Here is a 144,179-nt window from a genome sequence, read left to right on the forward strand (position 1 = left end):
CATCTTGGGGCCTCCCCACGGTGGTGGAATGCCAGGGCCCGGTCTCAAGTGTGACCTTTGCTATCCTGGAAGTTCATCCACTGGTGTCAGTAGTTTTTATTTTTTGGTATATGGTATCATTTTTTTATTTATTTTTTTACAATGTCACTGACTACGATTCTGTCCATTCAGAAAAGGAAGGAGCTGGTAAATTACATATCTACCGACCCCTTCCTGGTTCTCTACTGTGACACATCCCCTGCAGCAGCCGGCAGGAGAGGGGAGGGAGCACAGTGGGGGGGGGGGGGGAACCAGGGGAGCACACAGGGGCCCAGAGACCGCAGAACACAAGTGAACTGGATAGGAGGAGTGGTGGGGGCAGCGTACAGAGGAACCAATCTCCTCCATTTTCCTCCTGCAGCTACAGGAGGAAAAAGGAGGACAGAGATTTCTCTACATGCTGCCCCCGCCGCCCCTCCTATCCAGGTGTACAGGGGAGCCACACAGGCCCCCTGGAGCATGGGGCCCGGTTGCAAATGCAACCCCTGTAGTTACGCCTCTGCGCTAATTGTCCAAACCCCATCCAAGGAATGCAGGGCAATTTCCTTAGGATATTTTGGCCTGGGACACAGGGAAGGAAACTTTAGGAAGGAGAACACAATTTTTGGAGGAAACACACCAACTCAATAACACAATGACACAATCAGGGTTTAATTAGATAAAGGCTTTAATGAATCCAAAAATAATTTGCCATGTACAAACTTCACTTCCACAGCACTAAGGACTCCCTCATTTTATGGAGCCCTTTTCTTCTCCATCTGAAAAACCAAACAGAACGATCACCTGGGTATATATTCGGTCTTAAATGTAAGAGACCAATCCATCCAGGGATTTACATTTTGATAAAGGGGGATCCATCTATAAAATATTTCACTCAAGACTTGACAACTTTCAGGATTTCCAAATTAATCCAATGAAGGAAATTGGCGAGTCCTGAGTGAAGACATTTAGAAATGGACCCCTGGGCTTTTCTGTACAGTAATAAACACATAGAAGTTTAAAAATAAAATAAATACAGTAAAAAAATCAAGTCGATGTCTAGAGAGTGACGTGCTTTTGTTAAGTGATGAGATTATATTCCGATCGGCCGCTGGAACACAGACGAGGGTTACCATTACCTAAAAATAAATTCTGTTAAACAGGCGATTCCGAGCAGATTGCACCTTTATATAAAATGTTAGAATGTAGAGATGTGCATTTTATCCTCGTGACAATACTACAGTAATCAGTGCTAAAAATAAGCACTGTTACTGTAAAAATGACACTGGCAGGGAAGGGGTTAAGCCAGGGTTGATCAAAGGGTTAAGTGTATGCCTAGGGGGTGTTTTCTAAATGTATGGGGGAGGAACTTAATAGGAGGATCACAGGTGCTCGGTGTTCATTTCAGAGAGAACAATGGTCTGCTGTGTTTACAACAGCTGACAGTCGTTCTCTCTCAGCGGGGAGCGATCGCGGGTGCCCCCGGCGGCCCCCATGTATCGCCTTCCCTGCTTCCTAATGGGGGCGCTGCCAGAGGCTCCCGCGAACCGACGTACCCATACATTTGTTACCCCAACACTTCATATTCCCGATATGTGGCTGCTGTACCATGTACTTGTATGAGGAAGTCTCCTGTTCTCTTTGTATCGCTTCCTTTATGTGAAATCCCGCGTGTTCCTGCCAGTCCCTCTGCTTTCCTATTAGAAACTGACCACACTAAGCAGACGAGCACATCGTGGTCAACATAATTCATATATGCTTTGCACTCCTTCCTGGATATAGGCACATCAGTTGTGGGGTGATGCAGCGATCATCAGCTGGACACTGGATCTATCACAGATGCATACATATTCGCCAGCACACCAAGGATCTTGCACAGCAGTCCGAAGAAAGTTTTTATTGCACAAGGATCGCATCAGGATAGGTGCAACGTTTCGGAGTCACACAGGACCCCTTCGTCAGGCATGACTAATAGGAACACATGCCTGACAAAGGGGTCCTGCGTGACTCCGAAACATTGCACCTATCCTGATGTGCAATAAGAAGTTTCTTCAGATTGCTGTGCAAGGATCACATCAGGATAGGTGCAAGGTTTCGGAGTCACGCAGGTCCCCTTCGTCAGGCATGACCTATTAGTCATGCCTGACGAAGGGGTCCTGCATGACTGAAAGGTTTCACCTATCCGGATGTTACCCTTTGGCAATAAAAAGTTTCTTTGGACTGCTATGCAAGATCCTTGGAGTGCTGGCGAATATATGTATGCAACCACATCCTGGTCATTACTCTGGAGGAGATCAGGCTGAGTTCCCAGCATAGCTAGAGAACTGACCAGGATGTGGTTACATACATATTCACCAGCACTCCAAGGATCTTGCAGTCCGAACAAAGATTTTATTGCACAAGGATTGCATCAGGATAGGTGCAACGTTTCGAAGGCACGCAGGACCCCTTCGTCAGGCATGACCAATAGGAACACATGCCTGACGAAGGGGTCCTGCGTGACTCCGAAACATTGCACCTATCCTGATGTGATCCTTGTACAGCAGTCCGAAGAAACTTTTTATTGCACAAGGATCACATCAGGATAGGTGCAACGTTTCAGAGTCACGCAGGACCCCTTCATCAGGCATGTTTTCCTGTTAGTCATGCCCGACGAAGGGGTCCTGTGTGACTCTGAAACGTTGCACCTATCCTGATGTGATCCTTTTGCAATAAAAAGATTCTTCGGACTGCTGTGCAAGGATCACATCGGGATAGGTGCAACGTTTCGGAGTCATGCAGGACCCCTTCGTCAGGTATGACTAATAGGAACACATGCCCGACGAAGGGGTCCTGCAAGACTCCGAAACATTGCACCTATCCTGATGTGATCCTTTTGCAATAAAAAGATTCTTCGGACTGCTGTGCAAGGATCACATCAGGATAGGTGCAACGTTTCGGAGTCATGCAGGACCCCTTCGTCAGGCATGTGTTCCTGTTAGTCATGCCCGATGAAGGGGTCCTGTGTGAATCTGAAATGTTGCACCTATCCTGATGTGATCCTTTTGCAATAAAAAGATTCTTCGGACTGCTGTGCAAGGATCACATCGGGATAGGTGCAACGTTTCGGAGTCATGCAGGGCCCCTTCGTCAGGTATGACTAATAGGAACACATGCCTGATGAAGGGGTCCTGTGTAACTCAAACGTTGCACCTATCCTGATGTGATCCTTTTGCAATAAGAAGTTTCTTTGGACTGCTGTGCAAGGATCACATCGGGATAGGTGCAACGTTTCGGAGTCATGCAGGACCCCTTCATCAGGCATGTGTTCCTGTTAGTCATGCCCGACGAAGGGGTCCTGTGTGACTCTGAAACGTTGCACCTATCCTGATGTGATCCTTTTGCAATAAAAAGATTCTTCGGACTGCTGTGCAAGGATCACATCGGGATAGGTGCAACGTTTCGGAGTCATGCAGGGCCCCTTCGTCAGGTATGACTAATAGGAACACATGCCTGACGAAGGGGTCCTGTGTAACTCCGAAACGTTGCACCTATCCTGATGTGATCCTTTTGCAATAAGTTTCTTTGGACTGCTGTGCAAGATCCTTGGAGTGCTGGCGAATATGTATGCAACCACATCCTGGTCAGTTCTCTAGCTATGCTGGGAACTCAGCCTGATCTCCTCCAATGATCGCACTTGTCCTGACAAGCTCCCACTGCACAGCCATTCACTGGAAAGTTCAGTGTGCTGTTGCTCTCCCCCTAGCTCTTATGCAGCTCAGAACAGAGGGAATGTGATCACTTATTAAAAATGAAAAAAAAAATGTATTTATAATGTTTTTTTAGATCTGTAATTATGGTAAACAAATAGGTTGCTTTAGAACAGGCATGTCCAACCTGCGGCCCAGGGGCCGCATGCAGCCCAGAACCGCAGGCAATGCGGCCCACTGCCCCCTGACAATTTATTTTTTTTGCTGGGGAGGAAGAAAGTCGAGTCGTGGGCACGGCCACAGAGGTTTCCAATTAACTGTAGGCAGAGGCTGCCTCGTAGGGGATCATCCACTATTTGTGTTAAATTAGTGCTGGGGGGAAGGGCGCGGTGGCGTTTTATTACTTATATACCTTAATTATAGTATATATTTTATATGCGGCCCGAGAAAATTTCTCTACACTTAATGTGGCCCAGAGAAGCCAAAAGGTTGGACACCCATGCATTAGAAGGTGATCGTTTACAATCAATTTACACAACAGGTGATCATTTACAATCAAAATTATGCAATTTGAGCCCCGCCATTGGACCGATTTGGCATGTGATTTGCATCAAATTGCATGCCAAATCGGGGCCAATTGCTGTCCGAATCAGTGCAACGCTGCACCCCATTCCCAAAAGTGGTTTCTGCACTACTTTTGGTGATTTCAGGGGGCCATTTCAATAGACCTCTGTGCAGGAACCCGCACAGATCTCTGTCAAATCGCCCCCGAAGTCGCACTGACATGCGGGATTTAAATTCAGCCGAACTCGGCATGATTTCAAACCCGCCCTCAGTGTGAACGAGGGCGTCGAAGCGTCCCTTGCTTTGCTGTGTCCTTGTAGCCCCCCTTCATTTTAAAGGTTGCCCTATGTTATCTGTATACACGAGGGTCTAAACTGCTAGAAGTCTCTCTTATATCTTGTCAGGTATGCACAGTGCAGTACACAGCAACCTCAGAAGAGAACACATGCAGGAATATTTTAAATTTTAAAGCCCTTTTCAAAAAGGAACTGAAGGAAAGAAACAAAATTGCGTAAGTGTGTAAGGCATTTAAGCATCTGGAAGGATGCAATATATTGAAATGAAAAAAATTATAAAAATAAAAAATAGGTCATCACATGGATTTTACACCTTCTGGGAGGTGTAAAAGGTGAATTTATACTTTTGCCAGGCGTTGACTTGGCTGCTGTGGCACAGGACATCCTCTGGCTTTGTAAAGAGGAGATGCACAAAAAGCAGATCAGCCATTGTTCAGTATGAACAGAATGGGCCGACACCGGAGACCTCATTTCTCCCACCCTGTACAATCTATTGTTGTGTTCCTCAGACTCCCGTTACCCACAGCGGCTTCGCACCCTCCCACTATGGGATATCCGCTTTGCCCTGACCAAAACCAGCAGCCACAGGGCGATTTGCCACAAAAGCGGGCGATCCGTCATCATTTGGCCTTCATCTTCTTGGCGACGACGGCCTCTGTGTCCACTTCCAGATCCCGCTTGCTGCCGGCGGGCCCTATGGACTCAGCCACCGCGTTCTGCGCTTCTTGCTGGCTGCGCTCTCTTTTTTCTTTCCTTTCCTCCAGCTCTAGTAGATCCTCGGCAAACAATGCTTTAAGGGGCCCCATTAATTTGGGAAGGATTTTAAAGTCACTCCATCGGATCTTTGGAAAATAAAAACGTGAAATGTCAGTTGGAGGGAAGAAAGTCCACAACGGCGCTGCAGGTTATAACATTAAAATGCAAAGAGAGATTTCTACTGTCATTTCTTTGCAGGTTTTCAAGCCCCCCCGGAAGGTTTTACCCTCTTAACCACTTCTGGACCGGGCTTTTTTCTGACACTTCTTGCTTACAAGTTTTTTTGGGGAAAAAATACACTTTTTTTTTTAAAATAAAAAAGAAAACCGTGAAGTTACCCCAATTTTTTTCTATAATGTGAAAGATAATGTTACGCCGAGTAAATAGATACCCAACATGTCATGCTTCAAAATTGCACACGCTTGTAGAATGGCGACAAACATTGGTACTTAAAAATCCCCATAGGCAACACCTTTTTGCTAGAAAATTACACACACATTATATATATATATATATATATATATATATATATATATATATATATATATATATATATATACTTAGAACCTCCAAACATATCTATATACTCCTCTAAGATATATATACACACCTCTAATGTATGTATGCATATACACACCTCAAAATATATATATATATATATATATATATATATATATATATATATATATATATATATATATATATATATATATATATATATATATATATATATATATATATATATATATATATATATAGTCAGGATTGAGGAATACAATTTTTTTTTCCATATTATATTATATATATATATATATATACACACACACACATACATACATACATATATACATATACATACACACACACACTCTCTCTCTCTATCTATAAGAGAGATATGATATATATATATATATATATTTATTTATAAGAGAGATATGAGAGATATATATAGATAGATAGATAGATAGTGGTTCAAGTGATTTAAAAGGATAGATTTAAATAAATAAATAATAATAACAACAACACATGCTGTACTTACCTACTCTGTATAATGCTCTTGCACAGAGTAGTCCTGAATCTTCTTTTTGGGTCCCCCTGCCAGCTGTCCTGCCCCCTCTCCCCTGCTGAGTGTCCCCAATAGTAGGTCTCGCTCCTGAGCCTCACTCTGTGTGTCCATTCACACACAGAGTGCGGCTCGGCCCTGTGCTCTCCTCATTGGCTCACTGGCTGTGATTGACAGCGGCAGGAGGCATTACCAGTGAGGAGAAAGAAAGAGACCCAGGAGAGCTGCTGCTCTTGTGCACATCGCTGGATTGAGATGGGGCTCAGGTAACTATAAGGGGGTGCTACACCCAGGAGGTTTTTTTTTTTTTTTTTTTTTAACCTTAAACGCATAGACTGCATTAACGTAAAAAAAAAAACTGGAGTCTTCAGAACCATTTTAAATTATCTGAAGGTGTCAAATGGTAAACACTTGCCGCTTCAGTCAAAAACTTCTTTAAAAACAAACAAAAAAAAGTGCTAATTTGATTAACAGGGATGTATAACTTACCCGCATGTGATCAAAGGAGATCCCCACCTTTCTGCTGAATTCATCGCTCATTAGAGGCAGTTTGGAATATCTCTGGCTGAAGTGGTTCAGCATCACATACTCTGCATTCATCTTCCTCCCAACACTGATGGCCTGCGAGGTCGTGCTATTTCATACAAAAAGGGAAGGAGAAGTGACGTTTAGCTCGCAGGTTATCAAGCTATCTTCTATACGCTCTAATAGAAAGTGAATGCTGGAAAGTCGCCCAGAAAATACAAAGTGTTCACTTTTGCCAAAAGGATAAATTAAGGAACGATGTTTATATATTAGAGGCTGATCTTAGGAGCTCAGATCCCTCCAGACACAACTGAAATCTTCCACCTCTACTGTCTACAAGAGAGCAATGAAGGACAACATCTGTAACACATGCCTTGGCCAATTACGGTTAAAGCTGAGCTTCAGGCAGATAAAAATAATAATAATAAAATTAACGCGGCTCTGTATTCATTAACCACTTCTGGACCGGAAGGTTTTACCCCCTTAACCACCGGAGGATTTTCCTGCTTTACGTCCAGGCCACTTTTTGCAACTTGGCACTGCGCGACTTTAACTGACAATTGCGAGGTCATGCAACGCTGTACCCAAACTAAATTTACGTCCTTTTTTCCCACAAACAGAGCTTCCTTTTGGTGGTATTTGATCACCTCTGCGCTTTTCATTTTTTGCAATATTAATTAAAAAATAGCGAAAATTTTGCGAAAAAATTGACATTTTCTACTTTGACTGTTAAAAAATATCCAATATATTACATTTTTTGTCATATATTTAGGCCAATATGTATTTAGCTACAAGTCTTTGACAAAAAAAATCCTCAATGAGCGTATTTTTAACCGCTTTAAAACCGGAAGATTTTACCCCATTCCTGACCAGGCCATATTTTGTGATTCGGCACTGTTAATTTAACGGACAATTGCGCGGTCGTACGACGCTGCACCCAAATAAAATTGATGTCCTTTTTTCCCACAAACAGAGCTTTCTTTTGGTGGTATTTGATCACCTGTGCGATTTTTATTTTTTGCGCTATAAACAAAAAAAAGCGACAATTTTGACAAAAAAAAAAAAAAAAATTGTCACATTTGGCTATACGACATTCTCAAAAAAAAAAAAAAATGTAAAAATCTAAATTTAACATTTTAGGCCAATTTGTTTTCTGCTACATATTTTTGGTAAAAAAAATTGCAATAAGCGTATTTTGATCGGTTTGCGCAAAAGTTATCGCGTCTACTAACTACGGGAAATATTTATGTCATTTTTATTTTTTTTACTAGTAATGGTGGCGATCTGCGATATTTCGCGGGACTGTGACATTGCGGCGGACAGGTCGGACCCCTGACTGATATTTTTGACAGTTTTGGGGGGGACCAGTGACATTACTACAGTAATCAGTGCTAAAATATGCACGGTCATTGTAATAATGACAGTGGCAGAGGAGGGGTTAACATTGTGGGTGATCAAGGAGTTAATTGTGAGCCTAGGGGAGTGATTCTAACTGGGGGGGGGGGCAGGACTTGTGAAATGACCATAGAGACATGTGATCCTATATAGAAGGATCACAGGGGCTCTATGATCATTGCAGGGAGAAGAACGGTCAGCTGTGTTTACAACAGCCGACCGTCCTTCTCTCAGTGGGGAACGATCGCGGGTGTCAGGTGGCAATGAGTGCCGCCTGACACACGCATCGGCTTCCCCGCTGACGCGCACTCGCCCCCTAGCCTCCTGAGAAAGAGCGACGTATAGCTACGTTGCTTTGCCCAGGAGCAGCTGCCTGCCGCAGTATATCTGCGGCGGGCGGTCGGTAACTGGTTAAGCTGGCCATACACGGTTTAGTCTTTTTTGTTCATCCAGTGGGCTGAATGAAAAAACACTGAACCAGATTCTCCACCCATATATTCCAGGCGAATGAGGAAATCCTCTCTGCTGCGCTTTTATATTCCGACAGCGGTGAGACTTCCTCTGTCTGAATACGCAGATTGACGCTGCAGCCACTGATCGAGCGGGTGTTATCCAACAGGGTGGATGAACTCCTTTTTGTTGTTCTTTTTATTATGTATGTCATATATCCACTGCGCCCCCTGCAGGCATTTGATGGGAGACACAGTTTCCATCTTATTTCTGTGCTCCTTGTCTTATAGGCCCCGTTCACACTGGGGCGACGCTACTTTGCCGGGTGACCTCATAGGTCGCGGCGCGCTGCTCGCCCTGCGACCTCGGAGCGGCCGGCACGGACTTCATAACATTGAAGTCTATGCAGGTTGCTCCGGGTCGCCCCAAAGAAGCTCCGGACCCTTTTTCTAAGTCGGAGCGACTTGTGTCGCTCCCATTAGAACGGGTCCATAGCTTCTGTATGGAAGGCGACCTACGGGGGCTTATATTGCACTGTACATTTCTGTTTTTGTTTGTTTGGTTCAATAAAGTTACCTTTTTTTAAAAAAAAAAAAAAACAGGGTGGTTGAACAAGAGTGCTTTGGTAGATTGACTTCTGTGCAACTGCAGTAGCCACACGTGGATCAAAATTCATCTGGTCACTGCTGAACCTTGATCCAGCTAAGGCCACCTTTAGCAAGCATATGGCAGCCCTGGTACCTGTGTGCTTTTTCTATGGCGTCTTGCTCTAATCCATCTTCCAGGGTGGCTTCATGGATAAGTAGTGTGGCATCTTTTCCTGGAAAAAAAAAAAAAAAAAAAAAAAAAAAAAAAAAAGGCTAATCTGAAAGTTGCTCACCTACAGCAAAAAAAGAAAATATAATACACATAACAGCAGACTTGGGTGTCCTGTAGTCTCCAGCAAAGCCCGAATAAATAATCAAAATGATCCAGAGTATTGTGCAATAATGAAAGATTAATCAAAATACTGTTAACAGTTTTATAGGCTCTATAAATCTGAACATTCACTAAGGAAACCTCTAATTTAAAGGAGATGACAGCCAAAGCTGGTTTGGCTGTACATCTCCTATGGATCACAGGAGTCCAGTTCGTTCTGAACTCCTGTGACCCGTTTTCAGCAGAGAGCGGGCTGAAGTCCACACTCTGCTGAGGTCACAGAAGTCGGTCCAGGCACCGCGTCCTAGTGACCAGGAAGTCGGGATCCGGCACACCCGGCTGAGCCGCTGAGAGGCTGAGCCGGCCACTCCCCTCCCCAGCTCAGCGCTCCAATGAGCGAGGAGGGGGCGGAGCAGAGCGCTCGGGGAGCTGTCAGACCAATGCGGCATCCGCCTAGGTAAGTATAGATAACAAAAAGCGGAGCGCCTCGAAGTGTAATCAGTTTTAAAAGCAAAAGTAAAACGTGCAAAAAACTTGCTCACATAAGAACAAATAGGAATAAGCTCATCTGAATAGTGGTCTGCAGCACTGCACTTGAAAAACGAGCGTGCCCGCCCGGCGAGGCTCCTGCGCATGCTCTGAAATGTGTTGTGCGATTGGCTGCCTGATCTGTGACGTCACGCAGGTGTCTCTGTATGCAAGCGTCTGAAGAGTGGAGTTTGGAAGCCACCGGCCATCCAGCAAGATGGAGCAACAGCTTACCACGCCTTCTCTCCTGCATTATCATCGTGGGGTCACATTATCTGGATGCGGACTTCCCTTTTTCGGCAGACCACTATTCAGATGAGCCAGTGGTCCTCAACTCCGGTCCTCAGGGCCCACTAACAGGCCAGGTTTGCAAGATAACTAAACTACATCACAGGTGATCTCATTTGCTGCTCAGTGATTGCAGTATTCTAGTCTGCATCTCCCCAAGGTAATACTTAAAATCTGGCCCGTTAGTGGGCCCCGAGGACCTGAGTTGAGGACCACTGCAGGTGAGCTTATTCCGATTTGTTCTTATGTGTGAGCAAGTTTTTTGCACCCGTTTTATTTTGGCTTATTAAACTGATTACACTTCGAGGCGCTCCGCTTTTTGTTCTTATCTTTGCACTACAGAGCTGACTTCCCTCTGCAGCAGAGCCCTGGGTGTCATCCACTCCTTTATTTTATCTATACCAACCAGTGACCATGCATGAGCTCGAATCCCTTTGATGCTATTTAGGTATGTGTTATGCAACAGCGTTCACTTTGTTTCCCTAGGTAAGTATAAATGGGGAATAAAAAAAAAAATCTCATACAACTTTTAACAGGATGGAAGGACTTCTAGACTGCACAGGTGTCAAACACAAGGCCCGCGGGCCGAATGTGGCCCCCCAGGCCATTTCATGTAGCCTTCACACCTCTCCTGCAGCTACAGCATTCCCCTCGTCTCTGCCCCCATATTGTCTCAGTAGTCAGCAGCAGAGGGGACAGAACTCCTTTGCCAGATCCGGTGCTTCTCTGTGCAGCTGCAGAAAGGCTCATCTTTGCCCACCCACAGCAGTTTGCAGCAGAGAGGAGGGCAGAACTTCTACAGATCCTGCACCTCCCAGTGCAGCCACAACACCACCTTTGCTCTGCCTCCCCTGGTCTCAGCATTCAGCAGACTCTGGAAGCTGACTCCAGCCCTCCTCTGGTCCTCCTCCAGACCCTGTACTTTCTTCCTCCCAGATCCACCTGCATCTTCTTCCTGGCAGCAGCACAAGGTAAGGGGGTGCATTGTGATGTAAGTAAGGGTGGGTGACTCTTGACATCTCATGTAAGGGTGTAAGGTTGGCGTGGGGTGCTCTGGACATCTAATCTTAGAGATATAACCGGCCCTTTGAGGGCAACCATAATGCTGGTGTGGCCCCGAGATGAAATTTAGTTTGACACCCCTGTTCTAGAGACGTGAACTTCTCCCCATCCAGATCCTGTCCTGGCATTATTATATTGGTCACCTTGTTCCCATAGTGAGAAACTTTTTTTTTTATTATTATTATTATTATTATTATTATTATTATTATTGTCTGACATCACCAGGCATGCAAAAATCTTTCAGAGGCAGCTACTGGGAGCTCAGTTCCAATTAACGCAGGCATGCCGGGAGAACTACATCTCCCGAGAGCCCTTTCTCTACAAACAGTATGTGGATGGACTCTTGGGAATCATAGAAGCGCAACTGTTTTGCTGGTAAACAAATACATTTGTTAGATAGAATGCAAGAAGATAAAAAACCTTCTGACTTTAAAACTCCTTTAGGAGGCTTCCCTAAAATGTAAAATTCTGTGCAGCAGTAGAAAGCAGTGTGGAAAATCAAACCGTTTTCCAATTTGCTTGCCACAGATCTATGCAGTGTAAAAATTGCCTCTTTACAGGAGCTTCCTGTGATAAAGACCGCTCACTGCTGCTCTCACTCCTTGTGCAGAGTGACTGGTCTCATCTCCGCCTCCTCCTCTAGTTTTCTACAGACAGCCTGTGGTGGGTGGAGCCAGTTGGGTCCCTCCCACATTTCTGCTCTCTGTACAGCACAATGATATCACTGCTTCTTCAAAACAGGGTAATATCTGGGTTCTGGTAAAGGCAATTGGTGCACACAAGAAGGATTTGTATCCTTTGTAGATAATGAATATATATATATCTATAATGGTTAGTACACAATTCCAACCCACGTGGGTTCTGGTTTGCGCCCCGTTGTCCGGCTGTCTCCCCCGCAGACCTCCCAGTCACGGCCATACTATATAGTTTTTGATAAAGGACCTTATTCTCTTTGTGTCTTTCACTCTTATGCAAGTTCCATTTATACAATACTATATAATGGTTAAAAATACCTGTTATTTGGATTTCTGTGTTGTATCTCTGTACTGTATCAGTGTTGTTACCTATCTGTTATACAGATATGGTTTAAAACTCAGGACCAATATACCCCCGGAAAAAGACGCTTGGTCGAAACGCGTAGGGGTTCCTTGGAGTCAATGTGTCTTGAGATTATATATATTATATATTTATTTATTGTAGATTGTAAGCTCTAATGAGCAGGGCCCTCTAGTTCCTCCTGTTTTGAACTGTATTGTCTTCCCTCACATTGTAAAGCACTGCGCAAACTGTTGGCGCTATATAAATCCTGTATAATAATAATAATAAAAAATACACACACACACATACATTATATATATATAGGATGGAAATGATTTTTTATATATGTGAAAAGGATGAAAATGATATATATATATATATATATATCATTTTCATCCTTTTCACATATATAAAAAATCATTTCCATCCTATATATATATATATATATATATATATATATATATATATATATATATATGTGTGTGTGTGTATTTTTTATTATTATTATACAGGATTTATATAGCGCCAACAGTTTGCGCAGCGCTTTACAATGTGAGGGAAGACAATACAGTTCAAAACAGGAGGAACTAGAGGGCCCTGCTCATTAGAGCTTACAATCTAGAATAAATATATTATATATATATATATGAAAAATCCTTTTCTATGTGTTTTGTACTATGTGAAATTTTGTGCACTTTTCAGTTGTTTGTTGCATTTATTACATTTTTGGATCAATGCTTCAAGGCTGTTATTTCAGCTTAATGACTTTTTACTTGTATTTAATAAAAACATACGTTTTATTGATTTTGCATCTATATTTTCCATTACATTTCCTGGGTATCGCAACGTCCCTTTCCCCGTATATCAATTCCTTTTCTTAGGAATTTATTTTTTTCCATGTAATATAAATAATAGTTCTTGTGTCTTGCGTTCTGCGTTAAGAACACAGTCATCCTGGATGAAAAAAAAAAAAAAAAAAACACTAGAACAATCCAAATGCCAAAAAGATAAAACAACCTACTCACCCATCTCAATTAGAGCGTCGCAGGGCATGGTGTCACCGGAGAAAACCAGCTTCCAGCCAGACTGGTGGACGACTGCACAACCAAAAGCATTTTTACAGTGGCGGACATAACAGGTCTGAAACTAAGAAGTGTAAGAAAGTCAGAAAAAGCAAAAAGAGGACTTGTCACCAACTTAAATAGCAGGGGGGGGGGGGGGGGGAATGAATTTTTGACTTAGAGTAAAGTCCTTTTTTCTGAAGTTCATTGACAGACGCAGCTCCATATTCTTCTTAGCCATTAGGTTTTGCTGCCCCCTACAGGAGTAGGACACTAGGCAGGAAAAAACGTCACCACGCCTATGGGGCAGTCCCTGCAGGCATACAACCCACATACTCCGCTATAGGATTCAGTTTTGTTGAAAGCAGTGCCAGAAGAAAAAAAAACCCCAACCCACTCAGAAATAGAGGGGTGGGTGCTGCGTCTGTCAACAAACTTCAGAGAAAAGGATTTTCTCTATTGTTCATTGACAGGCGCAGCTCTATATTCTTCTTAACCATTGGGACGTCCCAAAGCAGTATTTGCATGAGGGGTGGGAAAACAACGCAGAGAAAGAACGGAATACTCCAAAGGCTAAAAAATTAAGCACAAATAGAGGAAGAGCCAATAAAAATGGCACTTCCTGGTTACGATGTGACCAGCTGTGATTGGACACAGCTAATCACATGGTAAAGAGCCTAGGTCATAGGCTTTTTACAAAGATCAGAGATGCGGTGTGTTAAATAGAAGTGGTTAAGGAGCAGCTTAGAAATACAATACCCATATGTAATATTTTATATGCTACTTCTATGTAGGTATTGGAGAATCTATACAGAAATCAGACTCCCATCAGGTCTTTCACCATGTTTACATGTTGTCAACCTGGGCTGAAGGTGGGATCTCAACCCCAATAAAAAAACTTCATGTTAACGGACAGATGGGTTGGGGGTGAGAGTGGGCAACTATTTATTTGGCCATCATTCAGATGGAACATCTCAAGAGGGGTCCACCAGCACTTTATATTAAAACTCTTAACCAGGGTTCCTCCAGGAGGTTGATAGGAGCCCCTTGGGCTGTGACTGGCTGACCTTCCATCAGATGGTGCCTATGTAATTTTGGGGCGAATGCCACTTGTCAGGACCAGTTGCGTGACATCAATGATCTTTTTAGTTGTCTATTAGGGATGCATTCTGACCGCCATTGTAATGGGAAGAGGGGCCTCCTTATTGGTAACCAATGTAAGTGGCTTTATTCCGCACTGACAGTTCAGGACTTCGGTTTACCAGGGGTTCTCCTAAACCTTAAAGTTATTTCAGGGGTACCTCTGTGGTAAAGAAATTTAAGAAAGACTATATTATGCCACAGCAAAATCCTAGGCAAGGAGATGATAAAATAAGAAAAAAAGTCAGCCATTTTTCTATACTGGCACTTGATCCGCCGTTCTGGTCCCGATTGTATAGAGCCCGGGTCCTCAATAGGCGGACTCAGGGCAGCGTCTGGACCCCCGACGCCCTTAGATCTGGACCGCGGCGATTCGCTGCCTATTCCGGCCGCCCTGCATCTAGCAACCAGTGACGTCACACGCCCGCCCAGGGCCGATCCTTGGCGGCTGCAGTGAGAGAACGGAGCCGCTACATCCTTTATAGTTCCGGCTCACAGGTGGAGTGATATCAAATGCACTCCGCCTGTCAGAGAAGGAGCCGTAGAGAGGAAGCAGCGGCTTTGCTCTCTACTGCAGCCGCATGCTTTCTCTGTACGGCTCCTCCTCTCACAGGAGGAGTGCATTTGATATCAGTCCACCTGTGAGCCGGTACTATGGAGGAATTAGAGGCGCTGTTTTCAGTGACAGCCGCAGCCCACGGGATATCGCACAGGAGCCCAGCACCACAGAGCCCGGCAGCCAGGACCAGGAGCCAGACGGTAACTTTTCTGGACCTCGGACTGAATGGAAAATTGGTAAGTGGACCTTTCAATTTTATATTTGAGTACCCCTGGTATAGAGAGTCTCCATCTTCATTGGTAAAAACACTGAGACAGGTGTGTCTGGAATTCATGTCTGTTACCTTGAGAAAAGGGTCCCAAGACAATCTGATTTGCCTTCTTTTGTGACACACAGCTCCAATGTTGCATATCAGAAGGTTGGCATGCTTATTTTTATTTCTGGAGTCCATTCGCTGGTTACTCCCTTATCTTATAACAGCAGAGAGCGCCAAACTAGGTGCAGTAGTAAAAACAGCTTTATTGTAAAAAGACAAAATTGGCAACTCAATATTTTGTATCACAGATAAGGCATGTCTTCATATTTGAGTCCTCTGTGTGTCCTCCCACTCAATACAGGATAGGAGCACTACAGTGGCCGCCAGCCAAATGGTATGCCTCTGTGTGAAGTACCAGAAGTCCCAGGAACCACACTGGAATGCACAGGGCCAGGGGACCGGATGTGACGTCACTGCCAGCGAACCAGGAAGCAGATGGGTGATGTTACCCAATTCAGAGCACTTCTGGCTCCTTTGTCAAACCACCTTTGATGGTTTGACAAAGGAGCCAGAAGTGCTCTGAAACGAAAACTTTCTCCCTGTGCTTTTCATTGTGGTGGCCGCTTCTATCCTAGCCGGAGAACACACAAGCAGAAGACTCTAAGATGGGAAGATCCCTTATCTAGGATACAAAATATTGAGTTGCCATTTGTCTTTTACAATAAAGCTGTTTTTTCTACTGCACTTAGTTTGGCGCTCTCTGCTGTTTATTTGTATTTCTTAGAGATTAGATCACTTCAGTCTCAAAAGGGAGCAGCCGCTGGGGTTTTGTCGTTTCCTGTACACCACTTATGGACTCTTAAGGACTTTTTTTTAGAACCATAAGTTATTGTATGTGAGCTGCCATATTTGGTATATTGCATACCTGCTGTTGTTTTTATTGACAGTGGTAGACTCTGTTAGCGCACCATTTATATGGTCTTTTTTGTAGTCCCTTACCTTATCCAACTGGTACTTCTCCAGCAGGGAGGAGATGAGGCTTCTGGTCTTGGGGCAGTCTAGCTCTATGCCTTCTATTAAGCTTCTTGATGGGATAAAGCTGGAACACAAAATATACAGGAGGGTCTTTTTGCATTATAATATAGATACACACACATATTATATATATCACAAATGTTGATAGTGTACATATACCTATACATCACACAATTCAAGAGTTTCTAGGAAACCAGCAATGAAATCAACGTTACATGCAACACATGATAAAATAATAAATAATGCGTAAAAACCAAAAAAATTAAAACAAAACACATATACATATATATATATATATATATATATATATATATATATATATATATATATATATATATATATATATATATATATATATACACACACATATACATATACAGGTCCTTTTCAAAAAATTTGCATATTGTGATAAAGTTCATTATTTTCTGTAATGTACTGATAAACATTAGACTTTCATATATTTTAGATTCATTACACACAACTGAAGTAGTGCAAGCCTTTTATTGTTTTAATATTGATGATTTTGGCATACAGCTCATGAAAACCCAAAATTCCTATCTCAAAAAATTAGCATATCATGAAAAGGTTCTCTAAACGAGCTATTAACCCAATCATCTGAATCAACTAATTAACTCTAAACACCTGCAAAAGATTCCTGAGGCTTTTAAAAACTCCCAGCCTGGTTCATTACTCAAAACCGCAATCATGGGTAAGACTGCCGATCTGACTGCTGTCCAGAAGGCCATCATTGACACCCTCAAGCAAGAGGGTAAGACACAAAGAAACTTCTGAACGAATAGGCTGTTCCCAGAGTGCTGTATCAAGGCACCTTAGTGGGAAGTCTGTGGGAAGGAAAAAGTGTGGCAGAAAACGCTGCACAACGAGAAGAGGTGACCGGACCCTGAACCCCATAGCAATTTATTTCCCTGCTTTGCAGGGAAAGAAAATCTATTACTTCCCTGCTGACAGGACAGAGCTCTGCCTTGTTTACTAAAGCCCCGTACACACGTACTGATCGTCGGCCGAACGATCGGCCGTCTTTTGTCCAGGGCTGTCGTGTCGGTTGAAAACTGCAAAAGACTGCACACGAATTTTGTCGGCCAACAACAGCCGACTGCAGAAGTGATGTCATGTGCTGGTTTACTTTCCTGGTCTTTTTTTCTTCTCTGAGCATGCCCAGTCTTGCAAATCTGCTGTCTGTAGGCCGAATTCTGTACTGACTGGCGAACAATCGGCCGTTCTGGTGACGGCCAACAAAAATTTTAATGCCTGCACGACAGATTCTGTTAGGCCGAAAATGCGCTGTCGGTTGTATCATACTGACAAGCCTACATTCGGCCGATCGGTCGAATATTTACAGCCGACAATCGGTACGTGTGTACGGGGCTATAGGCAGAGCCCTGTCCTGTGTGTTCCTGATGATCTGCCGGTGCAACAATTTGTCCGGCACTTGCTGATTGGCATCAGGTGTGTAAAATCACAGCAGAGCCTGACCGCCGAGGGCGCGCGCGCCCCCTACCCAGAAGTGTCAGAGGACGCACTATATGCCTTGCTATCATATAGCTATGTTATATGGTCAGCAAACAGTTAAACGTAGGCTTTAATCCAAATTGTAATTGGTCGTGTTACGAGAAGATGTTTAGATGCACCACAACAGGCAAGTCTAGCTACTTCAAACTGCAGACCACGGAGTGCGACTCACCTGATATTATGGAGAACCTCCTGGCAGTGGTCATGAAACTGATTGAGCCAGGTCATTAGGACACCGGGACCTACTAGGATGACAGGACTGAACGGCTTTCCACGTGAGCTCTGCAAGAAGACATGAAGATAAAAGCACCAAAATACTGAAGAGGACATCAAATACGGCTCTTTTACAGCTACACTTACCAGCGCTCTCTCTCTTTCATACAGGACACGGAGGAGACCCTGAATAGAGACAAAAAGTAACTTATAATAACCTAAAATGAACTTGAAGATTTGGAGCACCTAGAAATGTTTGCTTTGCCTAAAACTAACTTTGCAGCAACACACAATGCTAACCACTGGGAGCAAACTTATAAAATAACACAGAGATAGTTTTACACCCCGCTACACTTATCTAAATTCCTATCCATAAAACAAACTCCCCCTTGTGCTGGCGAGAGTGTGGGAGCATAGGATCTTTATACCACATCTATTCTGACATAAAATATCTAGTATTATCTCTGATATTACAGGAATATTGACACCTCTAACCCCGGCCCTAGCATTACTAATCTTGGGAGTGGAACAATGGCCAAAAGAATTCCGCACCATTATCATTCACATCTTGTTGGCCGCTAGAACCTTGATTGGAAAACACTGGAAGTCTCAGACTTCGCCAAACCCTTTAGAAGTAATCTCGCTGGTCAAAATGAATTTCTCGTGTGAAAAAGCATTGGCCTTAAGCAATAACTCATACCTGACATTTGCAAAAGTCTGTAAACCCTGGCTATTACGGGGCCCAAAACCCTGGGTAGTATTACGGGGCCCAAAACCCTGGGTAGTATTACGGGGCCCAAAACCCTGGGTAGTATTACGGGGCCCAAAACCCTGGGTAGTATTACGGGTCCAAAATCCTGGTGTTGGAGGCAACATGTAGTTTTACGTGTTCTGGTATCAGATGCTTCTGGATGATGGAACCTGACTACACCTGGTCTGGAATGCAAAGTGCCCAGCAGGACATTCCTGACAAGGAGTCATAAATGGGAATTCTTATTCTCACAGGATGTTCTCGCATAAACCTCCTATTGTGAGGTATGGGTGTAGAGGAGCCTCAGATAAGATCTCATGGGGAGGTTATTCCAACATCAAAGGCCAGCTGTTAACTGGAAGATGACCCAGGTCAAAAACAGTGATTCGTGGACAGATGGTGCCCCTAGTGGAAGAAAATAACATGCTTCCTGGAAAGATGAGATACTCTCTGTTGATTAGGAAGGGGGCATCTTATGAACTGTCATTGGACAAGAAGACAGTGGGTGTTTATGTGTGGGTGGTGTCTGAGTGGGCTTTAAATGTGGGTTGCCAGCTAGAATCTGTCTCTTAACTCTTGGCTGCTGGCTCTTGGCTGTGGGCTATCATGACTCTTGGGCTACTCTCTTTCTCCTTCCTGTGTGCTTGAGACCCAGTGGCGTAGCGTGGGGGGTGCAGGGGGGCCGGCCGCACCGGGCGCAACATCTGGGGGGGGGGGGGGGGGGGAACGGCTCCGCACATGAAGTTCAGTTGTCAGTCACTCACACTCTTATGTCATAGCCTAGGCTGGCTGCCGCCGCCCGCACTCACAGCTCTCTGCCCCTGGCCAGGCTGGCTCACTCACTCTCACTGGCTGTGCGCAGCTTGGCTCACGAATCTGATCCGAGCCGCCGGGTCGCCCACTGTGGAGGGGGGGGGGTTTGGAGAGACAGTCCCTGCACGCCTGGCTTATCGGGGGGGGGGGGGGGGGGGAGGGACTAAAGGTGCAGCGGCTGCCCAGCGCAGCGCTGAGCGTGGGACGGGAGAGGAGAGAACCATCAGGCCAGGCAGCAGCAGAAGAAGCCGGCAGCGGAGGCAGGTGAGAGGAGAGAGCCGACGTCAGACGGTGCTGCGGGAGGAAAACTTAGGAGGACCTGGAGGAGAAAACCTAGCCTGCTGTGATCGGGTCCGGGACAGTGAAAAAAAAAAAGGTAGGAGTCACTGTCAGGACTGGACTGGAGTAGTACTGGGCTGGCTGTGCCTGTGCTAGTAGTAGTGACTGAGACTGACTGAGTGTGAGAAGAACAAGGCACAGAAGAGTGTAGGAACTCATAGAGGATCCTCAGAGGGGATCTATGTTATGGGGAACCTGGCCTGCTGTAAGGGGGAGATCTAAATGGGAGGTGGGACCTCACCTCACCCTGCTGTAAGGGGGGATCTATATTGGGGACATGATCACGCTTCAAAACTGCGCACGCTTGTGGAATGGCGCCAAACATTGGTACTTAAAAATCTCCATAGGCAGCACTTTAAAAATATCTACAGGTTATTCACAAGTTTAGAGCTACAGAGGAGGCCTAGGGCTAGAATTATTGCTCTCGCTCCAACGATCGCAGCAATACCGCACGTGTGGTTTGAACACCGTTTACATATTTGGGCGCGACTTGCGTATGCATTCGCTTCTGCGCGCGAGCTCGGAGGGACCAGGCGCTTCAATTTTTTTTATTTTACCTTTTATTTTTACATATTTTTTTGATTACTTTTATTCCTATTACAAGGAATGTAAACATCCCTTGTAAAAGAAATAAGCATGACACGTCCTATTTAATATGAAAAGACCTCAGATTCCACATTTACACCTGACAAGTCGCGCTAGTGTGAATGGGGGCTAATGCAACAATCTGTATCTGCAGGATTGACTTTCTCCTGTACTCAGGAAAGCTGTTCAGCTGGGTGAGAACTGAATCATCAATGGAGCCTAATGCACTGGCAAAAAAAAAAAAAAAAAAAAATGGATGCTGGAATGGAATGACTTTTTATGAAGAACTCCATTTTACTGATGTATATAACTAACCCCTTAGAAGCCATACCAACCCTGCAGAACTTACCGTGTGATGGTCGGCGTGAATGTGGGACACAAACACTGCAGATAACTGACACAGAACGTCATCCACCTCATCACCATAGTGCCGATACAGCTGGGCAAATGTCCCCTCTCCACAATCCAGTAGTAACACTTGGGAGGGACTGAGGAGTGAAAAAGAAAAATGAGTCACAACAGAGATAGGACAGGACTGTTTCAAGCAGAACTACGCGGCATCTGAGCACCACAAATCAAAAATTCTCTTTTTTTAAATTTTTAAACCACCTCCTTCCCAAACCTATTCTGACACTTTGTTCCTACATGTAAATATCAACTTTTTTTTTGCTAGAAAATTACTTGTAACACCCAAACAATTTTTTTTTTTTTTTTAGCAGAGACCCTATAGAATAAAATGGTGGGTGTTGCAATTTTTTTTTTTATGTCACACGGTATTTGCACAGCGGTTTTTCAAACGCAAATTTTTTGGACAAAAAATGTATTTATAATATTATTTAAATAATTAAAAAAAAAAAAAAACAGAACAGTGAAGTTAGCTTAATTTTTTTGGTATAATGTGAAAGATGATGTTACACCGAGTAAATAGATACCAAACATGTCATGCTTGTAAATTGTGTCTGCCTGTGGAATGGAGGCAAACTACGGTGCTTAAAATTCTCCATAGGCAACGCATTAAACGCCTCAACAGTTATCAGTTTAGGGCTCTTTCACACGGGCGGTCCGATCAGATCCGCCTGTCAGTTTTTTAGGCGGATCTGATCGGATCCTCCATGCAGCTCTATGGGGCAGCGGGTGTCAGCGGAGGTCACCTCCGCTGACACCCGCTGCCATCCGCATCCGATCCTGTGCTGAAATCTGGACGGATGGAAACCCTATTTTTCCATCCGTTCAGTAATCGGAGCGGAGCGGATCTGATGAGAGCGGACAAGCGGTCCGCTCTCTTCCGATCCCCCATAGAGGGCAGCGGGTGCCGAGACACCTCCCTCTCCACTCTGCAAGCGGAGACGGAGCTGTCATCCGCCCGGCTCAGCAGGGATCGCGGATCGATCCCCGCTGAGCAACACGGATCCGCCTGCGGAGGCGGACCGTGTGAAAGAAGCCTTAGAGTTGCAAAGGAGGTCTGGTGCTGGAATTATTGCTCTCACTCGGACGTTTGCGACAATACCTCATGTGTGGTGCGATCACCGTTTACATATGCGTGCGGGAATAACTTATGCGTTCATATTTGCACATAAGCACGGAGGCGCTTTCAATTATTTTTTTCAAATTTTATATTAAAAAATTAATTTTTTACACTTTTTTTTGTACCAACCGTAATGCCATCACAAGGAATGAACAACGGCCCTTGTAAAAGCATGGGCTGGGACAGGTCCTGTTTATTGAGAGATTTGGGGTCTATTAGACCCCAAATCTCTCCTCTGGCCCCCCCATGCAGCTGATCAGACTGAGATCGGTCCAATCGGCTGCTTCTCTGGCAGCTGGTGGCCAGGAAAACTGAAGTGACGAATACTCATCGCTCCAGGTTTCCAGGGTAACAGAGGGGAGCGATATCAGGTCCTCTCTGTACCAGGAAACCATCGCTGCCTGGTACAAGGAAGCCACTATATTCTGACAAGACAACTCAATGAACTACCAGTGCTCACAGCACCGTCGTAGTTCATTGAGAACTATAGGCGGACAGCTGCAAAGACTGTCGGGACTTGTAGTTTTCTATTCACCGAGGACTGTGAATGAGTGAAGCGGCCGGGTTTTTAAAATTTAAAAATTTTGACAGCCAGCAGGGAGAGACTAGCCAGCTGTCACAGTGGGGGAGCGAGGGCCAGTCCTTTCATAACATGTTACACCCTGAATATGGAAACATGTTCTGAAAGGTGAACTTATCCTTTAACAACAGGTCAATACGATACACTTTCCTATCTATTTACTAATGCTAGCAGCATGAGGATTAAAAATGGTTAATGTTAATTCAGAAAGTGAAGTTCCCCTTTCAGGAATAAGCTCTGACATATTCTGAAGTGCTGTCCAAAAACACTGAGCCAGTAACATCAGTTTCTGCACCACAGGAGCTTACATTCTAAGAGTAAGAGGGAGAGTAACCCTTTAAAGTTTTGGGATTTGGCCTGGCTCTCGTTCCATGGCAGACTATGTAAAGGGTAACTTAAAGCATAGCTCTGCGGAGAACCGTGGTTGTCCAAGAGTGGAGTGTGGCGGTGTGGAGGAGACGATGGATAATTTCTTGCTTCAGTGTCACTTCAGTATAGAAGTCTATAAGCAGGTTGGTGGGGCTCTGGGTATCCCTTTACTTTCCCGTTTGATTTATGCGGAATGGTTGTACGAGTCTTTTGAGACACACATCAGGATTTTGAGACACTTTTTTTTTTAGCTTAGTAGTCCCATTACTTCACATGGAATGCACGGTGTCAGGTTTCCACTCGTAGAAAAGTCCTTCCTGTCGAGGTGGTGGTGCACAACATTCTGGGTGAGGTTGGGAAGATTTGGGGTCTTGAGAAGGACAGCTGGCGGTCGGGAGCCTGGGCAAAGGCGTGGAGGAATGTCAGGTCCCCATAGCTGCTGTCAGTCTCTGGGTGTGCGGCTTTTTTTTTCTGTCCTTACACATCCCCTAGATTTATTTATAAGATCAAATTTTTGGAAAAAGGCTGCATGGGGTAAATGTGTAATTGTTTCTTAGCCTGAAGGTGTTTAGGTGGAGGTTAGGGCTTTGTTGAGTTGAATCATGATAATAATATGAAAATGTGTCTTAGTTGCCATTTTTATTTTTTTTATATATGTTTTTTTTTTTTTCTGACAAAAAATAAATTCAGTTTTTATGCTGATGTAAGCTATTTTTGTTTATGTATTTTTTTAATTATTTTGTATTTACCGTATATACTCGATTATAAGCCGTGTTTTTCAGCATGTTTTTTCATGCTGAATATGCCCCCCCTCGGTTTATACTCAAGTCACTGGCTTCACTGAGTTTTTAAAAATGGCGCCGCTCGGCGCCGACGTGTCACTGCGCATGTGCGGCATGACGGGAATAGCCGAACGTGTTCGGGGTTTCCCGAGCATCGGCGGCGCATTTGCGGTGACGTAGAATTGGCGCCGGGCGGCACGATTTTTAAATCAAAAGCGGCTCACCGTCAGGTAAGTGAGACTCCTCCGCAGCCCCTGCATTTCCTCATGCAGTGCTGCGGGCATGGTACAGGACATTCTCCTGTACCATGCCCGCAGCACTGCATCTTCTGTGCCATGCCTGTACCTACTGTGCCATGCCTGTACCATGCCTATACCATCACCTGTGCCATGCCTATGCCATCACCTGTGCCATGCCTGTGCCATCACCTGTGACATGCCTGTACCATCACCTGTGACATGCCTGTACCATCACCTGTGACATGCCTGTACCATCACCTGTGCCATGACCTGTGACATGCCTGTACCATCACCTGTGCCATGCCTATACCATCACCTGTGCCATGCCTATACCATCACCTGTGCCATGCCTATACCATCACCTGTGCCATGCCTATACCATCACCTGTGCCCTGACCTGTGCCATGCCTATACTATGACCTGCGCCATCTCCTGTACCATGCCCGCAGCCCCTGTTTTGTGTCTTGTAGTGGTCCAGTTGGGTCCAGTAGCTGCTGCATTTCCCATCCTAGGCTTATACTCGGGTCAATAAGTTTTCCCACTTTTTTGTGGTAAAATTAGGGGTCTCAGCTTATATTCGGGTCGGCTTATACTCGAGTATATATGGTATGTAAAATAGGTTTATTATGTTTTAAGATTTTTAACAAACAAAAATTTACACTCTAAATGTCCTCACCAAGCAAAACACGATCATTATACATTTATATAGCTCTAACATAAGCCCCTGCATCAGTTAGTGCAGCAGAGAAGCTTACACTCTAATACCCCACCAGTCACATATACATGGTAGTAATTCTTCATTCAGACAGGGTACCATGTCACCTCACTTTTAGCATTGGCATATCTGCCATCTTTAAGTGACAGGTGACCTTTTTCTCTACACTTCTTATCTGCTGAACAGAGTAAGAAAGGCAACCTGCCTACCTGGAATGGAGTAAAACCCCAGGAGCTTACTCTTAGCCTTGGTTCACACTATGAACCCCATAAGAATGGGACAGGAACAGCAATGCTTTCCTGTGCAATTCACATGCGATTCAAGCCCATTCACTTTGATTGGGCTCAAATCGCACCAAATTCATGCATGCACCAACTTTGGAACCGCACCACAACCGGATCGAATGGTCGTTTTAAACCATGCAATTTGGTGCAGGCAAAACGCACTGTGTTTGTGGGTGTTAGGTTTGCACCGACACCTGCTGCAGATCACAAGAGCAGTGCGATTTGAATGTGGTGCCGGAAACGCGCCCAGATCAAAGGTTTCCCACATTGTGTGTGAAGCTAGGCTTCCTGTTTAAAAGGAGATGTACAGCCAAATTTTCATTTGCCTGTACATCTTCTATGGATCACAGGAGTGCCGTTCCTTCTGCACTCCTGTGACCCGTTTTCAGCAGAGAGCGGGCTGAAGTCCACTCTCTGCTGACGTCACAGAAGTTGTTCAATGCACCGCGACCACGGAGTTTGGATCCGACAGGTACCTGGACCGACACCCAGCTCAGCCTCTCAGTGAGCCGCTGAGAGCCTGAGTCGGCCACTCCCCACCCGTCCACAGTTCAGCGCTCCAATGTGCGAGGGGGGGCAGACAGTCAGCAGCTCTCTGCTAGGGGAGCTGTCAAAACCGAGCGACCAGCGTTGTTCGATCGCTCAGTTTTCAGTGTGGAGGCACTGGGGGACAGATGCTGCATCCACCTAAGTATAAATGGTAGGAAAAAAATACCATACATCTCTTTTAATGGATAATATTAGGTAGAAGTCAGTTTACCTACCTGCATATTTATTGGTTGTGAAACTATAAAAAAAAAAGCAGACAGGTGCCTGGTGGGACTTGAACCCAGGACCCGAGCACTGAAAGGACACCACCCTGCCTACTTACCCACCATGATACTAACATACACAAAATATCACTAAATATGAATAATGCATAGAGTGGTAAGCAGGGCAGAAAAAGGGCAAAAAAGGGAGCAGGGGAGAAGGAGGGCAGTGGGTAGGCTCGGGACAAGGAGGGCAGTGGGTAGGCTCGGGACAAGGAGGGCAGTGGGTAGGCTCGGGACAAGGAGGGCAGTGGGTAGGCTCGGGACAAGGAGGGCAGTGGGTAGGCTCGGGACAAGGAGGGCAGTGGGTAGGCTCGGGACAAGGAGGGCAGTGGGTAGGCTCGGGACAAGGAGGGCAGTGGGTAGGCTCGGGACAAGGAGGGCAGTGGGTAGGCTCGGGACAAGGAGGGCAGTGGGTAGGATCGGGACAAGGAGGGCAGTGGGTAGGATCGGGACAAGGAGGGCAGTGAGTAGGATCGGGACAAGGAGGGCAGTGAGTAGGATCGGGACAAGGAGGGCAGTGAGTAGGATCGGGACAAGGAGGGCAGTGAGTAGGATCGGGACAAGGAGGGCAGTGGGTAGGATCGGGACAAGGAGGGCAGTGGGTAGGATCGGGACAAGGAGGGCAGTGGGTAGGATCGGGACAAGGAGGGCAGTGGGTAGGATCGGGACAAGGAGGGCAGTGGGTAGGATCGGGACAAGGAGGGCAGTGGGTAGGATCGGGACAAGGAGGGCAGTGGGTAGGATCGGGACAAGGAGGGCAGTGGGTAGGATCGGGACAAGGAGGGCAGTGGGTAGGATCGGGACAAGGAGGGCAGTGGGTAGGATCGGGACAAGGAGGGCAGTGGATAGGATCGGGACAAGGAGGGCAGTGGATAGGATCGGGACAAGGAGGGCAGTGGGTAGGATCGGGACAAGGAGGGCAGTGGGTAGGATCAGTAGCCGGGCAAAATAGGTAGCAGGAAATGGTAGCAGTGGGCAGAACGGGTGGCAACCAGGAGGTAGGCGTTGGGCAAAATGGTGGTACAGCAGGAAGAGGGTAGTGGGCAGAAAAAGGGAACAGGGCAGAAGGAGGAAATTGGGCAGCAGAACACACACCTGACATGCACCAGAGTAGAGCTGACATTGCGGGTTTTCATGGGGACAGCAGAACCGGTTCCAAGAAACACGACCACAGGATACTGCGGATCCACCTCTAGGGCAGAGAAGAATCCATGAGACGGTGCACACACAACTTATAAGACTGTCTCCATTAAATTACAAGGCGCTTCATTCAGGTCCTGGGACTGCAGGACTCCCCGAGCTCAGACCTGGAACAAGCATGCTGCCAGAAAAGCCAGTTATTTCAGTAAATTGAATCGATGACCCAAAATAATGAAGCCAGAGGACTGATATCACACTTCTGAAGAGTCCACAATGGCAGCCAAGTTTTTCTTTTTGTTTTTTTTTTTTTAAACCACAAGAAGATTTTACCCCCTTCATGACCAGGCAATTTTTTGCTACTTTTACTGGCAATTGAAGGTCATGTAACACTGAACCCAAATGCAATTTAAATCATTTTTTTCTTACACAGGTTTGTGGTCTTTAATAGCTGGCTATATTGAAAGACAGGAGGAAGAGCAGTGGCACAGAGTAAGAGAGGTGTTGGGTACAACCCCCCCCCCCCAAAAAAAAATCATACATCAGGGGAAGGGGATGACAGGTAAACCAGTTCCTCCATCTGTGTAATTAGGTGGAGATTACATTTACGATCTGAATGAGAAAGGCATTAATTTGGAATACTTTGCAGTAATTTTATTGAGCATTGGGAAAGGGATCTAAGAATAAAGAGTGGGCAGGACCCCAGAGGTGAGTTTTATGTACAATGGACGTCTAGTCATAGAGGTGACCCCCCCCCCCCATACTCCGGGTAAAATGTTAGAAGTAACAGACGTATTTACCAGCAGCTTGTGGGAGGTCGGCCTCCAGCAGCAGCCGGCACTCACTCAGGGCATCCTGGAAGCCTGGCAGCGTCATTGCCTCCTTCACAAACTCCGGGGCGTTGTTGCTGGTGACCATGTCCCTGAAATACCAATCGATGTGTGATCATATGAACGAGTTCTAGGACCAGGAACTGCCTCCCCCAATCACAGCTGCTCTGGTAACCTAAAGGGTTAACTATACTTAGAAAGACTTTAAAACCTATCCAACTACACCCGCCCCCATCCTCCCCCCCCATGCCAACTACACTCGCCCCTATCCTCCCACCCCGTGCCAACTACACTCGTCCCTATCCTCCCACCCCATGTCAACTACACTTACCCCTATCCTCCCACCCCGTGCCAACTACACCCGCCCCTATCCTTCCACCCCGTGCCAACTACACTCGCCCCTATCTTCCCACCCCATGCCAACTACACTCGCCCCTATCCTCCCACCCCATGTCAACTACACTTACCCCTATCCTCCCACCCCGTGCCAACTACACCCGCCCCTATCCTTCCACCCCGTGCCAACTACACTCGCCCCTATCTTCCCACCCCATGCCAACTACACTCGCCCCTATCCTCCCACCCCGTGTCAACTACACTCGCCCCTATCCCCCCCCGTGCCAACTACACTCGCCCCTATCCTCCCACCCCGTGCCAACTACACTCGCCCCTAACCTCCCACCCCGTGCCAACTACACTCGCCCCTATCCTCCCACCCCGTGTCAACTACACTCGCCCCTATCCTCCCCCCCATGCCAACTACACTCACCCCTATCCTCCCACCCCGTGTCAACTACACTCACCCCTATCCTCCCCCCCATGCCAACTACACTCACCCCTATCCTCCCACCCCGTGTCAACTACACTCACCCCTATCCTCCCACCCCATGCCAACTACACTCACCCTTATCCTCCCACCCCGTGTCAACTACACTCGCTCCTATCCTCCCACCCCGTGTCAACTACACTCACCCCTATCCTCCCACCCCGTGCCAACTACACCCGCCCCTATCCTCCCACCCCGTGCCAACTACACTCGCCCCTATCCTCCCACCCCGTGCCAACTACACTCGCCCCTATCCTCCCACCCCGTGCCAACTACACTCGCCCCTATCCTCCCACCCCGTGCCAACTACACTCGCCCCTATCCTCCCACCCCGTGTCAACTACACTCGCCCCTATCCTCCCACCCCGTGTCAACTACACTCGCCCCTATCCTCCCACCCCGTGCCAACTAAACCCGCCCCTATCCTCCCACCCCGTGCCAGCTACACTCGCCCCTATCCTCCCACCCCGTGCCAACTACACTCGCCCCTATCCTCCCACCCCGTGCCAACTACACTCGCCCCTATCCTCCCACCCCGTGTCAACTACACTCGCCCCTATCCTCCCACCCCGTGTCAACTACACTCGCCCCTATCCTTCCACCCCGTGTCAACTACACTCACCCCTATCTTCCCACCCCATGTCAACTACACTCACCCCTATCCTCCCACCCCGTGTCAACTACACTCACCCCTATCCTCCCACCCCATGTCAACTACACTCACCCCTATCCTCCCACCCCATGTCAACTACACTCACCCCTATCCTCCCACCCCATGTCAACTACACTCGCCCCTATCCTCCCACCCCGTGTCAACTACACTCACCCCTATCCTCCCACCCCATGTCAACTACACTCGCCCCTATCCTCTCACCCCGATCCAACTACACCCGCCTCTCTTCTCCCACCACGTGCCAACTACACCCGCCCCCAGCCACCCAGACACAACCTTCACATGAAGTCTACTGAGAGGTTAGTTTCTGATGCAGAAGGGCTGAAAGATAAAATAATTGCTAATAAATTTGTTTGGATCCTCCGGCCAGGATAATGGAGTACCCATACGAGACAAGCACTCGCTTTCCTTCTAACCCTGCCTGTGCCACACTGGCACATCTACCACCAACTACAGAAGGGTAGCAGTACACAGTTCCCCAATGAGGTGTCCGCTTACCTCTGCCATTCCCTGCTCGGTCTCAGCTGGTATTTCAGAAGACATTCTGCTTTAACTCTATGGACATCCTCTGCTGCCTCCTGCACACAAAAACCATACAGGGGCTCTATGGAAGCAGCTGATTTCACACCACAGAGCTACAAATCCCAGCATGCCCAGCTACTTACCTTCCTAGAGAGCTCAGGGAGAGGTGGGAAGATACGAGGGTGGATGAGGTTTAGCTGGCTCTGAATCCTGTAGGCACTTTGGTTATGGATAGAGGAAACGCTCTCATTCAGGATCAGATGTTCCGTCTCCGGGCCGAACCTGCCAGAAAAGGAACAAAGGAACGGTGCTTCTGGTTACACATTATCCTTACTTTCTAGAACAGGAATATGCAAACTGTGGCCCTCCAGATGTTGCAGAACTACAAGTCCCATGAGGCATAGCAAGACTGACAGCCACAAGCATAAAGACCCAGAGGCAGAGGCATGATGGGACTTGTAGTTTTTGCAACAGCTGGAGGGCCGCCAGTTTGCATATCCCACCGCTGCACTGAAATGGCATTGGACTGGATCATCCCTCTAATAAAAGCTTATCTCCCCCTACTCACCTGTAGCAAGCCCACTCCTGTGTTTAAAACAGGGTGTAAAAAAAAAAAAAAAAAAGTACCGTATTTATCGGCGTATAACACACACCTAAATTTTAGGAGAGAAATTTCAGGAAAAAAGCTGAAATTTAACCACTTGCCGACTGCCTAACGCCGATCTACGTCGGCAGTCAGCCCCTCACAGGCAAAGTGACGTAGGGCTACGTCACTAGCTTGTGAGGGTCTAGGGAGCTAGCGCGCGCCCCCCGAGGCACGCTCCAGCGTGGTCACGGACCCCCCCGCGCGTGTGACCGGCGGACCCGATGTCCGCCGGTCACTCGGCGATCGGCGGGGGAGAGGGAGAATGTCAGGCAGCTTGTGTAAACAAGCCACCTGTCATTCTCCTTGCTGTTAGGATACTGATCACTCGGATCTAGTATGTAGATCCGTTGATCAGTGTCCATACAGCTCAAGCCCCAGCCAATCACAGTAGAAAGCACGCCCCTAGGGATACACACAGCCCCTCCCTCCCAAATAAAGTTAACCCCTTCACTACCAGTGTATTTTTACAGTAACAGTGCATATATATATAGCACTGATTACTGTAGAAATGTCACTGGTAACCCCAAAAGTGGCAAAAATGTCAGTCAAGGGTCCGATCTGTCCGCCCCAATGTCGCAGTACCGCAAAAAAAAAAAAAAAAAAAAAAAAAAAAAAAAAAAAAAAAAATCGCAGATCGCCGCCATTACACGTTAAAAAAAAAAAACAACAAAAATGACAGAAATCTTTCCCTTTGTTAGTAAACGCGATAACTTTTGCGCAAACCAATCAAAATACGCTTTTTGCGATTTTTTTTACCAAACATAGGTAGCATAAAACAAATTGGCTGAAAAAGTAAAAAAATTTTGTTTTTTGTTTTTTTTGGGGGAATTTCATATAAAAAAATGTGAAAAATATTGCTATTTTTGCAAAATTGACGCTCTTTTTTTGTTTATAGAGCGTGATCAAAAAAAAATCGCACAGGTGATCAAATACCACCAAAAGAAAGCTCGGTTTGTGGGAAAAAAAGGACGCCAAATTCGTTTAGGTACAGCATCGCACGACCGCGCAATTGTCCGTTAAAGTCACGCAGTGCCGAATCGCAAAATACCCCCTGGTCGGAATGGGGGTAAAATCTTCCGGGGCTTAAGTGGTTAAAACAAACAGCTTTGAACTCCGAACATTTTTTTTTTTTTTTAAATCAAATGCAGCCTCGCCAGCGCAGTCCAAATACATGCAGCCTCGCCAGCGCAGTCCAAATACATGCAGCCTCGCCAGCGCAGTGCCCATACATGCAGCCTCGCCAGCGCAGTGCCCATACATGCAGCCTCGCCAGCGCAGTGCCCATACATGCAGCCTCGCCAGCGCAGTGCCCATACATGCAGCCTCGCCAGCGCAGTCCAAATACATGCAGCCTCGCCAGCGCAGTCCAAATACATGCAGCCTCCCCAGCGCAGTCCCCATACATGCAGCCTCGCCAGCGCAGTCCCCATACATGCAGCCTCGCCAGCGCAGTCCAAATACATGCAGCCTCGCCAGCGCAGTCCAAATACATGCAGCCTCGCCAGCGCAGTCCAAATACATGCAGCCTCGCCAGCGCAGTGCCCATACATGCAGCCTCGCCAGCGCAGTCCAAATACATGCAGCCTCGCCAGCGCAGTCCAAGTACATGCAGCCTCGCCAGCGCAGTCCAAGTACATGCAGCCTCGCCAGCGCAGTCCAAGTACATGCAGCCTCGCCAGCGCAGTCCAAGTACATGCAGCCTCGCCAGCGCAGTCCAAGTACATGCAGCCTCGCCAGCGCAGTCCAAATACATGCAGCCTCGCCAGCGCAGTCCCCATACATGCAGCCTCGCCAGCGCAGTCCCCATACATGCAGCCTCGCCAGCGCAGTCCCCATACATGCAGCCTCGCCAGCGCAGTCCAAATACATGCAGCCTCGCCAGCGCAGTCCAAATACATGCAGCCTCGCCAGCGCAGTCCAAATACATGCAGCCTCGCCAGCGCAGTCCAAGTACATGCAGCCTCGCCAGCGCAGTCCAAATACATGCAGCCTCGCCAGCGCAGTCCAAATACATGCAGCCTCGCCAGCGCAGTCCAAATACATGCAGCCTCGCCAGCGCAGTGCCCATACATGCAGCCTCGCCAGCGCAGTCCAAATACATGCAGCCTCCCCAGCGCAGTCCCCATACATGCAGCCTCCCCAGCGCAGTCCCCATACATGCAGCCTCGCCAGCGCAGTCCAAATACATGCAGCCTCGCCAGCGCAGTCCAAATACATGCAGCCTCGCCAGCGCAGTGCCCATACATGCAGCCTCGCCAGCGCAGTCCAAATACATGCAGCCTCGCCAGCGCAGTCCAAGTACATGCAGCCTCGCCAGCGCAGTCCAAGTACATGCAGCCTCGCCAGCGCAGTCCAAATACATGCAGCCTCGCCAGCGCAGTCCAAATACATTCAGCCTCGCCAGCGCAGTCCAAGTACATGCAGCCTCGCCAGCGCAGTCCAAGTACATGCAGCCTCGCCAGCGCAGTCCAAGTACATGCAGCCTCGCCAGCGCAGTCCAAGTACATGCAGCCTCGCCAGCGCAGTCCAAATACATGCAGCCTCGCCAGCGCAGTCCAAATACATGCAGCCTCGCCAGCGCAGTCCCCATACATGCAGCCTCGCCAGCGCAGTCCAAATACATGCAGCCTCGCCAGCGCAGTCCAAATACATGCAGCCTCGCCAGCGCAGTCCAAATACATGCAGCCTCGCCAGCGCAGTCCAAATACATGCAGCCTCGCCAGCGCAGTCCAAGTACATGCAGCCTCGCCAGCGCAGTCCAAATACATGCAGCTTCGCCAGCGCAGTCCAAATACATGCAGCCTCGCCAGCGCAGTCCAAATACATGCAGCCTCGCCAGCGCAGTCCAAGTACATGCAGCCTCGCCAGCGCAGTGCCCATACATGCAGCCTCGCCAGCGCCATTGACACTATCCAAATCACTTTTAAAAGTCCAGGAAGCAGCGCCGAGAGGTAGAAGGGGGCGGGCGGGGTGGAGGAGAAGGAAGGACTTCCGAGGACAGCGCGTCCTTTCTCCTCCTCCGCCCTGCCCGCCCACTTCTACCTCTCGGCGCTGCTTCCTGGACTTTTTTTTTTTTTTTTTTTTTAAATTGGCGTACAACAAGCACTTACTTTTTCCTCCATTTTTAGGAGGAAAAAGTGCGTGTTATACGCCGATAAATACGGTATTTAAATCTGATTTTTTTCTTCTATTAAAAATCAATTTTTTTTTTAATTGAATTATTTATTTTTTTTTGATCAAAAAAAAAAAAAAAAAAATCGGATCTTTTTAATTTTTATCAAATGTATTGTAATAAAATGCTTTTGAAGTAAAAATCTATCCAAGAGAGATCGATTTCTATTTAACCACTTCTGGACCGGAAGGATTTCCCCCCTTAATGACCAGGCCATTTTTTGCAATTCGGCACTGCGTTACTTTAAACGGACAATTGCACGGTAATGCAACGCTGTACCCAAATCCTTTTTTTCCCCACAAATAGAGCTTTCTTTTGGTGGTTTTTAATCACCTTTGCGATTTTTATTTTTTGCGCTATAAACAAAAAAAAAAAACGATAATTCTGAAAAAAAAAAACAACATTTTTCACATTCTGCTATAGAACATTCCCAAAAAAAAAAATAATGTAAACAAAAACATTTTATTTTTTTTTTTTTTTAAACATTTTAGGCCAATTTGTTTTCTGCTACATATTTTTGGTAAAAATCGCAATAAGCGTATTTTGATTGGTTTGTGCAAAGTTTATCGCATCTACAAACTAGGGGAAAGATTTATGTAATTTTTATTTATTTTTTTACTACTAATGGCGGCGATCTGTGATTTTTAGCAGGACTGCGACATTGCGGGGACAGATCGGACCCCTAACTGATATTTTTGACACTTTTGGGGGGACCAGTGACATTACTACAGTAATCAGTGCTAAAAATATGCACTGTCACTGTAATAACACTGGCAGGGAAGGGGTTTACCTAGTGGGTGATCAAGGGGTTAAATGTAAGCCTAGGGGAGTGTTTCTAACTGTGGGGGGAGGGGGCTTTTGAAAGGACCATAGAGACATGTGATCCTATATAGAAGGATCAGAGGAGCTCTGTGATCATTCCAGAGAGAACGGTCAGATGTGTTTACAACAGCCGACCGTTCTTCTCTCTCAGCGGGGAGCGATCACGGGTGCCAGGCGGCAATCGCGGCTGCCGGCCCCATGCATCGGCATCCAGGCTGCCTAGTGGCGACAGAGGTACCCCTTCATCGGTTCATGCAGGAGGGGCTGCCTGCCGCAACATATCTGCGGCGGGCGGTCCGGAACTGGTTAAATGAGGACATGTGCATTCCAGAGCGTTTTATGTGCATTTTTGGTGTGTTTTTCCACCTTCCAATACAAAAAAAAAAATGCAGCATGTTCTACTTTTTTTTTTTCTGGAACTGGAACGCACTGGTGTGAACTATGCTATTGAAAACCATATGGGCCAGTTCACACCTTTAAAAACACAGTTCGGATGCGTTCCAGATGCATTTCTGCATGTGCGTTTTTGACGCATCTTTGATGCATTCCAGTGCAATATTTCCCTCTTTTTTTTTTTTTCCTTAACCTTAAATAAAGGACATGGGTGTTCCAGTTGGTTTAAAAGTGTTCCGGTACAGTCCAGTGCAGGAAAATGCAGCATGTTCTACTTTTTGTTTCCTGGAACTGGAACACACTGGAACGCACTGGTGTGAACTATATGCCATTGGAAACCCTATAGCCTACTTTCCATGCATTTTTATTGCAGAAAGAAAAAAAAAAAACAAAAAAAACAAACACACTTAACTGCATGTGGTGTGAACTGGCAGCATGTTCTAGTTTTTTTTCTGGAATGCACTGGAACTCACCACACTGGTGTGAGCTACGTCATTGGGAACCATATGGGCCAGTTCCCACCATAGAAAACGCAGTTCGGATGCGTTCCAGATGCATTTCTGCATGGGCATTTTTGATGCATTCCAGTGGATTTTTTCCCCTCTTTTTCTTCACCTTAAATGGGAGGACATGTGCATTGCAGGTGCTTTTTTGATGCGTTTTACAGAGTTCCAGTACAGTCCAGTGCAGAAAAAAAATGCGGCACGTTCTATTTTTTTTCTGGAACGCACTTTAACTGACTGCACTGGTGTAAAATATGCCTTTGGAACCCATATAACCTACTATCCATGCGTTTCTAATGCAGAGAAAAAAAAAATGCACCGCATAAGGTGTGAACCAGCCCTAAGCTATAATAAAATGCACAGAATCTTAGAGTTAGAAGATGGAACCCGGACTTGAAAAGACGAATAAATAAAAAGGGAAGTGTAATGAAAACTCACCGCTCCATCCAGTGCTTGTAGCTGCTGTGATTAATAATATGTTCTGGCGTCATGTGGACGATCAGAGCGACCCGGCTCTCCGAATTCCCTTCATGATATCTGAAAAATAAATCATACCAATCATTCCTGTGCTGCTCACACTCCGATATCCATCTCCTAACACATGGATAGAGCGCTATTTAGCCCCAGATTAACAAAGCACAACTAGGATGATGACCTGATCTACTGCAGTGATGCAATGCAGCCAGTCATGTCCCCACCCCCACCCTGTGACCGAACACAAAGGAGGCAGAAGAAAACTGATGGGGTCATCCCTCTGCTCACTGCTCCCTCTATTGGCAGGTTTCCTGCCTGCATTTTTCTGTGCAGAGGCTTAATTCCTCATACATACATACATACACAGGGCTTTTTTTCAGCTGGAATTTCCACCACCTCTGGCTCAGGCCCTCTGCTCCCCCCTATCACTTGTAAATATAGAAGTCTGGCTTCTATGTTTACAGATGACAGCTTGTCTCCCAATGGCTTCCACAGATCTGATCTCCTGAGTGGCTCCCACTGAATGCAGGATGGGGACAAGGTAGATGCAGATGCCTGGGGTGCAGTGCAGATCCTGACACCCCCACTGGATGATCTTCCTGCAAGTAGAGAGAGGCAGAGCCACCTACAGTGTGCCGGGAGGTACTAGAGCCAGCTGGGTGCTTCAGTTTAATGCAGCAACACAAGTAAGATGTGGAAGATGGTGGCGCTTTTAAGAAGGGAGGGAGAAGATGGAGCAGTGGAAAGGAAGTTGCCTTCCGAGGCTAAAGAGGGGTGAAATTGAGATGTGGATGCAGAGGTAAGCAGCTGTGGAAGAAGGTTTAACTCTGCAATTAGTGCACCTCTGGACTTTGCACTCTGCGTGTAACACCTCCTCCCTCCCCTAAATCTGTACTCTATGCAGTTCTGGAATTTAATGCCCCTTTAAGACCCTTCCACTGTTAGTGAAATTTGACCACACCAATTATTTAATGCACTTTGGAGGGTGTGTGTAAGGGGGAGGTTGGTTTTGTGGGGTCATGGTTGAGTTCCTGCACTTTTTTTCTGAGAAAAAAAAAAAAGCCTATATATATATATATATATATATATGTATGTGTGTGTGTGTGTGTATGTGTGTGTGTGTATGTGTATATATATATATATATATATATATATATATATATTATATATATATATATATATATATATATATATATAGTGTGTGTGTGTGTGTGTATATTATATATATATATATACACACATACATACATTATATATATATATATATATATATATACACACATACATACATTATATATATATATATATATATATATATATATATATATATATATATATATATATATATATATATATATATATACACACACACACACACACACACACACACATACACACAAAAAACAAATACCGGTATGTTTTCCTGAATCTGGGAAATTGCACTGTGTAGTTGGAAACCAAGCAACCCTCTGCTGAAATACAGTACTGCTGAGCACTGTGCCTCCATAACTCTGACCCCGCCCACACAGATAACCCCGCCCACACAGATAACCCCGCCCACACAGATAACCCCGCCCACACAGATAACCCCGCCCACACTTCCTGACCAGAAACGCAGCCCTACCTCTTCAAGGTCTCATTCTCAGTCATGGGAGTTATGAATTCTTCGGTTGGACACTCCACCACAAGAAACGTTGGACCAGGGTCGTCCGGACTCAGGACATCAGAAGGGAAAATCTAAAAAAGAAAAAAACATTTACCAGGTATTAGGAAGTGAATTTATTAAAGTGTCTGCAGCCAAAAACATCCCTTGGGTACTCCCATTCCTACCTCTTTGTCCAGGTAGGTGACGCTGTTCCCAGCTTTGAGCTCTGAGATGAGAGGTCCAATCTCTCGGGTCCCTCTGTACAGAAAACAGTAAGAGGCGTATTAAAGTGTTAGGTGCCCGGGATTATCAAACACCCCCCTTTACTTGGACTACTCTGGGAAGAACAATGCAATCCAGACTGCACTATGTGGATATCCTCCTTTTATTCTGCTCTATTGGGTACTAAAACAAGTAAGTTAGAAAATGCTAAACAAAAAGGTGAATACCCCCTTCTGCCGATGTGAATACCCCCTTCTGCCGATGTTGGGAGGAAGGCGGTCAGGAGTTTGAGTAGATTTATGACCAACTTATCTCTGATAAAGACAGGGGGATATACAGGGCTGCCATCAGGGGCACAGGGGATCCTAAGGGGCCCGGCTGCTCAGGCCCCAACCAATGAGACCGAGTTGTTGCTACTGCTGTAGTAACCAACACATGCTAAAGCAGGACAGCTGAGGAGCGAGTCAATGCAGCTAATTTTGGTTGCAGAAGGAAGGCGGAGTGACTCCGCCTCTCCCTGCAGACCGGGTGCTGGTTTGGGAGCCACACAAGTCACAGCTCAGCCGTGTGGAAAAGCTGCACTGCGAGTAGCCTGCAGGACTGCTCAGTCCTCACTGTTGACTGGTCTGGAGACAAGTTGTTAGACATCACAACAGTTAATTGATTGACAATGTTGCTGGGCCTATGCTGTGACTGTCTCTTTGCTGGATTGGGATGTCTCTTTGCTGAATATATGGTGATGGATTGGGCTGTCTTTTACCCTCCCTAGTGTCTACAGCTATTAGAAACCAGGCGCCTTCACACACCCCCTTTTTATTACATTGGGCCGTGTCTCTGCTGGATTGGGATGTCTCTTTACTGAATATATGGTGATGGATTGGGCTGTCTCTCTGCTGGATTGGGATGTCTCTTTACTGAATATATGGTGATGGATTGGGCCGTCTCTTTGCTGGATTGGGATATCTCTTTGCTGAATATATGGTGATGGATTGGGCCGTCTCTTTGCTGGATTGGGATTTCTCTTTGTTGAATATATGGTGATGGATTGGGCTGTCTTTTACCCTCCCTAGTGTCTACAGCTATTAGAAACCAGGCGCCTTCACAAACCCCCTTTTTATTACATTGGGCTGTCTCTTTGCTGGATTGGGATTTCTCTTTGTTGAATATATGGGACTGTATCTTTGCTGGATTGGGCAGTGGGTGGATTCATTGGGATGGCCAGTGAACAGCTCTTGGGAATGTTGGTGGTCAGGCCCAGGGACATTAAAGGAACACTTCTTAATCAGAGTATAAGATCAAGTCAATTAAACTCCTGGGATATTGATCTGGTCAGTTGAGTAGCAGAGGGGGTTGTTAGGTTTCCGTTGCTTTCGTGTTAATTAAATTAACAACAGGTGCACTAGATCAGTGGTCCTCAACCCTGGTCCTCAGGGCCCACTAACAGGCCAGATTTTCAAGATAACTGAAATACATCCCAGGGGATATCATTTGCTGCTCAGTGATTGCAGTACTCTAGTCTGCATCTCCCCAAGGTAATACCTAAAATCTGGCCTGTTAGTGGGCCCTGTAGGCCTGGGTTGAGGACCACTGCTCTAGGAGAGCTGGTCAGGGCTGTAGAAGGTCCTTAACCCATCAGCAGGACCGGTATCTGCTCCTTTGTGCAAGGAGGAACAGGATGAGGACTGCCAGAGCCCTACAAAATGACCTCCAGCAGCCACTGGTGTGAATGTCTCTGACCAAACAATCAGAAACAGACTTCATGAGGGTGGCCTGAGGGTCCGATGTCCTCTAGTGGGCCCTGTGCTCACTGCCCAACATCGTGAAGCTCAACTGGCATTTGCCATTGAACACCAGAATTGGCAGGTCCACCACTGGCACCCTGTGCTTTTCACAGATGAGAGCAGAGTTCACCCTGAGCACATGTGACAGACGTGAAAGGGTCTGGAGAAGCCGTGGAGAACGTTATGCTGCCTGTAACATCGTTCAGTATGACCGGTTTGGTGGTGGGTCAGTGATGGTCTGGGAACGGCTGCCCATGCCAATTTTTCAGAGCCTTGTGCCGTAACCGGCGGTTCCTGCGCATGACGTCACGCGGCTCTGGCCAGTAGCACATACTAGCCCCTTATGCCTTTACTTTGCGGGTAAGAAAAAAAAAAAACAAAAAAAAAAAAACACAGAAAATCATGATAACCTTTCTAACCAACCGCCGGCAGGTTCTCCGGAATCGCCGTGCCTGTCAACGAGAGCGATGCCGGGGGAGCGCACCCGCACCCACTCACCAGAGAGAAAGCTGAGGCGCGGGGCCATTGGCCACGATTGCTGCCGGGCACCCACGATCGCTCCCCATGAAGACAGAACGGCGGTCTGCTGTTGTAAACAAAGCAAACTGTAGTTCTTTCTGCCATCAACATAGAGCCCCTGTGTTCCTCCTATTTGGGATCACATGTCTCTGTGTTAATATTACAAGCCCACCCCCCCCCCCCCATAGTTAGAAAACACCCCCTAAGCTTACACCAAACCCTTTGATAGCCCCTGGCTTAACCCCTTCCCTGCCAGTGTCATTATTACAGTAACAGTGCATATTTCTAGCACTGATTACTGTAGTAATGTCACTGGTCCCCCCAAAAGTGAAAAAATGTCAGTTAGGAGTCCGATCTGTCCGCCGCAATGTCGCAGCCCCGCAAGAAAAAAAAAAAAAAAAAAACCGAGATCGCCGCCATTACTAGTAAAAAAATAAATGACAAATCTTTCCCCTAGTTTGTAGACGTGATAACTTTTGTGCAAACCAATGAAAATACGCTTATTGTAAATTTTTTTTTTACCAAAAATATGTAGCAGAATACAAATTGGCCTAAAATTATAAAAAAAAAAAAAAATGTCAAATGTTTATTTTTCAGAATTGTGGCTCTTTTTTTTTTTTGTTTATAGTGGAGAAAAAAAAAAAAAAAAAAAGACAAATTTTATTTGGGCACAGTGTCGCAAATGTGTGTATATATATATATATATATATATATATATATATATATATATATATATATATATTATTTATATATATATTATTTATATATATATTATATATATATATATTATATATATATATATATATATATATATATATATATATATATATATATATATATACACATACATACATACACCAAATATATCTAGAAGAATACACATTTTTTTTTTTTTTTTATTGGATATGTTTTTATAGTTGAAAGTAAGATATAACTTTAAGTTTATAGCGCAGTGATGATTAAATACCACCAAAAGAAAGCTCTTTTGTTGTGGGGAAAAAACAATTAAAATTTCATATGGGTACAGCGTTGCACGACCGCGCAATTGTCAGTTAAAATAACGCAGTGCCAAACCACAAAAAATGGCCTGGTCATTAAGGGGGAAAATCTTCCAGTTAAGAAGTTAAAGAGGTTGTAAACTCAATTTTTTTTTTTTCTTTTTCACCCTGAAAGAGAAACACATAATGAGCTAGTATGCACTGCATACTAGCTCATTATGCAATACTTACCTTAGAACGAGCCCCCGCTGTGCCGCCCGCTCACCTCTATGACGGGAGACATGTCCAGTCGCCCGTCTTCCGGGATCGCGGCATTCGGCCATCTGATTGGCCGGAGCAGCGGTGACGTCACTCCTGCGCACATGCGTGCGGGAGCCGACGGTCACGGTACGGGGCTTTGAAGGAACGGCACCAGCGGCCGTTCCTTCAGAGCGCATGCGCCAGTGACGTCACTGGCTGCATGTAAGGTAAATATCTCCTAAACAGTACATGTTTAGGAGATATTTACAGTACCTATAGGTAAGCCTTATCATAGGCTTACCTATAGGTACAACTTGTAGAGGAGGGTTTACTTCCTCTTTAAGAAGTTCGGTAGCAGCTGCTGTATGGTGCCTCTCTCACCCCTTACAATAAAACATACGTACACTGGAAGTCCAATCTCCTTCGCTTTGGTAACCAGGAAATGTCCTTTTCTGTCATTAACCTTACAGAGAAGAAGAGAATAAAACAATGAGACATGCCGAATACAAACTATTTGGGCGATGGTAATATTGTGAAGACGCACATTGAAACAGAATGCTCACCTTACAGACAAAAGATATGACACACAGCGGGCCTCTGTCAGCCGTTCTCCTTCGGTGGTCTACAACAAAATGGAGGGGAGACCAATTTAGAGACCAGCATATAATCAGGACCGGATATCCCTCAATCCCAAAAAACTGGATTTTTGTCTTACTGTAAAAATCCTTTTTTCTCTCTGATGTTCATTGATGGACACAGCTTAGTGTCCCACTCCTAGGAAGAGCAGTATAACCCATCTGTCATATGAAGATATGAAGCTGTGTCCGCCAATGAACGGAAGAGAAAGCAGCTTTTCATTTTGAGCCTCTAATATAATGAACAAATGATACGATACATCCTGCACTAATACAGAACTCTCTGAGACATTACTATGGAAATCTTCCTTCATGGTTACAGAAACTTGAAAAAGGGAAACTTTTTATAGTGAAATACTGTATAAAGAGGTTTGTTTTCTAATGTTATGCTTCAAAACTGTACCTTTGACCAGCTCCATCATAAATACATATACACTGGATGAAAATACTGCTCTAACGCATAAAAAAAAATAAAAAATAAATAAAAATTTAGAAAAAAAAAAAAAATATATACTTTTTATTATTTATATAAAAATGTATATTGATATTACATTTATAAAACATGAAATAACAGTATAGTGTGTTTCTGTGTTACAGAGCTCAAGGACTTATTCTGGCTTAGGGTTTAAACTAGGGATCGGCGGATATCGGTTTTTTTATTGCCGATACCGATTATTTTGGCCATTGAAATTTTTTTTCTTCTTCTTCTTCTTGACAGGTACTCTTGTGGAGGATCTGGGGGTCCAAAAGACCCCAAACCCCTCCTCTGCACTTATGCCCCGGAAGATTTTACCCCCTTCCTGACCAGGGCCTATTTTGCGATTCGGCACTGCGTGACTTTAACAGACAATTGCGCGGTCGTGCGACGCTGTACCTAAACGAATTTGACGTCCTTTTTTTCCCCATAAAAACAGAGCTTTCTTTTGGTGGTATTTGATCACCTGTGCGATTTTTTGATCATGCGCTTTAAACAAAAAAAGAGCGACAATTTTGCAAAAATAACAATATTTTCACATTTTTTTATATGAAATTCCCCCAAAAAAAGCCCTTCCCTCCCCTTCTCTGCTCTGCTCCCAGCTCTTCCCTCCCCTTCTCTGCTCTGCTCCCAGCTCTTCCCTCCCCTCCCCTTCTCTGCTCCCAGCCCTTCCCTCCCCTTCTCTGCTCCCAGCCCTTCCCTCCCCTTCTCTGCTCTGCTCCCAGCTCTTCCCTCCCCTTCTCTGCTCTGCTCTGCTCCCAGCCCTTCCCTCCCCTTCTCTGCTCTGCTCCCAGCTCTTCCCTCCCCTTCTCTGCTCCCAGCCCTTCCCTCCCCTTCTCTGCTCTGCTCCCAGCTCTTCCCTCCCCTTCTCTGCTCCCAGCCCTTCCCTCCCCTTCTCTGCTCCCAGCCCTTCCCTCCCCTTCTCTGCTCCCAGCCCTTCCCTCCCCTTCTCTGCTCTGCTCCCAGCTCTTGCCTCCCCTTCTCTGCTCTGCTCCCAGCTCTTGCCTCCCCTTCTCTGCTCTGCTCCCAGCTCTTGCCTCCCCTTCTCTGCTCTGCTCCCAGCTCTTGCCTCCCCTTCTCTGCTCTGCTCCCAGCTCTTGCCTCCCCTTCTCTGCTCTGCTCCCAGCCCTTCCCTCCCCTTCTCTGCTCTGCTCCCAGCTCTTCCCTCCCCTTCTCTGCTCTGCTTCCAGCCCTTCCCTCCCCTTCTCTGCTCCCAGCCCTTCCCTCCCCTTCTCTGCTCCCGGCCCTTCCCTCCCCTTCTCTGCTCCCGGCCCTTCCCAGCCCTTCCCTGCTCTGCTCCCGACCCTTCCCTCCCCTTCTCTGCTCCCGGCCCTTCCCTCCCCTTCTCTGCTCCCGGCCCTTCCCTCCCCTTCTCTGCTCCCGGCCCTCCCCTCCCCTTCTCTGCTCCCGGCCCTCCCCTCCCCTTCTCTGCTCCCGGTTTCAAGTATCCCCAAGTGGGTCTGATGCCATTAATCTAACAATCACCCAACAATTACCTGCAGGAGAAAACAAGCACAATCTAGAAGATTTTTTTATATTTTTTTTTTTTTTAGTCTCCCCCCCAAAAAAAAAAAACACCACACCGGAGTGGCCCCTAGCCATTTTTCCCCCCCTCTACAAGAGAGCACGACATCTCCCCACAATACCTGTAGATTTTCTTCCATCCCTCCGACCTCCAGTCTCAGCTGAGGGACTCAGGTCCAGAGGTTGAGGCGACAATTCTTTTCCAGTTCCATTACCTACATAAGCAAGTTTAGAACATTTAGTTGCCATTTTCAGTGGATTAAAAAGGGAGTAAAGCCTCGTACACACTCAACGATTATTGGCCGACCGATTGGTCGACTTTTGTCCAGTGTTGTTGTGTTGGTTGAAATGTGCTCTAGGACTGCACCCGAATTTTCTCGGCCAACAACAACCAAGCATCATACTAACAAGCCGACAATCGGCCAATCGGACGTTGGCCGAAAATTCACGGCCAACAATCGCTGCGTGTGTACGAGGCTTTACATTCTCAGTATTGGCAACTGCATAACACAGCAGGAAGGGGGGGGGGGGTAATCAGAACTAGGAAGGATCCGCCACTTACTGAAGATTGGTACTTGGTGGACTGTCATCGTCTCGTCTTTGTACATCGGATCAGTGTAGGAATGCACCTCTGTAGGAGACATGAAATCATTTTATTGCATACAAAAGCAACAATTTAACCACTTGACCTCCGGAAGATTTATCCTCCCCCCACCTTTCATGACCAGGCCACATTTTGCAATGCGGCACTGCGTTACTTTAATTGACAATTGTGCGGTCGTGCAACGCTGTACCCATATGAAATTTTAATTGTTTTTTTCCCCACAACAAAAGAGCTTTCTTTTGGTGGTATTTAATCATCACTGCGCTATAAACTTAAAGTTATATCTTACTTTCAACTATAAAAACACATCCAATAAAAAAAAAAAAAAAAAAAAAATTCTTTATAAAAGTTAGGCAAATGTATTCTTCTAGATATATTTGGTGTGTATATATATATATATATATATATATATATATATATATATACATTATATATATACACACACACACACACACACACATACATACATCTGGCCTGTTAGTGGGCCCCGAGGTCCACTGCTGTATAGCACTAAGACCAATCACGCTTGTAGGCCTTCCAGGCCAGAAACTGGGTTCCCCTGTACAGCTCCTGATATGAGGTGAAGGCTAGACTCTTCCTCACCTTGTTCCACTCCTCAGGGTTAGTGGCCAAGGTATGCAAGAAAGGAAATGCTCCAATAGTGTAGCAGGTTTATAAAAAGTTTATTTCCCACATAGGGGTAAAATCATATCACAGTGCCTCAAATGACAGGCAACCGCTGATATGCAGAGTGGAGTGTTGCGGCTTGCGTTCCAAAAGTGCGCGGTTACGTCACGCCGTGCATTCCAGACCTAACGCGTTTCGTCACTTCCTGTGAAGTTTTATCAAAGGCTACAAAGAAAACAAAGAAAGGCTTACCAATTTTGAGACCGTCTAGGGGTCCACAGTAGGTCTTGATAGCCTGTAGGAGTTTATCCTGTGAGGAGAAAAAGAAAGAAAGGAAAGAAAGAAAAGAAAGAAAAGAAAAGAAAAGAAAGAAAAGAAAGAAAAGAAAGGAAAGAAAGGAAAGAAAGGAAAGAAAGGAAAGAAAGGAAAGAAAAAAGGAAAAAGGAAAGAAAGAAAGAAAAAAGGAAAAAGGAAAGAAAGAAAGAGAAAGAAAGAGAAAGAAAGAGAAAGAAAGAGAAAGAAAGAGAAAGAAAGAGAAAGAAAGAGAAAGAAAGAGAAAGAAAGAGAAAGAAAGAGAAAGAAGGAAAAAGAAGGAAAAAGAAGGAAAAAGAAGGAAAAAGAAAGAAAAAGAAAGAAAAAGAAAGAAAGAAAGAAAGAAAGAAAGAAAAAGAAAGAAAGAGAAAGAAAGAAAGAAAGAAAGAAAGAAAGAAAGAAAGAAAGAAAGAAAGAAAGAAAGAAAGAAAGAAAGAAAGAAAGAAAGAAAGAAAGAAAGAAAGAAGGAAAAAGAAAGAAAGAAAGAAGGAAAAAGAAAGAAAGAAAGAAAAAGAGAAAGAAAGAAAGAAGGAAAAAGAAAGAAAGAAAGATTACTGATCGCACTTAAATCCAACAATCCAATCTAACACAGGCTTAAGTCCCCTTTCACACGAGTGGTTAGATTTCAGCTTTTAGCTATGGATAGAGGAAGTTATTTACCGCAGCTAAATGCAGACCATGCATCCCTATGGCCCTTTCACACACTGCGTTTAGGAACATTTTTATAACATACAGTTTTGTGCATTTAAAACGGAGTTCCACCCAAAAGTGGAACTTCCGTTTTAGGTAGTAATAACCCCCTGACATGCCCCATTTGGAATGTCATTTTTTTTTGGGGGGGGGGGGGGGGGGGGAAATGAGCGGGTACCTAGTTTTGACAGGTACCCGCTCCCACTTCCGCCGCAGGGCCCTGAACGGAAGTTCTCCTCTCCCCTCCCTCCCTGCAATCTTCTGGGAAATGTCAGAGGTCCCAGAAGATTGCCGGCCAATCAGGACGCGCAGCGCAACTCACGCATGCGCAGTGCGTACCCGGCTGTGAAGCTGCAAACTGTCACAGCCGGGTGCCCACACCAGTGATGCCGGCGCCGCCGAGACCAGAGGGAAGAGGATCGAGGCTTCGGGCGGCCGCATCGCTGAGCCGTGGGACAGGTGAGTGAACAGGCTGGAACTCCGCTTTAAGAAAAAAAAGTAGATAGCGTCCAGGAGTGATGTACGGCACCTATCTGTACAAATCGTATTTATGCTGCTCGGGACATTCCATGAAATACAGGAACATGACTCTACCCTTGTGTGTGGGTGTCTGTGCGTTCCCGAGGCCTCGTAGGGAGTTGGGCCAGCCATCCGGTTCTGAAGTCCCTAACAAGCTAAGTGTTCCCCGACTGGTGCCCATGCCAAGTGAGCGAAACCCATTTTCACAATCCAGCAGGGATCCTGGGCACAGGGCTCGAAAGCTATTGGAGATCACTGAAGTAGCGGTGCTTATTACAGCGATTTCCAGCTTCCACAAGTCTGGCACATACATACTTACATTGGTCCAAGCTGGACAAAGAAAAAAAATAAAGAAAATGTCAAAACGGTCATACCTGAACTGCAGGTTTAGGGTTGTTATACTCTCTGCAGTGTTTTATGGCACAATAATGTACCGTATATACTCCAGTATAAGCTGACTTTTTCAGCATGTTTTTTTATGCTGAAAAAGTCCCCCTTGGCTTATACTTGAGTCACGGTCTCACTTACCTTTTCCCCGGTCAGCGCGCATGCCCCGCCGCCGCTCGGGAAAGCCCATACACGTTTGGGTATTCCTGGGCAGACGCCGCATGCGCAGTGACGTGTTGGCGCCGGGTGGCACCATTTTTAAATGTAAGGCGGAAAGGTAAGGGAGACTCCTCTGCACGCATGCCTGGGCCGTCTACTGCGCCAAGCCTGGGCCGTCTACTGCGCCAAGCCTGGGCCGTCTACTGCGCCAAGCCTGGGCCGTCTACTGCGCCAAGCCTGGGCCGTCTACTGCGCCATGCCTGGGCCGTCTACTGCGCCATGCCTGGGCCGTCTACTGCGCCATGCCTGGGCCGTCTACTGCGCCATGCCTGGGCCGTCTACTGCGCCATGCCTGGGCCGTCTACTGCGCCATGCCTGGGCCGTCTACTGCGCCATGCCTGAGCCGTCTACTGCGCCATGCCTGAGCCGCCTACTGCGCCATGCCTGAGCCGCCTACTGCGCCATGCCTGAGCCGCCTACTGCGCCATGCCTGAGCCGCCTACTGCGCCATGCCTGAGCCGCCTACTGCGCCATGCCTGGGCCGCCTACTGCGCCATGCCTGGGCCGCCTACTGCGCCATGCCTGGGCCGCCTACTGCGCCATGCCTGGGCCGCCTACTGCGCCATGCCTGGGCCGCCTACTGCGCCATGCCTGAGCCGCCTACTGCGCCATGCCTGAGCCGCCTACTGCGCCATGCCTGAGCCGTCTACTGCGCCATGCCTGAGCCGTCTACTGCGCCATGCCTGAGCCGTCTACTGCGCCATGCCTGAGCCGTCTACTTCCCCAATGTCCGCAGCCCCCGTTTTGGGTCTTGTGGTGGTCCAGTTGGGTCCGGTATCTGCTGCGTTTACCACCCTAGGCTTATACTCGAGTCAATACGTTTTCCCATTTTTTTGTGGTAAAATTAGGTGCCACGGCTTATATTCGGGTCGGCTTATACTCAATTATATATGGTACTAATAATGTAAAAATAAAATGTAGACATTTTACCAACTGAGGAGGCCCGGCCACCACACAAGATGGAAGTCCTACGTCCCTTAACGTCAACAGCATACCTACAGCGGGGACAAAAGAAAAACTGTAGATGAGGCAGATTATAAGTGAAACCCTGGGCAAAAATGACACAAATGATGCAGCCTGTCACTGGCATTTAACCACCTGCTGGCTGCCCTATAGCAGATATACTGCTGGCAGCGGCGCATGCGCTCTGAAGGTCCGGGTGTATCAAGAATTGAACTTGTAAACAACAAGTGTCAGAAATAGGCCTGGTCCTAACCACTTACCGACCGCCCACCGCAGATGTACCTCATCACTTTGACGCTAAATACCGGGGTTTTGGCAGCAGATGGCTGCCATAACCCCGGTATTTTTAAAAACGGCGGGCGATCAGCTTTCAGGTAACGGTGGTCCCAGCGGCAGATTCGTTGCGGGATCACCCTTACAGTGCGGCGGAAGAGGTGCCCCCCCTCCATTTACCGGACCCGCAGCGGGGAAAACGATCCGGTCCCGAATCCTCTTAGACAGGAAGTCGAGTGAGGGCAAGATGGCCCTCACTCGACTCTATAGTCTTGGAGGACCGGAGCGATGTCAAACATCGTTACCTAGCAACAGGCTCAATGAGCCGATTTTTTTTTTTTTTTTTTAAACATTTTTTTTTTCTTTTTTAGTGTACTTGTGAGATCTGAGGACTTTTTGACCCCCGATCTCACAATAAAGAGGACCTGTCATGGCTATTTCTATTACAAGGAATGTTTAAATTCCTTGTAATATGAATAAAATTTTTTATTTTTTTTTTAAAAACTGTTTGAAAATCAAAAATAATAAAAATAAATAGGGGGAAAAAAAAAAATTAAAGCGCCCTGTCCCCGTTAGCTCGCACGCAGAAGCGAACGCATACGCAAGTCCCGCCCAAAGAAGGCCTGTCACGCTTATTTCTATTACAAGGGAGGTTTACATTACTTTGGAATAGTAATTATTAGGAATAAAAGTGATCAATTTTTTTTTTTTTTAAAAAGACAGTGTAAAAAGGAAAATAAAAATAAAAAAGTAAAGCGCCCCGTCCCTCCGAGCTCGCGAACGCATACGCAAGTCCCGCCCACATATGGAAACAGTGTTCAAACCACACATGTGAGGTATCGCCGCGATCGTTAAAGCGAGAGCAATAAATTTGAGCCATAAACCTCCTCTGTAACTCTAAGCTGGTAACCTGTAAATTTTTTTATTTTTTTCCCTATAGAAATTTTTAAAGTGTCGCCTATGGGGATTTTTAAGTACAAAAATTTGTCGCCATTCCGCGAGCAATTTTGAAGCATGACATGTTGGGTATCTATTTACTCGACATAACATTATATTTCACATGATGGAAAAAAAAATTGGGCTAACTTTACTGCTTTCTTATTTTTTAATCCAAAAAAAAAAAAATTGCGTTTGGAAGATCGCAAATACGGTGTGATAAAAAATATTGCAACGATCTCCATTTTATTCTATAGGATCTCTGCCCGATGGGTTTAAAATGAAAGGGGGCTGGGTAATGGGTCTGAAGGATCCCATGTTGGGCGGTGATCCGTCCTGAGCGGTCCAATAGGAGGACTGCGTGAGGAATAAACGCAGGATACGCTATACGGCCTATATTATGGATTGCAAAGCGATGACGCGGGTCACAAATACAAACTGCGCTCTGACTCTGTACATTGGATACGATGGCAGAAAATCTTCATTGCCGATCACATGACTTGCCTGATAAACCTCCCACATTGGCCCAGTTCATCCGCGTCACAAACAAGGTGTTCAGATGGGACAACTTCAGCCTGCGATTGGAAGACACAGAGAGCGTTATATTCTTCATCATCACATGAGCAACCAATCAGAAGGAGGAATGAACCTTACTTGTTCTCATGCATCAGCCTCTGCGTCCCTTCTCCACAATTAAAGAGATATCTGCAAGAGAGGAAACACAGGAAGGTGAGTGACCGATGACATCACTGTCCTCATCTGTAGTCATCTGTGTGACCCCCCCCCCCCCCCCCCATGTGACTCCAGAATCAACCTGAAACCCTGAACAGCGTTCCCAGAACGTCAGCCATCGCCATGGAGATGCAGACTGCTCCTATCCCTAGTGTTCTCCTCACATTATAACACCCCCCCCCCCCCCGGGCCACAGACTGAGCCCCCCCCCCCCGGTACCTGGATACACATTGTGAAATTAGGGGGCCCCTCTTGACCCCAGCACCCCTTCCCCTGTGTGTCTCCTCCTGACCCCAGCACCCCTCCCCCCATGTGTGTCCCCTCCTGACCCCAGCACCCCTCCCCCCCTTGTGACCTCCTCTGACCCCCAGTACCCCTCCCCTGTGTGGCCCCTCCTGACCCCCAGCACCCCTCCCCCTGTGTGGCCCCTCCTGACCCCAGCACCCCTCCCCCTGTGTGTCTCCTCCTGACCCCAGCACCCCTCCCCCCATGTGTGTCCCCTCCTGACCCCAGCACCCCTCCCCCCATGTGTGTCCCCTCCTGACCCCAGCACCCCTCCCCCCCTTGTGACCTCCTCTGACCCCAGCACCCCTCCCCCTGTGTGTCTCCTCCTGACCCCAGCACCCCTCCCCCCCTTGTGACCTCCTCCGACCCCAGCACCCCTCCCCCTGTGTGTCTCCTCCTGACCCCAGCACCCCTCCCCCTGTGTGTCTCCTCCTGACCCCAGCACCCCTCCCCCTGTGTGTCTCCTCCTGACCCCAGCACCCCTCCCCGTGTGTCTCCTCCTGACCCCAGCACCCCTCCCCCTGTGTGTCTCCTCCTGACCCCAGCACCCCTCCCCCTGTGTCTCCTCCTGACCCCAGCACCCCTCCCCCCCTTGTGACCTCCTCTGACCCCCAGCACCCCTCCCCCTGTGTGTCTCCTCCTGACCCCAGCACCCCTCCCCCTGTGTCTCCTCCTGACCCCAGCACCCCTCCCCCTGTGTCTCCTCCTGACCCCAGCACCCCTCCCCCTGTGTGTGTCTCCTCCTGACCCCAGCACCCCTCCCCCTGTGTGTGTCTCCTCCTGACCCCAGCACCCCTCCCCCTGTGTCTCCTCCTGACCCCAGCACCCCTCCCCCTGTGTCTCCTCCTGACCCCAGCACCCCTCCCCCTCAGACACCTGTTATGCTCGGAGAAGAGGTAGAGGGAGGCCCCGCTGTCCCGGCTCCCGGCGGCCACCGCCTGCACATAGAAGGTGTGAGGCCCCAGGGTTCCGGTGTGGCTCTGCTTCTCCTTATTCTTGATGTGTCGCAGGGTCTCCCGGGGAGGTTTCATCTTTCGGACGCTGAAGGCCCGAGCCTCGGCCTGGGACATGATGACAGGCCGGTACAAGCGCCTCCACAGCAGGCCAGAGAGCCCCATACACACCGGAGACTCTTGCAGGTCACCGGAACACGTGCTTACTCGCCGTCCAATCAGGATCCGGCACCCAGCATGCCCGCAGCACCGCCAGCCAATCAGTTCCCGGGCCTTCCGTGCGACTGACAGGCATCTCACCAATCAGAGCCCAGCTTCCTGACTGGCAGCCAATGGGAGTGCGGCGATCCGGGGGCCTAGCAACAATCGTCCAATCAGACTTCAGTCTTTGGCACTTTCAACCCATCACTACTCGCTTCCTCTACTAATGCTCCGCCCCTGGTTTCCTGGTATCTGAAGGAATGCTGGGACTTGTAGTTCTCTGAAATCTTGGGCAATGCTGGGACTTGTAGTTCTCTGCTATCTGGGGGGAATTCTGGGACTTTTAGTTCTCTGGGGGAATGCTGGGATTTGTAGTTCTCTGGTATGTGGGGGATTGCTGGGACTTGTAGTTCTCTGGTATCTGGGGGATTGCTGGGACTTGTAGTTCTCTGGTATGTGGGGAATTGCTGGGACTTGTAGTTCTCTGGTATCTGGGGGATTGCTGGGACTTGTAGTTCTCTGGTATATTGGGGGATTGCTGGGACTTGTAGTTCTCTGGTATGTGGGGGATTGCTGGGACTTGTAGTTCTCTGGTATGTGGGGGATTGCTGGGACTTGTAGTTCTCTGAAATCTTGGGCAATGCTGGGACTTGTAGTTCTCTGCTATCTGGGGGGAATTCTGGGACTTTTAGTTCTCTGGGGGAATGCTGGGATTTGTAGTTCTCTGGTATGTGGGGAATTGCTGGGACTTGTAGTTCTCTGGTATATTGGGGGATTGCTGGGACTTGTAGTTCTCTGGTATGTGGGGGATTGCTGGGACTTGTAGTTCTCTGGTATCTGGGGGATTGCTGGGACTTGTAGTTCTCTGGTATATTGGGGGATTGCTGGGACTTGTAGTTCTCTGGTATATTGGGGGACTGGGGGAAATATAATAAAAAATCTGCCGTAGTGTAAAACGTACCAGATTTTAATTTTGTATATAAAATTACACTTACAGCAATGTAGTAGACATCAGCATTAAAATTAGCCAGCGGGCTACAACAAATTTGCCCATCCTTCTGGGATTCATGGAGCACGGTGACGCCAGCAGGTCGTTAACCCGACACGTTTCGTCACAAATTACGTCGTCCTGGGGCCCCAAGTGCTGAGGACCTTTCGAGGTCTATTTATCTGGTAAGCAGGTTATCCTGTTTGTGGTGGAGGATTTCACTTTCGATGGTGGTGGAATATTTAATTTATGAGGAGGAATTGAGTTTTACATTGTGTTGGACACTTTTATGTAATATGTGCACTGGACTCACATTAGTGCAGATAGACTGTCTTTATTATAAATATTTATAGCTAATGTTGTTGTCGTCATTTCACATTATCGGTTTTCACGCAGCGCAACTTTTTTTTTTTTTTTGGTTAATACAGAACATCACATGACAATTATAAAAAATCAATGGCTTTGACTCATGCCATTCATTGTGTACAATTGTGTTGCTATCTGTGATTGGTCACAGTGATCACATGGTACAGACAGGGCCAGTCACAGCCCACTTGTACCATGTAATTAGATGTGACCACAGTTAATCACAACAAAATACACTGAATCGGTTTCATTCTGTAAAAAAATGTTACTTATACCAGTGAATCTCAAGTATAAAAAAAAAAAAAAATCGTAATCACTTCCCCCGAGTAGTACAGTGATACAATGTAGTAATATGGTACACCGTACTGCTCTGGAAAAAAGAGATAATAAAAAAACAAAAAACATATTTTTTTTTCATACGGTTACCAGTCCGTGTCCCTGATCACCACCACACCAGTTCTTAAACCCAGTACCGCACTGGTGACAGTATGTATAAAAGATTGTTTAAAACTTTTTTTTTTGATTTGTTTTTTTGTTTTTTTTTATTCATTTTTCAAAAAAGTGAGACAAAAAATGACTTTAAAAAAACTTGCCATTGCCTCTTGCGAAATACCTTGGGCTGTGTACTTTCCAAAAAGGGGCAATTTGGGGGGATATCTGTACTGACTTGGCATTTTCGGGCCTCAAGAATCAAGATAGGACTTTCCTACAGGCTAAATAATAAACACAAATCTGGGTTATTTTCACCAAAATTTATGAAGAAAGATAATTTATTTGCAAAATTTTATAACAGAAACTAAGAAAAACACTTTTTTTCTCAACATTTTTTTTCTAGCAAAAAAAAAAAAAAATAGCTCTGATTAAAGCTTTATTTGTGTAAAAAAAAAAAAAAAAATACCTTGGGCTGTGTACTTTCCAAAAAGGGGTAATTTGGGGGATATCTGTACTGACTTGGCATTTTCAGGCCTCAAGAATCAAGATAGGACCTCAGTACATCAGGATTGATGGATTTTTCAGATATTTATACCATAGTTTGAGGACTTTTTTACAGGCTAAATAAAAAAACACACAATTTTGGATTATTTTCACCAAAAGAAAGATTATTTATTTGCAAAGTTTTATAACAGAAACTTTTTTTGGACGCTGCTTCTGATGACGTCACACTGACGAAACGCGTAGAGCATAACCACATCATTTCCGCTTTTGGTTGGAACGCATAGCATTCCGGAAGTCTTCCGATTTACGAGGAAGTTGCGGTTCCTAATACACGCATGCCCGTTTTACCTGCTGCTGTGATGGGAGTACCCTTTTTTAACTTTAATAAAGCAAATATATTTTACAATACTTCACTGTATGAGGCATTTTTCCTTATATATGATCTGGATTCACCCTCAAATATACTTTGGATGCTGATGTTTACCAATCCCATTGAGTGTATTACATTACCCTTGAGAGATGATCTGACTGGAAGACTACAGCTATTGGTACCAGGGTCCAGGATCCCTACTGTGTAGGAGTGAATCCCAGTATTAAATGCACGCTCGTCACCCCTGTAGGGATACATAGCTCTGGTAAGTGCGGGCTGAATTGTGAGGGGAGCACAAGATTCCTCACCCGCACATCCACTTCGGATCACCTCAAAGGACTACCCTATTCAAGTTTTGGACTTTGCACCAAATACCACTATATGGACTTTTATGTATTTATTACCAACCCAGTCACTTTGTTAATACCTATCACCAACCTCTCTTTGGTTACCCACTGGACAGTGGACCAAGTGGGGTCGAATTGCACCAGTCACTTTAATGCTAATTTCGTTATTATTGCACTTTATTCACCTAATATAGACCCTTTTTTTATTTATTTATTTATTTTTTTATTTACATAATTATTGAATTTAGTTGATTTTCCACCTTGTACCACATGCAGAGTATTTATAGAGATTTTTTTGTGATTTATCGATTCCTTTATAATATCAGTAACCACCTTTGTTGCACCATCACCTAGCACTTTGCTGCACTACAGCCACCTTGACACATTTATTGCTTTATATATTGGTAACCTCTGCAATACCAGAAAGCACTTGATTGGAATACCACTTGCCACTTTATTGCACTATTTGCACTTTTATATATTGTGTATATACTCTACTCAATGTGAGGTAATTTATGTAGCACTAACATGATTATGAGGTTTTATATATTTATTTACCATTAATTATACCATTTGTCACACCCTGAGTGGGATATTAACATAGGCAGTGCCATCTACCTCACACCCCCCATCTTTCATTTACTATATATCCCTTTCAAGGCTATATTTTAGGCCTGATCTTTATTCCGTAGCGTGAATTCCTTTACTTTATAAACTTTTTTTTTTTTTTTTTTTTATAGCAAAAAAAAAAAAAAACTAGCTCTGATTAAAGCTTTATTTGTGTGAAAAAAAATACCTTGGGCTGTGTACTTTCCAAAAAGGGGTAATTTGGGGGATATCTGTACCGACTTGGGCCTCAAGAATCAAGATAGAACCTCAGTACATCAGGATTGATGGATTTTTTTCAAAGATTTATACCATAGTTTGTGGACTTTCCTACAGGCTAAATAATAAACACAAATTTGGGTTATTTTCACCAAAATTTATGAAGAAAGATTATTTATTTGCAAAATTTTATAAAAGAAACTAAGAAAAACACTTTTTTTTATGGAAAAAAAAAAAAAAAAAACTAGCACTAATTAAAGCTTTATTTGTGTGAAAAAAAAAAAAATACCTTGGGCTGTTTACTTTCCAAAAAGGGGTAATTTGGGGGATATCTGTACTGACTTGGCATTTTTTGGTCTCAATAATCAAGATAGGACCTCAGTACATCAGGATTGATGGATTTTTCAGATATTTTTATACCATAGTTTGAGGACTTTCCTACAGGCTAAATAATAAACACAAATTTGGATTATTTTCACCAAAATATATGGTATGCAGGAGGAAACGGGGGATAGGTGGAATTTGGCCCATGACATACTAGAAGCTTTGATTGCTGTTTGTACATTGGGTTCTCCTGGTTTTAAGGCAACTGTGGAGCTCTGTAAAGTTTATGGAAGTATAAGCAGGTGCCTTTAGGGCTTGCCTTCAAATCCTGCTGCTGGCTTGTTGACGGGGACTAAGAAGAAAACAGGTTCACTTTAACCACTTAAGCCCCGGAGGATTTTACCCCCTTCCTGACCAGGGCCTATTTTGCGATTCGGCACTGCGTGACTTTAAGGGACAATTCGCGTTCATGCCACGCTGTACCTAAACAAATTTGACGTTCTTTTTTTCCCACAAACAGAGCTTTCTTTTGGTGGTATTTGATCACCTGTGCGATTTTTTTTTTTTTTTTGGATCATGCGCTATAAATAAAAAAAAAAAACGACAATTTTGCAAAAATAATATTTTTCACATTTTTTTATATGAAATTCCCCAAAAAAAATGTAAAAATCAAAATTTAACATTTTAGGCCATTTTTTTTTTTTTTTTACCATATGTTTTGTAAAAAAAAAAAAAAAAAAAAAAAAATCGCAAAAAGCGTATTTTGATTGATTTGCGCAAAAATTATTACGTTTACTAACAAAGGGAAAGATTTTTGTCATTTTTGTTGTTTTTTTTTTAACGCGTAATGGCGGCGATCTGTGATTTTTTTGCGGGACTGCGACATTGCGGTGGACAGATCGGACCCTTGACTGACATTTTTGACACTTTTGGGGTTACCAGTGACATTACTACAGTAATCAGTGCTATACATATGCACTGTTACTGTAAAAATGACACTGGCAGTGAAGGAGTAAACTGTATGCGAGAGGAAGGGGTTAAGTGTGTCCTAGGGGCGTGTTTCTAACTGTGATTGGCTGTGGCTTGATGTGTAAGAACTGTGATCAACGGTCCTACATAGTAGAACCATTTGATCACTATTCTTACACAGGGGAGAATGACAGGCGGCTTTGTTTACATTAGCCGCCTACCTTTCTCCCGCTGTCACGGACGATCGCGAGTGCCCACACGCGTGGGGGGGTCCGTGACCGAGTGGGAGCGCACATCCGGCGGCGCGCGCTCGCTCCCAAAACCCTTACAGCCTAGGGACGTAGCCCTACGTCGCTCTGCCTGTGAGGGGCTGACTGCCGACGTAAATCGTCGTGCGGCAGTCGGCAAGTGGTTAAGGACTTGTAGCTATCATAAAAAACAAATTGATACATACAAAAAAACTTAACTCCTGTAAAATGAATATTTCTACACAATTCCCAATTGGCTCCCTCTTGACACAAAGCTGCTCCCTCGTGGCAGGAAACCTCTCTAACCTAGATTGTGATTCTTACGAAGGCGTTCAATCCTAACACATAGAATGCAGTATAAAGGGGCTCGGTGAAGATGGCAGTGAAGGTGTGGAGGTGTTTGATGGGGTTACGCAATTCATAAAAGGATACTTTCCCTGCCTCATAGTCCACATAGACCCTGAATCTATTGCAGGAAATATTGTGAGATATTACAATTTCTTGTCTGTTATGTATAACCGAATACCGACTGTTGGAGGACTTAGACAAACACCAGGATTTGGCATTACACCCTAAATATGAAGGATCTCCTCTCCTATCAATAGACCCATAGGACACTCCCAACCTCCACTCCCCACACTCACTCATCTGCATTTCCCAGAAGTGTTGTCCTTTAGAAAAACACGGGGTGCCTAAAACTTGGGAACAGTCCTGGAATCTTCCTGGTGAGTACACATATGACGAACCTGGTGCTGGTTTTATCCAGCAGGCCTCTTTTCCATTCTCTGATAGACGTAGACTTTTAGCTGCTGTGCTGCCTTCAAGTTTGTAGGAACTGCATGGTAAGTGAGTATCTTTCTCCGCTGAGGTTATAATATCCGATAATTTAGAATATAATGTCTCTACCATCACAGTCTCATCCGGATTTCCTGTAGCATGGGATATTTTTGGATAGTCTTCTCCACGTCGAAGGATTATCCTTCCATTATCAAAAAAAGAATTTTTCTTCGATTCTTGTAAGATGATTAGGGAATCGGTCATGCCGCACAGCTCCCCAATGCGATGCATCTTCTTAAGCAACTCATCCATCTTTTTTTGTAGCTGCTGGATCTCCTCTGAGATGGAACAGGTCATCTGCTTTTCTTCTTTGGAGATCTTGGTGAGGACTCTTTTCTCCAGGGCATCCAGCTGGGTCCTGATGTCTCTAAAGATGGTAGTGACTCTCTCTCTTTTACCCGCTGCTTTATCTTGTGTGTATTTTAGGTGTGCATGCAATTCCTGAATTTTTTTCTCAGTTTCTGCTCTGCTAGACGTCGTAATCTGATGAAGCTTTCTTAGGTTTTGCTTCTCCTTCTTAGAGGCCTCATCCAGTGACACCACTTGATGTCCTTTGTGCTTTCCATCGAGCCTGCAGGTCACACAGATACAGGTAGAGTCCTTAGTGCAGTAGTACTTGAGGACCTCTTTGTGAGTGGGACATTTTCTGTTCTCCAGGGATGTGGTGGGATCCACCAAGACATGTTCTGAAGAATTTTTGTGTTTTTTTAAGTGTTTGTCGCATAGAGAAGCTTCACATAGCAGACAGGTCTTAACAGCAGGAACAGAAGAGTCACAATAAGTACAGGGAACCCCAGTACCTTTTGGAGTTGGTTCAGCAGGCAGAAATCGCTCAGCAATGTTACGGAGAGTTACGTTCCTCAGCAGGGCAGGCCTTTCCTGAAATTCTTCTCTGCACTCCGGACAGGAGTAAACCCCGGACACATCCTGCTTTTCCAGCACACGGTTAACACAGACCTTACAGAAGTTATGTCCACATCGCAGAGTTAGAGGATCCGTATAAATGCCGAGACAGATGGAGCAGTACAGCTCCTCTTTCACATCTACGGATGCCATTGTGACAAATACGCAGAAAAGAAAGTGAAACTTCTTTTTTGTTTTAGCTCGGAGGGCTGCACATTTCCTCATTCTTAGGTGTATCTTAAAGCGGTAGTATACTCAAAAAAAAAACCCTGCAAGACAAAAAGGAATAATGCATCACATACTAGCTCATTTTGAAATACTTACCTTAGAACGAAGCCCCGACACGAACCCCCGGACACCGCTGTGGGAGCGGACATGATCCCTTGGCGTCTCTTCCGGGTTCGGTGGCTCCGGCACTGTGAGTGGCCGGAGCCGCAATGACGTCACTCCCGTGCATGCGCGTGGGGAATTTACTTTCCGGCAACTTCCCGGCAAGGTCCATGATTTCAGCTGGCTGTCATGTCTCCCAGGTGTGTCTGCTGAGAGGGGAATCTCCCCACTGGCTCCATGGGAGGGTTCACATTGGACAGTGGAGGAAACCCAATCAGAGACACACTCAGGCCTGTATCTACCCCAGAAGGCAGAGTCTGCCACAGTGGATTCTGGTAGTGGGTATAGGTTCTGAGGGAACGCATGACGCAGCGTCTTTGGCGGGAAGCAGAGTCCCAGGAGGGAGAGTATGGCTGTCTCTCCTCCTGTCAGAGCAATCGGGTGTCTCGGGTGGCGGCCTGGGAACCCAAAGAGTGCGGAGCTGAGCTGCAGAGGGGATCCGGTGTGCCGAGAACCAGCGGAGAGAGAGAGAGAGAGAGGGGTCCACAAAGGTCGTGAGTACTGTGGACTGCCCCTGGGGGTCTTCCTAGTGTCAGAGGGGACCACTCCAGAGAAGGTTCTAGGGATCCAGGAGTCAGCTAGTGTAAAGGGGCTGCCTAGTCAGAGGACCCTGAAGTGTAAAGGGGGTACCCGTGGTTGGGCCCTGAAGTGTCAGCGTACAGTGTGTAGTGTACAGCGTTAAGAGTTGCAGCAGTACAAGTAGAGACAAGGAGCTACCTCAGCCAGTGAAGGGTTGGAGGGAGTTGTTCAGTGACTTTTGAGCTAAATCGAGTATCAGGAGTCAAGAGTTCTACAGTCCTGGAGCTTCTGACAACCGATGTGGCTGAGAAGCCGCTCGGCTGTCATTACAAGGAGCTGGAGGGGACGTCCCCCCCCCCCCTCCCGTGGCTCGCCTGGGTCTCCCGTCCCACCGGGAGACCCGGGCAACCAGCCTGCATGGCCGCCGAAGACCCGCATTCGGCTCTGATCGGGTCTCCATGCAAAAACCTGGAAGTGATGTAATGAGTGACGTCACTTCTGGGTACTTGGCGCCAGATTAAAACAAAATGACAGCATTCAAAACAGCCAAACTTGGCGTTTTGAATGCTTTTAAATGCAGAGGAGGGGTTTGGGGGTCTTCTAGACCCCCAGGTCCCTCCACAAGAATACCTGTCAAATTATATAAAAATATATTTTTTTTGTACGAAAATATTGGCCGATACCGATATGCATTGGCTAAAATATCGGTATCGGCAACTAAAAAAACGATATCGGTCGATCACTATCTTTAATTGACATGGATTACAGAGAAGTCGCCCCATTTCCATTGCATTGTCTACACCGTCAGCCACCAACTACCTACAAGTCCACCTTCCTCTCTTGCGATGGGACAGGCCGATGCAAAGCTTTGACCAATTGTACTCCCCTGCAGCAGCATGAAGGTCATTACTGGGCCCCTGGATGTACACCGGGCCCCAGGTTTCTGGTCTAGGTTGCCTCATGGATGATCCATCTCTGCCCTGTCAGTCAGCACTAGATGACACCTCGCACAGAATATCCCCTGTCCTCCAAATGGTCTCTCAATTCTTATTTCAGGAATTCTTTTCCACTTTTCCCTGCCTAAAGCCCTGTACACACGTACCGATTGTCGGCCGTAAATATTCGGCCGCCAACCGATCGGCCGATTGTAGGCTTGTTAGTATGATGCTTCCGACAGCCGACAGCGCATTTTCGGCCGAACAGAATCTGTCGTGCAGGCATTAAAATATTTGTTGGCCGTCACCAGAACGACCGATTGTTCGCCAGTCAGTACAGAATTCGGCCGACAGACAGCAGATTAGCAAGACTGGGCATGCTCAGAAAAGAAAAAAGACAAGGAAAGTTAACCATCACATGGCATCACTTCTGCAGTCGGCTGTTGTTGGCCGACAAAATTCGTGTGCAGTCTTTTGCAGTTTTCAACAGACACGACAGCCCTGGACAAAAGACGGCCGATCGTTCGGCCGACGATCGCTATGTCTGTACGGGGCTTAACCCTTCTAGATCAGGAATGTCTATCCTTGACACCTACCTACAGATTTATGATAGCTGATAACAGATTCAGCAGATCACAATTGTCCCTGTGCATTGACATTTGCAGAAATGGGTCATGTTTAACCACTTTAAGACCGGAAGGATTTGCCCCCTTAATGACCAGGCCACTGTTTTGAACTTGGCACTGAGTGAATTTAATGGACAATTGCGCGCTCGTGCGACTCTGTACCCAAACAAAATTTATGTCCTTTTTTTCCCCACAAATAGAGTTTTTTGGTGGTATTTGATCACCTGTGCGATTTTTTTTTTTTTTTTTTGCACTATAAACAAAAAAAGAGCGACAATTCTGAAAAAAATATATACAGTGGGTACGGAAAGTATTCAGACCCCCTTAAATTTTTCACTCTATGTTATATTGCAGCCATTTGCTAAAATCATTTAAGTTCATTCTTCTTCCTCATGAATGTACACATAGCACCCCATACTGACAGAAAAACACAGAATTGTTGACATTGTTGCAGATTTATTAAAAAAGAAAAACTGAAATATCACATGGTCCTAAGTATTCAGACCCTTTGCTCAGTATTTAGTAGAAGCCCCCTTTTGATCTAATACAGCCAGGAGTCTTTTTGGGAAAGATGCAACAAGTCTTTCACACCTGGATTTGGGGATCCTCTGCCATTCCTCCTTGCAGATCCTCTCCAGTTCTGTCAGGTTGGATGGTAAACGTTGGTGGACAGCCATTTTTAGGTCTCTCCAGAGATGCTCAATTGGGTTTAAGTCAGGGCTCTGGCTGGGCCATTCAAGAACAGTCACGGAGTTGTTGTGAAGCCACTCCTTCGTTATTTTAGCTGTGTGCTTAGGGTCATTGTCTTGTTGGAAGGTAAACCTTCGGCCCAGTCTGAGGTCCAGAGCACTCTGGAGAAGGTTTTTGTCCAGGATATCCCTGTACTTGGCCGCATTCATCTTTCCCTCGATTGCAACCAGTCGTCCTGTCCCTGCAGCTGAAAAACACCCCCACAGCATGATGCTGCCACCACCATGCTTCACTGTTGGGACTGTATTGGACAGGTGACAAGCAGTGCCTGGTTTTCTCCACACATACCGCTTAGAATTAAGGCCAAAAAGTTCTATTTTGGTCTCATCAGACCAGAGAATCTTATTTGGAGTCCTTCAGGTGTTTTTTAGCAAACTCCATGCGGGCTTTCATGTGTCTTACACTGAGGAGAGGCTTCCGTCGGGCCACTCTGCCATAAAGCCCCGACTGGTGGAGGGCTGCAGTGATGGTTGACTTTCTACAACTTTCTCCCATCTCCTGACTGCATCTCTGGAGCTCAGCCACAGTGATCTTTGGGTTCTTCTTTACCTCTCTCACCAAGGCTCTTCTCCCCCGATAGCTCAGTTTGGCCGGACGGCCAGCTCTAGGAAGGGTTCTGGTCGTCCCAAACGTCTTCCATTTGATGATTATGGAGGCCACTGTGCTCTTAGGAACCTTAAGTGCAGCAGAAATCTTTTTGTAACCTTGGCCAGATCTGTGCCTTGCCACAATTCTGTCTCTGAGCTCTTCAGGCAGTTCCTTTGACCTCATGATTCTCATTTGCTCTGACATGCATTGTGATCTGGAAGGTCTTATATAGACAGGTGTGTGGCTTTCCTAATCAAGTCCAATCAGTATAATCAAACACAGCTGGACTCAAATGAAGGTGTGGAATCATCTCAAGGATGATCAGAAGAAATGGAAAGCACCTGAGTTAAATATATGAGTGTCACAGCAAAGGGTCTGAATACTTAGGACCATGTGATATTTTAGTTTTTCTTTTTTAATAAATCTGCAACAATGTCAACAATTCTGTGTTTTTCTGTCAGTATGGGGTGCTATGTGTACATTCATGAGGAAGAAGAATGAACTTAAATGATTTTAGCAAATGGCTGCAATATAACAAAGAGTGAAAAATTTAAGGGGGTCTGAATACTTTCCGTACCCACTGTATATTTTTCACATTCTGCTATATAACATTCCCAAAAAAAAAAAATTAAAAATCAAAATTTTTTAACATTTTAGGCCAATTTGTTTTCGGCTACATATTTTTGGTAAAAAAAAAAAATCACAATAAGCGTATTTTGGTTTGCGCAAAAGTTATTGTGTCTACAAAAATACGGGAAAGATTTGTCATTTTTTTTTTCTACTAGTAAAGGCGGCGAGCCGCGATTTTTTTTTTTTTTTGCGGATCTGTGACATTGCGGCGGACAGATCGGACCCCTATTTGACATTTTTGACACTTTTGGGGGGACCAGTGACATTACTACAGTAATCAGTGCTAAAAAATATGCACTGTTACTGTAATAATGACACTGGCAGGGAAGGGGTTAACATTTTGGGTGATCAAGGGGTTAAATGTGAGCCTAGGGGAGTGATTCTAACTGTGGGGGGGGCGTGGCTTGTGAAATTACCAAAGAGACCTGTGATCCTATATAGAAGGATCACAGGCACTCTGTGATCATTCCAGAGAGAAGAACGGTCAGCTATGTTTACAACAGCCGACCGTTCTTCTCTCTCATCGGGGAGTGATCGCGGGTGTCAGACGGCAATCAGAACCGCCTTCCCCCGTTCATCCGCTTCCCTGCTGCCGAGTGGGGGGGGGAGTGCGCCGGCGGCGGCAAACGCTCGCCCCCTAGCTTCCCGCACGTGACCAAAGTAGGTCTACGCCGGTTTGCGCAGGAAAGCCACCCCGCCGCAGTAAAAATGCGGCGGGTGGTCGGGAAGCAGTTAAAGCGGTTGTAAACCCGAAAATGAAAAAAAAAAAAAACCTGCAAGACAAAGCCATAATGAGCTAGTATGCATCGCATACTAGCTCATTATGCTTACTTACCTAGAACGAAGCCCCGACACGGACCCCCGGACATCGCTGCGGGCGCCGCCATGATCCCTCTGCGTCTCTTCCAGGTTCGGCGGCTCCGGCGCTGTGATTGGCCGGAGCCGCGATGACGTCACTCCCGTGCATGCGCGTGGGAGTGATTTTCCGGCAAGCTGCCGGCTAGGAAAACTGAAGGTCCCCCCGGCCATGCCGGTTTAGGAGATATTAATTATACCTACAGGCATGCCTTATTATAGGCTTACCTGTAGGTAAAAGTGTCAAAAAGCGGGATACTACCCGGCCTGGAATGCTAGCAGGGCAAGTTTACCCAGCAGGGTGTTCGTAACCAGGAGGAATTCATATCCCAATAGGATGTTCTCACATAGGCCCCCTGTTGTGAGGTATGGGGGGTGGAAGAGCCTCAGATAAGACCTCCTGGGGAGTTTATACCAACATCAAAAGGCCAGCTGTTACTTAAAGATGACCTGGATCAAAACCAGTGATTCATGGACGAATGGCGCCCCTAGTGGAGGCTACAGCATGCTACCTGGAAAGATGGGCAAGAGGAGAAATACTTCCCGTGGATTAGGAAGGACGGCCTCTTATGGATTTTCATTTGGCAAGCGGACCGTGGGTGTGTGGGATGTGTCTGAGTGGACTTTAACAGCAGTCGCCAGCTAGAATTATTTATCTTCTTTTTTCTCCCCCCCCCCCCCCCCCCCCATTGAGCCCAGCTGAGAGATACCAAATATGGAGGATGAACATATGCTTGTTTTGTTTTTTATGCTCTGCAGTATTCTTTTAGTGTTTTATGTTAGCATTTCCACTTTCTTTATAATAAATTAGATCCTTGCTTATTTAACCACTTCTGGACCGGGCCTTTTTCTGACACTTGTTGTTTACAAGTTAAAATCTGTTTTTTTTTTTTTTTGCTAGGAAACTACTTAGAACCCCGTACCTTGTATATATATATATATATATATTTAGCAGAGACCCTAGAGAATAAAATGGAGATCATTGCAATATATTTTTTATCACACTGTATTTGCACAGCGGTCTTACAAACGCAATTTGTTTTTGGAAAATATACATTTTTCTAATTTAAAAAAAATAAAAAAAAACAGTAAATCCAATTTTTTTCTATAATGTGAAAGGTAATGTTACGTCGAGTAAATAGATAACCAACATGTCATGCTTCAAAATTGCGCACGCTCGTGGAATGGCGACAAACGTTGGTACATAAAAATCCCCATAGGTGGCATTTTAATAATTTTTACAGGTTACCAGTTTAGAGTTACAGAGGAGGTCTAGGGTTCAAATTATTGCTCTTGCTCTAACGATCACGGCAATATCTTACATGTGTGGTTTGAACACCGTTAACATATGTGAGTGGGACTTGCGGATGCGTTCGCTTCTGCCTGAGCTAACGGGGACAGGGCGCTTTAATTTTTTTTTTCTCCTATTTTATTTTATTTTTACACTAAAAAGCATTTTTGATCATTTTTATTCCTATTACAAGAAATGTAAACATCCCTTTAAAATGAAATAAGCAGGACAGGTCCTCTTTAATGTGAGATCTGGAGTCAAAAAGACCTCATATCTCACATCTACACTAAAAAAGAAAAAGAAAAAAAAAAAATATTTTTTTTTTCCAGGATGAAAAAACAAAATGGGCTTTTTAAATCAGTTGCTAGGAAGCAACGTATGACGTCGCTCTGGTCCTCCAAGGCCATAGAGTGGGGGCCATCTTGCCCTCACTTGACTTCCTGCCTGAGAGGTGAGCAGACCAGATCATTTTCCCCTCTACCGGCGGGTCCTCTCATGACCTCTCCCGCCGCCCATAAGGGAGATCCCGCCTCTGGGACCACCCTTATGTTAAAGAGGACCACCCACCATTTAAAAAAAAAGAATATCGGGGTTATGGTAGCTATCTGGTAAGTAACCTCAAAGTACCAACGTAAATACACAGTGGGCGGTCCGTAAGTGGTTAAGCAGTGTGTTTATTTCATAGCTAGCATTATTACTGTACCCTCACCATTCACCTTATCAGAGAATTGATAGACTAGCTAACTATAGGAATAGACAAGATAATACATATTTATAATAAATAGCGGAGATCCGAAACCACTTCAGATTTATTTCAGTGACTAATTAAAGAATAAAAGTAAAAGCTCGCCAAACATTATACAATTTCCTTTAGATTTACCTTCAACTATGTAGTGCAAGGACCTGCCTGATTACATACAAATTTGCAAAGTGTTTGCGTTTGACCTCATATTATATGATGTTGGTAAATCTAAAGAAAAATTGTACAAGATAATTGTATAATGTATGGCCAACCTTATGTACAGAGGATGATCGTATCAGGGTTTGCAACTGCACATGTAATGAAAAAAGCAAATACAAAAACAGAATACTACAAATATTTATTTTTGGTTCGAAAGAAAAAATATATATATATATATATAAATATAATTTTTAACAAAATTCACACATCGGCAAAAGGATTTTTTTATTTTCAAAAAGTGACATTATTTCCAGCCCTTTGACAGTTATTTTCAAATCCATTGTCTCTCCACTGAAAATTAAAGAACTTTTGGGTTGAAACTTTCTGAATTTGGACTTTTTATATAGATAGCATACTATTGAGATATTTTAATAGGGATTAAACAACTATGTCTTATAAAATATAAACTTTCCAGGAGTTTATTTTTTATTTTTTTTAAAGGATACAGAATGAAACAACAAGAAAAAAAGTTACATTTTCAATGTTAGCTATGAATTGTAGCCTCAAATTAGGTGTCTCCACTCTTATTTAGAGCTGTTGTTGTTAATAAATAATAATAATAATAAATTATTAAAATTATTATTATTATTTCCAGCTTGTAAAACCTGTGCCAATACTCTTGAATCTTGAACTGCCAACTGAAAACTCTAAAAACCGGCTTCCAGTGGAAGTGCCTTGGCCTTGGCCTACTGGCTGAAAACCAAAGGAGGAAGCAGAATTGCCTTTTCTACAGAACAGATGTATATTACATTTTTGTGCCACCAATGCTCACCATTACCAGCCAGAAGACACCCTAAAGAAGGTATATAGAAATAAGGGGTGCACTTGGAATTGTACAACTTTGCTTGTGTTTGTATAATGCATTCTCTGGGTTTGGAGTACTTGTGGAGCTCTGCAGGGATTGTGAAGGAACCAGCAGGTACCACTGAGGTCTGCTTTTCATGTCTGCTGCCAGTTCAGTAAATTGCAAGTGATCAAGATGAAAAAACATTATTTTAAAGAGGAAGTAAACCCTCCTCTGCAAGTTGTACCTATAGGTGATCCTATGATAACGCTTAACTATAGGTACTGTAAATATCTCCTAAACATGCACCGTTTAGGAGATATTTACCTTACATGCAGCCAGTGACGTCACTGGCGCATGCGCTCTGAAGGAGCGGCCGCTGGTGCCGTTCCTTCAGAGCCCCGTGCCGTGACCATCGGCTCCCGCGCGCGTGCGCGGGAGTGATGTCACCGCGGCTCTGGCCAATCAGATGGCCGGATGCCGCAATCCCGGAAGATGGGCCGCTGAACATGTCGCCCGTCAGAGGTAAGCAGGCGGCACGGCGGGGGCTCGTTCTAAGGTAAGTATTTCGTAATGAGATAGTATGCGATGCATACTAGCTTATTATGTGTTTCTCTTTCAGGGTGAGAAAAAAAAAAAACAAATTTGGGTTTACAACCTCTTTCAGTCCCCGTTCACACTGAGGCGACCTGGTCGCCTCACAGGTCGCCGTAGGTCGCCTTCCATAGGGAAGCTGCGGACCCGTTCTAATAGGAGCGACACAAGTCGCTCCGACTTAGAAAAAGGGTCCGGAGCTTCTTTGGGGCGACCTGGAGGCGACCGCCATAGACTTCAATGTTATGACGTCTGTGCCGGCCGCTCCGAGGTCGCGGCGCGCTGCTTGCACCGCGACCTCGGAGGTCGCCCCGGGAAGTAGCGTCGCTTGTATGTGAACGGGGCCTAAAGGCCTTGTAACCATAACACAAAAACATGTGGATACTGTAAAGTTATCGATTCTAAACAATTCCCAATTGGCTCCTATGGGACAAGGTTCCTTCTCTCAATGCATGAGCACTCCTAATCTATGTTGTGATTTTTATAAAGGCATTGGATCCAAACACATAGAATGCAGCATAAAGGGGCTCGGTGAAGGTGGCAGTGAAGGTGTGGAGGTGTTTCATGGGGTTACACAATTCATAAAAGGATACTTTCCCTGCCTCATAGTCCACATAGACCCTGAATCTATTGCAGGAAATTCCTTGAGATACAATAGTTTCTTGTCTGTCATGTATAACTGAATACAGATTGTTGGAAGACTTAGACAAACACCAGGACTTGGCATTACACCCCAAATATGAATGATCTCCTTTCCTATCAATAGATCCATAGGACACTCCTATCCTCCATGATCCACTGTCACTCATCTGCGTCTCCCAGAAGTGTTGCCCTAAAGAGAAACACGGGGTGCCTAAAACTTGGGAAGAGTCCTGGAATCTTCCTGGTGAGTCAACATAGGACGAACCTGGCGCTGGTTTTATCCAGAAGGCCTCTTTTCCATTCAGGGATAGACGTAGACTTTTAGCTGCTGTGTTGTCGTCAAGTTTGTAGGAATTGCACAGTAAGTAAATCTTTCTCTCCGCTGAGGTTATAATATCAGATAATTTAGCATGTAATGTCTCTACCATCACGGTCTCATCCGGATTTCCTGTAGTATTGAATATTTTTGAATACTCTTCTCCACTTTCATGATCTTTCTGTCCAACGTCAAAAAAATTATTTGTTTTTGATTCCTGTATGACAGTTAGAGCATCGGTCAAGCCACACAGCTCTTCAATGCGATGCATCTTCCCAAGCAACTCGTTCATCTTTATTTCCAGCTGCTGAATCAGATCGGAGATGGAACAGGTCATCTGCTTTTCTTCTTTGGAGATTTCGGTGAGGACTCTTTTCTCCAGGGCATCTAGTTGGGTCCTGAGGTCAGTAAAGAGGGCATTGACTCTCTTTCTTTTTACAGCTGCTTTATCTTGTGTGCATTTCATTTTTGCATGCAATTTCTGTATTTGTTTCTCAGTTTCGGCTCTGCTAGAGGTTATACTCTGATGAACCTTCCTCAGGTTCTGCTTTTCCCTCTCCGAGGCCTCATCCAGTGACTCCACTTGATGTCCTTGGTGGTTTCCATCCAGCCTGCAGGTCACACAGATACAGGTAGAGTCCTTAGTGCAGTAGTATTTGAGGACCTCTTTGTGAGTGGGACATTTTCTGTTCTCCAGGGACGTGGTGGGATCCACCAATACGTGTTCTGGTGAAGTTCTGTGTTTTCCTAAGTGTTTTCCGCATAGAGAAGCCTCACAGTGCAGACAGGTCTTTACCGCAAGAACAGAAGAATCACAATAAGTACAGAAGACCCCAGTCTTTTCCTGAGCTGCCTGAGCAGATAGAAAACGCTCAGCTATGTTACGGAGAGTTACGTTCCTCAGCAGGGCAGGCCTTTCCTGAAATTCTTCTCTGCACTCTGGGCAGGAGTAAATGCCGGGCCCATCCTGCGTGTCCAGCACATGGTTAATACAGACCTTGCAGAAGTTGTGTCCACATCGTAGAGTTACAGGATCGGTAAATATGCCGAGACAGATGGAGCAGTAAAGCTCGTCTCTCACATCTAGATAGGCCATCACGACAAAGACCCAGAAACGAAAGTGAAACTTCCTTTTCAGATTAGAATGCTGCTCCTTTCCTCATCCTTGGCTGTAGCCACGAGTGCCTGCAGGACATATATTACTGTGTTAGTGTCAGAGAACAAAGTTCATGGAAAGATTAACCTCTTCATGAAGGAAAAGAATGATAATATTTTATGCTTTCGTTTTTTTCCCTATTACAGTGCATTGCGAAGGTATTCGGCCCCCTTGAACTTTTCGACCTTTTGCCACATTTCAGGCTTCAAACATAAAGATAGAAAACTGTAATTTTTTGTGAAGAATCAACAACAAGTGGGACACAATCATGAAGTGGAATGAAATTTATTGGATATTTCAAACTTTGTTAACAAATAAAAAACTGAAAAATTGGGCGTTCAAAATTATTCAGCCCCTTTACTTTCAGTGCAGCAAACTCTCTCCAGAAGTTCAGTGAGGATCTCTGAATGATCCAATGTTGACCTAAATGACTAATGATGATAAATAGAATCCACTTGTGTGTAATCAAGTCTCCGTATAAATGCACCTGCACTGTGATAGTCTCAGAGGTCCGTTTAAGAGCATCATGAAGAACAAGGAACACACCAGGCAGGTCCGAGATACTGTTGTGGAGAAGTTTAAAGCCGGATTTGGATACAAAAAGATTTCCCAAGCTTTAAACATCCCAAGGAGCACTGTGCAAGCGATAATATTGAAATGGGAGTATCAGACCACTGCAAATCTACGAAGACCTGGCCGTCCCTCTAAACTTTCAGCTCATACAAGGAGAAGACTGATCAGAGATGCAGCCAAGAGGCCCATGATCACTCTGGATGAACTGCAGAGATCTACAGCTGAGGTGGAAGACTCTGTCCATAGTATACTGCACAAATCTGGCCTTTATGGAAGAGTGGCAAGAAGAAAATCCATTTCTTAAAGATATCCATAAAAAGTCTAGTTTAAAGTTTGCCACAAGCCACCTGGGAGACACCAAACATGTGGAAGAAGGGGCTCTGGTCAGATGAAACCAAAATCAAACTTTTTGGCAACAATGCAAAACGTTATGTTTGGCGTAAAAGCAACACAGCTCATCACCCTGAACACACCATCCCCACTGTCAAACATGGTGGTGGCAGCATCATGGTTTGGGCCTGCTTTTCTTCAGCAGGGACAGGGAAGATTGTTAAAATTGATGGGAAGATGGATGGAGCCAAATACAGGACCATTCTGGAAGAAAACCTGATGGAGTCTGCAAAAGACCTGAGACTGGGACGGAGATTTGTCTTCCAACAAGACAATGATCCAAAACATAAAGCAAAATCTACAATGGAATGGTTCACAAATAAACATATCCAGGTGTTAGAATGGCCAGGTCAAAGTCCAGACCTGAATCCAATCGAGAATCTGTGGAAAGAACTGAAAACTGCTGTTCACAAACGCTCTCCATCCAACCTCACTGAGCTCGAGCTGTTTTGCAAGGAGGAATGGACAAAAATTTCAGTCTCTCGATGTGCAAAACTGATAGAGACATACCCCCAGCGACTTACAGCTGTAATCGCAGCAAAAGGTGGCGCTACAAAGTATTAACTTAAGGGGGCTGAATAATTTTGCACGCCCAATTTTTCAGTTTTTTATTTGTCTGAAATATCCAATAAATTTCGTTCCACTTCATGATTGTGTCCCACTTGTTGTTGATTCTTCAAAAAAAAATTACAGTTTTATATCTTTATGTTTGAAGCCTGAAATGTGGCAAAAGGTCAAACAGTTCAAGGGGGCCGAATACTTTCGCAATGCACTGTAAATGTTTGTAGGGCTAGAGAGGTTTTCTTTTTTCTTTGTTTTGAAGCCAGATGGCAACCTTTCATGCCTTCTTTTTGTGTTAGGTAGAGGCCAGTAGCCTCAAAAGTGGTAAGAGCTAAACCTCCTCAGCAGATTGAAGGCTATCTGCAATACAGTAAAATGGACACCTAAGGGCATTGGTGGATTTTGGTTTTGTGCTGTCCAGTCCTAGGAAAAACTAAAAAATCAGGCGCCCCCCCCCCCCCCCCCAATCTAAATTTGTCCCACTCAAGCCGCGGTATACCATTCTTGTCTCAGGGTCTGATGAGGAACCTGCAGCCATTCAGTGAACAGCTGCAGGTTCCTCATCAGACCCAGAGACATGATTTGTCCAAGTGCCACATATGTGGTCAACGGGGCAGAGGATGGGGGTCAGAGGGGCAGAGGATGGGACAGGGGTGAGTAGGGCAAAGGATGGGGTCAGTAGTGCTGGGGATAGGGTCAGCAGGGCATAGGACAGATTTCAGCAGGGCATAGGATAGGGTCACTGCTAGCATGGCTCTCAGCAAAGCTGCTCCTTCCCACACTGCACACAGCTGAGGTTGGATTCTTTTACAGACACAGCACAATGTGTAGCTGGCTGTTGCAGCTCTGCTGCCTTTCCAATATGAGGATTTCACAGGGCAGAACTGCAACAGCCAGCTACACACAGTGCAGATCAAGGTTTTATCTGTACAAGAATCCAATCCAAGGCTGTGTGCAGTGTAGGTAGAAGCAGCTCTGCTTTATGTCCTGTGCGACCCAGAGTACAGTAGGAGAATGGGCGGGAAAAGACCTTACCAATCCCAGACACAGCATCTGTGGGGGTGGGTGGGTTGGGGGGTTGTGGTAGGAGATGGCAGCGGAGAAGCAGATCAGCGGGTAGTGCCAGTGCAGGATGCGAAGCACCCGGTCCAGTCCACCATGGCTGAGGATCGGCACTCAACTGACTTGGGACCTCCCAATCAGTGGAGCCCTGGGTGGGCAGGGCAGAGGGAGGTGTCAGGGGGATAAGGGCTAACAATCACAGGCAGGCACATTGGGACACTGGCAGAGTCCCGACTGTTTAGGAGCAGAGGTCGCTCTTTAGGTAAATTAGGTGGCCCTGAGGCCTACTTAAAGGGCCTTCTGCCTGGGAGATGGTGCCGCCCCCCTTGAAAAATGCTGTCAAAGGCAAACTCCTTGTTTGCCTCCTGGTAGATACCCTCCTGCCTAAGAGGACTTCTAAGTGTAGCAAGTTACTGTTTTCATCTTACTAAATGTGAGCGCATAGGGGTGCCGGACTGGGCTTGTGTTGAGAGGATAGGAGGATTAGGTAAGTTTATCTCCTTTCTCCTCTCCTCTATACATAAATGACCAGTTTATCTGTGCAGTGAGGGCTCGGAGATAGGCTTTACCAAAAGTGGAATTTGGGAGGCCAGCTATCCATACTTCTATCTGTTCTGTTTAACCACTTCAATACCGGACACTTTCACCCCTTTCCTGCCCAGGACAATTTCCAGCTTTTAGCGATGTCGCACTCTTGAATGACAACTGCGCGGTCGTGCAACTCTGTACCCAAATTGAGTTTTTTTCACACAAATGGAGCTTCCTTTCAGTGGTATTTAATCACCACTAGGTTTTTATTTTTTTGCTAAATAAATAAAAGAAGACAGAACATTTTGAAAAAAAAAAAATGCATGTTTCCTAGTTTTTGTTATAACATTTTTGCAAATAGTCTTTCTTCTGTAAATTTAGGCCAAAATGTATTCCGCTACATTTCTTTGGTTACAATAACCCAAATCCGGGTTTATTGTTTAGTCTGTAGGAAAGTTATAGAGTCCACAAACTAAGGTCTATACACTACACACTAGAGCTGCACGATTAATCGTAACAGAATCGAGATCGCGATTCATCGCGATTCACTCCCCCTGACGATCTTAACATGACACTTGCTCGATTCTTTACATAGCTGTGAGGGAAGCTGTCAAAAAAAAAAAAAAAAAGCCTCCCGCAAAAGCCTATCAGCATTAGTCTCCCACTGAACTGTAAACACAAATGATTACATTGTATCTTTTCTTTCCCTCTGCCGGAGGAAGGAAGTTTAACCTCTTAAAGACTAAACCTTTTGCCTACACTTGTTGCTTGCAAGTTAAATCAGTTTATTTTTCCTAGAAAAGTAGTTAGAACCCCCAAACATTTATATATTTTTTTTTTTAGCAGAGACCCTACAGAATAAAATGGTGATTGTTGTAAATTTTTATGTCACACTGTATTTGCGCAGCAGTCTTTCAAACGCAATTAATACACTTTAATGAATAAAAAAATAAAAAAAAAAAAACAAAACCGTAAAGTTATCCCAATTTTTTTTATAATGTAAAAGATGTTACACAGAGAATCGTATTCCAAGCAAAAAAAATCGTGATTCTCATTTTGGCCAGAATCCTGCAGCTCTACTACACACTATATTACTAAAAGTATTGGGACGCCTGCCTTTACACCCACATGAACTTTAATGGCATCCTCGTCCGTAAGGTTCAATATTGAGTTGGCCCACCCTTTGCAGCTATAACAGCTTCAACTCTTCTGGGAAGGCCGTCCACAAGGTTTAGGCCCCTTTCACACAAGCGGACCGTTCAGATCCGCCTGTCAGTTTTTTTGGCGGATCTGAACGGTCACCCCATGCATCTCTATGGGGGCATTGGATGTCAGCGGAGACATGTCCGCTGACGTCCGATCCGATACGTCAAATCTGGACGAATGGAAACCCTATTTTCCATCCATCCAGCGGATGGGATCGGATGAGTTTAAAGAAGTGGTTTAAAGTCAGCAGCTACTGTTTTTGTAGCTGCAAACTTATTTTTTTCGTTGGGGGGGGGGGGGGGGGTTGGAACTCCGTAAATCCCACTACTGCATGCGCATAGATATCTATACAGGGCCACATACTGTATATTCATAATGTATATATAGGCTACTCATAAAATGTGTACTCAATTAACTAGCAACCTCTTTTCATTAAGGTATGACAGGCACACCTGTACTAGGTGCTGCCTTATTACCTGTATAGGTGTGACTGTCATACTTTATTAGAACAACCTGTTTCCCATGAATATACAGGGTCACACATACCGGAATGAACTAGTTATTTAAAAAAAAAAAAAATTGTATCAATCATAACAATCAGACATAGGAATGTGTTAGTACTGGTTTTCTGCATGATTGCAGCTATTTGGCCAAGCTCTAGGTTTAATAATAATGAGACCGGTTACTGGTTAAAAAACACTGGCATTCATTCTAGGAATACATTTGGATATTGAGCACACATTTTAGGAGTAGTCTTTGTACTAGTGATCGACCGATTATCGGCAAAGCCAATATATCGAGGGCCAATATGCACTTTGCCCGATATATCGGAATCGGCCTTTTGATTTACCGATATTGCCGATATTTAGGGAAAGTGCATGTACCGGGGTGATGCCTGCAGCTAGAGGCATCACCCTGGTACCGGCGTCCATAGCCAACAGTCGGCTGTCTTGTAATGACAATCGATGTGGCTGAGAAGCTGCTCGGCTGTCATTAAAAGGAGCAGGAGGGGATGTCCCCCCCCCCCCCGCGCCTCCTTCCACAGCTCGCCCGAATCTCCTGTCCCACTGGGAGACCCGGGCATCCTACCTTCACTGCCGCCGTCGGACCGGGTCTCCATCTGCACCATCGCCGTCTGACCGGTTCTCCATCTGCACCGCCGCTGTCTGACCGGTTCTCCATCTGCACCGCCGCTGTCTGACCGGGTCTCCATTTCTTTGAATTTGGCGCCGCCAAGTACCCGGAAGTGATGTCATGACATAACATCACTTCCGGGTACTGGCGGCGCCGAATTTAAAAAACTTACAGCATTCAAAACAGCCAAACTTGGCATTTTGAATGCTTTTAAGTGCAGAGGAGGGGTTTGGGGTCTTTTAGACCCCCAGATCCCTTCACAAGAGTACCTGTAGATATTAAAAAAAAAAATTAATGTCCGAAAATAAATCGGCAGATATCGACCAATGCCGATATCTGATGACAAAAATATTGGTATTGGTATCAGCGGTAAAAAAACGATATCGGTCGATCAATGCTTTGTACACCTTTATTTACTTCAGGTACTTGTATAGCGCCGTCAATTTCACGCAGCACTTTACATATACATTGTACATTCACATCAGTCCCTTCCCTCATGGAGCTTACAATCTCAGGTTCCTAACTCACATTCATACATACAAATACCAGGTCCAATTTATACAGGAACCAATTAACACACCAGCATGTCTTTGGAGTGTGGGAGGAAACCGGAGTACCCGGAGGAAGCCCACGCAGGCACAGGGAGAACATGCAAACTCCATGCAGGTAGTGTCATGGTTGGGATTTCAACCAGTGACACTTTTTTGCTGCTAGGTGAAAGTGCTAACCACTACACTACGAGCGTCTCCCGGAGAGGCTGGCAGCTATGTATCGGGATCGGCACTCTGCATGAAACATTTTGGCTTTAAACAAAAGGAGACACATATGTTATAGTCCCTTGGAAACGGTCACATGATCTTGGCAGCCCTTTGAGTTCATATATGGGGGAGAATACAAGATATCTGATGCTTCTGCTGCCATAACTCCACGGAATCGCCTGAAGAAGCTGCGGAGCGAAACACGTCGAGATTCTTTGGTTGCGCTTCCACTACAATTGAACCCTGCATACCCCAAAATTGTTAAGTCTGACCATTCCCACGGTCTGAATCCAATTTATCAAACATATTATGCTTGTTTTGCATATGGGTTCTCTTGATTTAGGAGCATACTGTCACATGACTGTCCATGTATGTTTGCATAATGGTTTTTTATTGAAACTTTTTGTACAATAAACTTGTTTTAAACAGGTTTTTTTCTAAATGTACATTCTTCTTGAGATCAGTCAATGGATGCCTTTAACCACTTTAGCCCCGGAGGATTTGGCTGCTCAATGACCAGGCCCTATTTTGCGATTCGGCACTGCGTGAATTTAACAGACAATTGCGCGGTCGTGCGACGCTGTACCCAAACTAAATTGACGTCCTTTTTTTCCCACAAACAGAGCTTTCTTTTGGTGGTACTTGATCACCTGTGCGATTTTTTTTTCTTTGCGCTATAAACAAAAAAAAGAGTGACAATTTTGAAAAAATAACAATATTTTTCAAATTTTTTATGTAAAATTCTCAGAAAAAATGTAAAAATCTAAATTTTTTAACATTTTAGGCCAATTTGTTTTCTGCTACATATTTTTGGTAAAAAAAAAAGTCGCAATAAGCGTATTTTGTTTGGTTTGCGCAAAAAATATTGCGTTTACTAACTACGGGAAAGATTTATGACATTTTTATTTATTTTTTTTTTTTTTTAACTAGTAATAGCGGCGATCTGCGATTTGTTTTTGCAGGACTGTGACATTGCGGTGGACAGATCGGACCCCTAACTGACATTTTTGACACTTTTGGGGGTACCAGTGACATTACTACATATAAAAATATGCACGGTTTCTGTAAAAATTACACTGGCAGGGAAGGGGTTAACTGTACTGGTAATCAAGGGTTTAAATGTATCCCTAGGGGTGTGGCTTGCGAAGTAATCACAGAGATATGCGATCCTATATAGCAGGATCACATAGCCTCTGTGATCACTTCAGTGAGAATGACAGACGGCTGTGTTTACATCAGCCGTCCGTCCTTCTCTCTCCTTCTCTGCGGCGCGCACTCGCCTCCTACAGTCTCCTGAGCGAGCGACGTAGGGCTACGTTGCTTTGCCCAGCAGCAGCTGTCTGCCGCAATAAATGTACGGTGGGCGGGGCGCAAGTGGTTAATGTCCTACTTTTCATCAGGGGATGAAGATTTCTTCTTTTCTTCCTCTTCCATTTCCTCGTTTCCTTTTTTTTTTGGGATGTGGCATCATTTAACTGAGATCAGATCTCAAACTTTTCTATTTGCTAGCCACTACACCACTGTGCCGTCCCATTGGGAGTCCTATATGGATATTTGCATGTGGTGGTTAGATTTACAGTGTGGGACTTCCTACCTGCACCTTGTTTTTTTTCCATCTGAATAAGATGCCCATTGATCATGTAGTTTCATGGTGTCATTTACACACAGCCTACGGTAGAGCATTTCTTCACATTATGGTGTGAGCAGTTTAAATATATAGGGCATGGCACGGGTTAATAAATTATTTGTTGGAGTGGTGGGTCCTCGGGAGACCCGGACATCTCACTGCGGATGAATACAGCTATCTGCCATGACTTTTTGGGTTTTCGACATTTGTAGATTACATGCAGACAACAAAAAGCCCTGAAGAAGTGGGATATAGATACTGCGAAACATGTTGGCATTTCCTGCATGATTTAGATGTCTTACCATCAGGGCTTTTTTTTCTCAGAGAATAGGTGCAGGAACTCCTCCTTTCTTAGTCCCCCCTTGTCTCTGCCCCCTATCTCTGAAAACGATCCCTTGGTTCCATACCCTACCCACCTCCCTCTACCACCCCTTTAAGAGAATAGTGAACCAAGTATCATTTAGTGCTACTAAATAAATTTGTATGGAATTTGATAGACCCCACCCCAGCAACAATAGACCCCCAACACAACAACAGAACCCCCCCCCCCTACAACAATAGCCCCTCAGCAGCAACAACAGTTCTCTCAACAGCCAGCATCAATAGACCCTTCATCAACCAGAGGCAATGGCCCTTTCCCTCAATAGTAGATTTCTCCCAGCAACAACTGACTCCCCAGCAACATCCACCCACTCCAGCAACAATAGATCCCCAATACAACAACAGAACCCCCCCAACAACAATAGCCCCTCAGCAGCAACAACAGTTCTCTCAACAGCCAGCATCAATAGACCCTTCATCAACCAGAGGCAATAGACCTTTCCCTCAATAGTAGATTCCTCCCAGCAACAACTGACTCCCCAGCAACATCCACCCACTCCAGCAACAATAGATCCCCAACACAACAACAGAACCCCCCCAACAACAATAGCCCCTCAGCAGCAACAACAGTTCTCTCAACAGCCAGCATCAATAGACCCTTCATCAACCAGAGGCAATAGACCTTTCCCTCAATAGTAGATTCCTCCCAGCAACAACTGACTCCCCAGCAACATCCACCCACTCCAGCAACAATAGATCCCCAACACAACAACAGAACCCCCCCAACAACAATAGCCCCTCAGCAGCAACAACAGTTCTCTCAACAGCCAGCATCAATAGACCCTTCATCAACCAGAGGCAATAGACCTTTCCCTCAATAGTAGATTCCTCCCAGCAACAACTGACTCCCCAGCAACATCCACCCACTCCAGCAACAATAGATCCCCACACAAAAAATAGATTCCCCACCAGCGAACAAACGATCCCCCATCAGGCAGCATCAATAGACCCTCCAGTACACCCCAGCACTCCTTGCTGTAAAATACATTCAGTGCTAGAGGTGCCGGTACTGCGTTCCAGCACGTTCCCGCTGAAAGAAAGCCCTGCTTACCACATTTGATGTTATTTCATCTAGAATATAATATGTTTTTGTACACAATATTGAAATTAATAAATGCTTTTTCTATATCTTTTAACCACTTTAGGACCGGAGGATTTTCCTGCTTTACGTCCAGGCCACTTTTTTCAACTTGGCACTGTGCGACTTTAACTGACAATTGCGCGGTCATGCAACGCCGTACCCAAACGAATCACAAAATAGGCCCTGGTCAGGAAGGGGGTAAAATCTTCCGGGGCTTAAGTGGTTAAATGCAAATGAAAATACATAAATATATAAGTGAATAAATATCTGGCGTGAACCAAAATCAAAACAATAACATATTGCATAAGAAACTCAATGGCATCAATCTCCTAAGGAAGTCCTTGTAAATCAGATTGCACAGAGTAAAATAGTCACTGTTAGAAAAATGACACAGTCTCTAAGCATCATTCAATTAGAAGGAAGTGATGACAGGAAGCCGCTCCCGACATGGAATAACCATCCACCACCGTGTATATTGCAGGGGTACTCTTACCAGACTGTGTGGACCCTCAAATCAATGAGAGGTCAGATGGGCATAAATGATTAATCCCGTGGCGGGTCAGCATGTATGGGCCGTTCTCCGGTCAATCCAGCACTCGAATGAGATAAAGAACCTTCCGCCTCCCAGTGTGTCCCCAGACCTCCAATGAAACCTTTTTAGTTGACCTAGGTCATGAGATTGATGCCATTGAGTTTCTTATGCAATATGTTATTGTTTTGATTTGGTTCACACCAGATATTTATTCACTTATATATTTATGTATTTTAATTTGCATTTAATAGGCGCTGCACTTTTTTCTTTTGTCTAACACTGAAGAGATGACACATTGCTACAATGTAAAGTAGTGAGTGTAAAGCTTGTATAACAGTGTAAATTAAGAGCCGGTTCACATAGGCGCGACCCGACTTGCCGGGGTGACCTGTGAAGTCGCGGTGCACAGCTCGGATGGACTTCATATCATTGAACTCAATGCAGGTCGCTCCAGGTCGCCCCAAAGTAGTACAGGACCCTTTTTCTAAGTCGGAGCGACTTGTGTCGCTCCTATTAGAATTGGTCCTGTGCTACTCTATGGCAGGCGACCCACGGCGACTTGTCAGGCGACCAGGTCGCCTGACAAGTCGCCCCAGTGTGAACGGGGTCTTACTATCTCCTCAAAATAACTCAACACACAGCCATTAATTTCTAAACCGCTGGTAACAAAAGTGAGTACACCCCTAAGTGAAAATGTCCAAATAGGGCCCAATTATCCATTTTCCCTCCCTGGTGTCATGTGACTCAGTGTTACAAGGTCTCAGGTGTGAATGGAGAGCAGGTGTGTTAAATTTGGTGTTATCGCTCTCACTCTCTCATACTGGTCACTGGAAGTTCCTCATGGCACCTCATGGCAAAGAACTCTCTGAGGATCTGAAAAAAAGAATTGTCGCTCTACATAAAGATGGCCTAGGCTATAAGAAGATTGTTAAGACCCTGAAACTGAGCTGCAGCAAGGTGGCCAAGACCATACAGCGGTTTAACAGGACAGGTTCCACTCAGAACAGGCCTCACCATGGTCGAACAAGGAAGTTAATTATGTGCACATGCTCAGGGTCATATCCAGAGGTTGTCTTTGGGAAATAGACGTATGAGTGCTGCCAGCATTGCTGCAGAGGTTGAAGGGGTGGGGGGTCAGCCTGTCAGTGCTCAGACCATACGCCGCATCAAATTGGTCTGCATGGCTGTCGCCCCAGAAGGAATCCTCTTCTAAAGATGATGCAAAAGAAAGCCCGCAAACAGTTAGCTGAAGACAAGCAGACTAAGGACATGGATTACTGGAACCATGTCCTGTGGTCTGATGAGACCAAGATAAACTTATTTGGTTCAGATGGTGGCGGCAACCAGGTGAGGAGTACAAAGACAAGTGTGTCTTGCCTACAGTCAAGCATGGTGGTGGGAGTGTCATGGTCTGGAGCTGCATGAGTGCTGCCGGCACTGGGGATCTACAGTTCATTGAGGGAACCATGAATGCCAACATGTACTGTGACATACTGAAGCAGAGCATGATCCCCTCCCTTCAGAGACTGGGCCGCAGGGCAGTATTCCAACATAACGACCCCAAAAAACACCTTCAAGACGACCACTGCCTTGCTAAAGAAGCTGAGGGTAAAGGTGATGGACTGGTCAAGCATCTCTCCAGACCTGTTGGTGGGATGGTGATATAATGGGAAAGCTCAAAGAAAATAACTTTTAGTGACTCATACGCACTTCCATGTCCACAGTGCAAGTTCTTGCTGGCATTGACATGGCTTCTGGGTTTGACCATCTTGACTGACTTGCCCAGCAACCAGCAAATGCCAGGATTGTACACTGATTAACAGACTCAGATAAACACAAATTGCTGTATTAAGGATAGTGACAGGCCACAGCATACAAGTCATTTTTTTTTTTTTTTTTAATATTGGCTAGAGTTACACTTTAATGTGCCTATCGGGCCCTTTATTAGCTTTGCCTAGTAATAAGTATTGTCACCACTAGATGGTGCTGTGAGGTAGCTGGATTTCACTAAAGTGTTCACCTAGACCCGCATTTCTCAACATTTTTTTTTTAACATGAAAAAACCCTGGAAATACCTTGCTAGTCCCAAGGAAACCCTGGTAATAATTACTATATCTACAGCTGATGGTACATTAGTGTGATGGATTGGTCAGTGGGAAGAACGCTCCTTACATTGGTGGTCAGTAGGAAGAATGTCCCTTACATTGGAGGTCAGTGATAAGAATGTCCCTTACATTGGTGGTCAGAGGGAAGAAGGAGGAGGACACACCCAAGGAGCTCTCTGTGAGATCCAGCCTTTTTTCAAGCCTGGGCCTTGCTTGCTAGCTTGGCCCAGGAACAATGCCTGATCCTGGGGGAGGCCCTGGGAGGGATCCCCCTGATGACACAGGGCCTAGTGAGGAGGAGGTGGAGGACCTGTCTGTGGGTCCAGGCCCTGGTGAGAATGCGGATGTCTTCAGCCAGAAGGTTATCAATCGTTTTAGGGCGATTGGGAGAGCGGAAGAAAAACTTAAAGTTTTGAAGGCTGAACACAAATCCTTCAAAACCAAGTATTTCCAGGCCTGGAGTAAAAATCGCACAGCCATGAAGCCTGAGTTACAGGAATTGGAAGAAAAGGTAAAGGAACAATCTTTATTATTGGAAAGGCTGAAAGATAGAAGTGGAGCATTTAAAGAAAAGTTTGACAATGAGAGGCGTTTTACCAGCCAAGCATCAGCAAGTTCTGTGGATCAGCAGGCTCAGTTAATGGATGACCAGGCTCCATCTGCCTCTGCACCTCTCCCCCCATGCCAGAACTGGGAATCACCAGCGGCAACCAGCCAGGGGGTTGAGAGTGGACATGGATCCCTGACATTCATCCAGCAGATGGAGTCACCCCTGAAAGCAGACAAGTTTGTCTTTTCTGATGATCCATCAGAAATCCCTGAGGATGGGCAGAGGAGATACAGGCCAGCAAAGCCAGTAATGGTGGAGAAGTCCCAGTACACCATGCTGCCATCCAACATGTCTGCCCCATCTGCTGTAGTGGATGGTGTCCCAGGTGAGAAGGAGCTCTGCATACAGCTACCTATGGGAGTTACCGCTGTGGAGAAACCGACAGACATGCAAGGAAAATCCCTGACCGTGGAATCCCCGGACCATCAGATGAATGTGGATGGACCTGCATTAAACACCCCAGGCATGGATTTTGCTGGTCTGGCTGAGACCAGTAGTCCCACGGCAAGCAAAATGGCTGCCAGCTCCAAAGAGCCTGCTTCATGTTCACCTGAGCCTCCCAGTCTTCCAGTGCTGATTGACCAGCTGAGTGTTGATGGGGGAGGGGATCAACATGGTTCTGGAAGTGGAATTGAAGTAGCAATGGAAATATCCTGCAATGCTTTACCTGCTGCTGTGTTAAAACAGAATGCTATTTCCACAGCTGAAAACCCTGTCCTAGTGGAAGAGGAGATGACAGCTGGAGTTTTTACCAGTGCAGCAGCTATGGATTCTGCTGTGAAGACAACAGCAATAATAAATATCCCAGCAAGTATAAAAAATGACATTAATGTTAAAGCAATGAATGTGGTGGGTGGTGGTGAAGGGGTTAGTAATGCTGGGAAAAATAAAAATGACATTTCTCCTCCTGCTCAGCAGAGGAAAGATTCGATTGCACAGATCAATCCCGAATCTGTGCAATCGTTATCTGCTAAGTGTGTGTCAGATAATTTAAAAAAAACTGATGGATTTTCTGCTGGGAGGAATGTTGGAAGCTATGCTTCAGCTTTGGGGAGTCACACCAGGGTGGGTGGTGGGAATTCTGTTATTGGTCAAAATTCAGGGAGGTTTGGTGGGTATAGGAGGAGGAATGTGGTACAGTTGAGGTGGGTGGGGGATGGAACTCCACCAGTAAGGGGGAGGGTGGCTGAGTTGATTTTGGAAATGGGGTTTAAAGTCTGTGATATTTTTGCTTTAATTTGCCCGGTGGGGAGTTATGAATTTGATTTGTCGTTTGTAAAACCTGAAAGTTTGGATCTCTTCTGGGAGAGATTTAGGAGGTGCAAGGGCCTTCAGCAGTGGAGTGGTTTGGTGCCAAAAGTGATTTCAAGACAGCCTCTGATAAAATCAGTGACCATTTTGGTGCGCAACGAATCCATACCAGAGGCTGATTTATTAGTATGGCTACGCCGATATGGCGAGGTCCTCACTCCACTGCGGAAGGTCCTTGATGAGCATGGGATATGGACAGGGGCCTGGACAGTGTCACTAAAATTGGGGGTGCTGGGCGATGTAGTTCAGCACCTTCCCTGCTCAGCCTTTCTGGGTAGGGATAGGCTGACCATTTTCTACCAAGGTCAGCCTAAGGTGTGTAATAAATGTGGTGATAAAGGCCACTTTGCATCGTCCTGCACCCACAAGAAGTGCTCACTGTGCCAGGATTTAGGCCATTTGGCCAGAGAATGCACCCAGATTCGGTGCAATTTGTGCCAGCAGCTGGGTCATCCATATAGCCAGTGCCCAGAGGCACTGCATAACTTGCCAGGATTGGAGACTGAGCTGCAGAGGCTTGATAAAGAAGATGAAGCAGCTGAAGTTAGAGAGGAAATTGTTGTTGCCCCTCCTGTGTCTGTTGTGTCAGATTCTGTTTCCCCTAGTGAGGTGGTCCCTGAGTCTGTCCTTCCTGTGTCTGTTGTGTCAGATTTTGTTTCCCCTAGTGATGTGGTCCCTGAGTCTGTCCCTCCTGTTGTTCCTACATCTACTGTGCGTAGATCCTCCAGACTAGCGGAAGCTGCTGGGGGGGCGGGTATAGTGGATCTTCCCCCTCGGCCTACTCCACCTCCAGTCCCTGTCTCTCGACACCGCAAACGCGGCCAAGAGGGTGCAGGGGTGCTGGATGGTGGTGGGGTCGATGGGGTTGAGGGAGGGGTGTCCATGTCCCATGTCTCACCCTCTGTTGTGGAGGATTCGGATGAGGAGGGGTGGGAGAGGACAAAGAGGAAGAAAAAGAAGAAGAGGAAGACCAGTAAAGTGGTCGTTTCTTCCTTACAGTTAGAGCCAGGAGGGGTTCCTCTTGGCAACACATTTTCGGTTTTATCAGGGGAGGAGTTGGTGTCGGATTTATCTATTTGTTTATCATCTATGGATGAGGGGGAGTCACATAGTGTAAAGAGAGCTGTCTCGGGTGATGAGAGTGTGGTGGAGGTTAAGAAACGACTACCCCAATCATCCTGATGGCAGTGCCCGCTCTGATAAAGGTGGCGACCATTAATGTCGCCAGCGTGAAATCTGCAAGAGCTCGTGATATTGCCTTATTTTTGCTCAGTGAGTTTGATGCTGAGATTTTATTTTTGCAAGAGACCTGGCTCAATACTTTGGCCGATGTCCATCTAGCAAAAAGGGAGTGGAGATGCGGTCCCTCCTTTTGGTCTCTTGCGGCTGAGCCTTGCAGCGGAGTAGCGGTTCTTTTTAAAACCGATATGGTAACGTGCCGGCGGATAATTGAGGTAGAAATGGGGAGATGCATGGTCTTAGACGTCTCTGTTAGGGGGCAGGACCTGCGCCTGATCAATATCTATGGACCGCAGTCAAAATGGGACAGGAAATGCCTCCTCACAAAGATCAAGCCCTTCCTTTTCACATCCCAGCAGGTTGTCTTTGGAGGGGACTTTAACACCATAATTAGGCCTGAAGACAGGAGGGTCTCCATAGACAGGCTGGGTTATGATAGCGTTTTTCTTAGAGATATGGTTAGACAAGCAGGCCTGGTAGATGTGCACATTAAGCACTGCCCTGGCAGCACGGGATTCACATTTCAGAGAGGGAATAGTCAGAGTAGGATAGATAGGTTTTTTTTAAAGGAGAACTCTGCTTTCTCGGCTCCTGAGTTGAGGGCGGTGGAGTTCTCTGACCACTGTATGCTGTCTGTGACTCTGAATGCCTCGGACACTCCACCCAGGGGAAGGGGTACCTGGAAACTGAATTCGGCTCTCCTGGAAGATGTAGAGGTAAGACAATCCTTTGAGGATTTTTTTCAGGCACAGGTTTCTATTCTGGACTTTTGCAGCAGTAAGTCAGAGTGGTGGGAGCTTGTGAAACAAAGGGCGATTGGACTTTTCAAGGCCATAAGTAAGAAGAAGCAGCTTGGTATGTATATTGCCTACCAGCATTTGCGGAGGAAGCTTGATCGTCTTGTCTCGTATGGAGGAGATCCAGGGGAGATCTCGGAGGTAAAGCTTCTTCTTAGGAAGTGTCAATACGACCGGCATGCCTCTTTGGTTCTGGAGAGAGATTATGGGAAATATCACTCGCCTGATCCTTACCAGAACTGTAAGCAAGGCATAGCAGTTAAGACGGTCATAGGTCTGAGGGATAGTACGGGTTCCCTGGTGAAGTCCAGATCAGGGATCCTGGAGATCTTCAGGTCATATTACGCAGACCTTCTGGGAAGAAAGGACCTTAGTCGGGACAGGATGGAAAGCTTTCTGGATTCTACTCCAGGATTGGGAAATGATACATTGCCTTTGATGGATTTGACGGAACCAATTTCAGCGGATGAGGTAGTTCGTGCTATAGAGAAGCTGGCTACCAAAAAGTCGCCTGGGCCAGATGGGTTGACAGCTGAATTTTACAAGTGTTTTAAGTCCATTCTGGCTCCCTTTTTAGCGGAGGTTTATAACAGCTGTTTAGAAGAGGGTTCTCTCCCTCCCTCCATGAGGCAATCCGCTGTGATTCTTCTGTCAAAAGGTAAAGACCCCTCAATAATTGAGAACTGGCGCCCCATCAGTCTTCTCAATGTTGATAGAAAGATCTTGGCGAAGATTCTTTTTTGGCGCTTGTCGTCAGTAGCAGGCGATTTGTTGTCCAATCATCAGCACTGCTCGGTCCAGGGCAGAAGTACCTTTTCAGCAATTTTAGCTGTCCGGGAGGCTTTGGAGCGATGCAGGGCTGCTGAATGGAGAAAGTACTTGCTGGCATTGGATCAGGCGAAGGCTTTTGATCGAGTCAATCATGAGTACCTGTATTTGCTACTTGGTAGATACGGCCTGCAGGGGAGGTTTATTGATTGGCTGAAAACATTGTATAAAGGGGCTGAGAGCTTCCCACTTGTTAATGGTTGGGTTGGACGGCCTTTTGAGGTTGGCTCTGGTGTGCGCCAGGGGTGTCCTTTGAGCCCCCTGCTATATGTATTCGCAATCGACCCCTTCATAAGAAGGTTAGAGAGTGGATCGTTGTGTGGGGTGCCTTTGGGCATTGCTGGTGTGCCACCTTTGAAGGTCGTGGCCTATGCCGATGATGTGTCTGTTATTATCTCTGGGATGGAGGAGGCGCAGGAGGTGGTCTCTGTGATAGAGCAGTACACTGAGGCTTCTGGCTCTAAAATCAATCATGAAAAGAGTGAAGTTTTCTGGATGGGTGAGGAGGGTGAAAGCTTCGAACTTCCGGATGCCTTCCCAGAGCCCCAGCAGGAAATTAAAGTGTTGGGCATCAAATTTGGTCCTGGTGACTATGGTCATCGAAATTGGGAAAGCAGGTTGTTGAATGCCAATGCCAAGGTGGCAAGCTGGAAGAAATGGAAACTTTCCTTGAGGGAAAGGGTTGACTTGATTAAAACTTACCTGATCCCAATCTTTTTATATGTCAGCTTTGTCTGTATCTTGCCAGAATCTCTCTATGCAAGGGTGTACAGCTGCTTTTTCCAACTGTTATGGGGAAATAGGCTGAACCTGATCAAACGCAATGTAACTTACCTGTCCAGGCGGGAGGGTGGTCTAGGAATGGTCAACCCTATAGTTTTCTTTTCTCTGCTTTTTTTAAAGTATAATCTTGGTAATATGTTAGCAGAGACCCCGCCGGGATGGGTGGGTATTTTTCAATCTTGGTTTAGGCCTTTTCTGCGATGCTGGGAAGATGGCGGGCCAGTGAAAAGTCTGAGAGTCCGACATGGCAAGCTTCCGGCTTATGTTGCCCCGTGTCTGAAAATACTTAGGCAGTGGCAGGTGACAGTGGGGGATATCAAGTCCCTCCCCAGAAAGCTTCTGGAGAAGAGGATTTTGGGCTCTGCTTTCAGTGTGTCGCTGACCTTAAGGGATTGCCCAGGCCCCGTAATGAGGGAGGGGTTGCGTTTAATTAACTTAGGAAGAATCCCTTTGAAGTTTAGGGATCAAGCCTGGCTCGCTTTCCATGGAAGGCTCTATGTGAGAGGGAACCTGAAGCATCGCCCTGTGGATGATCGGGATTGTCCTAGAGCGGAGTGTGTTGGTAAAGTGGAGTCTATGGACCACTTTTTGCTCCAGTGTCCCTTTAACATAGAGGTGTATAAAAGGGTGGGGAGGGCTCTAGGCATCCCCTTTCTCTATCGCATGAGTTATGCGGAGTGGGTGTACGGGGCATTCCCCACTCGCTGGGATTTTGATTTGGATACACTTTTTCTAGTTAGTATAGTTGTCCGTTACTTCACGTGGAATGCACGGTGCCAGATTACCCTGCGGAAGAAAGTCCTCCCTGTCGAGGTGGTGGTGTACGATATTCTGGGTGAGGTTGGGAAGATTCGGGGTCTTGAGAAGGGCAGGGAGCCTCGAGCGGTCTGGATAAGGGCGTGGAGGAATATCAGACCTGCTTTTGGTGAACTGTCCATCTCTGGGTGAAAAGCTTTTTTCCTATGCTATTTCTTTCACGCCCTTAGCTTTTGTTAGTTAATATCTTCATTTTTGAAGAAGGGCTGCATGCATAATGGGAGTGGTTTTGTTTCTTGACCTCGCAGGTTTGATGTCTGGTGTGGTGGTGTGAGTCTTATTAAGATTATTTTTTCCGGTAATGATGTGTTTCATGATGTGAGTTTTGTTTTTGCTGTAAAGGCAGTCTTTATTTGAGAGCAGAATTTGCTATGTATTTTTTTTTCCCCCCTTTTCATGTAAATATGTATATATTTATTTATGTATATTGATTTTATGCTTATTGATTGCAAGACTTTTAATAAACAAAATTGGGAAGAATGTCCCTTACATTGGTGGTCAGTGGGAAGAATGCTCCTTACATTGGTGGTCAGTGGGAAGAATGCCCCTTGCATTGGTGGTCAGTGAGAAGAATGTCCCTTACATTGGAGGTCAGTGGGAAGAATGTCCCTTACATTGGTGGTCAGTGGGAAGAATGTCCCTTACATTGGTGGTCAGTGGGAAGAATGCTCCTTACGTTGGTGGTCAGTGGGAAGAATGCTCCTTACATTGGAGGTCAGTGGGAAGAATGCTCCTTACATTGGTGGTCAGTGGGAAGAATGCTCCTTACATTGGTGGTCAGTGGGAAGAATGCCCCTTACATTGGAGGTCAGTGGGAAGAATGCCCCTTACATTGGTGGTTAATGGTAAGAATGCCCCTTACATTGGAGGTCAGTAGGAAGAATGCTCCTTACATTGGTGATCAGTGGGAAGAATGCTCCTTACATTGGTGGTCAGTGGGAAGAATGTCCCTTACATTGGAGGTCAGTGGGAAGAATGCCCCTTACATTGGAGGTCAGTAGGAAGAATGCTCCTTACATTGGTGGTCAGTGGGAAGAATGCTCCTTACATTGGTGGTTAATGGGAAGAATGCCCCTTACATTGGAGGTCAGTAGGAAGAATGCTCCTTACATTGGTGGTTAGTGGGAAGAATGCTCCTTACATTGGTGGTCAGTGGGAAGAATGCCCCTTACATTGGTGGTCAGTGGGAAGAATGCCCCTTACATTGGTGGTTAATGGGAAGAATGCCCCTTACATTGGAGGTCAGTAGGAAGAATGCCCCTTACATTGGTGGTCAGTGGGAAGAATGCTCCTTACATTGATAGTCAGTGGGAAGAATGCCCCTTACATTGGTGGTTAGTGGGAAGAATGTTCCTTACATTGGTGGTCAGTGGGAAGAATGCCCCTTACATTGGTGGTTAATGGGAAGAATGCCCCTTACATTGGAGGTCAGTAGGAAGAATGCCCCTTACATTGGAGGTCAGTGGGAAGAATGCCCCTTACATTGGTGGTCAGTGGGAAGAATGCTCCTTACATTGATAGTCAGTGGGAAGAATGCTCCTTACATTGGTGGTTAGTGGGAAGAATGTTCCTTACATTGGTGGTCAGTGGGAAGAATGCTCCTTACATTGGTGGTCAGTGGGAAGAATGCTCCTTACATTGGTGGTCAGTGGGAAGAATGCTCCTTACATTGGTGGTCGGTGGGAGAAAACTCCCCTAACAGATATATAAAAAGATCATTGGTGAAATTGGTTACTTTTCAAACCCCTAGCAACCCCTGGAGGAACCCTATTGTTCCACAGGACCCTAGCTAAGAAAGGCTGACCTCGGACTACCCATATATAGAAGACAGCATCTACAAGACTTTCCAATCTCCCAGTAGGCAGTCAGGGAAGCATTTTATAAATCCCAGTAGGCTTTGTGTTGCAGAGACTCCAAACATTAAAAGGCCAAGTACACCTTTCTAACCAGGTTACATGTTACACCCATATTCAGGGTGTAACACATGGCTATGAATAACTTTTTACTGAAACGCGTAAGCTATTGTTAAACGGTACAGTGTGCAAATTACAGCAAAAGTACTTTTATCAGGAGGACGAGTTGCTCTTCATCTTATACTCTCATCCTGTTATAAGTGCTAGGAAGACAATGTGGAACTGATTTACTAAATCTGGATAGTGCAAAATCTAATGCAGCTCTGCATGGAAGCCAATCAGCTCCCAGGTTTTTTAGCCAAAACTTAGGGTTCTTTCACACGGGCGGTCCGATCAGATCCGCCTGTCAGTTTTTTAGGCGGATCTGATCGGATGCCCCATTCAGCCCTATGGAGCAGCGGGTGTCAGCGGTGACATGTCCGCTGACACCCGCTGCCATCCGCATCCGATCCTGTCCGTGAAATCCGAACGGATGGAAACCCTATTTTCCATCCGTCCTGGGGATCGGATCGGATGGGATCGGATGAGAGCGGACAGGCGATCCGCTCTCATCTGATTCCCCATAGAGAACAGTGGGGGCTGTGACACCTCCCTCTCCGCACTGCGGACCATGTGAAAGAGCCCTTAACCAGTTCTGGACCGGAAGGATTTACCCCCCTTAATGACCAGGCCATTTTTTGCGATTCGGCACTGCGTTACATTAACGGACAATTGCGCGGTCGTGCGATGCTGTACCCAAATAAAATTGATGTCCTTTTTTCCCACAAATAGAGATTTCTTTTGGTGGTATTTGATCACCTCTGCGATTTTTTTTTTTTTTTTGTTTTGTTTTGCGCTATAAACAAAAAAAGAGCGACAATTCTGAGGAAAAAAAAAAAAAAAAACAACAATATTTGTCACATTCTGCTATATAACATTCTCAAAAAAAAAAAATTAAAAATCAAAATTTAATATTTTAGGCCAATTTGTTTTCTGCTACATATTTTTGGTTAAAAAAAATAAATAAATCGCACCAAGCGTATTTTGATTGGTTTGCGCAAAAGTTATCGCGTCTACTAACTACGGAAAAGATTTATGTCATTTTTTATTGGGTTTTTTTATTTTTACTAGTAATGGCGGCCATCTGTGATTTTGTGCGGGACTGCGACATTGCGGCAGACAGATCGGACCCCTAACTGACATTTTTAACACTTTTAGGGGGACCAGTGACATTACTACAGTAATCAGTGCTAAAAATATGCTCTGTTCCTGTAATAATGACACTGGCAGGAAAGGGGTTAACCCTGTGGGTGATCTAGGGGTTAAATGTGAGCCTAGGGTAGTGATTCTAACTGTGGGGGGGGCGTGGCTTGTGAAATGATCATAGAGACCTGTTAACCTTTATAGAAGGATCACAGGTGCTCTGTGATGATTCCAGAGAGAAGAAAGATCGGCTGTGTTTACAACAGCCGACCGTTCTTCTCTTTCAGCGGGGAGCGATCGCGGGTGTCAGGCGTCAATCAGAGCCGCCTGTCCCGTGCATTGGAGCCCCCACTGCTGACTGGGGGCGAGAGCGCGCCGCCAGCAGCGCACGCTCGCCCCCTAGCTCCCTGCTCTTGACCCACGTAGACCTACGTTGGTTTGCCTTGGGGGAGCCACACTGCCGCAGTAAATAGGCGGCGTGTGGTCGGCAAGCGGTTAATTGAACTAGCTGAAGTTAGAAGCTGATTGGTTACTATGCACAGCTGCACCAGATTTCGCACTCTCCAGTTTTAGCAAATAAACCTCCGTGAGATTTGGAGCACCGCTGGTCTACCACCAGGGGTAAATAACGTAGCTTTATATTTTCATTTGTGTAAAACACATAACATGGTGCCAAGCCGCCAACCTATGAAGTTAAATCACAATAAATAAATTATAAAAATATGAATAAGGAAAAAAATGTTGCTTCCCGCAGATTGTTTCTCTTGCAATCTCTGCTCTAATTCATCCCAAAGGTGTTCTTTCGGGTTGAGGTCAGGACTCTGTGCAGGCCAGTCAAGTTCCTCCACCCCAAACTCGCTCATCCACGTCTTTATGGACCTTGCTTTGTGCAGTGGTGCGCAGTCATGTTGGATCAGGAAGGGGCCATCCCCAAACTCCTCCCACAAAGTTGGGAGCATGAAATTGTCCAAAATGTCTTGGTATGCTGACGCCTTAAGAGTTCCCTTCACGCATTGGTACGCTGGTGCTGTGGTAGCTAACTCGGCTACCTCTGGGGGCGCCCCGGGTTCGATTCCTGGCCAATGCACAAAAAAAAAAAAAAAAAAAAAAGAGTTCCCTTCACTGGATCTAAGGGGGCCAAGCCCGACCCATGAAAAACAACCCCACACCATAATCCCCCCTCCACCCAATGCTTGGACCAGTGCACAAATCAAGGTCCATAAAGACATGGATGAGCGGGTTTGGGGTGGAGGAACTTGACTGGCCTGCACAGAGTCCTGACCTCAACCCAATAGAACATTCCCATAAACACACACACAATCGAGCTGCAGTTGCGGCACATGGCAAAGTGCGACGCTGTCACTCAAAGGAAGCCCCTGCTCCTTTTTGAGCCACAAGCATTGCGCGCTGTGATTTGCCGCGACTGCAGAACGATTTTATCATGCTATTGGGGTGCCATTAGGAAGTAATGACATTTTACTGATGATTTCCGTGGAGAGGAACTTCTATGAGTTTTCCATAATTTGAGGCCAAATCACTGAAAAAAAAAAAAAAAAAGGAAGAAGGTATGGCATCGCACAGGCATCCATCGACTTGCTGCGATTTGGAATCGCAGGCAGATTTTCGCGCCAATTCCACTCATGATTCAAATTGCCCAGGTGTGACCGGAGTCTGAGTGCTCTGGACTGGGACAAATACACACTATAGAGGGATGTGCTTTGATCAGATTTAGGCCTCTTTCACACAGGAGGACCGTTCAGATCCTCCTGTCCGTTTTTTTGGCGGATCTGATCGGTCCCCCCATGCATCCCTATGGGGCATCGGATGTCAGCTGACCCGATCCGATCCGTCAAATCTGGACGGATGGAAACCCTATTTTCCATACGTCCAGTGGATCGCCGTTCTGTGACAAGGGAAGGCATGGATCCTGTGGTCCTACAAAGCAGGAACACGGATCTCTGCCTTCCCCTATTAAAAGCACCTCCCCCACAGTTAGTAAGCACTCTCTAGGCACACATTTAACCCTTTGATCGCCCCTGATGTTAACCCCTTCCCAGCCAGTGTCTTTAGTAAAGTGACAGAACATATTTTTGGCACTGATTACTGTATTGGAGACAGAACGGCGGTCTGCCAAAGTAAACAAGGCAGACCGCTGTTCCGTCAGTGATGAACACAGGGATCCTGTGTTCCTCCTTCTTAGGAACACAGGTCTCTGTGTTTATCCAGTGAGTACAACCCCCACACAGTTAGAAAGCATCCACTAGGAACACATTTAACCCTTTGATTATCCCGGATGTTAACCCCTTCCCAGCCAGTGTCATTAGTACAGTGACAGTGCATCTTTTTAACACTGATTACTGTATTGGTGTCACTGGTCCCGGAAAAGTGTCAGTGTCCGATTTGCCCGTCGCAATGTCAAGGTGCTGTACATCACTTTGCGGGACCGCTAGTGGGGGGGCGCGCATGCGCGACTGGCCACAGGGGAACCAATCAGCGGGTCCAGCGCCTGCAATTGCCGATGGGCACTCACAATCGCTCCCCACAGAGTCGTACAGAGAATGGCGGTCTGCAGTTGTAAACATGGCAGACCGCTGTTCTGTCAGTCATGAACACAGGGATTTTCTTATTAGGGATCACAGGTCTCTGTGTTCATGCAGTAAGCCCATCCCCCCACACAGTTAGAAAGCACCCCCTAGGCACACATTTAACCCTTTGACCGCCCTTTGTGTTAACCCCTTCCCAGCCAGTGTCATTAGTACAGTGACAGTGCATATTTTTTAGCACTGATCACTGTATTGGTGTCACTGGTCCCCAAAAAGTGTCAATTAGTGTCCGATTTGTCCGTCGCAATGTCACTGATCTCGGCCATTACTAGTAAAAAGAAAAAAAAAAAAATGTAAAAAATAGAAAGTTCCTTAAATCTATCCCATAGTTAGTAGACACGATAACTTTTGCGCAAACCAATCGGAATACGCTTATTGGGATTTTTTTTTAACAAAAATATGTAGCAGAATACAAATTGACCTAAAATTAATGATTTTTATAAATTGTTTTATTGGATGTGTTTTATAAAAGAAAATAAAAAATATTGTTTTTTTTTTTTTTTTCAAAATGGTCGCTTTTTTTTTTTGTTTGTTTATAGCGCAAAAAATAAAAATCGCAGTGATCAAATGCCACCAAAAGAAAGCTCTGTTTGTGGGGGGGGAAAAAAAAAAGGACATACATTTTATTTGGGTACAGCGTTGCACGACTGCGCAATTGCCAGTTAAAATAGCGCAGTGCCGAATTGCAAACAACATTCTGGTCATAAAGGGGGTAAATCTTCCGGTAAACAGGTTAAGGAATGAGCCTCATGTCGCAGTATATAATGAACGCTCTGTCAATGCATTGAAAAGCAGACCTGCGCCATTTTGCAGTGCAGCACAACGTTAGCGCGCATTTTGTTGTGCCGCAACCCCGGTGCACAGGGGGCGCTGTTCAGGACGAATGCCACCGCAACAAGGGCTGTGCACTGCATGAACAAGCATGGCTGCAACCGGACAGTCTGCAGGACCCGAATGCATCCCAATTTCACCCCATATATGTCCACCAGGGGTCGCCACTCACACTGGATGTAGCGTCATCCTATTGGTTGACCGTTCAAACAAAAGCGGATGGCAGCTGAATAAACATGTGCTGGCTGTGAGTGGGCGTGCACAGGAGGCGGAGCTTATCAGCATTATTAATAAACTCCTCAGCATTATAAAAGAGATCCATGCAGGAGAAACTACACACATACAATAATTTCCATCTACAATCACCCAATCCTTTATTTATCGGGGGGGGGGGGGGTTATCCTCTTTAAGCTGACCATACACTATACAATCTCATTGTAACATCTCCTTTATACGTCTTAGTGTCTGACCATGCAATCTTTGTACAATCAATTGTACATTCACTATATCTGCTCTCCCCAGGAGCCTGCATTCACTATATCTGGTCTCCCCAGGAGCCTGCATTCACTATATCTGGTCTCCCCAGGAGCCTGCATTCACTATATCTGGTCTCCCCAGGAGCCTGCATTCACTATATCTGCTCTCCCCAGGAGCCTGCATTCACTATATCTGCTCTCCCCAGGAGCCTGCATTCACTATATCTGATCTCCCCAGGAGCCTGCATTCATTATATCTGGTCTCCCCAGGAGCCTGCATTCACTATATCTGGTCTCCCCAGGAGCCTGCATTCACTATATCTGATCTCCCCAGGAGCCTGCATTCATTATATCTGGTCTCTCCAGGAGCCTGCATTCACTATATCTGCTCTCCCCAGGAGCCTGCATTCACTATATCTGCTCTCCCTAGGAGCCGACATTCACTATATCTAATCTCCCCAGGACTCTGCATTCACTATATCTGGTCTCCCCAGGAGCCGGCATTCACTATATCTGGTCCCCCCAGGAGCCTGCATTCACTATATCTGGTCTCCCCAGGAGCCGGCATTCACTATATCTGCTCTCCCCAGGACTCTGCATTCACTATATCTGGTCTCCCCAGGACTCTGCATTCACTATATCTGGTCTCCCCAGGACTCTGCATTCACTATATCTGGTCTCCCCAGGACTCTGCATTCACTATATCTGGTCTCCCCAGGAGCCTGCATTCACTATATCTGGTCTCCCCAGGAGCCTGCATTCACTATATCTGGTCTCCCCAGGAGCCTGCATTCACTATATCTGGTCTCCCCAGGAGCCTGCATTCACTATATCTGGTCTCCCCAGGAGCCTACATTCACTATATCTGGTCTCCCCAGGAGCCTGCATTCACTATATCTAATCTCCCCAGGAGCCTGCATTCACTATATCTGGTCTCCCCAGGAGCCTGCATTCACTATATCTGGTCTCCCCAGGAGCCGGCATTCACTATATCTGGTCTCCCCAGGAGCCGGCATTCACTATATCTGCTCTCCCCAGGACTCTGCATTCACTATATCTGGTCTCCCCAGGACTCTGCATTCACTATATCTGGTCTCCCCAGGACTCTGCATTCACTATATCTGGTCTCCCCAGGAGCCTGCATTCACTATATCTGGTCTCCCCAGGAGCCGGCATTCACTATATCTGATCTCCCCAGGAGCCTGCATTCACGGTTAGTGCTCTGCACTCAGACAATTACACACTATAGAGGGAAAGGCTTTGTTCATATTTCATGTCTGAGGATTACAACCACTTTAAGCCCTCGTTCACACCAAATCAGACTTTGAAATTGCACGACTTTGCTTGAAATTGCAAAAGCCGCATGTCAGTGCGACATGGCTGACATCTGTGCGATTTCATGCACCGGAAATTGCCAAAAATAGTGTCACACACATTATTATTATTATACATTTATATAGCTCTGAGATATACCATAGTGTTGTACAGAGAACACCAAACCATTTACACCAACTTCTGCACCAGAGGAGCTTACACTCTAATGTGCGACTACAGTCACACAATATTATTATACATTTACATAGCTCTGACATATACCGCAGCGCTGTACAGAGAACACTGAGCCAGTCACATCAATACTTTCGCCAGAAGAGCTTACACCACAATGTCACCCCCCCCCCCCCGGATTTTAACAGTTCCATTCCTGACAATAGGGTGCGACTTGTCATGCGATTTGGACCTGTCAAATTGCATGACAAGTTGCATCGGTGTGACCGGGGGGGGGGGGGGGGGCCAAAGGAGATTGTGTAGTGTATGGCCAGCTTGGCGTGTACAGTGAGCTTTACCCTGAACAGGTGACTCCATTTTTTGCACCTGTGCCTTGTATCTTTGTGTGTCCAGCCCCATCATATATCAGATCCCACTGCATGAAATAAATACTATCTGTGTTTACTTATCAGTGTTAGTCCCGGTTCCCATCTATACGGCTTCAAAGTCGTGCGACTTTTGACAGCAGACACCCCTGCGCGACTTCATTGCGGCTTGCTTGCGACTTCATTAACAGAGGTAAATTTAAGGCTGGCCATACACTATACAATTTTCTTATTCAATTTCCTTTAGATTTACCTTAAACTATGTAGTGCAAGGGCCTGCCTGACTGCATACAAATTGAAAGTGTTTAGGTTTGACCCTATATTACATGGTTTTGGTAAATCTAAAGGAAAGTTGAACAAGAAAATTGTATAGTGTATGACCAGCCTAAGTCATGCTGGATTCGCCCCAAAGTAGTGCAGGACAAGTCGCAGCAGTGTGAACTGAGCCTGAGTGTCAGAAGATAACAAAAAAAAAAAAAAGCATCAACACAAACAGTTCTTATTTCAGGCACTGCTATTAATAAAAGCTGCTAAATATCTCCCCACCCAGACACCCATCTGAGCCAACCCCCCCCCTCCCCCTCCCCCACAGCACCTGAAACATGAAACTATCAGAACCCTAGGCTGCATTTTTTTTTCTCACGTCCACGCTCTTGTTTCTCTCATTTCTGTCCTCATTTGGAATTTCAGCTGGTGTGCAAGGAATGACTGGATGGGTTAAAAAAATTGTTGGCAAGCAAAATTGTACGACTTTCTTTTTTTTTTTTTTTTTTCTTTTTTGGCAGCAGTGCCTTTTATTTTGTCGGATGTTTTTTTTTTTTTTTTTTTTTTAATTTAGTGCAGTTGCTTTTTAAATTGTCTAATGTCTTTTTTTATTTTTTTATTTTTTTTTGCACTGTTGCTTTTTCATTTGTCGGATTTCTTTTTTTTTTTTTTTTTTTAAGTTAGCGCTGTTGTCTTAATTTTTTTGGATGCTTTTTTTTTCTTATTTAGCGCAGTTGCCTTTTAATTTGTCCAGTGTCTTTTTGTTTGTTTTTTTTTTTGCACCATTGCTTTTAATTTGTCCAGTGTCTTTTTTTTTTTGGATGCTTTTTTTTTTCCACCGTTGCTTTTTAATTTGTCGGATGTCTTTTTTTATTTTTTTTAAGTTAGCGCTGTCGTCTTATAATTTTTTCTTACACCTTTTTCTTTTTTATTTTTAATTTAGTGCAGTTGCTTTTTAAATATGTCTTTTTTTTTTTTTTTTAGTTTTTTCGTTTTTTTTTTTGCACTGTTGCTTTTTAATTTGTCGGATGTTTTTTTTTTTAAGCGCAGTTGCCTTTTAATTTGTCCAGTGTCCCTTTGGTTTTTTTTTTTGGTTTTTTTTTTTGCACCATTGCTTTTTAATTTGTTGGATACTCTTTCTCTTTTTTTTTTCTTCTTCAATTCAGCACCGGGACCCTTTGAGTTTGTCAGAGGCCTTTTTTTTTTTTTTTTAAATTTACCACCGTTGCCTTTAAATTTGTTGGAAGCCTTTTTTCTTTTTTTCTTCAATTTAGCACCGGACCCTTTGAGTTTGTCGGACGCCTTTTTTTCTCTTTTCTTTTTTTTTTTTTACCAATGTTGCCTTTTAATTTGTTGGAAGCCTTTTTTCTTTTTTTTTGTCTTCAATTCAGCACCGAATCCTTTGAGTTTGTCGGACGCCTTTTTTTCTCTTTTTTTTTTTTTTTTTTACCACCGTTGCCTTTTAATTTGCTGGAAGCCTTTTTTCTTTTTTTTTTTTTCTTCAATTCAGCACCGGACGCTTTGAGTTTGTCAGAGGCCTTTTTTTCTCTTTGGTTTTTTTTATTTACCACCGTTGCCTTTTAATATTTTCTTACACTTTTTTTCTTTTTAATTTAGTGCAGTTGCTTTTTAAATATGTATTTTTTTTTATTTATTTTTTTACTTTTTTTGCACTGTTTTAAATTGTCGGATGTCTTTTTTTTTTTTTTTTTTAAGTTAGCGCAGTTGTTTTAATTTTTTTGGATGCTTTTTTTTTTTTTTTTTTATTTAGTTTGGTTGCCTTGTAATTTGTCCAGTGTCTTTTTTTGTTTTTTTTGTACCATTGCTTTTTAATTTGTCGGATACCCCTTTTTTCTTTTTTTTTTTTTCTTCTTCAATTCAGCAGCGGACCCTTTGAGTTTGTCGGACGCCTTTTTTTCTCTTTGGTTTTGTTTTTTTTTATTTACCACCGTTGCATTTAAATTTGTTGGAAGCCTTTTTTCTTTTTTTCTTCAATTCAGCACCGGACCCTTTGAGTTTGTTGGACGCCTTTTTTTCTCTTTTTTTTTTTTTCTTATTTACCACTGTTGCCTTTAAATTTGTTGGACGCCTTTTTTTTTTCTCTTTTTGTTTTTTTGTGTTTTTTTTTTTTTTACCACCGTTGCCTTTTAATTTGTTGGAAGCCTTTTTTCTTTTTTTCTTCAATTTAGCACCGGACCCTTTGAGTTTGTCGGATGCCTTTTTTCTCTTTGTTTTTTTTTTTTTTTATTTACCACCGTTGCCTTTTAATTTGTTGGAAGCCTCTTTTCTTTTTCTTTTATTATTATTCCTATTGCTGCTTCATATTTGCTCACCTGCTCTAATGAGTGATTGAAAAATTATGCTTGGCTCCTCCTGAAGGTTTTCCATCTCTCCTCCCTGAACTCTGCCAAACCCCCCCCCCACCCCCCTTCTTCCTAAAAATACATCTTCCAGAAGTGCTGGATTCACGCCTGAACTGCCGGCTGGCCGGTCCAAACTCTCCGTCCAAAACTTTCCACTCTGCAGAATCCGTCTGGATTATCCCACCCTTTTCCCGGAGCTGCACTGAGCGGAAATGGCCCTCTCCTAATGCGACAGCTGGGAAGACCTATATTTGCATACAGCGCAGTCAGGGCCAGGAAGGGGTTAAAAAAGCATTAACAGCCCATTATGCTGGCAAGAGCCTCGACGGGAGAGGACGGACCGTACGGCTGCGACAGTGTGAGTCGGATCTACAGCGAGCAGGGAGGAGATCCCCCAACCTGCGCGCTCCACTGGTCGCTCGTCACCAAACTTCTGCTGCTGCGCTACGATGGGAGCTGCCCCACCGACGATGTGAGTAGCACGCCAAGCAATTAAACATTTTTTTTTTTTTTTTTTTTTATTTATGATGCGCCAGCATGTTCCCGCAGATATAGGCTCATTTACATCATTCTGTCCGCAAAGGAGCTTGCGCTCTAATGTCTCCGCCATCGTCACATTATTATTGATTAACATCATTTAGATCTCTGACATGAGAAAGAAAAAAAAAATGTAACCACTGACGTCAGGGCTGTGTGCCAGAGGATGATCACACTACCATTATTCAACAGTTCTTTACATATGACATATACCGCGGTGCTGTACAGAGAACACTGAGCCAATCGCATCTGTCTCTGCACCAGAGGAGCTTACACTCTAATGTCCCCCCACAGTCACACACTAAATTGTATTATTATTATGCATTTCTATAGCTCTGACATATACCCTGGTGCTGTACAGGGAACACTGGGACAATCACACCTGTCTCTGCACCAGAGGAGCTTACACTCTAATGCCCCCCCCCCCCCCCCAGTCGCACACTAAATTGTATTATCATTATGCATTTCTATAGCTCTGACATATACCCTGGTGCTGTACAGAGAACACGGAGGCAATCACATATGTAGTTGCACCAGAAGAGCTTACACTCTAATGCCCCCCCCCCCCCCCCACACACACACACACTATTATACATTTCTATAGCTCAGACATATACTGCAGTGTTGTACAGAGAACACTAAACCATTCACACCACCTCCTGCACCAGAGGGGCTTACACTCTAATGCCCCCCCCCCCCCAAACACTCATTATTATTAATCATTAGAATAGCTTTGACATATACCACAGTGCTGTACAGAGAACACTGAGCCAGTCACATCAGCCTCTGCACAAGAGGAGCTTACACTCTAATGTCTCCGCCATCGTCACATTATTATTGATTAACATCATTTATATCTCTGACATGAGAAAATAAAAATGTAACCACTGACGTCAGGGCTGTGTGCCAGAGGATGATCACACTACCATTATTCAACAGTTCTTTACATATGACATATACCGCGGTGCTGTACAGAGAACACTGAGTCAATCACATCTGTCTCTGCACCAGAGGAGCTTACACTCTAATGTCCCCCCACAGTCACACACTAAATTGTATTGATATTATGCATTTCTATAGCTCTGACATATACCCTGGTGCTGTACAGAGAACACGGAGGCAATCACATAAGTAGTTGCACCAGAAGAGCTTACACTCTAATGCCCCCCCCCCCCCCCACACACACACACACATACACTATTATACACTTCTATAGCTCTGACATATACTGCAGTGTTGTACAGAGAACACTTCACACCAGCTCCTGCACCAGAGGGGCTTACACTCTAATGCCCCCCCCCCCCCAAACGTTATTATTAATCATTTATATAGCTTTGACATATACCACAGAGCTGTACAGAGAACACTGAGCTAGTCACATCAGCCTCTGCACCAGAGGAGCTTACACTCTAATGTCCCCCCACAGTCACATACTAAATTGTATTATTATTATTATGCATTTCTATAGCTCTGACATATACCATGATGCTGTATAGAGAACACGGAGGCAAAAATCACATAAGTAGTTGCACCAGAAGAGCTTACACTCTAATGCCCACACACACACACACTATTATACATTTCTATAGCTCTGATATATACTGTAGTGTTGTACAGAGAACACTAAACCATTCACACCAGCTCCTGCACCAGAGGGGCTTACACTCTAATGCCCCCCCCCCTCCAAACACTCATTATTATTAATCATTTATATAGCTCTGACATATACTGCAGTGCTGTACAGAGAACACTGAGCCAATCACATCAGTCTCTGTACCAGAGGAGCTTACATTCTAATGTCCCACTACAGTCACACACTAAATTTTATTATTATTATGCATTTCTATAGCTCTGACCTATACCATGATGCTGTATAGAGAACACTGAGGCAATCACATAAGTAGTTGCACCAGAAGAACTTACACTCTAATGCCCACACACACACACTATTATACATTTCTATAGCTCTAACATATACTGCTGTGTTGTACAGAGAACACTTCACACCAGCTCCTGCACCAGAGGGGCTTACACTCTAATGCCCCCCCCCCCCCAAACATTATTATTAATAATTTATATAGCTTTGACATATACCACAGTGCTGTACAGAGAACACTGAGCCAGTCACATCAGCCTCTGCACCAGAGGAGCTTATATTCTAATGTCCCCCCCCCCCCCCCCCACAGTCACACACTAATTGTATTATTATTATTATTCATTTCTATAGCTCTGACATATACCATGGTGCTGTACAGAGAACACTGAGCCAATCACATCAGTCTCTGTACCAGAGGAGCTTACATTCTAATGTCCCCCCACAGTCACACACTAGATTGTATTATTATTATGCATTTCTATAGCTTTGACATATACCATGATGCTGTACAGAAAACACTGAGGAAATCAGATAAGTAGTTGCACCAGAAGAGCTTACACTCTAATGTCCCCCCCCCCCCCCACACACACACTATTATACATTTCTATAGTTCTGACATATACTGTAGTGCTGTACAGAGAACGCTAAATCATTCACACCAGCTCCTGCACCAGAGGAGCTTACACTCTAATGTCCCCCCCCCCCCCACACACACACTATTATACATTTCTATAGTTCTGACATATACTGTAGTGCTGTACAGAGAACGCTAAATCATTCACACCAGCTCCTGCACCAGAGGAGCTTACACTCTAATGTCCCCCCCCCACACACACACACTATTATACATTTCTATAGTTCTGACATATACTGTAGTGCTGTACAGAGAACGCTAAATCATTCACACCAGCTCCTGCACCAGAGGAGCTTACACTCTAATGCCCCACCCCTCCCCAAACACTCATTATTATTATTAATCATTTATATAGCTTTGACATATACCACGGGGTTGAACACTGAGCCAGTCACATCAGCTTCTGCACCTTAGGAGCTTACACTCTAATGTCCCCACCACTGTTGCACACTAATTTTATTATTATTATGCATTTCTATAGCTCTGACATTTACCCTGGTGCTGTACAGAGAACACTGAGCCAGTCACATCAGTAGTTGCACCAGAAGAGCTTACGCTCTTATGTCCCCCCCCCCCCCTTCCACACACACATACACTATTAATAAACATTGATATAGCTCTGAAATATACCATGGCATTGTACAGGGAACACTGAACCAGTCACATCATTCTCTGCACAAGAAGAGCTTACACTCTAATGTGCGCTGCTCGCCCCACCCCCCCCCTCCCCCCACACACACACACACACACACTATTACACATTTCTATAGCTCTGACATATGCCACAGAGTTGTACAGAGAACACTAAGCCAGTCACATCAGTCTCTGCACCAGAGGAGCTTACACTCTAATGTCCCATTGTGTACATTGATCACCAGTGTAGAGGGGAGTGTCTCCACTGATGGAAGGGGACACTACAATAAATTTTCTATTATTTATATTTCTAACTATTTAATTTCATGATGATCATTGATGTATAGAGCAAGAGAGTACAGTATTGTAAAATAAATAACAAATATTCTAGGTATTGAATAATGAATTCTTTACTCCTATTTAAAATTTTTAGCAGCTTGCTGATTATGTTATTTTATTATGAAATGTGTAAATGTTAGGATATATGGGATCATGTTGTCCCAGACTATGTGCTTTCTAAATGTATCTTTGAAAAAAAAAAGTCTAATTAATTGTAATATGTTAAAGAAAATGTGTAGTAGTAATAATAATAATAATAATGTATTATCACCATCATTGGATTTTTAATAATAATAATACATTTTTTTTGTTCATCATCATGATCAGGGGTTCCCTGGCTGAGACCCCATATTTATTTCAAGGGTTCCTCCAGGGTTAAGAAAGGTTGCACTAAAATAAAATAAACAGACTCTTCAAAGTAAACATTAAGTTAGCTTAGTAAATAACGTAAAGCTGTGTTCACTTCAGTCACCCAATCATATGCAAGCAAAAATCAATTTTTTTAAAAAATAATTTTTTCTCACAATGTTTGGGTATTCAAAACCAATATACCTTTGCCTTATGTACTCAGCCAAGTAAACCATCTCCATTCCATTAGTAAATTAGTCTCATCATAGCCAGCAGCAGTTTCAGGGCTTGTGTTTGAACTTGGTTTGCATTGGAAAAATAATCAAATTATAAGAATAACAATATAATAATACTTAAATAATAATATTTATTATAATTAATTTATAATTAAATAAAAACAATCATTTGTAATATTAATCATTTTAAATACTAATTAAATATTATAAACATACAATAATAAAAGTAAAAATAATAATAATAAAATTAATAAACAAAACTAATAATAATCAAATTATAGGAATAATTATATAATAATACTTTAATAATATTTATTATAAATAATTTATGATAATTAAATTAAAACAATCATTTGTAATACTAATAATTTTAAATACTAATTAAATCTTATAAACATAGAATAAATATTATAAACATAGAATAATAATAATACAATTAATAAACAAAACTAACAATAATAATAATCAATCAAATTATAGGAATAATTATATAATACTTTAATAATAATCTTTATTATAAAGAATTTATGATAATTAAATAAAAACAATCATTTGTAATACTAATAATTTTAAATACTAATTAAATATTATAAACATAGAATAATAAAAGTAAAAATAATAAAATTAATAAACAGAATAATAATAATAATCAAATTATAGGAATAATTCTATAATAATATTTTAATAATAATATTTATTATAAATAATTTATGATAATTAAATAAAAACAATCATTTGTAATAATAATTTTAAATACTAATTAAATATTATAAACATAGAATAATAAAAGTAATAATAATAATAAAATTATTATTATTAGTTTTGTTTATTAATTTTATTATTATTTTTACTTTTATTATTTTAGGTTTATAATATTTAATTAGTATTTAAAATTATTAGTATTACAAATGATTGTTTTTATTTAATTATCATAAATTCTTTATAATAAATATTATTATTTAAGTATTATTATAGAATTATTCCTATAATTTGATTGATTATTATTATTAGTTTTGTTTATTAATCAATCAAATTATAGGAATAATTATATAATAATACTTAAATAATAATATTTATTATAAAGAATTTATGATAATTAAATAAAAACAATCATTTGTAATACTAATAATTTTAAATACTAATTAAATATTATAAATATAATATAACAAAAGTAAAAATAATAATAATAATACAATTAATAAAAATAATAATAATAAAATAAAACAAAAATAATAATACAATTAATAAAACAAAAATAAAAAAAATTATAAACCTTTTTTTTTTTTATAAGAAAAGAATGCAAAAAAAAACTCTAAAGTATCTATAGCAAAGGATATTTTGGGTCTGTTTGAACCAATTTGCTGAAGCCAGATTTGCAAATCATGGTCATAAATTATCACTGGATGAACAGCAATAAGTCATGAGGACTCCATGTATTTATATCGGACAAGTGTTAAAATGGTAATAATAATGATGTTAATTTACAGGGATTGTATCATTTATAACTTGAGAGAGAGGACTTAATAACTGTATATGTCGTTTTAGAATTACAATAATGAGGGAATGGCCTTTTCCCACACTTCAGGACATTTTCGGTTGGTAATCTCATTGGATGAGGCAGAGAGCCCCTCACTCCAACTTTTACTTTTAGATTTGATAATGGACAGAATAACCCATTGACAGTGATAGGACTCTATATATAATAGGCGAGGTTTCCTCTGGGCATATTTCTTTTGTTTGATCATCGAGTCTGTAAATATGGTCATCGAGTCGGTAAATATTGTCAGCAGCTTATACAGGAAGCTGCTCCATCGTCCCAGTTTTTAGGAGAGGATCCTTGTTAAGTATCTGTAGAAGTGACGATTACTTTTGTTCTTTTATGCTGATTTTATTTCTTCTATATTTTGGCAAGATTTAAAAGTATAAAAGGATTACAAACTGGGGGAAAAGTCCTGGCAAACAAGCTGATCAGGGTACGCTAAATTTGGACCAAATGTCCCAAGCCTCTAAAATTTCTGTGTTATTTTTAGCAGATCGAAATTGCAACAATGGGTCGTTTCTGCCTTATATCTCATTCTCCTGTTCCATGAGCACCTCTTAGCTTGAATTCCAGTCCCAGCCTTCTATTACATGTTTTTTTTTTTTAAATTTACAAGATACAATTGGTGCCCAACTGGGCAATGTGGAAAATGAAACTATGTTGGGCACTCATAAAATTTGTTATGTATGACATTTGGCAAGCATGGGAAGTACGGTGTCTACAGTAAGACACGCAATAGAGAATACTTACCATTAAAGTCCAACATGCTGTAAGGTGCACCTTCTTGAGGAGGGTACCCAGGTGAGTTATCAAGAGCAAACTAGGCAGGAAGATAATGTGTGATGAAAAGGAACCTGGGGTGTGAAGGTAGATGGGGGATTGTTATGGAGCAGGGGTCTCCAAACTACGACCCCTAACCTTCTGCAGAACTACATGTCCCCTGAGGCATTTTAAAACTCTGACAGTCACAGGCCTGACTAGGCATGATGGGAATTGTAGTTCTTGTACAACTGGAGGGCCATAGTTTGGAGACCCCTGTTATGGGGGAATTGGAAAAGAGGTAGGGGAAGAAGAGGTGCACTTCCTGATCAGTGTACGTGGATGGGGCATCAAGAACAAACTAGGTGGAAGGGAGTGCCATGCTGAAAAGAACATGGGCTGTGAGGGTAGACTGGGGGGGGGGGGGGTTATAGAGGATCACAGAGAATATTTACAGAAGGTAGACAGGGGGGGGGGGGGGTTACAGAGGATCACAGAGAATATTTACAGAAGAAGGGGGAGGGGGGGTTTAAAGGTTAAGTAGGAATAAAAAGGTGTATTTCTTGATCAGGGAACCTAGGTGAGTTAACAACAAAACTAGGCAGGAGTGAGTGCCGTGGTGAAAAGGCACCTAGAGTGTGAGGGTAGACTGGAGGGGGGTGCTTGTTATAGAGCAGTGGTCTCCAAACTGCGGGGTTTGGATGCGTCCCTTTGCTTGCATTTATCCGGCCCTTGGGGCAATATTTCAACCTCTGACACCAACAATGGAGCATAGTTCCTCCCAATGACACTGATGGGGTGCAATTTCTCCCAATGAAACCAACAATTGGGCACAGTTCCTCCCAATGACACCAAGAATGGGGCACAGTTCCTCCCAATGACACTGATGATGGGGCACAGTTCCTCCCAATGACACTGATGATGGGGCACAGTTCCTCCCAATGACACTGATGATGGGGCACAGTTCCTCCCAATGACACTGATGATGGGGCACAGTTTCTCCCAATGAAACCGACGATGGGGCACAGTTCCTCCCAATGACACCGACGATGGGGCACAGTTCCTCCCAATGACACCAACGATGGGGCACAGTTCCTCCCAATGACACTGACGATGGGGCACAGTTCCTCCCAATGACACCAACAATGGGGCACAGTTCCTCCCAATGACACCGACGATGGGGCACAGTTACTCCCAATGACACCAACGATGGGGCACAGTTCCTCCCAATGACACTAATGATGGGGCACAGTTCCTCCCAATGACACTGATGATGGGGCACAGTTCCTCCCAATGACACCGATGATGGGGCACAGTTCCTCCCAATGACACCGATGATGGGGCACAGTTCCTCCCAATGACACTGATGATGGGGCACAGTTCCTCCCAATGACACTGATGATGGGGCAAAGTTCCTCCCAATGACACCAAGAATGGGGCTCAGCTCCTCCCAATGACACTGATGATGGGGCACAGTTCCTCCCAATGACACCAAAGATGGGGCATGGTTTTCTCCCACTGATGTCGGAACATTTTCTACTTCTAATGGCCATAGTCTGGCCCCCATAAAGTCTCTAGGACAGTAAAGTGGCCCTTTGTTTAGAAAGTGTGGGGACCCCTGTTATAGAGGATCAAAGCGAATATATATGGAAGTAGAATGGGGAATGGGGGGGAAGACACAGGGTGAGCTTAGAGGGGGAAGAAGGAATTAAAAGGTGCATTTCCTGATCAGGGTACGTAGATGGGTCATCAAGAGCAAACTAGACAGGAGGGAGTGCCATTGTGAGAAGGAACCTGGAGTGTGAGGTACGTGGGGTGGGGGTGGGTTAGGGGTTAGAGAGGAACACAGAGAATATATAGGGAAGGAATTGACCAATCATATGTTGGGGGGGCGGGTTTGTGACCAAACTGTTGGCTGAAAATATAGAGAAAAGGGAGGTCACCGACCTGTTTGTAGAACAAGGTTGGCTAAAAGGGATTACAAATTCTTTGGCAGGTAAAGAGAACAGTTCATGTATATTCCCACTGACCTAGACCAACTGGACTGGTTCTACAATGTTGAAGACGTTTCGCTGCTTATCCAAGAATCTTCTTCAATTCTAAGTTCAGTTAAATGTGACTGTAGCAGGGGGAGGACCCCCCTGTTAGTCAGGATTTCCCCCATTTGGTGGTATTTAAGGGAGTCCCCATAAAGTCAAGATTGTAAGCTCACTTCCTCTTCAGGGATAAGCTGGGACACAGCCACCCCCCCCCCCCCCCCCGGACAGAGAAGAAGTTGACAATTACAGTAGGAAATACCTTTTGCCGGTTTCAGGAGTACCGCAGCACCCCTCCTGAGACACTTGACATTGGGGCGAGCTATGATCAGCCCAAAATGTGTATGGAGTCCTTGACCATGTTTTTGGAAAAAAACTATGGATACAAATGACTGTTTGGTGCTACCTCCAGCAGAACGGGTCTGTAACCACAGAATACCATGGGCCACTTATAAGTAAATGATTACGGACACGGCCCGTAGATCAAGATGCATAAGGCTGAAGCCTTGGAATCTGAGCTTTGGACTCTCCAGCACTGGAACATTATACAGAAGGCCCGCCATAAAAACTGGCTTTACAACCAGCCACAAGGGGGATGCCTATGCATTTTACCACTGTATTTAGGCTATGCCTGGAGTTAAATTTTAACATATAGAGTTTTTATAAACCTATGATATATTTTGTCATTTGACCTGCTATGGCCATATACACTATATTGTCAAAAGTATTAGAAAATCCATGTCTTTATGGACCTTGCTTTGTGCACTGGTCCAAATCATTTGGTGGAGGGGGAATTATGGTGTGGGGTTGTTTTTCAGGGGTTGACCATGGCCCCTTAGTTCCAGTGAAGGTAACTCTTAAGGCACCAGCATACCAAGACGTTTATTGCTCCCAACTTTGTAGGAACAGTTTGGGGATGGCCCCTTCCTGTTCTAACATGATTATGTACCAGTGCACAAAGCAAGATCCATAAAGACATGGATGAGTGAGTTTGGGGTGGAGGAACTTGACTGGCCTCAACCCGAAAGATCACCTTTGAATTAGAGCGGAGACTGCAAGCCAGGCCTTCTTGTTCAACATCAGTGCCTGACATCAGAAATGTGCTTCTGGAAGAATGGTCAAAACATTCCCATAGACACACTCCTAAACCTTGTGGACAGCCTTCCCAGAAGAGTTGAAGCTGTTATAGCTGCAAAGGGTGGGCCAACTCAATATTGAACCCTACGGACTAAGACTGGGATGCCATTAAAGTTCATGTGCGTGTAAAGGCAGACGTCCCAATACTTATAGTGTAAAATATATAGATAGATAGATAAACCAAAATTTAATAAATAGCATTTACAAATTTGGTTTAATTAAATTGCTTTTGAAATTACCAATTTCAGCAGCAAACTTTTCTTTAAAAATACTATTTTTGGGGTGTATTTAGTCCCCCCCAATTTAGTATTCTCTGTCTGGGAGGGATTGATTGTTTTAGGAATATAATTCTCATGGGGCAGCCAAAAAACTGACAGTAATTCCCCATCCAGCTCCTTAAAAGGGCCGGAGAATCGGGACTCCTGACTTTATTGTTTTACGGAGGATCTCCGAGAGATGGATACGAAGACTCAGCTCTCCCAGACTGCTCAGCGGGTCTATATTACATTTCTCTGTTTAAAACTAATTAGTGAGCACTTTTGTTCCTCTGCGCCAATAAAGCCCCCCCAGCAGGAGTTGTTTGGGGTTATCAGAGGATGCTCGGTGCCAGAGACAGACTTCTATCTGGATTCGCCCTCTGCAGTTCTCACATCCCAGTAATTGCTTTCTTTGATGGGAGGAAATGAATCTGTTTGATGGTTTTTAGAGATGACTGACGCAGGGACTGCGGCCTCATGCCAACAGGGCACCTCCCTGAGGGGTGGCAAAGCTTGGAGCAGATTGATCTGATGGATAAGAAATAGCGAGCAATTTTTAAAATGCTAGTCACATTTAGTAGGCATTAAAGCAGAACTTCACCCTTTGGGTAAGTTTTGCTTTATTCCCTCCTACCCCTTCTTCCATTTTTGGCATTTATTTTGGGGGGGGGGGGAACCTGGTTATGACAGGTACCCCACAGCCGCTTCCGGGTTGGAACACTGCAGCAATTCACTGGACGTTCTCTCCCCCGCCCCCTGCACCTTCTGGGACACTTCACAGGTCTAAGGAGGCCAATCACAAAGTGCAGCATGACTTACGCATGCGCAGTAGACAGCCAGCTGAGAAACCCCAAAGAATCACAGCCGGCTGCCCACAGTAAACATTCCGGCACCAGGGACCCGAACACTGGCAAAGAATCAGACCGGGTGAGGACTGCGCTGAATCCCTGGAAAGGCAAGTGTCCTTTTAGTTTTTTTTCAAACAGGGCGAAGAACTACTTTAAGCAATTTACAGCGGGCATTTACTAAGCATTTGGGAGTCCCAGCAGTCTCCTAAATTCTACTAAATGCTTACTAAATCTCAACAAGTGCCTGATGAAGCTCCACAAGTGCTCCACGAGTGCCTGATGAAACTCCACGAGTGCCTGATGAAACTCCACGAGTGCCTGATGAAACTCCACGAGTGCCTGATGAAGCTCCACGAGTGCCTGATGAAACTCCACGAGTGCCTGATGAAACTCCACGAGTGCCTGATGAAGCTCCACGAGTGCCTGATGAAGCTCAACGAGTGCCTGATGAAGCGCAGTAAGTGCCTGATTGTAATGGATCCCCTATACTCCTATTGAGTATATCCGTTAGAAGTCTCCCAACTCCCAAGTAAATCAGTGATCAGCGCCCTTGGTTACCCAAACATCAGCCAAGACTTGATGAAGGATACAACAGGAAAGACTCTTTATGGAAAAAACTCATACAGAATATATACCCCACCAGGTCAGGGGAGCCTGATTACATTATTATATGCAGATGAAATTGCATACAGAAACATAATTAACCTGAGCTAATTAACTGGCCATCTGAACAGAAACAATGGGTAAATGGGAATCCACATCTAGACAATGTTATTAATATGCTAATTAACTCAGCACTGCAACAAGGCTAAAACAAAGTACAATACACATTATCCTAGGTATAAACATAGAACACCTTATTAAACAGACAATAGAAGTAGACCCCAGTAGCAGAATATCCGTCTCCTACATTGAAGTACATGGAATCCACATCTAAGCAATGCTTTGATTATTCAGGAGTCACAGACTTCATGGCAAGGGTCTACAGTAGTCTATGAGGCAAATCTCATACAATGTTCTATCATTCTGATACAGTGAAATTAATGCATCATAGATTTCTTGAGGGAGTTTGCAGATAAATATTACTGCCCCATTTAAAGTGATCCAAACCATATTCTCAGTGTCCTTTAGGTAGCTGTCCATTATTTTCTCTGCAAGCCTGGCTGTGCCCCTAATAGACACATGTAAAACAGTCACAAAAAATGGTGCCACAAGCTTGTGGCCTGTGCCAAACAAATCAGGCCACCCATCCCATGTCTCCCTCCATAGGAATAGACAGACTTTGGCCAAACCCACAACGGGCCTGCAACAAGTCGGTTGGACCCTTCCCCCCCCCCCCACCCGACTCTACAGTCCAAGTCCTTGGGGTCCAATGTGACTAGACAAGTGGGTGGCCCCATGTGGGTGTGGCACTCAGTGACGGCGTTTCGTCACACTGATGAAGCTCAACAAGTGCCTGATAAAGCTCAAAAGATGCCTAATGAAACTCAACAAGTTCCTGATGAAGCTCGGCAAGGGCCCGATGAAGCTCGGCAAGGGCCCGATGAAGCTCGGCAAGGGCCCGATGAAGCTCGGCAAGGGCCCGATGAAGCTCGGCAAGGGCCCGATGAAGCTCGGCAAGGGCCCGATGAAGCTCGGCAAGGGCCTGATGAAGCTCCACAAGCGCCTGATGAAGCTCCACAAGCGCCTGATGAAGCGCGGCAAGCGCCTGATGAAGCGCGGCAAGTGCTTGATGAAGCTCCACAAGTGCCTGATAAAGCTCAACAAGCGCCTGATGAAGCTCAACAAGCGCCTGATGAAGCTCGACAAGTGCCTGATGAAGCTCGATAGGTGCCTGATGAAGCTCGGCAAGTGACTGATGAATCTCATTAAATGCCTGATGAAACTCAACAAGTGCCTGATGAGGCTTGCTAAATCATGTTAATTCCACAACTAGTCCCCTCCCTGAGTACAACATGACCAGAGTCCCTTTAAAGCCCACCCCCACTCCTTCCCCACAGCAGTGAATGAACAGCACACAGACAGAGCCGTTCGATTTGACTATGTACAGAATATTCAGCATTTTGTAAATATTATTCTGTACTACGTTGCGGATTGCATTCAAACTATTGCAGGTAAAATTTTCTTCTGCAAACAGTCTGGCTGTAGCTTTAATAGTCAGAGAACCTAAACTGAAAATTTGCCATAAAAAAAGTGCAAAAAAATCACAGAACAAAAATGAGCTTACTAGTCTTTAGTGCATTTGTTTTCACCACTCAGGATTTTATTGTTATTATAGTTTCACCTGGTGATCCTGCCAGCGAAACACTTCCTGTTCTAGGATGGCAACACTTACTAACTGTCTGCACCGTATCTATGGAGGAGCAGCCGTTGCCACCCTAAGCCCCCGTTCACACTAGTACCTTTTCTCCTGTGTTTGCGGCTACACTGCACAACAATATCATTTACAATATTTTTAATGGTGCCGATCTTCATCAATGCACAGCTGCAGCAGGTTTTTTGAAAAGGTGCATCATTTGGTGCAATGCATTGCACTGCACGCCCCACTGACTTAACTACTTCAATGCCGGGCACTTTCACCCCCTTCCTGCCCAAACCAATTTTCAGCTTTTAGCGCTGTCACACTTTGAATGACAATTACGCGGTCATGCTACACTGTACCCATATGACATTTTTATCATTTTTTTCACACAAATAGATCTTTCTTTTGGTGGTATTTAATCACCTCTGGGTTTTTTATTTCTTAAAAAAAAAAAAAAAAAAGACAAAATTTTGAAAAAAAAAAAGTTTCTTATTTTCTGTGAGTAAATTTTTAAAATAAGTAATTTTTCTCCTTCACTGATAGCCACTGATGAGGTGGCACTTATGGGCACTGATGAGGAGGTACTAATGCCGCACTGATGGGCACTGATAGGCTGCACTGATGAGGTGGCACTTATGGGCACTGATGAGGAGGTACTAATGCCGCACTGATGGGCACTGATAGGCTGCACTGATGAGGTGGCACTTATGGGCACTGATGAGGAGGTACTAATGCCACACTGATGGGCACTGATAGGTGGCACTGTTAGGCAGCACTGATGAGCAGCATAGATGAGCAGGCACTGACTGGCAACACAATGGGCACTGATGATGGGCACTGTGGGCACTGTTTTTGAGTTTTTCTGTAATCAGGGCACTGATGATCAGTGCCCTGATTACCTTTTCTAGGTTCCCCTTTGAGGAGGAGCCACTGATCGGCTCTCCTCGCCACACACTCTGACAGTGTGAGATGAGGAGAGCCAGTAAACGGCACTTCTTCATTTACATGTGACCGGCTATGATTGGACACAGCTGATCACATGGGTAAAGAGCCCAGTCAGTATGAATCGCGTTCCCGCCCCCACTGGGCAGCAGGGATGCAGATCCACGGGACTGGTGGCGACGCCGCCGGGCACCCGCGATCATTCCCCGCTGAGAGAAAACGACGGTCAGCTGTTGTAAACACGGCCAACCGCTGTTCTCTCTGAAATGAACACAGAGCGCCTGTGATCCTTCTATATAGGAATACAGGTCTCGGTGTTCATTTCACAAGTCCCTCCCCCATACAGTTAGAAAGCACCCCTAGGCTCAAACTTAACCCTTTGATCGCCCTGGGTTAACCCCTTCCCTGCCTGTGTCATTAGTACAGTAACAGTGCATATTTTTAGCACTGATTACTGTAATAATGTGACTGGTCCCCCCAAAAGTGTCAAAAATGTCAGTTAGGGGTCCGATCTGTCCGCCACAATGTCTGCTGAAAACGGGTCACAGGAGTGCAGAACGAACGGTGATCCACAGAAGAAGTATGGCCAAATGAGCTTTGGCTGTACTTCTCCTTTAAGGATCGGAGGTATTATGTTAGTTAGACAATCATTCAACAATACCAATATCCAGGGCTTTTTTTCAGTGGGAACGCGGGGGGACGCAGTTCCGGCACCTCCAGTACTGAATGTATGCCATGGCAAAGGGTTCTCGGGTGTGCTGGAGGGTCTACTGATGCTGGCTGCTGGGGGATCTATTGTTGCTGGAGGGGATCTATTTTTGCATGCCAATCTATTGTTGCTGGTGGAGGATCTTTTGTTACTGGGGGGAAAACTGTTGCTGGAAGGGATCTACTGTTTAGGGAGGAGTCCAATGATGCTTGCTGCTGGAGAGTTCATTAATGCTTGCTGCTGGGAGATCTATTGTTGCTGCTGAGGGTCTATTTTTGCTGGATGGGGGGTCTATTGCTGCTGGCTGCGGGGATCTATTTTATTACTTTTCTTGTTATCACCAAATTCCATACTACAAAATGATACTTGGCCCTATATTCTCCAAAAGGGGCTGTACTGGGAGCTGGGTAGGGGGGGGGAAACAAGGGTCAGTGCTCGGAGGTGGGTAGGGGTCGGAGACACAAAGTGACTTAGAACGGGGGAGTTCCTGCACCTATTCTCTGAGAAAAAAAAGCCCTGCCAATATCTCATAGCTTAATTTTCTTAGATTTGTCTCTTTATGTAAAGAAGGCCCCTTTCACACTTGTGTGACCCTAAAAGTCGGGCGATTTTACCTCAATATTTTTGCTGCGATTTTGACTGGACTTGAAGCAATCCGTATGTCTTTAGACCTCAAAACGCATCAAAGTCGGACCAAAGGAGTGCAGGGACCACTTTGAAGTCATTTGCGACTTGAAGTCGCACAGATATGAACGGTAATCATTTGGAAATCATGGAGTTCGACTTCTCATGCGACTTTGCAGTCCAAAATCGCAGGACAAGTGGAACGAGTGGGAAAGGTGCCGAAATATTAGATTTGTAACAGATATAATGAGTTGAATTCTAGTACCTCTAAAGTCCCTCAAGTTTCCTCTCCAATTTATGCTCCAATTCTTATGCTCCTCCCATGCAGAGCCACCTTTCCACTCAATAATATTTATTTCCAGAATCTAAATCGCAACAGTACATTTCAAGGGAAGGCCCTCTGCAGCAGCCTTTCTCGACCTTTTCAACACAGAGGAAGCCTTGAAATAATTTTCATGTCTCAGGGAACCCCTGCTAAAAAGGACTATATTTACAACCAGTGCTGGGACAAGGTAATCAAGAGTAGCGATCGACCAATATTGGTTTTTCTTTGCCGATACCGATATTTTGGCCAATGCATATTGGTATCGGCCGATATTTTTGTGCATTAAAAAATTATAATTTTTTTTTTTTTTAACAGGTACTTTTTGGAGGGATCTGGGGGTCCCCGCACCCCTCCTCTGCACTTAAAAGCATTCAAAACGCCAAGTTTGGCTGTTTTGAATGCTGTCATTTTTTTTAATCTGGCGCCAACATCACTTCCGGGTTTTACATGGAGACCCGAGCAGAGCCGAATGCGACTTTGATCGGGTCTTCGGCAGCCATGCAGGCTGGTTGCCCGGGTCTCCCGGTGGGACAGGAGACCCTGGGTAGCCGCGGAAGGTGGCTGGAGGGGATGGGGGGGGGGACGTCCCATCCCGCTTCTTGTAATGACAGCCGAGCGGCTTCTCACCCGCATCGGTTGTCATTACAAGACAGCTGACCCTTGGCTATGGACGCCGGTACCGGGGTGAAGTCTCTAGCTGAAGGCATCACTCCGGTACAGCACTTTCCCGATATATATCGGCAATATCGGTCACCTCAGGGGCCGATTCCGATATATTGGGGAAAGTGCTTTGCTGATAAATCGGTCAATCCCTAATCTAGAGCCCAGGGCAAACAAGCCAAACTGTGCCCCCCACCCCTAAGATATATGAGCATTATGTGTCGGCAAAAGGCCCCCCACAAAACCTGAGCTCCAATCTACATACTTACCCCCCAAACATGAATTCCCTCTCCTCCCAATACAAATCTACCCCCCTGGTGAAATCTCCCCTCTCAGCACAAATCTTTGCCTTCCATCCCCAAATCCCCCCCCCCCCCCCCCCACCCCAAAAAAAAAATTCATCCCTCCTAGCACAAATCCTCTACCCTTAAAATTACCCCTCCTAGTACAAATTCTCCCCAAATCCCCTCTCCTAGCACAAATCTTCTTCCCCCTCCCCCGAATGACCACTCTTAGGATCCCCCCCCCCCCCACCATGTCCCCTCGTAGCACAATACTTACCCCCTGCCACTCCCCAAATTTCCCCTCCCTCACATGATATCACAGTGCACACTGCACAGGGCAGTCACCCCTCCTGCCCACCCCGTCTCCCAGCCCTGTTTACAACTCATGATACATTAGTGTGATGGTCAGTGGGATGAATGCTCCTTACACTTGTGGACATTGGGAAGAATTACCTCCTTTCAGATAGTTAAAAAGATCAATGGTGTCAGGGGAACTTATCTGAGAGGCAGAAATTGCCCATTCTCAAGGAGCCCCCAGCAACCTCAGGAGGAACCCTGGGGTTCCACCAAGGGAGGACTGGGCCAGGGGGCAGGGGGGCAAATGCCCCCTGGGCTGCTCTGATGCCCCATAAAAAAGGCTGCACCGCTTCTGCCACAGACATGCCTAAAGGATTCCTGGTGAAGGGAAGTAAAAAGTCTCCACTGCTGACCTATTGAGTGTGGGATGAAGACAAGGACAGAGCGCAGGCCTCCCGGCCCGCCCAACCCACCTCCCCCCCCCCCCCAGCATGGATGGTGTAAACTGTGTCTGAGCAGAAGCTGGTTCCATGCCCCACTGGAGACTCTCCTTCCCCAGCCAGCCCCAACCGAGCTGTTCCAGCTCCCCCCCAATCAGCCTCCGCTGGCCAGCCTCCACTCTACTCGCTGAGTAGAGAGTAGCTGGAGGGGAGCTTCAACCTGGAACCGGGAAGAGGGAGAGTGGGAGGGGGGGCTGAGTCACTGCACCATGGTCTCTGGTTTGTACTTGAACCTTGGTCCGAAAGGCTGCCAGTCAGCCCCTGGGTTCCACGGAACCTTGGTTGAGAACCACTGCTCTACAGAGTTCAGATTCAATGGCAGTCTTTGTTCCCCAAAGGAACTCCTTCAAACTATGGCCCTCCAGTTGTATGGGAACTACAATTCCCATCATGCCTAGTCATGTCTGTGAATGTCCGAGTGTTACAATGCCTCATGGGATGTGTAGTTCCGCAACAGCTGGAGGGCCGTAGTTTGAGGATCCCTAGAGTAATGGCCCCGCTATAGTCATAGATCTACCAGGGCCAGACTGGGAGGAAGCCAGTACACCTACCAGAATATGAAACAAATTACAGCGGAGGTTAGCACATGCCCCAAAAATATTAGCAAAACCAAGGATACAAGTATACAGAGAAAGTAGGGGTTTATAAGGCCAATTGGGAGAAGGAAGACCAGGATACAAACAACTAAAAGTAAATCAGTTTATTGATACATATAAAATTATGTGTATAGATGAGGGATACAAAAAGGAGGTCCCTCATATATTCACCAATAGATTAAAAAACCGCAGCACAGAAATATATTCCCTATAGTGGGAAAAATATATGCTTCAAGCTGATGTTGACGCAAGAAGTCTCTGATGACATTCGGTTTGAGGGTCCCAATGAGCCAACGCGTTTCGCATACGGCTTCGTCAGGGCCAAAGAGACCGAGCAATACCGATATTTCTGCAGTACATACAATGTTACAATGCCTCATGGGATGTGTAGTTCCACAACAGCTGGAGGGCCGTAGTTTGAGGATCCCTAGAGTAATGGCCCCCACTATAGTCATAGATCTACCAGGGCCAGACTGGGAGGAAGCCAGTACACCTACCAGAATACTTTGTCTTGTGAATAGAAACCAGTTACACCCAAAGCGGACATGACCTACACACCATGCTCTTCACAAAACACCCACAATGCACCTCTCTATCCAACCATCCCCAACACACCGGCCTCCCTTAGCCCTGACGCGGAGAAGGCCTCTCTATGGTAAACACAGATGAGATCTGTTGGACATGTTGAAGTTGTTAGTGTTTTCGAGCTTGTGAATAATTTACAGCCCGTTCGCGCATTAGCCACTTAAATGGCTGATCTCCTCACCCAGGAGAGACACCATTATCACCGGGGGGAGGGCGGATGTTACGGGAAATGGAGACAATCACTTCAATCGCTTTTCTTTCTGCAGTTCAACATTCTCCGAAATCATCGTTACTGGTTACTGCAAATGGTGGTCATAAGAAGGCCAACCTTATGAGCCTCTAGCAGCCTCATGTTTCAGAAATGTTTGAGTTGTCCAACTGTTGCCGATCAGTTCAGACCTGAAAGGGAGAATCTATACCCTGATTTTTTTTTTTTTCTATAGGACAGGAGAACAAAACTATTACAGTACATACCCATTCCTATTTTCTCTACAAAAACAGGAGATACGCTATATTACCAAAAGTATTGGGACGCCTGCCTTTACACACACATGAACTTTAATGGCATCCCAGTCTTAGTCCGTAGGGCTCAATATTGAGTTGGCCCACCCTTTGCTGCTATAACAGCTTCAACTCTTCTGGGAAGGCTGTCCACAAGGTTTAGGAGTGTGTCTATGGGAATGTTTGACCATTCTTCCAGAAGCGCATTTGTGAGGTCAGGCTCCGATGTTGGACGAGAAGGCCTGGCTCGCACTCTCCGCTCTAATTCAGAGGTGTTCTTTTGGGTTGAGGTCAGGACTCTGTGCAGCCCAGTCAAGTTCCTCCACCCAAAACTCACTTATCAATGTCTTTACGGACCTTGCACTGGTGCGCAGTCATGTTGGAACAGGAAGGGACCATCCCCAAACTGTTCCCCTAATGTTGGGAGCATGAAATTGTCCAAAATTTCTTGGTATGCCGACGCCTTAAGAGTTCCCTTCACTGGAACTAAGGGGCCAAGCCCAACCCCTGAAAAACAACCCCCCACCCCTCCAAATAAATTGGGCCAGTGTACAAAGCAAGGCCCATAAAAACATGTATGAGTAAGTTTGGGGTGGAGGAACTTGACTGTCCTGACCTCATCCCAATAGAACACCTTTGGGATGAGTTAGAGTGCAGACTGCTGTAACGCTCCTGCGTTTTATGTATGATGTGGATTTTCAGCTGCAGAAATATTCCACTTCAGTAGTCATGTAGAGAAACGCTGAGACACCAATCCCAACTCTCAATGACTCATCATGTGTGGATGATCTCAATTCAGCAAGTAAATACACACACTCAATAAGATGTTTCCTAGAGTGACTTATGTATATAGTAACACAGTGATGATAGGCTGAAGAGACAGGTTGGGTAGAGATGGTAGATGACAGACACTTGAAAGGAAATGTTCTTGAAAGTAAGATAGTAGCAGATGGGATGCAGATAGGTTTAGCAATCATGTATGGTAGCAGATGACAGAGTAGCAGGTGGACATACAAGAGAGATCAACCCAGTGCAAGAACAGGTGGTAGTAGGCTCAAGAGCTAGCAATCTTAGATAATGCAGATGTAGTAATAGTCCTTAGTATGCAGAGCTAGATAGTGTAAGCTTTAGTATAAAAGTTATAGAGGTTTCCCCTGTGGGGTACTTATCACTAATAGCAATGTAGCAGAGGAGAGGTTCGGCAAGAGCGGATGATCCGGTAGTGGGATACAGGGATCAGCGCAGCGTGGTTCCGACAGCGAGGTATGCTTGCAAGCATGAGAGCTTCAAGACAGGTTAGCATCAAGGCACAAAGCAGTTTGAACGAACACATGTGAGTGAGAGCCGGCGATCTAAATAGCCATCCTGTCCGGCGCTCAGTGATGACAGCATCAGTCTTAAAGGTGTATGCGCACCTTACCAAAAGAGAATGGTGGGGCGCATACACTTATAAAAGAGTAATTAGGGTACCCAAAGGTACCAGAACATTACAACTGCGAGCCAGGCCTTCATATCCAACATCAGTGCCTGACCCCACAAATGCGCTTCTGGAAGAAAGGTCAAACATTTCCATAGACACTCCTAAACCTTGTGGACAGCCTTCCCAGAAGAGTTGAAGCTGTTATAGCTGCAAAGGGTGGGCCAACTCAATATTGAACCCTATGGACTAAGACTGGGATGCCATTAAGGTTCATGTGCGTGTAAAGGCAGGCGTCCCAATACTTTTGGTAATATAGTGTACATCTCTACCAGTAATCTTAGAATTGCCCCATACACACTTGTGTCTTAAAGTAGACTTGAAATATTTTTCATGTTGGGTGCAGCATGCTCAGTAATATGTCAATGTAACCCTTCCAGGTATTGATTACCTCTCGCAGAGATCACAGTAGTCCCGCTGACAATGCCTTTATCTGCTTTTCTCTTAAGAACGCCCCATCTTTGCTCAGCCGTCATCTAAAATCCAAATCCACTTCCTGGACTGAGGTGATGATTTAGAGATGACACAATCTGGTGTTCACAAATGCCTGACACAGATTAGCCCCTGCTGCAGCCTTGCCACCTGTGCTTGCTACAAAGTTACAGTGTTGCAGTCTGATCTCCGGGGGAGAAGAGACTGAGGAAAAGCTTCCCTCTGTCTGCAGCAGACTGATGACATCATCTCACCCTAGGCATAGTCACAGATCTAAAAGAGGAGTATGGGTATCTTTTTTTTTTTTTTTTTTTTTAAATCATACTAACCTAGCTGGATGCAGCATCTGCCCCTCCCCCCCACCCGGCTCTAACACTGAGAACTGATCGATTAAACACCGCTGATCGCTTGGTTCTTGCGGCTCCCTGAGCAGAGAGCTGCTGACTGGCTCTCTGCTTTGCCCCCCACTCACTGGAGCACTGGGCTGTGGAGGGGGCTGGAATGGCCAATTAGGCTTTAAGTGGCTCGCTGAGAGGCTGAACCTGGTGCCGCTCCAGGCATGTGGGCGGACCCCGAAATTATTGTCCTGATCTTTCCCGAGCCTGGACGGCTCTGTGATGTCAGCAGACAGCGGGCTTCAGACCGTTGTCAGCTGATAAAAGGTCACAGGAGTGCAGAACGAACTGCACTCCTGTGAATCACAGGAGAAGTACAGCCAATCGAGCTTTGACTGTACTTATCCTTTAGCCACCTGACCTCCGGAAGGTTTTACCCCCTTTGTGACCAGGACAATTTTTGCTATTCAGCACCGAGCTTTTTTTTTTTTTTTTTTTTTACTGACAATTGCTCAGTCATGCAACACTGTATCCAAATTAAATTTAAAATATTTTATTTTTATCTTTTTTACACAAATAGAGCTTTCTTTTTTGTGGTATTTGAACACCACCAGGTTTTTGTTTTTTTTTTGCTATATAAAAGGAAAAAATACCAAAAATTTTGAAAAAACAATATTTTCTACTTTCTGTTATAAAACATATTCAATAAAATCGAATTTAGGCCAACGTGTATTCTGGCACACGTAGATGGTAAAAAAAAAAAAAAAAATCCAATAAGTGTATATTTAACCACTTCTGGACTGGAAGTATTTACCCCCTTTAATGACCAGCCCATTTTTTGTGATTCGGCACTGCGTTACTTTAACGAACAATTGCGCGGTCGTGCGAAGCTGTACCCAAATAAAATTGATGTTCTTTTTTTCCCACAAATAGAGCTTTCTTTTGGTGGTATTTCATCACCTGTGCGATTTTTATTTTTTACGCTATAAACAAAAAAAAAAAAGAGCGACAATTCAGAAAAAAAAAATTAATACATTTTTTACGTTCTGCTATATAACATTCCCCAAAAAATAATTAAAATCGAAATGTTTTAACATTTTAGGCCAATTTGTTTTCTGCTACATATTTTTGGTAAAAATAAATAAATAAATCGGAATAAGCGTATTTTGATTCATTTGTGTAAACGTTTTTGCGTCTACTAACTACGGGAACGATTTATCTCATTTTTATTGTTTTTTAATTTTTTTTTTTTACTAGTAATGGCGGCGATCTGCGATTTTTAGCGGGATTGCGACATTGCGGCGGACAGATCGGACCCCTAACACTTTTTGGGGGACCAGTGATATTACTACAGTAATCAGTGCTAAAAATATGCACTGTCACTAATGACACTGGCAGGGAATGAGTTAACATTATGGGTGATCAAGGGGTTACATGTGAGCCTAGGGGGGAGTGATTTTAACTGTATGGGGGCTGGGCTTGTGAAATGATCATAGAGACATGTGATCCTATATAGAAGGATCACAGGCGCTCTGTGATTATTCCAGGGAGAAGAACGGTCAGCTGTGTTTACAACATCCGACTGTCCTTCTCTCTCAGCGGGGAATGATTGCGGGTGTCAGGTGGCAATCAGAGCCGCCGGAGGTGCACGCTCGCCCCCTAGCTGCAGGCGCGCGACCGACTTACACCTACGGCGGTTTGCGCAGGAGGGCCAGCCTGCTGCAGTATAATTGCGGTGGGCGGTCCTTAAGTGGTTAATTGGTTTGTGTGAAAAGTTATAGCGCTTTCAAAACTATGGTATATATATATATATTTAAAAATGATCAATCCTGATGTACTGACGGTTATTTAAAAGGGTAACTCCACTTTCGTGGGGGAAAAAAAAAAATAGCAAATAAAGAAAAAACAATATAGCGTATACAATTGCGACACAAATCATATTGTAATTGAATGCTATTAAAAATTATCTTGCCTTTTCAATCTGCAGCCGTTGTCATTTTCTAAAAATGCAATATGGCTGCCTGGAACTGTTCTGTACACAGAATGTATACTGACCACACCCCCAGAAACATCATTTCCTGCTTGTGTGATTGGCTCACCAATTTTCCAAGAAGTCTGCACTAAGATACAAGTCAGATTTTTGGCATCCCCTGCAACAAAAATGTCATTTTTGGTGAGATACTCCCAATAGGACACGTCTAAAGGGATGCAGGCCCAGCAGATTTCCTCATTAGTGCCCTGCAGCTGCCACAGCTGATAGATCATTATTAAACCACTCCCATTAGACCCACTCAGCACAGAGGAACAAACAATGATTTCTTCATAATAACAAAAGGTAGGAATCTGCAACAACGTTTGTTATAATCCTTGCAATGTACAGAGATCACCCAGAGGGGAATGTTTTTTCTCAACAAAAGTGGAGTTACACTTTAAGTAGCAGAGGGGATTGTTAATGTCATTAATATCAAAGCAGCTGAAACTGATTACCAGGTGCACTAGATGGGCAACAAGGAGACAACCTTCAAAACAAGAATGGTTTTACAGGTGGAGGCCACTGACATTTTTTTCTCTACTCATCTTTTCTGACTGTTTCTGAGTTACGCTTTAATTTCTTGAGCTTCCTAAAATGCCAGGACAGTACAAATATAACCCAAATTACCCCTTTTTGGAAAGAAGACAGTCCAAGGTAATTAGTAAGAGTCACGGCAAGTGGGAGGTGATCAATGATTTTTATTTTTTGGTTTTTTTTACACTTTGATGATCACTGTAACAACAATGTTTTGAACTGTCAGAAATGGGTTACAGTCATAACAGCTGTGAATACTATTGTGCATTGTGATTGGCCCACAGCCATCACATGATACAGGGTGCTGTGATTGGCCCAGGTACAATGTGATAGGTGTAGACCAATCACCGGATCACATTACTAAGCACAGCTGAAATAAATGAAACCAATTCATAACAGTTGTGTTTACATTGTGATCATGTGATACCCGGCCAGGTACCTAAAGCTACAACCCACTGTGTTCTTTGCAGGATTGGCACGCTGCACACCCATTATCTGACAACGTACATAAAAAATTATTTTACCCCCTGCTGATTTTGTATGTTTGCCTACTGACAAAGAAATAATCAATCTATAATTTTAATGGTAGTTTTTTTTATACTGCACGCCTTCACAGGTTTAACTGGATGGACTATTTTATGTAACAACAAAAATATCCAGAAAAATGCATTTCAAAATAGTTATAAATTGACTTGCATTTTAACGAGTGAAATAAGTATTTGATCCCCTAACAATCAGCAAGATTTCTGGCTCCCAGGTGTCTTCTAGAGAGGTAGCAAGCTGAGATTAGGAGCACTCTCAGGCTGGCCATACGTGCAAAATTTTCTGTTAGATTTACCAAAAACCATGTAATACTGTAGAAGGTCAAAACTCAACAACACTTTAAAATTGTATCCTATTAGGCAGGCCTTTGTACTACATAGTTGAAGGTAAATCAAAAGAAAATTGAACAGATAATTGAAAGAAAATTGTATAATGTATGGCCAGCCTTAAAGAGAGTGCTGCTAATCTCAGCTTGTTACCTGTATAAAAGACACTTGTCCACAGAATCAATCAATCAATCAGATTCCAATCTCTCCACCATGGCCAAGACCGAAGTGCTGTCTAAGGATGTCAGGGACAAGATTGTAGACCTACACAAGGCTGGAATGGACTACAAGACCATTGCCAAGCAGCTTGGTGAGAAGGCGACAACAGTTGGTACGATTATTCGCAAATAGAAAAAAAAAAATAACTGTCAATCTCCCTCGGTCTGGGGCTCCATGCAGGATCTCACCTGGTGGAGTTTCAATGATCATGAGAATGGTGAGGAATCAGCCCAGAACTATACGGGAGAATCTTGTCAATAATATGAAGGCAGCTGGGACCATAGTCACCAAGAAAACAATTGGTAACTCACTACACCGTGAAGGACTAAAATCCTGCAGCACCCGCAAGGTCCCCCTGCTCAAGAAAGCACATGTACAGCCCGTCTGAAGTTTGCTAATGAACATCTGAATAATTCAGAGGAGAACTGGGTGAAAATGTTGTGGTAAGATGAAACCTAAAATCAAGCTCTTTGGCATCAACTCAACTCGCCGTGTTTGGAGGAGGAGGAATGCCGTCTATGACCGCAAGAACACCATCCCCACCGTCAAACAGGGAGGTGGAAACATTATGCTTTAGGGGTGTTTCTCTGCCAAGGGGACAGGACAACTTCTCCACATCACAGGGACGATGGAGAGGGCCATGTACAGTCAAATCTTGGGCGAGAACCTCCTTTTCTCAGCAAGAGCATTGAAAATGGGTCGTGGATGGGTCTTCCAGCATGACAATGACCCAAAACACACGACAAAGGCAACAGAGGAGTGGCTAAAGAAGAAGCACATTAAAGTGGAGTTCCAGCCACAGAATCGTTTTTTTTTAATATTCCCCAAACAGTGACCCTTAGACCTCTATACATCCGCTAATCCTGTTTCATACATTGCAATAATATGTTTGCAAGCATGAAATCTTACTTTATAAAAATTCTTGTGAGCGCTGCCATCTTTGTCCTGGATCGCCGAGTCCGTTGTGGGGAAATGCCTGCTTCCTGGTTGTAGTGGGTGGAGGCTGGTGAATCCAGCGCGAAATCTCGCGCATGCCCAGTACTATGTACTGTGGAGTACTGTGCTCCGCCTAACATCGCGTAATTTCCTGTTTGGAAATCACGCGATGAGAGGAGCGGACGGCCGCCTTCGTCACCGCCCATTGCATCCTGGGAGCCACGAGGAAGAGCTCCCAGGACGCATTGCGGGACAGGAAGTGACGGATGGTAAGGTGAGTATATTATCCTCTCTAAAAAGGTAAGTAAAAAAATAAAAATGCCAGGAATATCCAATTCGGGCTCAGGAAAGGATAAGGAAGCAGGTGCCATAATATCGGCAGGCATGATTTTGGGGCTGGAACTCCGCTTTAAGATCCTGGGGTGGCCTAGCCAGTTTCCTGACCTTAATCCCATAGAAAATATGTGGAGGTAGATGAAGGTTCGAGTTACCAAACATCAGCCTTGAACTCTTAATGACTTGGAGAGTACTGACTTAATGACTTAAAGAGTAGTGGGACAAAATCGCTACTGAGATATGTTGAAACCTGGTGGCCAACTACAAGAAAAGTCTGACCCCTGTGATTGGCAACAAGAGTTTTGCCACCAAGTACGAAGTCATGTTTTGTGAAGGGGTCAAATACTTATTTCACTCAATAAATGAAAATCAATTTATATCTTTTTTTGAAATGCGTTCTTTTGGATTTTTTTGTGGTTATTCTGTCTCTCATTTGTAGCACTGTCCCCATAGGGCTTGCTGTGTGATGGCGTCTTGGGCCTCCCTCTGGTTACCTTGCAGACAGTCACTATGGGATTTTTTACACATCCATCCTTCCTCTTGTTTGCTCGTTACTCAACAGTCCAGGGTATTTGGTTTTGTATTTATTGTGGAACTTGGATGGGAGAAGGGAATAGTGGGATACTCCAACTGAACTATTTACAGTAGATAAGGACACTCTAACTTGGCCTCACCGGGTTATTTATGGAAGCAGACACGCTGCTCTAACCATACTGCCACTTGTATGGAAGAATTAGGTCCTCTTGCTCGCTCTAACAGCAGACTTGATGCAACTACTTTTATCTTCAGGACACTCTCTAGCATCCCCTTGACTGACACCCGTCCACTGACTCTTCCACTGAAGGGAAGACCCTCACAGGACAGGCCCCACAACACAGACCTGTACTCACTGTAGGCAAAATCACAGTGTCTCTCTTCCAATCAGCTCTGCAGGACTTCTGGGTTCAGCTTCTATCTGACTTCCAGGCCCTCAGGTTGACTACCTGAGGTCGCACGGCAGTTTCTACAGAGGAGGGGCAGCCGCCCCTCCCTTCGGGACCTCGCTCCCCAGCTAAAGACCCGAGCACATGTGCCCTTGGCATTCATACAGTCACCCAGCATGCACCAAGGCACTTTCTTCTGCCAATCACCAGGGCTGTAACAATGCCTGTGCCCTCACTTGTCAAGTTCCCTCCCACTGTCCAATATGCCTCCCTATTAGTGTAAAAACATTCATACAAACTGAGCTGCACCTGAGCACCATGAGCAGACCCCACCAATAGATCCCGCTCTCTGGTAGGTAGAGAGTAATCTAAAATTTACCTGAGAAATCTTCTTATTATAGTCTGATAATTTCTTTGTCAGTGGGCAAACGTGTAAAATCAGCAGGGGATCAAATACTTTTTCCCCCTCACTGGAAGTGATCCAGCCTGCTTGTGTTGCCCGCAGTAAATGTACTGCAAATGGGAACGGTTTAAGATTATGCTCAAGTCTATGGCCCCGTGTATTTATGTCGGTACGTTGAGGTTAAATACTGGGGTTATGGCAGCAGATAGCTGCCATAATCCCGGTATTTTTTTAAACGGCGGGTGGTCCTCTTTAACATAAGGGTGGTCCCAGCGGTGGATTCGCCGCGGGATCACCTTTATGGACGGCGTGAGAGGTGCCCCCCCCCCCCCCACCCGCAGCTTCCCGGTCGTTTTCCCTGCTTACCGGAGTCGTCGGTAGCGGGGAAAACGATCCGGTCGGCTCTCCTCTTAGACAGGAAGTCGAGTGAGGGCATGCTGGCCCCCACTTGACTCTATGGCCTTGGAGGACCAAAGCGACGTTATATGTCACTTCCTCCCAACAGCCTTAACCTAAGCCCCGGAAGATTTTACCCCCATTCCAACCAGGGTTTTTTTTTGCGATTCGGCACCGTGTGACTTTAATGGACAATTGCGCGGTCGTGCGATGCTGTACCTAAACGAATTTGACGTCCTTTTTTCCCACAAACAGAGCTTTCTTTCTTTTGGTGGTATTTGATCACCTGTGCGATTTTTTGATCATGCGCTATAAACAAAAAAAGGAGCGTCAATTTTGCAAAAACAACAATATTTTTCACATTTTTTTATATGATATTCCCCAAAAAAAATGTAAAAATCTAAATTTTTTAACATTTTCGGCCAATTTGTTTTATGCTACATATGTTTGGTAAAAAAAAAAAAAAAAAAAAAAAAAAAAAAAAATCGCAAAAAGCGTATTTTGATTGGTTTGCGCAAAAGTTATCGCGTTTACTAACTAAGGGAAAGATTTTTGTCATTTTTGTTGTTTTCTTTTTTTAAGGCGTAATGGCGGCGATCTGCGATTTTTTTGCGGTACTGCGACATTGCGGCGGACAGATCGGACCCTTGACTGACATTTTTGACACTTTTGGGGTTACCAGTGACATTACTGCAGTAATCAGTGCTATACATATGCACTGTTACTGTAAAATTACACTGGCAGTGAAGGGGTTAACTTTTTTTTGAGAGGGAGGGGTTATGTGTGTCCTTAGGGGCGTGTTTCTAACTGATTGGCTGTGGCTTGAGGTGTAGGAACAGTGATTAACGGTCCTACAAAGTAGAACCGTAGGATCACTATTTCTACACAGGGGAGAATGACAGGCGGCTTGTTTACATCAGCCACCTGCTTTTCTCCCTCTGCACCGACGATCGCCGATTGGTCCGTGACCGCGCCTCCGGTGGCACGGGCTTGCTCCCTAGACCCTTACAGGCTAGCGACGTAGTACTTAGGCTAACTTTACTGTTTTCTTATTTTTTTTTTATAAAAAAAAGTGTATTTTTTACCCCAAAAAAATTGCCTTTGTAAGACCGCTGTGCAAACATGGTGTGATAAAAAATATTGCAATGATCTCCATTTTATTCTCTAGGGTCTCTGCAAAAAAAAATTATATAGAATGTTTGGGGGTTCTGAGTAATTTTCTAGCAAAAAATACGGATTTTAACTTGTAAACAAGTGTCAGAAATAGGCCCGGTCCTTAAAGCGGAGTTCTACCCTAAAATTATACTTACCTCCATCTTCTCGCTCCGGGTCACCTGAAAAACAAACGGATAATCACAATTTTTTTTTTTTTTTTTACTTACCTGGTTTAGAAGAAAATATACTTACCTTACTTCCTCTTCCTCCCCTGGGCGGCCACGGCGATTCGTCACTTCCTGGCTTTGCAATGATTCCTGGGAGCTGAACGTCATCGTTCCCAGGAATCAATGCGCCTACACCGGCCCCGACGTCAGTTCCTGTGCAGGCGCCGTCATACCTTGTTAAACAGCTTCTGGGCATGCCCGGAAGCTGTGCAGGGATGACGCTGCAGCCCCGGAAGTGACGGCGGGGCCAGTGCAGTGCATCCTGGGACCGAAGAAGACGGAAGAAGACGGAAGAGGACGCAGAAGAGGATCGCGCTGGCTTCAAGCTGCCCACACCTGAGATGGCAGCGCTGGACAATACTTTTTCAAGGTAAGTATTTCTTCTTGCAGGTAAGTGCGACCCGGGACAGATCAGAGGCTATCCATTGTGGAATGCACCAGCCCTGACTGTCCCAGGGGTATTTTTATTAAAAAAAACGTTCACTGGGTGGAACTCCGGTTTAAGTGATTAAAGCTGGCCTGTCAGAAATGTTACAAGTCTGCATGGATGAATTCCTGACATGTAACAACATACAAATAACTGTATCCTTTTTCTAAAAAGCTACACTTTTATCATAAAAAAAAAAAGCCACCCATGAGCTTAAAAGGAGAAGTACTGCCAAAGCTCGTTTGGCTGTACTTCTCCTGTGGCTCACGGGAGTGCGGTTTGGTCTGCACCCTGTGTCCTGTTTTCAGCTGACAGAGGGCTGAATTCTGCTGTCTGCTGATGTCACAGAGCCTGTCAAGGCTGGGTGATGATCGCTACAATGAAGTCGGGAATCACCAACATGCCTGGCAGGGGAGGACTGGGCCAGGGGGCAGGGGGGCAATTGCCCCCTGGGCCGCTCTGATGTCCTGTAAAAAGGCTGCACAGCTTCTGCCAGACATGCATAAAGGGTTCCTGGTGAAGAGAAGTAAAAAGTCTCTGCCACTGACCTACTGAGTGCAGGATGAGAACAAGGACAGAGCGCAGGCCTCCCTCCCCAGCGTGGATGGTGTAAACTGTGTCTGAGCAGAGGCCGAATCCATGCCCCACTTGAGACTCTCCTCCCCTGGCCAGCCCCAACCTAGCTGTCCCAGCTCCCCCCAACCACCCCCTGCTAGCCATGTTGGAAACTCGGATTCAGCCGGTGAGTACAGAGTACCTGGAGCAGGGCTTCAGCCTGGAATGGGGGTCAGGAGGAGGACGGGAAGAGGTAAAGTGGAAGGGGGGCCGAGTCGCTGCACCATGGGCCTCTGGTTTGTACTTTGCCCCCTGGGCCGGAAGTTGCCAGTCAGCCCCTGATGCCTGGAGTGGTACCTGGCTCAGCCTCTCAGGGAGCCGATGAGATCCTGATTGGCTGCTCCTGCCCCCCCACAGGCCAGCACAGGGGGGCAGAGCAGAGAGCGGTGACTGACAGTCAGCAGCTTTCTACTCAGTGAGCTGTGAGAACCAGGCGATTGGCAGTGTTCGATCGCTCGGTTCTCAATGTTCGAGCCAGCAGGGGACAGATGCAACATCAGACCGATGCTGCATTCAGCTACAGAAGATTAGTAGTATTAAAAAAAGGGATTCCCATATTTCTCTTTTAGATACCATATAAAAAAAGAAAAACAAAAACAAAACAGTAGTTTATTTATTAAAGATCTAGATGTAATAATGTACAGTATACAGTCAGTGGCTAATGACCCTCCTGCCAGGATTTCATTACTTCCGGTCTGTATAGATCTTTTGTTTTTTTCCCGTTTTTTAATTTATGCAGGGAGAATGTGGATCTCCCGGAGTAATCATTGTGCTCTTTTCACAGGGGAGCACACCGTGCTTCTGATCAGTAGCGGCTGGTCATACGGGGCGCAGGGGCGCCACCCCCCCCATCCATGCATCCGGCCCCCTAATCTATATGCGGGAGTTCATTGGGGCTTTTTTTTTTTTTTTTTTAAGCCTAATGTGATTAGAGCCAGAGGCTCTCACAGGCTGAAAAAAAGGGTGGGCTTGGGGCACAGAGCAGTGCGCCCCGAGCCCACCCAGTTGTGTGACAATGAAAATTCGCTATGGTCACACGGATCCTCCTCCTGGCCAAACAGGAAGCGGGTTTTGAGACCCGTTTCCCGATTGGCCAAAAGGAGAAGCCATGCCATTGGGCATGGAGGAGGAGGGAGGAGACGCAGAAGACGGGGAAGAAACCGAAGCTGCCGCCACCTGCTGCTGCATCCAGGCAGGGTGAGTGAGCAGGGGGGTCATCTTTGTCCTCTCTGTCTCCCTGTGGTCCGGGGGGGGGGGGGGTACAATGTGCGGGCTGGTGTGGTCCTGGGGGGGGGGGTTATGGTGCGGTCAGTCTGCCGGCCCACGGAGCACCAGTCACCACTGCTTCTGATACACAGTGGATGGCTATCACACTGATAGTAGAGCGGAGTGCTTCTGGTTACACGGGGAGAGCCTCAATTTCCCATTGCACAGCATAGGTTCTTGTTTTTAGCTACTGGGTTCAAAACAGAAGTTTTAGTTTGCACACATTTTTGAAAATGTGCAACAACACTGGCGCAGCAAGACATCTGAAAGAAGTGTGGTTCCGGTCTCAAAAAGGAGTTTCCAAAATATTGGACACACACACTCACCGGCCTCTTTATTAGGCACAAATTGCTAGTACCGGGTTGGACCCCTTTTGCCTTTAGAACTGTCTTAATTCTTCGTGGCATAGATTCAACAAGGTGTTGAAAACCTTCCTCAGATTTTGGTCCATATTGACATTAGTGCATTACACAGTTGCTGCAGATTTGTTGGCTGCACATCCATGAGGCCAATCTCCCATTCCACCACATCCCAAAGGTGCTCTATTGGATGAGATGTGGTGAAGTGTGGAGGCCATTGGAGTACAGTGACTGGATATGGTGAGTGTGGAGGCCATTGGAGTACAGTGACCTGATCTGGTGAGTGTGGAGGCCATTGGAGTACAGTGACTGGATCTGGTGAGTGTGGAGGCCATTGGAGTACAGTGACCTCATTGTCATGGTGAAGAAACCAGTGGTGAGATGATTGGAGCTTTGTGACATGGTGCATAATCCTAATGGAAGGAGCCATCAGAAGATGGGGACACTGTAGTCATAAAGGGATGGACATGGTCAGCAACAATACTCAGGAAGGCCGTGGTGTTTAAACGAAGCTCAATTGGTACTAAGGGGCCCAAAGTGTGCCAAGAAAATATCCCCCGCACCATTAAACCACCAGCCTGAACAGTTGATACAAGGCAGGATGCCTCCAATTTATGTTTACTCCGAATTCCGACTGTAGCATTTGAATGTCACGAAATCAAGACTCATCAGACCAGGCAACGCTTTTTAAATCTTCTATTGTCCATTTTTGGTTTGCGAATTGTAGCCCCAGTTTCATGTTCTTAGCTGACAGGAGTGGCACCTGGTGTGGTCTGTTGCTGCTGTAGCCCATTGATTTAAGGTTCGATGTGTTGTGCATTCAGAGATGGTATTCTGCATACCTTGGATGTAATGAGTGCTTATTTGAGTTACTGTTGCCATTCTATTATCTGGACAATATCTGGACATCTCAGCAGGGCATTTTCCTCCACACAACTGCCTCTCACTGGATATTTTCTCTTTTTTGAACAATTCTTTGTAAACCCGAAAGATGGCTGTGCGTAAAAATCCGAGTAGATCAGCAGTTTTTGACCAGCCTGTCTGGCACCAAAAACCATGCCACGTTCAAAGTCGCTTAAATCCCCTTTATTCCCCATTCTGATGCTCGGTTTGAACTTCAGCAAGTTGTCTTCACCATGTCACGTTGCCTAAATGCATTGAGTTGCTGCCATGTGATTGGCTGATTAGCAATTTGTGTTACCAAGCAATTGAACAAATGTACCTAATAAAGTGGCCGGTGAGTGTATAACAATGCACAAACAGTGAGCAGGTTCACCTGGAGGCAATCCCTTCCGCAAAAGGTAAGGTAGCACATCACAACAGTATAATGTATAGAGAGAAATAGCCGCACTCCAACTTGAAGGTGAAAAATATAAAATCTGTTTTATTCGTATCCAGAAGATAAAATCAATTCAAAGTGTATCCATAATATAGTCAGAGACAAGAGATGAACGCATAGTAGTTCACGCGTTTCACGGATAAACGTCCGCTTCACAAGCCCAACATCACTCAATAGTGGATTAAATCAGCCTTTTTCAACCAGGGTGCCCAGGCACCTTGGGGTGCCTTGGCAAAATGCCTAAAACTTGCCCCAAAATTGGAAACCAGCCAGCGTGTGCATAAAGCTGCCTTTTAGTTACACAAAGCCACAGGTTTCTATTGGGCACCATTACAAACTTCTTAAAGGCACCTTAGCTGAGTAATGGAGAAAAATTGAGGTAGAAGAGTGATAGAAGTGGAATACTAGGCGGTACCGGTTTGCAAAAGTGTATTTGCTATGGAAGAATTAATCACTTCCAATATTGGGTTTCCTACTTGTGTAGTTGTTGCTGTGTTATACAAAACTATTAATAGTTTTTACATTTTAGAATGGGGTGCTTCAAGACTGTCCATAATTTTTGAAGGGTGCCTCGAGACTGTCCATAATTTTTAGGAGTGCTTCGAGACTGTCCATAATTTTTGAAGTGTGCCTCGAGACTGTCCCTAATTTTTTTAAGGGTGCTTTGAGACTGCCCATAATTTTTAAGAGTGCCTCGAGACTGTCCATTTTTTAAGGGTGCCTCAAGGATGTCCATTATTTTTTAAGGGTGCCTCGAGGCTGTCCATAATTTTTTAAGGGTGCCTCGAGGCTGTCCATAATTTTTTAAGAGTGCCTCGAGACTGTCCATTTTTTAAGGGTGCCTCAAGACTGTCCATCATTTTTTAAGGGTGCCTCAAGACTGTCCATCATTTTTTAAGGGTGCCTCGAGACTGTCCATATATTTTAAGAGTGCCTCGAGACTGTCGATTTTTTAAGGGTGTCTCAAGACTGTCCATAATTTTTAAGGGTGCCTCGAGGCTGTCCATATATATTAAGAGTGCCTCGAGACTGTCCATAATTTTTGAAGGGTGCTTTGAGACTGTCCATAGTTTTTAAGAGTGCCTCGAGACTGTCCATAATTTTTGAAGGGTACCTCGAGACTGTCCATAATTTTTTAAGAGTACCTCGAGACTGTCCATTTTTTAAGGGTGCCTCGAGACTGTCCATATTTTTTTTAAGGGTGCCTCTGGACTGTCCATATATTTTAAGAGTGCCTCGAGACTGTCCATAATTTAAGGGTGCCTCAAGACTGTCCATAATTTTTTAAGGGTGCCTTGAGATTGTCCATATTTTTTTAAGGGTGCCTCAAGACTGTCCATAATTTTTTAAGGGTGCCTCGGGACTGTCCATATATTTTAAGAGTGCCTCGAGACTGTCCATATATTTTAAGAGTGCCTCGAGACTGTCGATTTTTTAAGGGTGCCTCAAGACTGTTCATCATTTTTTTTAAGGGTCCCTCAAGACTGTCCATCATTTTTTAAGAGTACCTCGAGACTGTCCATTATTTTTTAAGAGTGCCTCGAGACTGTCCATATTTTTTTTAAGGGTGCCTCTGGACTGTCCATATATTTTAAGAGTGCCTCGAGACTGTCCATAATTTAAGGGTGCCTCAAGACTGTCCATAATTTTTTAAGGGTGCCTTGAGATTGTCCATATTTTTTTAAGGGTGCCTCAAGACTGTCCATAATTTTTTAAGGGTGCCTCGGGACTGTCCATATATTTTAAGAGTGCCTCGCGACTGTCCATAATTTAAGGGTGCCTCGAGACTGTCCATAATTTTTAAAGGGTGCCTCGAGACCGTCCATATATTTTAAGAGTGCCTCGCGACTGTCGATTTTTTAAGGGTGCCTCAAGACTGTCCATAATTTCTTAAGGGTGCCTCAAGACTGTCCATAATTTTTTTAAGGGTGCCTTGGGACTGTCCATATATTTTAAGAGTGCCTCGAGACTGTCCATAATTTAAGGGTGCCTCAAGACTGTCCATAATTTTTTAAGGGTGCCTCGAGGCTGTCCATAATTTAAGGGTGCCTTGAGGCTGTCCATTTTTAAAGGGTGCTTTGAGACTGTCCATAATTTTTTAAGGGTGCCTCGAGGCTGTCCATAATTTTTTTAAAGGGTGCCTTGACTGAAAAAAGGTTGAGAAACACTAGGATTAAACCACCCCTCAGTGTTGTTTCTACAGCAGATCCCTATCACAAGAGTGGAGAGGATAGCAGTCCACCTCCGCACGGGCTGCCAGCCAAGTCCCAGCACCCCACATCTTACTTGTCCTTTGAGGCAGCTAATGCTTCACAATGACCTTATGTTGTCCAGGCCAGCTGGGACATTGACCCATACCTAACCTATACCCAACCTTCACCACTTATAGTTACAGCTGTTCACACCGACCTAGATGGCTTCTGTTACATCCTGTTGGGTCAGTAGGTTAAGGTTAAAGCAGCAATAAAAAAAAATAAAAAAAACTACATAAGCATAAAACCCCAACCACATTCGTGTGTGCAATGGTTCCCAGCAATGTGAATCTGGACTTTCAGATTTCCACCCCCTGGCTTCTTTAGCTCGGCAACAACCAATAAAAAACACAACACTGATTACTGAACTTCCAGGACTTAGACCGCATTCACATTGATCCGACTTGGACCGCGACTTGTCAGTCTGACAAGTCGCGGTCCGTCACGCTCCCATTGTGTAGTACAGGAGCCGTTCTAATAGGAGCGACACAAGTCGCTCCGACTTAGAAAAAGCTTCCTGTACTACTTCGGGGCAACCTGGAGCGACTTGCATAGGCATTAATTTTATGAAGTCCGTGCAAGTCGCGCCGAAGTCACGCTGCACGCGACTTCACAGGTCGCCCCCTAAGCCGGAGCAACCTAGTGTGAACCGGCACTCAATGAAATCTCCTTTGCTATCTAGCAGGCCTGGGTGCTGGAAATGTTTTATAATCAGCATAGGCGTGCGCACCCTAATCACTTTGTGCGGTGCCGATTCTCCCTACTGTCTGTACTTCCCCCTGTGTTGCTGGCTCCCCTCCTCTCCTCTCCCGTTGGCTGCTGCGGGGGGGGGGGGGGGGGGTATTTCAGGATGGAACATGGGGGAAAAGGGCTAATCAATAGGTCATTTACTGGCCCCTTTCTTAACCACTTCACCTCCGGAAGATTTCCCCCCCCCCCCCCCTACGTGACCAGGCCATTTTTTTGCAATACGGCACTGCGTTACTTTAACTGAAACTTGTGCGGTCATGCGACACTGTACACAACAAAAATAATCCCCCCCCGCAAATGGAGCTTTCTTTTGGTGTTATTTGATCACTTCTGCAATTTATTTATTTATTTTTTTTGCGTTTTTTTTTTTTTTGCGCAATAACAAAAAAAGACAGAATTTTGAAACAAAAAACAAAATTTTCTACTTTCTGCTATAAAACATCCAATAAAAAAAAAATGAAAAAAAAAATCAAATTTCTTCACAAAATTTTAGGCCAGTATGTATTCTGCTACATATTTTTGGTGGAAAAAAATCCCAATAAGCGCAAATTTATTGGTTTGTGCAAAAGGTATAGCGTCTACAAACTAAGGGATATTTTTATATTACATTTTTTTTCTACTAGTAATGGCGGAGATCAGCGACTTATAGCGGGACTTCTACATTGTGGCGGACAATTCAGACACTAACTGACACTTTTTGGGGACCAGTGACTCTAATACAGTGATCAGTGATAAAGGATATACTTTCACTGTATTTATGAAACTGGCTGGGAAGGGGTTAACAGGGGCAATCAAAGAGTTAAATGTGTTCCTAGCCAGTGCTTGTGTACTGTGGGGGAGGTGCTTTTACTAAGGGAAGGCATAGATTCATGTCCCTGCTTTGCAGGACCACAGGATCAATGCCTTCCCTACTGACATAACGGCGATGTGCCTTGTTTACATTGGCAGATCGCTGTTCTGCCTGTGTACTGAACATTCGGCGGGTGCCAGCAGACACTGACTCAGTGGCACCCACTGTAAGTGAACACAACAGGAGCGGGCCACTGGTGGCAAGCGTGCATGTCCCAGACCCAGAGGTGTCAGATACTGTACTAGGTACGTGATCTGGCGCAGTATATCTACAGTGGGCAGACGTGAAGCAGTTAAACTGGGTTTACTATGCTTCAGTTTGTGAATGAACCAGAAGCTGCTGAGCACAGAGCACCTCCTGTTCATTCACTGTCCAGTGCAGTGGGGGCTGCAAAGAAAGGCATGCTTGTTTGAGCTTTGGGGTGCACACAAGGCCGGTGCTACCACTAGGCAAACTAGGCGGCCGCCTAGGGCGCACTACCACCTAGGGTGCAGTCATGGCCAGTGAGACATTCCTCTCCTGTCACCTTCTCATCCCCGGTGGATGTCACTTCTAGAGAGGGGGGCACTTTGTATATGAAGGGGTGGGTAGGGTTAAAGGGAGGCAGTGTGTATCTGAAGAGGGTATAGGGTAAAAAAGGGGCAGTGTGTACAGGAAGTGGGTGTAGTAGAGTGTAGTGTTAAAAGGGGGGCATTATGTACAGGAAAGGGGGCAATGTGTACAGTTATTTTTATTTTGGGGGGGGGGGGGTGCAAGTAGCTGGTCTTGCCTAGGGTGCAAAAAAGTCTAGCACCGTCCCTGGGTGCACACCCTAATGTCATAGACTGTGCACACCTATAGCATTCAGTATATAATTTGTAGTGAATAAGAATAAAAATGTAAAGCAGTTACAACAACAAATAAAAGCATAGCTCTACCCTTGTGGCAAATGTGTTCCCACAAAGCAGGATAAAGTAGTGATCGACCGATAACGTTTTTCATTGCAGATACCGATATTTTGGTCATCGCGTATCGGTGTCAGCCGATATTTTCGTACATTTAAAAAAAATTTTTTTTTCTTGTTTTTTTTTACTTGACAGGTACTGTTGTGGAGGGATCTGGGGGTCTAAAAGACCCCAAACCCCTCCTCTGCACTTAAAAGCATTCAAAACGCCAAGTTTGGCTGTTTTGAAGGCTGTCATTTTTTTAATCTGGCGCCGAGTACCCGGGAGTGGTGTCACGATATCACTTCTGGGATTTTGCATGCAGACTCAATCAGAGCCGAATGCGGCTTTGATTGGGTCCTCGGCGGCCGTGCAGGCTGGTTGCCGGGCCTCCCCCACTGGCGGGAGACCCGGGCGAGCCGCGAAAAGCGTCGGGAGGGGGCGGGACATCACCTCCCGCTCCTTGTAATGACAGCCGAGCGGCTTCTCAGCTGCATCAGTTGTCATTACAAGACAGCCGACCGTCGGCTATGGACGCCGGTACTGGGGTGATGCCTCTAGCTGCAGGCATCACTCCGGTACAGCACATTCCGAAATATCGGCAATATCGGTAAACTGGCCGATTCCGATATATCGGGGAAAGTGCATATCGGCCCTTGATATATCGGCTTTGCCGATAATCGGTCGATCCCTGATATATAGCAATAAGCAACTTGGCAAGCAGGACTAATTACTTGTCTGGCTCATAAAGACTCATCAAGTTCCTTTAGTGCCCAGTGGGAAATGTTCAGATTGTCTCAGAGGACAACTGCAGATTCAGTATGTTGTGGTTGGTCAAAGACAGGTCTCATCTTGGTGGCAACCAACGTTTGAGCATGTCCATTTGGGCACAGTGGATATTCAAGAAGGAACTTTAAAAAGTTAAAAAAAAAAAAGGTCAACAGCTATAAATACTGCAGTTGTTGACTTTGAGGCAAACCGATATCTTCCAGTCCATGGAAACCAGAGCCGTCTTCCATGCTTTGACCTTCTGGTGTCGCCATCTTGGATTGCAGAGCCAGCTGTGACTCCTTACTAAGCATGCATGAGGCATGGCAGTAAAAGGGAGTCTGGTCCTACAGCGAGGGGGATGCAGGCAGAGCGCACATCATTCTTGCTTAGGCAAGGATTGAGGAAGTGGTAGAAGGCTTCCAACCCCCCAAAAAAAAGGTTACCTTCTCCCTCTCGAAAAAAAAAAAGGGGTGCAAGTGTGTTCAAGGCTGGGAAGGGGGAGATTGAGCTACACTCTTCTTTTTTAGGTAAAGTTCTGTTTTAACTGGTTCCGGACCGCCCACCGCATATATACTGCAGCAGGGCGGCCCTCTTGTGTGAACTAATGTAGGGCTACGTAGGTCGTGCACGCCGCCGACGGCGCGCTCCCGCCCCCACTTGGCAGCGGGGACTCTGATGCACGGGGCAGACGGCTCCAATTGCTGCCTGACACCGGCGATCGCTCCCCGCTGAGAGAGAAGAACGGTCAGCTGTTGTAAACACGGCTGACCGTTCTTCTCTCTGGAACGATCACAGAGCCCATGTGATCCTTCTATATAGGATCACATGTCCACACCCCCCCCCCCCCCACAGTAAGAATCACTTCCTTAGGCTCACATTTAACAACTTGATCACCCACAGTGTTAACCCCTTCCCTGCCAGCATCATTATTACAGTAACAGTACATATTTTTATCACTAAATTGCTGTAGTAATGTCACCGGTACCCCCAAAAGATTAAAAAATGGCAGTTAGGGGTCCGATCTGTCCACCGCATTGTCGCAGTCCTGCTAAAAAAATCACAGATTGCCGCCATTACTAGTAAAAAAAAAAAAAAAAATTACAAATCTTTCCCGTAGTTAGTAGACGCAATAACTTTTGCGCAAACCAATCAAAATACGCTTATTGCGATTTTTTTTTCTTTTTACCAAAAATATGTAGCAGAGAACAAATTGGCCTAAAATTTAATTTAAAAAAATTTTGATTTTTTAAATTATTTTTTTTGGGAGTGTTATATAGCAGAAAGTGAAAAATATTGTTGTTTTTTTTTTTGTTTTGTTTTTTTCAGAATTTTTTTCAGAATTGTAGAATCTATAATATAGCTCAAAAAAAAAAAAAAAAAAAAAAAAAAATCGCAGACGTGATCAAATATGACTAAAAGAAAGCTCTGTTTGTGGGGAAAAAAGGACATCAATTTTATTTGGGTACAGCATCGCACGACCGCGCAATTGTCCGTTAAAGTAACGCAGTGCCAAATTGCAAAATATGGCCTGGTCATTAAGGGGGAAAATCCTTCCGGTCTAGAAGTTGTTAAAGACCCAACATCCAAAGGGGGGTCTATGGCGGCGAAAAGGGGCTGAGCAGGGGTGAAATTAAAATTATGCCCCCCCTGAAAAAAGTTCTGCGGACGCCCATGATCTCTCCTTTCTTTCCCTTCATCGATCACAGGAGCTGGGACGAGCTCCATCCCTTGCTGGCACCCTGCAACGGATTCCCCATGTCGACCGAGCTTGAGCAGCACGCCTATCTTTTGTGGGTCACATCGATTATTGCTAGCGGCTATACCAGCCACTAGCGATAATTGTACTGTATGCAAAAGTTGATGGATCGATCAACTTGGTACATTCAGCCTGTCTATACATGGTTCAGATCTCAGCCGGTTCCTGCTGCACCGGCCGAGATTCAAACCATTTATGGCCAGTCTTAGTGTGGTCAGTCTGCAACAAGAAATGCAGTTACTGGCCAGAAATCAAGGCAACAAATTTTGCAACAGATTGACAAAAAGACAGTTTGCTTAAAGCGGAGTTCCGGCCTATTTTGCAACTTTAGTGATTCCTGGCAGTGGCGTAGCGTGGGTTGTCAGCGCCCGGGGCAAGGCATGTAATGTGCGCCCCCTAACCTGCGTACTTTTAGCACTCCCTGAGTACCTTCCTACAATAGTACTGACCAGCCTGATTCCTACACTGACCACTACACTAATCTACCCGATTCCTACACTAACCTATCCGTCCACTACGCTAACCTACCGGATTCCTACACTGTCCACTACACTGACCTACTTGCCCACTACACTGCCCATTGACCACTACACACTACACTGTCCACTAACACTACACTACACTGACCATTATACTACACTGTCCACTAACACTACACTGTCCACTAACACTACACTGTCCACTAACACTACCCACTACACTACACTGCCCTCTATACTGACCATTACACTACACTGACCACTGCATTAACCACTGCACTACACTGTCCACTACACTACACTACCCACTACACTGTCCACTATATACTACACTGTCCACTAACACTATACTGTCCACTATACTGACCACTAACACTACAGTACCCACTACACTGACCATTATACTACACTGTCCACTAACACTACCCACTAACCTACACTGCCCTCTATACTGACCATTACCCTTCCCACTACACTAACCACTACATTAACCACTGCACTACCCTGTCCACTACACTACACTACCCTACCCTACCCACCATTACACGACACTACCCACTACACTGTCCACTACACTACACTGACCACTAACACTACCCACTACACTACACTGCCCTCTATACTGACCATTACACTACACTGACCACTGCATTACCGACTGAACTACACTGTCCACTACATTACACTACCCACTACACTGTCCACTACATACTACACTGTCCACTAACACTATACTGTCCACTACACTGACCACTAACACTACAGTACCCACTATACTGACCATTATACTACACTGTCCACTAACACTACACTGTCCACTAACACTACCCTGTCCACTAACACTACCCTGTCCACTAACACTACCCACTAACCTACACTGCCCTCTATACTGACCATTACCCTTCCCACTATACTACACTGACCACTACATTAACCACTGCACTACCCTGTCCACTACACGACACTACCCACCATTACACGACACTACCCACTACACTGTCCACTACACTACACTGACCACTACACTGTCCACTACACTACACTACACTACACTACACTGTCCACTACAATACACTGACCATTACAATACAGTGACCACTACACGACACTACCCACTACACTTTCCACTACACTACACTACCCATTACAATACAGTGACCATTACACGACACTACCCACTACACTACGCTGACCACTACCCTACGCTGACCACTACCCTACGCTGACCACTAACTACGCTGACCACTACACTACATTAACTGTCCACTACACTACACTACACTAACTGTCCACTACACTACACTGTGCCTACTCCCCAGACCGTGTCCACTCCTAACCCCCCCCCCCCGCAATTGACTTACCGGTGTCTTGCGGTCTTGATCCATCTGCTCTGCCGCTGCCACATGGAGAAGACAGCGACTCAGACGGCGAGGCGGGGGTTCCAGAAGCAACCGTTTGCGCCTGGGCCACCCACGCTGCGCCACTGGCCAGCCCCGCTGCAGCACATGACGATGTTCGCCCAGTCACAGGGCGCCGGCCAGCCATCGCTGAGCCTGAAGATGGCGGTGGCTGGAGTGACACATGCAATTGAAATTGTAAAAATTGAGAGTGTGACACTGGTGCGGTGCGCCCCCCGGAATGTTGCGCCCGGTGCCATTGGCCCCCCCCCCCGCACCCCCACGCTACGCCACTGATTCCTGGAGTGCTCGCTATGCTGATCAACAATTGGGCATTTTCAATTTTTTTTGGGGGTCCCTTACCTTATTTTCAGGGCATTTTTGATTGTACTTCATCCATCTCCCCCCTGTGTGGCCACGGCCACCGACATCACTTCCACCTTTGCATTGCATCCTGGGAGCTGTTTGTCATCACTCCCAGGAGGCTGCAATCAGGAAGAACTCCCAGAACACTCCCTGAAATCAGGAAGAAGGACAGATGATTACACTGCGGCTTCAGATGCCCACATCTAAGATGGCCGCACCCAGACAGCGTTTTTAAACGTAAGATTTTGACTAAAATCCAATACTGTACACCTTGTAAGTATGAGAATAGCGGTTCTGTAAAGGGCGATGGATTAGTATTATAGGAGTATTTTTAGTTAAAAAAAGGTATTTGAGGCTGGAACTCCGCTTTAAGAAAACTATATACAGTGAGGCATGATGCCAAACATACTGAAAAATAATTTAGGGTATACATACACTTTTAATTGTCATGGTGCCAGCATTGGAGCAGGTTTACAGTAAAGGCTGATCTGGCAATAATCATGATGCTGTTGTTCCGCGCGATTACAAAATGTCTATTTGTGGAGCCAAATCATGCAATTATACATTGTCTCCGAGTTCTTGCTATCTTGGCAGAACACAATAGTCAGTTAATCCCACGTCCAGCATGCATGGCGAGGCTTTGTCTGAAATATCTCCAAGCTGGACTCCAAATGTGTGAGGCATTAAGTGATTGGGGACATTGGGTTAATCACTTTCACTCTGTGATGACCCATTAGTCACATTCCAGATATTTTTCACTTTGATCTCTCGACAAATGGTCCGACTATGATCTCAGAAACCATTGAGGTCTCTTAGAACATTAGATGCGGATTGGTGAAATGCGCTTACATACTGGAACAAATTATTTCTTCTCAACACTTTTTTACCATGAGATCTAAATAGGCATACATCTCCCCGAGGACAATGGGTGGCAAGAAATGGTCTTCCCTTGAATCATG

At 45.1% G+C, this 144,179-nt stretch overlaps 4 protein-coding genes across 4 annotated transcripts in view; 1 reads left to right on the forward strand and 3 right to left on the reverse strand.

Annotated features, from left to right (window-relative positions):
- Positions 1–5,114: 5,114 nt before the first annotated feature.
- ELAC2 (elaC ribonuclease Z 2) lies at positions 5,115–51,917 on the reverse strand. The gene is made up of 24 exons (XM_082271233.1): positions 51,639–51,917; positions 50,400–50,450; positions 50,250–50,320; positions 48,504–48,568; positions 45,699–45,756; positions 44,778–44,846; positions 44,338–44,430; positions 42,145–42,203; positions 41,986–42,044; positions 38,007–38,079; positions 37,801–37,913; positions 36,141–36,239; positions 30,310–30,448; positions 30,143–30,222; positions 28,116–28,237; positions 27,274–27,370; positions 21,222–21,360; positions 18,532–18,570; positions 18,344–18,453; positions 16,606–16,705; positions 13,616–13,736; positions 9,498–9,576; positions 6,876–7,020; positions 5,115–5,409 (listed from the first exon to the last, which is right to left on the reverse strand). The coding sequence occupies exons 1-24, from the start codon at positions 51,878–51,880 to the stop codon at positions 5,188–5,190; spliced, it is 2,445 nt and encodes an 814-aa protein (XP_082127359.1). The 5' UTR covers positions 51,881–51,917; the 3' UTR covers positions 5,115–5,187.
- Positions 51,918–57,552: 5,635 nt separating this feature from the next.
- On the reverse strand, positions 57,553–59,182 carry LOC309566165 (E3 ubiquitin/ISG15 ligase TRIM25-like; the record flags this gene model as incomplete). Its single annotated transcript, XM_082271231.1, has 1 exon — positions 57,553–59,182. One exon carries the CDS (start codon positions 59,180–59,182, stop codon positions 57,596–57,598), a length of 1,587 nt encoding a protein of 528 aa, XP_082127357.1. The 3' UTR covers positions 57,553–57,595.
- A 9,126-nt stretch (positions 59,183–68,308) lies between these two features.
- Positions 68,309–70,011, reverse strand: LOC309566164 (E3 ubiquitin/ISG15 ligase TRIM25-like). The gene has a single exon (XM_082271230.1). The coding sequence runs from the start codon at positions 70,004–70,006 to the stop codon at positions 68,420–68,422; it is 1,587 nt and encodes a 528-aa protein (XP_082127356.1). The 5' UTR covers positions 70,007–70,011; the 3' UTR covers positions 68,309–68,419.
- A 29,989-nt stretch (positions 70,012–100,000) lies between these two features.
- Positions 100,001–144,179, forward strand: part of PIRT (phosphoinositide interacting regulator of transient receptor potential channels) — a 47,654-nt gene continuing 3,475 nt past the window's right edge. The window contains exon 1 of the mRNA XM_082271822.1: positions 100,001–100,363. Coding sequence (XP_082127948.1) covers positions 100,199–100,363 — 165 coding nt within the window. The 5' untranslated portion in view covers positions 100,001–100,198. The remainder of the gene's footprint in view (positions 100,364–144,179) is intronic.

Source organism: Pelophylax lessonae (assembly GCF_965119305.1).
Source record: "Pelophylax lessonae genome assembly, chromosome: 11".
Taxonomy (NCBI): Eukaryota; Metazoa; Chordata; class Amphibia; order Anura; family Ranidae; genus Pelophylax; species Pelophylax lessonae.

Coding starts and splice junctions, on each gene's coding strand:
- ELAC2 (XM_082271233.1), bottom strand. CDS start 51,880: ATGGGGCTCTCTGGCCTGCTGTGGAGGCGCTTGTACCGGCCTGTCATC. Junction 45,757..48,503: donor TGGCCGGGCCTCCTCAGTTG/GTAAAATGTCTA, acceptor TTCTCCTCACAG/GATAAACTCCTACAGGCTAT. Junction 28,238..30,142: donor CCGAGCAGGGAATGGCAGAG/GTAAGCGGACAC, acceptor TTGGTATTTCAG/GGACATGGTCACCAGCAACA.
- LOC309566164 (XM_082271230.1), bottom strand. CDS start 70,006: ATGGCCTATCTAGATGTGAGAGACGAGCTTTACTGCTCCATCTGTCTC.